Below are 143,295 nucleotides of genomic sequence, written 5' to 3'. Positions count from 1 at the left end.
TCTACACACAGGCTTTAAACCGGCTTTTACCCTGTTACTGCATGCCACTTAAACAGGGAGACTCAACACAGCAAGGTGTAGTCACTGACCGGCCCCTCCCACAGACAGCCAGCAGCTTGAGATAGATGAGGGGTGCAGCACTGATATAACCTAAAACATGACCAAAGTATAATACACTACTCGTAAAAAAAATGTCTTATAGAGAAAATACAATGGTATTAAATAATAATAAAAAATAAATCCCCAAGTTGTGTGAATCATAAAGGTTAAGGAAGCAAACAGACACACACACACAAACTCACATATATGTACATGTGCACACATACATACACACAGATGCACACACACAAACAAAACAAAAAAAACCCCACCAAATCTCTCACCCTGTATGAGCAAAATGTTTACTGGATGGAAACTGAATAGAATCAACATTGGGAAGCATGCAAGACTAAAAACCTTTGGTTGATTCCTGCTTGCTCCAGATTGCTTGCAGGGAATGCTTATCCAAAGCTGGCAAAGATTTGTTCCAAAGTATCCCAATGTGAGCATTTCCACTTGCTTCGGCTGCTTCGGCTGTATCAAGCACTTTCATGACTGTTGCTCTTCCAATCAATACATGGATGATGACCAAAGTATTTTTTCACTTCAGATGACAATTAATTTTACTTTATTCATTTACTTTTAAAACCATGCAATTCCTTTTGTATTCCTATCACTGCCACTGTTGAATGAATGTAACCAAGTAGCATGCTTTGTGGAGTAAAAAGTACAATAGATTCTTTGCATTCAAATTAAAACTAAAAGCAGAGCCATATAACGTTACTAAAAAACCTTACTTCTTTGTTATAAAATAAAATATAAATGTATAAAAGCATTTACTAAATTAAAGAAATGTAGGAATTAAATACGATTTATTCTGCTATATAAATAACAGATTGACTTACATAGTCAAGTATTATTTTGTACTATTTGGTTTTAAATGCATGAATCAACAGTAGATAACATTGATAACTGTAATAAATACGATTCATTATTCAAGATTCATTTTCTCTTTGTACACACTATAGGTCAAAATGTAATATTCGACAAAAAACTTGTGGTTGGGTTATAAACTGCAGAGCACCTCCTATCCAAACATACACCTACCTACCCACACACCAACACATACGCATATACACACACAAACACACAAATATACACACCACAGTCTATGGTGCCCAGTTTATGAGCAGTTCTAACTCAAAGGACAAAATTTCCAAATTATGTCAAATTCTTTCCTTTGTTTGGAGCTGTTGATTCAATAACAGTCAGGGGAACAGAGTGCCAGTTCTGGGAGGATTTCCCAGACAGTGGAAAAAGAAGTCTGAAGACAGGAGGACAGTGGGTGGCCGCTTCTCAAAAACTGACCAAGGCAAATTCCCTGCCTGCCCCTTGACCCTGTAGGAATTTTAAACCTTCCACGGAATAGGAGTACATCTGGAAACAGACGCCATTCTGATGACACTAGGCCATGTTAACTTGCTCACAAAACACAGATAAGACTATTGAATTTTTACATTATTTTAATAAGTGAGTTTATATTGAGTTTTCTGTATGTATGTATGTATGTATGTATGTATGTATGTGTGTGTGTGTGTGTGTGTGTGTGTGTGTGTGTGTGTGTGTGTGTGTGTGTGTGTGTGGTTGTCCATGTGCAGGTCTGGTTGGGCTCTCTGCCACCATAAATATCTTTTGCCTAGCTGTTGACTTAACGATAGGATATGCTGGTTGGATACTGATCAAATCTCCTGAAATGAGAATTCTGAAAATGCAAAACAAAAAAATAAAATAAATTATCTGGAATCTCTGGAAAAGCAAATAAGTACTGATCATAGACTTTATGTCTGGAAACCCATAGGTCAGGTAAATGTTGACTCTTTACCACTGAGGTATCTTCAGTTGGCAACGCCCACAGCATGTCTTCATGAATGTGTGAAACACTTGATCATAAAAATGCTGAATTAAGATATCATATCACCCTGGCTGTTAAGAGGCTACAGCAGAAAACCAATCCAACAATTTTTGGGGGATTCCTCTTCAGTTACAATGACCGTTAGTGGCTAAGATTACTCCATATGATAAAATGCGACAGTATGGCAGAGGAAGCCATATTTGCAGCTGGGAGTGCAGTCACACACAGTGCATTAGCGTTTGTCACATTTTCCATAGCCTTCACCATTTTATTTTTGTCAATAGCGATAATGTCAAGATAATGCATTTGTAAATAGGTTTGTAAATAAGAAATGTATTCTAAAAGATATCAATGATCAATGACAAACTGCTAATGCAAAGGTTTCAAATGGTCATGCCAACAGAAGCCATGTATTAAAACTCAGCAGAATTCAGGTGAACTTCTGGGATGCAGACCTATTTAGGTGAGGCTTTTCACTGTACCAGGAGGGTGAATGCCACATGCAAATAGAATGCCAAGAGAACAAGAGGACCTATAGCAGGGGCACCACCTTATAACTGATATGTATGTATGACAAAACAGTTTTTGAGGAACACAGTGCTGAACAGAAGATGATCAAGGTACATGGTGATCTCAGAATATTTCTCACAACAGCTTCTCTAAAGGCAGGCTTAGGATAATTCATATTGTGTAGGCCTGTAATTATTTTTAACTACCTTGACTCAGCCAAGCTGTTCCTCCAATCTGAATATCAGCTCATACACAAGAGTCTATATAATAGGCCAACATTAACCATTTAATTTAAGTATATTTGGGATACTGAGTGGCTCAGTGATCTGGACCTATCATCAGGTGATGCCAGAACCATCCCTGGCTAGATGCCCAAGAAAGCATAACTGGCCTCTCTCCGCCCCCCCATCCTCCAACACGGTACCAACCAATCCAGGCACCTGCTCGCCAGTGTAGGCGGAGCAGCATATGTCAATTCAGTTCTCAGTGTTATCTAACAGGACTAATAATAATTGCTAGCTATAATAAATAACATTATAAATAAACAATAATAACTATTATTATTAATTAATTAATAGCTAATTATCAAGTGCAGTGATATTATTATTAGTTTTAATATTAATTATTATTGTTTTATTTTTAATTTTTTTAAACACCTGTAGATTACAAAGATTATTATTAGATTATTAGATGGTCAGATGTAGTCAGAGATCATTCTCTTCTCATTACAAGAAAGTACCTCCTGAACAAAACCTATGCATCCTTTCAGTTAATCACCAGGAGTATTTATTTACACACACGTTTAGACTTTGTGGATTCAGGCACAGTGTAAAGCTAAGGCAATATAAAATCCAGGGTCTTTTAAAGGGATGTGGAGAACCCCTTAAAAGGCAATAGAGAGGTGACTCACAGGTTTACATTTCCATTAAGGCATAGAAGAGTGGGGTGAATGCTTTTGTTCAGAGTGCTCTCCTCCTGCTCCTGCAGTGGGACACTGTTTATGTTGAGGTATTGGAATTTGCTACATATACTGTTGCTATGGGTTCAGGTACAGTAGTTCTTGCAGCCATTTCTCAAACCCATATAAGCATAAAAATAAACAAATAAGTGAAATGTGTTTCAAAAACTTCACAAGAACAAAAAATAAAGATCTGGTACAATTGGTCAGGAGAACTAGTGAACCATGCTCAGCCACACTGCACTTTAAGTTTAAGTTTGGATTCAATTTGGAAAAAGCCAGAAAGATATGAAAGTAAATGAGTCATTAGAATAGAACTAATAATCATAATGACATTATTTAATCTCATGCCAAGCTCACACAGACCGTGTCCTGTTCTGATTCCGAGATGCTTCTGCATATATATTTTTTTTCCTTTCCTTCTTTTCAGTGAGGCTCAGTGAGCCACTGCATGTCTGCTTCTGATTAATTTGATATGATTGCTTTAATACTTTCATTCTGTTTGAATGACCTCAGCAATTATGCTGCTCCAGAATGGCAGAAGAACATAAAAAATCTTCACTTTGCTTTGAGATATTTTTTGAAACGTTGCACAAATTATAAATATAATAGAAATATTTATTGTCTATAATCATGAAAAAAATTCTAAACAAACTAAGATACAGTTTGCTTGTTCCCCTTGGACACTTCTGTTCTTAAAGTCCTCCTACATCGGTTCTTATTAGTGGGTTTTCACTGCACCCAAAGCACTTGACTACAATCATCCTTTAGTCAACTGAGTAAAATCCTCTAACAAACACTTAAAAATAAACATAAAACATAAAAAAGACAAAAATGTGAGGTGCAAGGGTTAGACTAAGAGACTGCTTAAGGTCAACAGACACCAACTATTCTCCTGAACGTCTGTCATCCTGCAGCTATGTTCTATGTAGCAAATCAAGTAGCAGCTGCAGAGGCTGCACGAAGCATTCTGAATGAATGTTAGAATGGACACATTTGCCTCAAACACTAGTTGCCTTGCCCGTGGTAGGAAAATGACTTTGCCCTAAGAATCTGGCCAAACTCACATTTTGATCTTACAGTTTGCGAAGAGTTCTTATCAGCCAGCCTTACCAGCAGTCTGTGCTCCTTTTAGATTAAGAAATTATTATTTCATAAAGAGGTCCTCAAGTCACTTCACCAGAAACAGTCCTTCTGTAACACAGTAGAAGAGTCTTCATAGACAGAACAGCACAGAAGCAAGAGCACACAGACTGCTCATTTGTCTTTGTTCACTTTCCTTGAGATTTCAATTTTAATAATTTTAGATTTCTAAAATGAGCAGTCATCTCAATTCATCTAAGACCCCCACGAAGTATTTCAGATTGCTTTTTTTTTAAATATGTATTTCAGACTACAAAATATATATGATTTCCTAATGTAAATGTCAACCAAAACAAGCCAACAAACTGCTATCTTTTGGATTACCACTCAGTTTAGAAAATTTTGATGAGGTCCAAAGTGCCTACAAACCTTAAAGACAAGCAATAATTCAGAAAGTTCCACTGAACCATAAAAAGATGGAATGCATGTTCACTGACACCTATTCTTTTCCTGTTATCATATGGCAGACCAGATGGACACACCCTTAGTCCAGGGCCACTGAACCTGCTTACCATGAAACACCAGTGGCAGGCTTCCATCATCCCACTAAGAGCAGCACAGACAGGAACCCTGTATGGCACATGTTCCAACTCTCCTGCTAGTGCAATCAGCATAGCTAAGCCAATGGACAACATGACATGGAAGGAAAATGTTCTATATTTAGGGCTTTTGGAGATCTATGCCAACAATAGAGCACACCCCAGTGGTGACTCATGAACAGGAGGAGGTGAAATGGACAGAGGCATAGACCACATTTAGCAAGACGTTAGCTCAGAGCTAAAGTGGTGAATCTAGAAATGTCATAACACTCTTTGGTTAGTCTACTTTTATACTTTAACTTGAATATGTACAGAAGGAAATAATGATTAGATTTTACCAGCTTCAGCATTTAGGAAATAAAAACCCCATGTAAAACCACTTTGGTGTTAGTATGTCACATCTAATACAGTTAGAATACACATATAACACATTAACAAGATTATTTTGCCTGTAATTAATCATACTCATTACACATATATGATTTCACTGTCAGCAAGAATAATCTGATATTTAAATAAAGGCCAAAGATGAACTATTAAATGGAAACTCAATACTGCTTCAAATGGAAAATCGAAAGCAAGGCATTTTAAGGAATGGCTTGTAATTATAGATGGTATACCATAGAATAAATCAAGAGTCAATCTTAATTTTGAATGGTATATAGATGAACACAAAAGTGGTTTGGGAATATCTTGCATAATATATTATATTGTGGTATGTCTACTCACATAGAGGATTGGTATATCATACAAAAACCAAAGGTCTAAAGAAAAAGACAAATAAACCAACCAACCAGCAAGCAACTACATATTCTTAACTAAATATTCACTATTCACTACTAATATTCATACACCGTGGTTGATTGTGTCCACATCATCTGCTGAGCCCAAAAGGCTACATGCACCACACAGCTGAAAACAGCACATCTCACATTAGGTTTTCCATAGCTCCTGTCTTTCATATATACCAAAGTCTGGACACTGTCACACACCCCTGCTACATCCTCCAGTTCTCTCCACCGATCAGACTCACTGGTCTGCTAACCACACTCACACACAACTCCTGTGGTATATTACCTCGACTCTTAAAACCCAGTGCACAAACAAAGTCTCTTGTGCCCTTGCTAAGGTAACAAGCTTTGCATATTTCCATACTTTTTGACTTTTTTCATTTGCTGTGTTTTTATCTTTTGCCTTTTTGCCTTCTCCTTTTGGCTGTTTTTCTCTGTTTTGACATGGGACTGTTCTCCTGTCTGTCATCTTTGTGTGCATGTTCCGTAATTATGTGCACTTTCACATTTCCTCTCGTCTGCCTGTAACATTACCCACATCACAGGTTTTACATGCAAAATATAACATTGTGCATTTTAAAAGAATACATGCGATGCAATTAAATAGAACCAGTATGATGGGGACATAAGAGATTGGACAAAGTTCATCAGTGTGGAATCCAGTCAAGAGAATGGATCAAGCCTTGCATGCTCTCATTGAAGATGAGCCCACTGCAACAAACAAAACAAAGCAACCAATCAAACAAACAAAAAACCCCAAGAGGTTGAGAGAGGTTGAGCTTCAATTGTCAATAATGTGGTACCAAGGGGGTTTTGCTCTTTGCTCTTATCCATTCCAAGGTGTAAGTTATGGCTCACCACCCCAGCACTGGACTCCAAATCATGGATTCTATTAATGCCCTTGCAAGAGTCCTATACAGCCAAGTCCCCTCCTTGTTCTCAGATGCACTGATGCCTCCACCCTTACAGCCAGCTTGATAAGTTAAAGCTAAAGACTAAGGTCATTTTACATGCTCTTCTCATTGTGGTCTCTTTGCAATGTAGGGTAGAAATTGTTACTGCAGGATCGTCTCCATTACCATATTTTAAAAGAATAACAATGACAAGGACTCCATGCCATGTCAATGTTGGGGTGAAAGTGAGGAATAGAACAGGCCTAATTCCAACCCTCTCTCAACAGATTAACTTATCAGACATTCCCCTTTCCCTTTCTCTCTCCCCCTCTTTCACTTTCTTTGTCCTTCTCTCCATTTGCTAACCCTGCTATTCTTTGAAGTCATGTCTGTTTTCTAACATGTCAGAGCACACCACCCTGCTTTGGCCCTCATCCGTGGTTGCCACGCCAAAATCTGGGCGGCCTCGTTATAGTGAAGAAGCTATTAATCACAGCAGTGTGTGTGCAGGGAGGTGACATCAGCTAATCATTTCCTGATCCTGTGCTATATTCTGACACACCCAGGTTCTCCCTCAGTACCCACCTCAATGCTCAGGAATGACAGGTTAAAGTAAGACATTTCCCCATGGTGTTCACCAAGGATGTTTTCTTATGCTTAGTCTCTATCGTCAACTTTATTTTCATTTTAGATTAATGTTTATTGCAACATGTCTGTTGTGGAAAGATGTTTTTAGATGGAAAAACAATAAAATAAAAGAGATAAAAAAATAAAAATAATAAAAGAGAAAGTTATTGGTCTGCTTTATATCTCTTAAAAACCAGCTGCCTTTATTGCATAGCTGGAGCACTAGCTGAGTACCAGCAGGGGTGTTTCTGAAGGTGAACACTTCCATTCATGAGAGTTAATGCTCTGAGCTGCAGTGACTGATATGATTTAGAAGGGAGAAATCTTGGCCAGGGAAACAGGATATGTGCAACAGTACTGTCTGTGTAATGGGATAATTTCTTTCCCACTGAAGAAATCCTGAAACACTGGGACATGACAAGCCAAGAGGTCAAAAAATGGGGTGAAGACGGCATTTTTCAAGTATTTTCCATTCATTTGCTGTTTCTCTTTTAAGTTACACATTTTATATATTAAAATGAAATTGCCCATAAAAGAGGTTTTATGAGTTTGAGAGTGCAATGAAAGCCCTGTGTGGGATCATGTTCTCCTCTAAGTGGAGAGATGATCTTCGCCAGGCTTAATTGCCAGTCAAATAGCAGCACAGGAAACAAAAGTAAATGACTGATGTGATTGCAAACACCGGCACATGCTGGAATGGCATCAAAAGTAAGAACAGCCATTGTAAACAAAGTGATTCTGCTTCTGCAGTCATGGGTGGACAGATTCAGGGCTCTGGAAGGGGTCAAGGCATCTGCTATCACTACGCTCAATGAAGGACTTGTGTAGAAAGAAGATGAGGACAGGGGTAAAACAGGTGGACCCCTATCATGTGTAATTACTGATAGTCAGGTCTGATTTGCCAAGAATATGAAGTGAATACAGGTAACGGAGCCATTCTGCAGTTGCCTTTTGACACAGAATGGGCTTACATGGGGGAAGTGCTTCAATGACCATTAAAAAAAAAACAGGAAGCCAGGGAGAACAGGACAAGCCCAACATATTCTCTTACAAAGGTGAGGGCAGTGGTAAGGTACTTGACTAGTACTCAGAAGGTTGCCAAGTTGCCATTGTTGGGCCCCTGCAAAAGGCTTGTAATCCTCAATTGCTCAAATTGTACTAGGTCACAATTCTAAGTCACTTTAGATAAATGTGTCAGCTAAATGCTATAAATGTAGGACCAAATCTACCTTTTACTGCAATTTCTAAAAGTATATATTATTAATTATAAATATGTATTAATAATAATGATTGTTAATTATTATTAATACATATTTAAGAAATATAATTGAATATCTTGGAATTTCAGTAATGTATACTACATGATCAGAGCAAGTCTTGGTTTGTCTATGTCCTGCAGACAGAACAAATAAATAAGTCATTTTTAAAATATAACAATTTTGGCTTGTTATCTGACAATAGCATCAGGTCATTTTTGTCAGGTAAAATACAATGTGTAAAAACAATTAACCTTAAGGTAGATGAAAGCTTGTATCAAATAGCATAGCGGATCATTTCTCCTGTCTCTGGGCTCATTCTTTACTACAGCTGGTCTTAGGTTCTCCCTGACTTGGAGTAATGACATAGTGGTACCTAATTTAACAGATGGGGGACAGAAGATGGGTTAACATTTTCTGAAAAGTGATCAGTCCCTGGGGACACAGCAAGATGTTTTGATAAGATAAACATGCTTTCTAAATAACTACTAGTAGATGATTATGTAATAGTTTATGCTATGCTCCCAGAACCATTTAGAATTGACATGGGAATGCAAACATTGGCAATATTATATGATTTTGCTGTTTGTGTTGACATGTTAATATGTTGGTGTGGACAGTGACATATACTGAACAGGTTTTCTCTGTTGTGCCCTAACTCTTTGACCAGATAACAACTGATGCCTTCTTCTGCAGTGGGGGGATATGCTAAAGTTATATATTCCAGTTTGTCCATTTTTCAGACAAATATAGGATGGTTTATCAGATATGGCTGATTTCGTGACTAGCTATATTAGACAGCTCTTCTTTCTTGTCGACAGCATAATGTCCTAGTGCTGAAAGTAGGTCAGACTGACGCTGTAAATGAGCTATAGTCTGGCATGCAACATTACACAATATCCCATTCTCTACATTTATTCATCTTTCACCAAAATGCTTTTCAGTTTTGAAATCTGTTTCTGTTTTCTTGAGACTGGACAAAAAGGGCACCAAAAATGGTAATAATCTACTCAACAAGGCATTACACAAGATGATGTCTGACACCCCAAACAAAGTCATTTATATTCAGTGTTAAATATTTCCCAAGGTTTGCCCTTGTGGTTTAGTAAATCCTCCACTAGGTGAGTATGTCTGTTCAGCTCATGTACCAGTCACCAGCATTCACATTCTGTTGCTGCTTTTGGAGAGTGCTGCATTTTGAAAAGGAAAAGGATCATTCAAACATCTCAGTCAAGCACACCCACAGACTAGGATACTTCCTGTAGCAAAAAAGAAAACCAAAATGACTATAGACCACCTGGATGTTTCAGCACAGCCAGAGGAAAAAATGAAGACCTACAGTTTTTCATCAATAAGGTTTTCTGTCTTTTGAGTACTAGTCATCAGAAAAGTGCATATTAGAGCCATTATCAATGCTTGGTGCAGCTCCAGATTTTTTGGTGGTGTTGAAGAAAGGTTGCACTAAACTCATGTCTCATTTAATTTCTTCTCAATACACTCTGACCTGAGCAGATGTGATTACATGATAGCTGTGAACCATAAAATGTACTGCAAAAGCACGCACCGTAATTACCTAACTTGATTCATATATTGATGGTAAGGGGAGCTCTGAGCTTACTCTGTTACATATCCTTGGACTATTTCTAACTGGACTTCGTCTTGACTGCAATAATTTATATGGAGTTGACATGGGATATTAAGTAATCCTGAAGTTTTAACATACAACAATCTGAAGAGGGAGGACACTATAAAAACTCTGTAAAAACACTGTAAAAATGTAAACGTTTACATTTCCTAAAGAAAGACAGTAACAAACCTACCTTTAAATAGCTATGCTAGTGATCGATTAAGATGTAATGATCTAATATGCAGGCCAACGTTGCTCTGGCCAACCCCCTTTGCTGCGACTCCATCTTGTGGTAGAGGTAGAAAATAAAGTTTGTGTCTCCTGGATAAGAGCCCAGTCAGGCCCTCAGAAGGGGTTGTGCTGTACATTGCACACACAGCCAGGAAGCAGGAGCCAAGGCACATTTTTAACCTTAGAGTAATTTCTCGCCTCAGAAAGGCTCACTGTCTGTCCCCACTTCACCTGCAACTATAGGGATCAGATACAGACACAGCAAAAGAAGACATAGATAATAGTGATATCAGCAATATCACTATTGACTCCTGTGAGATCCAAGAGAGACCTAGTAAACAGATGTCTTTTATCATTTCCAGTGCTCAACGACTTAGGTGTTTTTTTTACATTTCACAAATTAATTATCTAGAGTTATTAAATACATTGTATTTTGCAGTAAATATGTCAAAATGTCTCTGCCAAGTATATGTCCTGTGACTCAGACCATAAAAGCCACAAAGATCAGTTATCAAAATGGCACCAAAAGTCTGTTCAGTGAAGGTGAAGTTACAGCATAGTTACATTGTGTAAGCCCCCTTATGTTAGGGCATGAGTGAAGGCAGAGGTGATTCACAACATTACTTACTGCTCTGGTGTACTGACCCTAGCCACTCTGTTGGGAAATCTATTAAACATGTGAGAAGAAAACAGACAAGATTCATGGTGCTGAGCCATCAGGTCATTTAACACTGAATGCAGGGGCTGCATGGGGTGGGATACATTACACAAACAGAGCAAAGGCAAATACAGCAAGAGCTCACAAATTAATACAAACAACAAGACACCACCCAATTAAGTCCAGAGTAGGAGACCACTGAGAAAGAGTGTCAGAGAATGAGAGACGGGGAAGGGAGAGATAAGAGGATAATGTGACTTGTGGTCTTTGTGTGTGTACATCCCTTATAAAATCAGGGATGTAGTAAAGTAATAGTAAAGCAGTAAAGTATTAAAATATGGGATAATTGTCATGAGAAAACAATCCAAGTTTCAGTTCCAAAAGCACCAGAGTAGGCAGCACTATACACAGTGTGTTTTTTTCTTCACGCTGTGTGTTTTGTTTTGCTCCCTCAGATCTCTGAGCAAACGTCCAGAGCTTGTCTCACTCAGGTTTCCCTCTGCATAAAGAAGCTTTACCATGACAGATTGTTATGACAACAAAGACCAGACCCACCTCACACTCCAAAGGGAAACAGAATTGCTGGAGAAAGAAAGAAGTGGTGTGTTCCTTCGCCTCCATCTGCAGGCCAAAAAGAAACACTCAGAGAGGCTGGATTTCTCTGGAGTCCAGTTCTGTTCGAAGGATGCTGCTGATCTCCAGGGTAACAGAACACCATTTATTTACTGATGTGTGATCCCTCTGCTGTGCTCAGACACTGGAAGAAACCAAGGCAAATGCAATTTGAAATGCAGTGAAAGTGCAAAAAATCATAAAATAGAGAACCTTTTACCCTGAATGAACTATATCTGCTTATGTCCCATGAAACAGACAAGACAAGCAAACAGAAAATACTAACACATTATATAATAACATCACATAAACACACCTGCACACACTGGCTATGTGATTTTTAGCACTGTGCTTCAATTTGTGCAGAAATTGCTGACACAGTAACCCACATCCCTGGCTGTAATGCTGTATGCCAAGTGCCCCCCCCCAGCTTGAGGATGGTCTATAACACACCATGGTGACATTGGCACTTTCCCAAGGCTAAGTGTAATATTCATCTTAATGTCTCTGAGAAATTAATATATATTTGAACTGCTACTACAATACTACATGCACACCAGAAGAACCTCAAATTCAGCATATAATGTTCACTAGCATACAAATATTATATTCTACTGCCATTCTCCGTGAGAACTTATGGATTCATCTCCCATACAGCACATCAGTGGACGTTTCGCAGCTTACCCAGCCAGATCTGAGTGGAAATAAAGCCCACAGAGACACAGAGGCCCTGAGGCCTTGGGCTCTCCTCTGGCCCACGCTGAGGGCTGCCTCATGCCTTTGAGAGTCTGCTATTCTCTGATCTGTCTCTTTGAATTCTGCTCCATGACCACAGTCTTTTCAAGGATCCTTTAAAAGAGCTGCCCGATGATTGGAGGGAGCACAATCTGAAGTGAAGTGCATTTCCCACAAGCACGCCTGACTCCTGGCTGCCGTGTATGTGTGGTGACCCTCTGACGGTGGCCTGAAGGCTGCAAGCTTACTGCAGAAAAAAAAACAGGATCCTCCACTTCCTGGGCTAAGAAATATATTGCTTTGCAACTCTGGATCCAAATAGCGCTTTGAACCTCTGGCTGGGTTTTAGCCCTATTTATTAATATGGAGTCTATCTTGATTGAAATATGCCGAGTGAATCCTTTCTAATTTCACATAAGTATGTGTAATTTTTGTCTTCTTTCCTCAAGAGTTACAGAAAAGAATATTTTGTGCCAATGTAATGACTTTAACTGTAGTGGGGGAGAACTGAATCTACTGGCCATGCCGCATCAGTGCTCTCAGGTATGGGAAGGATTTAGTGAGCCAGGCTCACACTGTCTGCAAACACTGAGCACCAAACAGATCTTTACCAACTGATATGGTTAAAGCCTGTTGACCACAAACACTTGCCAGGGTTAGGTAATTACAAATTAGCTGGAACCTCATCTTCCTCTTGATCTGCACACTAATGGTCAGTCATTTTGAACCCTACCCATTTAATCCAAAAGTTTTTTTTTTTAATCATCCACTTTTAAAAGCTTGATGTATGCATACAAATTACCTTCATCCAATCATTACTTTGCTAAAAAATATTTTATAGTAATATATAATTTTGGATAAATTGCTACAATCACACATCTAAAATTTGCATTTTTGGTAATATATTAAGCCAGACAGTCATGGTTTATAAATTAACTATGGATGAAGCTGTTTAGCCATTTAGTAACTTTGTTCAAGTGCTCTTCGAATTTGATCCTTAGTTTCCTTTTCCATTAGGGGTCAACCTCAAACATTTCCAAAAGGATATTTGAATTTGCTTACTGGACATTATTCTAGCCTACATTCATGCATAAGATTAAGCTATCAGGGTTTTATTTCATTTACTCTATGCTTGTTGGTCCACCAAGCTACTGTTACAGTGACTAGCGATTACTGTCTTGCTAACAATGGCTGCTATACTAAAGCAGACTGCAGTCATAGGTCACCCTAAAAAGATTTTCCATTTGACCTCTGTGGCCCACCTGTTTGTAAATGAACTACAGTTAGACTATGGGGTGGTTAACATACAGGCATCATAACCATAAGTTTAAAACACAATTTCCCATGATTTGAATGAATATCATTTCTCCTTTTAAACAAATATGGTTTATACTGTAGATGTACCTGTGTTGTGCACAGTGCAAACTCATTTCAACACTGTGCAAGAATAAGAATAAGCCAACAATGTAGGGAAATAAACATTTCAGCACTGTTGTTTGCCTTGCAGATTTCCCCCATTGTTCAGTGCTTCCTTGCATGGCTTATCAAGAATTTACAGAGCATATCAGGGCAATGGGCTGCTTCTCCAGCAGCTTGAGATCCTTTTTACAGCCACCTAAACACTCTGTAAAGCAGGTGACTAAAGAGATACTCAAATGTAATCTTTAAGGGCAAGAACCTGACCAGGGGTGCTTTGGTTCATTCTGTTTAAACACCTCTGACATGGTTGTTGGACCTCACACAACTTGATATATGAAAGAAATGTGTATTTACAATGAATTCTTTACTTCTCCCTGATCAGTGCACTCAGTGACATCCATGTCCTTGGGTTTTAAGACACTCCTTAATATGGAAAAATTATGATAATTACATCTCCCCCCAAAAATAGAAAGAAAAAAAATCTTTCTATAGACAAGCAAGAACATGGGGAAATTCAATTAACTCAACTATTCAAGACATTTTACATGTAACTATTGCTGTTTACACCAATAGTTACAAGTAACTATGTAACTATTCAAGACATGTTACATGTAACTACTGGTGCAAGCAGCAATGCTGTCTAGAATCAGGTCACATTTCTACATATAAATAGTAGACCGGCAGATCAGATCAGATGCATATCATCTTACAGACAGAACAAGTAAAAGTCTTGAGTTGTAAGTCAGTTTATAAAGAAGTTACTTGGATGAAACTTATGTAATTTGGTTTGACTCGAGGAGTCTGGTTTGATACTTTTACAACATTATAGCAATTTAGCTACTCTGGACTTGTTCTACCTCTTCAGCCCATAAACTGTAAGACAAAAAAGATCATGCCAATCCAGTATTTTTTAAACTTATCTGGCACTAAACCTCCAAACAAACTGGAGAACATGACAAGTAAGATTGTAGCTAATGCAGCCAGGGAACACAGTCAGACACAAATGAGGAAGAAAACCTGTAGCAGAGAGAGTGATTCATGGAACCTCACTTAGGCATGTCAAACTAACAGAATCAGAAATTTACCTGGTTGCATAAAACAATGCAAATGACACACAGTTAAGCAATTTTTATTCTAATAAAATGTTATTAACTGTAGGGAGTGGTTAGTCATTTCGCAATATATATACACAAATTTGGTCACTCTAAATATATAAATTTGGTCAATGTAAATTTTATTGATGTTAAGAACGGAGGTCTAATTAGAGAATTAATAATATATTCCAGGTAATATATAAATCTGTTTCTCAATATAGTACGTCATAAGGTAATACACACTCAAGTTCCTCATGTTCTCACAATAAACTCATCTAAATATTTGACCTGATAAAATTTCTCGTCTTAACTCTGGGGGAATAAGACTGATTTATAACTGCAGCCTCAGTTATTGATTTTTCAAGGGGGCAAAGGTTGAGGACACTTTTTCAACTAGCCTCTGACACAATCTGGGCAGCATAGTGATTTTCCAGCTGAAGGAAGGAGAGACTAGAGCAGAGAGCCAGAGAGTGCTGCAGGGCACACTCCCTCTCCTTCCATCGAGAGCACCATGAGTACAAGCGGTGTGCTTTTATTAGCGCCTTCAGCCATGAACCAGAGAGACACACAGTATGAGACAGCCTGCCTTGATTTTCCCATGTTTTTGTCTGTGCCACAGACAGCACCTGCAACTATGAAGAACTGGTTTAAGCCTTGCTATCTTTATCACTGCCAGCTCTGTAAATTATTGATAAACCATCAGTCATCAATGAGAACATTAAGTGAGTGTCAATCCATATTCTTTTATCAGTCTTACTGGGTTAAAGGCAGTGTTTTCAGCCTGCATAGAAAAGCTGCAAAGAAAAACAAATTTTCCAGTGTTGAAGACCTAGTTCAGTGTACCTGGGTATCTTTAACTTGGATATTTATTTGACTTGTATCTCCTGATTGCTTTTTCTTAAGAGGTTTGCTTGTCTTGAACATCATCTGTTTTACATAAGTACATATAAATTACTGTGCATAAATTACTGTGTAACTATTCCTGAATAAACCTTATGATCTTTCTCAACCTATCATTACAACACTTAAATACAACTATAACCATGTTTCTGTAGTCATAATTAAACAACCTTTATGCATGTTTCAAAACATCACTAGTGCACATTGTATCAGTTATCATGAATGACCTCCTGATTTCTTACAATACATTACATAAGTGAAACAGATTGTTACCTAGGTTAAATATTGCCAAATATGCTTGTGAAAGCATAATGCATTGTATTTAATATACTTTTTAAAGGTGATGTACTGATCAATGGACAGTTGTCTAATCCTAGACAGACAAGTACATTGTTCAGTGTAATTAATGTGAATACTTGGATTTACCTGTTAGCATTACATCTATCTGTATCATTCAATTAAAACACAAACTGATAATGAGAGGTAAAGTACACACAAGCACAGGAAAATTAAAACAACTGTAGGAAGCACACATGACATTGAAAAAGCTGCTGATCTCGTGTTAGGTCTATCAGTAAGGTTGATATTAAAAGCTCTTAAAGGTTAGCTGGAGAGGGCTGCAGTAAGGCCCCCTGCTGTTGAATGCTTACAGGATGAAGGCAGGGCCCCTGTGTGTGTGACGGCAGCTGATAGAAGGCGACAGAGGGAAAGCCTGACTCTATTCACATCCAAGACTGGCATTAGCATTTCTCAAACAGCGTGGCCAAACGTCCTGACCACCTGTAGCTGCACTGAATCTCAATGCTTCAAAAAAAGCACTTTTCACTTCCCATGGTTTACTTCCTACTAAATGGAAACCTGAAAAGCAGGGGAGGAATGTGTGTGTGTGTGTGTGTGTGTGTGTGTGTGTGTGTGTGTGTGTGTGTGTGTGTGTGTGTGTGAGAGAGAAAGAGCAATAGGCTGCTGAGCATACTCCATACACAGGCCTGGCCGTGTGACTGCCTGTAGAAGTGTCTGCTAGAGAGATGGGCTGTGGGGGATTGCCAGTCGAGGCAGTGGTGCCGCCCACTGTGCAGTAGTTGGCTGTAGTTAGGGGAGGCGGAGCTTACTGACGGCAGGAGAAGCCTGTGGGAGGTGGAGTGGACTTGCAGCTTTCTAGGGGGCTGTCGGCTTGTATGGCCAGCAATCCACTCCTTCATATGCTCTAGGTGCACCTCAGTCAGCCTAGAAAAGAGCACAGCAGTGAGAGCTTCTACTCACCCCTCCTTAAAATCACCTGAAGAACTGGAGTCAGGACTAGACTGGAAGAGTAACAGGAAAATACTGAACAAGAAGGAAGGGGGAGGATACTACAATAAATAGCATTTCACTCTTTTTCTGTCATCTATTCTGACTTCAAGGTGAGAAGAAAAGGATTACCCTTGGTTGTTTTTTCAGCACTTCTCTCTTCTGCTTTGACTTACAGCAGAACTTTAAGAGCATGGCTGAGCAGAAGAGGCAGGTGTGGGTGGTCAAGGCGCTGTGGTTGGCATTGGGACTGTTCTTGATCGGCTACACCGCCGCTGCCGAGGAGTATGACTATTACAGCTGGCAGTCCGACAACTTCCACAACGGCCGCTTCTATGCCAAGCAGCCGCAGTGTGTGGACATCCCGGCTGAGCTGCGCCTCTGCTACACTGTGGGCTACAAGAAGATGCGATTACCCAACCTGCTGGACCATGAGACTATGCCTGAGGTAATGCAGCAGGCTGGTAGCTGGGTGCCCCTGCTGGCCAAGCACTGCCATGCTGACACGCAGGTGTTCCTCTGCTCTCTGTTTGCACCCGTGTGCCTGGATCGGCCCATTTACCCATGCCGCTCACTGTGCGAAGCCGTCAGGGACAGCTGCGCTCCAGTCATGGAGATCTACGGCTTTCCCTGGCCAGAAATGCTGCAGTGTGACAAGTTCCCTATTGATAATGACCTCTGCATCCCCATGCAGTTCTCTGGGAACATTGCCACACAGACTCCAGGTAGGGTTCTAATGAAGCTTGCAGCCATAGTAGCTCTCAGTCATATGTTGTATAATGTTGTTTACTACATGAAAAACAAAACTCATTCTGAGTTGCAGAAATGTTATTGATGTTTAAAATGATTGTAAATGTAAAGCAATTTTTTCAAAGGAAGCACTTAATGGAGTTGCACCAAGAAATGAGTACTCAGGGTTTTAAGAATGCCTGAACTCAGTCTAGAACAAAAAACAGTTACAATAATTTTATACCATAAAGCAGTCAAAAAAGATTTTAAAAACTGCTATATGACAAAAATACATAAAAGAAACAGAGCAACTAGTACTAATATGACTGATAAGAAACTATGAGTTAGTAATAAGAGTGAGAAAACGTAACCCAACAAACCACATTTATTTGTAATTACCATTAAGTTCAACCCTTTAAGTATAAGGTTCAAACAATTGTATCAACAATAAGAAAATGTCATCACAATTTCTTTTTAAAATAAGCCCAGTTGAGAATGATTAATATTGTTCTGAATAGTGTTAAGGCAGTGAGTAAAAGTTAAACAACAGATCATAAAGAAATAACATATTTGCTTGTGCAAACTGAAAACCCAGCCAGTTCTATTGACTCATTCTTATATCTTCCTTTGGTGAACTGTGAGTGTCTTGTGAAAGTGAAGTGAGGGAGTTCACTGTACACTCAGAAAGACAAAAAAGTACTTTGAGCTTTCACTATCCAAAAGCAAAATTCATTTGGAATGTGGAAGGGCAATCCGTGTTGTGTCTGGCCTTTGTCTTCCTTTGTTTAATTTGGCAGTTAGGTTGCCAATTAGCCAGGGAGGCCAATTACTGGGAATCACTAATTAGTGTGGATGGTCATACATTAGTTAGCTTCATTGGAAAAAGAAAGACCATCCATAAAAGAAAGGAGATGGGAACAGAAAGAAAAGAGTGAAAGAGTAAGAGAGAGTGCAGAAATGGAATGAGAGGACACAGTCATGGGAAGTTCTGAGAAGGGACAGAAGAGTGTCTTTCTTGGGTCAATAATTCAGACATAATAAACAAAGAAAATAAGGAACCCAACACAACCCAAGAGTTGCATTATGATAAGTGCATACAGAATACCAAACAAGAAGGCACTCAAATCAGACAAAAGGTAGGCCAGTTATGTGTCAAACATACCATGCCAAAATGACAAAGGAAATCATTTAAATGTATGCTCTTCTAAATTAACAAAATTGGCTGCCTTTTTATAGTTCCATTGATCTAAATATATTTTCATTCAGATTTAATGCAGTTATTGAATCAGTCTAGTGTGAGCTTAAACAATGGCTTTCTTTCCTCACTAAAGATGTTTGCTGTGCATTGGTGATTTTTATTGTGCCTTAAAATTAAGTGTATATGATTCCCAAATTCACAGTGTGACGTGAGTGAAAAACATGCAACAAGTCAGACAGACATCAAACATCAGTTATACTGACTCTGTCCTGAAGATGCAGAATGGTCTCTAAAAAATACCATTACAATGGTCTCTAAAAAAGAACATTACAAAAAAAATGTGATTCAGGTTTACACCGTCTGACAGTCCACTCTCCTAAGCTTAGCAGCTCAACTTCTGTTGTGGTAGAATACTTGTTTGTGCTGTGCAGAATTAGTCCTCAGAATTAATCATTCATTCATTAGTCATTTTGTTTAGTCCTTGTTCAGCCACATCTATGCTGAGGCTCAGTCCGTGACATTGCCCTTCTGCAATTACATGATGTAGCATGGTGTGGAAACTAACGGAACAGGGGTGAAATTCGCTTTCCATCTCGCAGCAGGGGAGCAATACTGGCTGCAGCCAACCGCTCGCACCCGCATCTGTTTTGTTAAGGGCACACAGTGATTTGAAACAGAACTCTGCAGATAGCATGGTAACACAAACACGCACACACACGACATGGCCATGGCTGGCCTGTTCCCAGCAACCTAGAGAGGAGCGCACTGGGGAGAGCATAGGGGCCTTTGTCCTCTGCTCCTCCTGGGACGTGAGTTCACAGCCAGAAAACATGGCCCCGTCCATATCTGGAGACCGCCATGGCTGAAATGAAGGGTCCATTCTGGTAAATAGCATTTTTCTGAAGTGAAGGAGAAATGTGTGGTTTCTTCCGACATTAATTACTATAACAGAGGAGCATTTTTCAGCATGAGATTGTTCTCTTAAATCTCAAGCCAAACTGCCTGAGTATCAAAAGTGGTCTACTGAGTCATCAATTTACTATATGTATATTTATATATAGAACCTATACATAACCTTGAGTACTACAGTGCAACTTTTACTATAAAGGAGTATATGTGTGTGTGTGTGTGTGTGTGTGTATACAGATAATATCAGTAAATCTAAATTGCAATTAGTCTCATGTCCAAAACATGCATATTTGGATGTGCCTCTTGTAACTGTCAATAACTGTCTTATACAGTGGTGTACTCATCTTTTTCTTTTGGTTGATGTAAGCCACAAGCACTCTGGGACAACATCAAATTGGGCTATGGAAAATACTTGCTAGCTTTTTTAGAAAATACATTATTTATAGGATTCTAGTAGATGCTGAAGCATGTTTTTAGGACACCCCAAGGGGTAGCTCAAGGGAAAATATTTAAACCAGTCTCTGTCCATACACCCTGCTCATTTAAACAGATGTGTTGGGATTTGTAACATTAATTACATTCTGCATTTCATCCTGAGCATAATATTTTATGTCATAAATGTTACTGCTCATAATTTGAGCAGTCCAAATGAGTCATAAAATAATGACCTGAGTAGTCCAGAAAGAGTGGTTTCCCCATTAAGAAGAAGCAGAGGAACATTGGCGATTTTGATTGTTTCTTTTATATAGAAACATGCAAAGCAACATTCACTGGGAGAAAAAAACATGGGTCTAAATATATGAAAAGTCTTAAGTGAAGACCTTTGGCTTCAGCATGACAACAGAGAGCAGGTCACCAAACCACATTCTGCCCTGATGATAGACTCACTGTCCGTGCTTCTATTAGATCCCCTTCCTCAAAACCTTCCAAGGCCTCCTGTGTCTCACCACTCACTGTGCAACAGCCTTCAGGAAATGTCCCAGTAAATTGTGGGTAGGCTACTGTTTGGGCAAAGTACCACTCAGTATGTGATGCAGAACTAGAGCTCATTACATCAGGTTTCGTATTTCAGCATGGCTGTGTTACAAACACAGCCAGAAGTGCGGAATGCATGACTATTCAAATATTATTCTCTGTTATCAAATTTGAAACATTTCAAAAAGCCTAATTTAAAGATAAGACTTTCAGTAATCAAGCAGACTTTTACTTAGTGAATTCACTTAGTTAAACTGTGGACTTTGAATCTGAATCTGACTAACAATCTGACAGATATAGTCAATTTTATTAATTTTCCATTATGCATATAAGGAGATTTATGCAAAAACAGTGTATAAATGAGATATACTTTTTAAAGAATTACAGATCATGAAGGCTAGCTCAAATCTTTTGGACTGAATCACAAACAAATAATGTGTGTGTGTGTGTGTCTTAATGTGAGCCAGTCACTAAATATGCAGCGCACACAGAAACTCACTTTGCAGAATTCCCATTGCTTGCTCTTCAGACACATGCTTTGGCTCTGCTTCAAGAGGGCAGCCTGCCAGTAAACCACCCTGCAAAAGCGAATAAACTGCTCTGCAGTTCAAATACAACGTTACCACTCCACTCAAATTGAACTAGAGCCTGGTTCCATGAGATGCCAGAGCTCTCATCACTCAGAAGGTGACAGTGTGATTGTCGCCAGCAGATAATCACACCTATGACCTACTGGCTAGTAGAGCTCTGATGGGGATGTATGGGAATGTTTGGGAATGTATGGGAATTTCCGCTCTGGCACCGACAGTTGGATAGAATGCACAGAGGGGGTTTACCTCCTTACAGCCCAAGTACTGAAGCCAACTGAACTTTGACCCTCCTTATTGTCTCTCACTATGGCTATGCTTGTGACTGGGGTGATAAACTCTGACCCTTGCTTTTTAAACTGAAAGGAGAATTTAGGGAGGGAGCCATGTAACTGTTTGCCACCAGGCGCTTCTGTTGTCTTAGCTTGAGTGAAGGGTTACAGACGTTGCGGTGAGCAAATGACCAAATCACTTTCATTCACAAGTGGCCCAGGGAGAACAGAAAGAGGTGGACTTCTGCAGTACTTACAGGAGGAACGTGCCTCTGGCCAATGAAATGTTACAATTGATCATGCTTTGTTCAATCACAGCAGCCTCATACAGGCGAAGGGTTCTGTATTTTTAGTTGATTGGAGGGGTAACTTTACCAAATCCCCCTACCCACATCCTGCATAGCTCCAAAGTGCCTCTGTTTAGTAGATCCATGAAGAGCTCCACAGGCAAAGCAAGTAACACAACGCTAGCATACGCAACACAAGCATAAGAAGAAAAATAAATAAGAATGAAGAGAAAGCAAAAAGCAACATCTCTCTGCAAAGACAGAGAAAAGTATTCTTGAAAACAGCAGTTAATGTTCATGCATTGATCAAGAACACACAGATCATATAGAGGGCCCAATGAAAAATATTAGTTTTTTCCTTCATATTTAATGGCTTTTACCACCTGCGTTAACTGTATAATATATTTGACTCACATTCCAAATGACACCATTATAATGCATTATAGGACAATATGTCTGTTTTGACTCTCTGAGTCTGCTTACTGTTTAGCTACACAGGTTTATACAGCACATTTCCATACTCAGTGCAATTCAAAATGCTTAACAAATAAAAAAAAAACTAAAAGACAAATTAAATATAAAATTTAAACTTAATTAAACATTAATTAAGCATTAATTAAAATACCTAAAAAAGAAATATATACAGATAAAATGTATAAAGAAATATGAGATAAGACACAAATGTTTTATTATTATTATTATTATATTATTATTATTACCTGAACTTGAAGAAGGCAAACATATTTGTGTTCAAAATTTGTAAAAGTCCAATAAAGCACCGGACCATGCTGCCAGCACCCTTTTCATTAGCTTGGCTTGAGCTCTTTGACTCTGACAGGCCCATATTGTTCAAACACTATAGATTTGGCACAGCACCAATGGTCTGGAACAAAGTAGCCTAAATTTTACAGAAAGTCCTCGACCTTTGTCAGGGTCTGCTTGTCTTTGTGGAACAAGTGGAAGCTTGAGCATCCCAGGTTTGTGCCTTCTCCTTCACAGTGAGGAACTCAAACATCCAGCTTACCAGAAGCAGTCTCTCTGATTATTCAGAAGGCTATTGATTATGAACCATTAGCACTGCCCCTTAGCCTCTGGATGAGTACAGCGCATGCAAGGAAAACTGTGAAAGATGCTCAAAATCAGTAAAGTGCAGTAGCTCTCTGCAGTAGCTCAAGTACATTATGCATTTAATGTATTATTTAAATTATTATTCAATATTATTTATTATTTAACCTATTACTGGTGAAACATAGGAAATAAACAGGTATCTAATATTTAATCTCTTGTATTTGTCAGATTTCTTTTCTGGCTATTGAGACCACCAGCAGTGAAAGCATATGCCTTCGATTGCTCACTATTTGCTGGAATTTTCGAAAAGTGCACTTTTCTGTTTGAGATTTTTGCCATACCTCTTCACTAAAAATATACAGATATCTATATTCAAACATTTTCATCACCTTAATTGCATTGCAAACATTGCACCAGACTTCTGCTCTACATATCCTCCCAGCAGAAAATAGCAACTGACAAGGCAGAATTCACAAAGTGCTTACAAAGTGCTTAGAGCTTCAGCAAGGAAAACTATAGACCTACTGTCTATCTCCAGCTGCGTGATTCTATACAAAATATGCTACTACTCAAACTATGCATCCCGCATGAGAATAGCATCAAGACAATAAGCCAGTGAAATCACAAAGAAATAAAACTCCACGGGAATCAACTGTACTCTTTAAATGAAAATCAAATCATATATTGCTTCTGTCTCTTTGCAGTTTCAAAAGCATGCCCACCTTGTGACAATGAACTGAAATCTGACACAATAATGGAACACTTCTGTGCCAGTGACTTTGGTAAGTAAGACTCCAAACATAACTACATGCACACAGGCATGCACACACATACAAATGTGAAAAAATCAAACTAGTCCTGTCCTAGGACAGTGATTAGATGCTACTGGGAAAAGCACAGAGTGGAATGTTGTGTTGATAGTACTGCACAGGAAAATGACAGTTGCTTCCCTGCTTAACTCATTTGTCCATGGTGTTGAAATAAGTCATGTGATTTGAACTTTGTTATGTGGGAAAGCAACCACATTAGAGTTGTTATAGTTTTAATGAAAAAAAAGTATATTGGTGTGAGCAAATCAGTCCACACAATAATAAGATAGAAATGGTCTTTAAACAGTTGTACAGATTTAAAAATTCTTTTTTTTTGCCAACAGTTTTTAGTCCTATTTCAGTATTTGAATTATATCACAAACATGCTATTTGTAGGCTGACAGTAGGGCTTTCATATTCTCTGGCATGTTTTATACTGATCTACAGTATCAGAGGTGGGTCTCAAAGAGTCTGTATTTGGATCTCTTACATTGACAAAAAGACTTTACAAACCAAAAGCCACTTTACAAACCAAAAGGCCTACGCTACAGAGGCCAGAGTAGTCTGAAATAAAGTGCCTTCATTCATCCCTTAGTTGTCTTTGGCTGTGAAGTGTGTTTCACTTGGATGTAGTAACCGCCTTTGTATATAGCCACTTTTAAATATGACAAATTACTTTCACCAGTGTGTCGAGCAGGAGGACTGACTGTTCTAGACTTGCAGAAATGCAAAGAGAACAATCTTAAAATATTTATCACTGCATACAATCAAATACTTCAGTGGTTTTGCCCACACATTATTTCTTTAGTCATTAAAAAATAAACCCAGTTAATAACACTTTACTAACTTTTTACTTGCACATAGCACTATTCTAATACAATCTTTGGTTGCCTGTTCCAAAAACTATGTTACAGTGTTATGTTTTATGATAAACAGTATGATCTATTTAGCTGTCTTAATTAATTATAGTAAGATTAATAATTAATGAATATTGTTGCTTCCAGCTACCATGAGGCAATATACATTTGAATATGTGTAATGTATTCATTGTGAAGGCTATGAAGGAAAGAAAATTGTTATTTTGAGGGAAATTATTGGCCATGTAACAACAACAACAACAATACTACTGTGGTTTACTGAGCCTTTTATGCATCTTGATCATGGGGCTGAAAAAGCGCATGCATTTTCTACCTGTCTCTTGTGAGTAAAAGATCAGTGATCCAGACTACTAACGAAGATGACTATCCTGAAAGTCCTAGAGAGGCAATTTACAATGTTCATCAAACTTAAGTACTCAAAGTTCTGATCATCAGAACCGAGTGCAAGGCAGTAGAAACACTAAAAATGGTATAGAATGTTATTCACCATGCATAAATGAAATCTAAAAACTGTTGCATGTGTGGTCAAAAACCTCTCAATGCTGTCATGGACAGTAATCATCTACTATATTGATATTGTAGTATAAACTGTGTTCATGTTTTAGGAAGCTGTTACATATTTACTGTGTAGGTCAATTTTTATGCTTTTACCAAATCAACTCAAAATGTTTTAATCCTTGCATAATTGGAATTGCAGTACACCATAAGTAAGTCATGTCTGCACCACAGATAGTGAGATAAGTGGTGCAGGATTTTTAAGCAGAGCTGGAATCTTTGGAAATGCATAGATGATAAAAGCAGTGTATAGGTTACAGAGACAGAACTTCCAAGAATGACTTCAGTATAAATATATGTGGGTTCAGGCATTGCATTGCTTTTCATTTTCCCATCCTCAGTGTTCTCTCATTTGTTTTCTTAATACTTTAATGTGCACTTCAAAATAAATTTCTTTTTAATACTTTTTATGTCTGACGACCACCAGAAAAGTAGGAGCCCAGTCAAGACTCTTTAAATAGAGACTTAGACTTACAAGTCATTTGGTTTTGACAGGCAGAAATGGCTTTCAGGAATTGCTTGAAATGCTACTCAGAAATGGCAAAGTTTCAGCTTCCTCTAGTTATACTTCTGGGACAATGGACTCATGGCCACAGTATTTTTAAATACAGCTGACTATGGGAAAACTGAGCTTATACCTATCACTACTGATAAAAGTTAACTATGCTCTTGGGTGTTAGCACAGTTGCTACAGTCCTAAATGTTTAAAGAGTGAACTCTTAAAGAGTGAGCTCTGTTTCTGCTCAGAGTGATTACTCTCCCTACCTGCAACCCCCGTTCCCTGCAACCTACCGCCCACAGTTTAGACCAGCTTTTGTTTAAAAAGTGGGTTCAGCTTGTCATCACGATGTTTCACAGGCATGCTTACACCCACCAAGCATTATGGGTTATGGGCAAGTAGCAAAATCATATCTCTATATAATTAAGACCCATTCAGGTTTAGGAGCTTGTTGCCATATCTTTTTCAGTAACTGTGTGAGTCTGCACAATTCCTCTCTAAGTGTTTATTGTGATCACTGGTCACTGTGCCACCCAGATGGACCTGCTTGTTCTCCTTAGCTCCTGCAATCTTCTCAGCCACAACCTACCTGTGCAGGAGCTCCATCATGAGCAGTTTAATTAACTTATCTTGTTTTTTCTTTTACGCATTCTCACTATTTTCTTTTGCATTATTTGCATGCTCTCTGGCGGATGATTCTGGCACAACCTTTACTGCTGAAATAATATTTATGCTGTTAACTCTTCTCTGAGAGATTTGGCATTATATTATGTATTAGTAGCCTGCATTGAGAGGGAACATACTTAGATTACGCACATGCATTTCAGCATCTGAAGTGTTGTAGTCTCAACTGTAAGGAGAGAGATGCAGACTACTGGAAATAGCAACCAACAAAGTGGAGGATTTTTTGTTGTTGTATTATTTGTCTATAAAACAATCAAATGCATGTACCAAAAAAGAGAAGCTAGCTCTACATCACTTTTTGCATGTCAAATGTAATTTTTATTTAAAGCTTTCAGGATTATTTTTGGCTAAGTGCCATAAAGCTTGCGTTAGGTTCGAGGTTTTGTGAAACAGCAGGCAATGAGGTGGGGATGTGCAAAGGCCACTGATGTGGTTTTGAACATCTGTCTTTGAAACTTTCCATTCGTCTCTCCATCATTTCCCGGGTGACTGCAATTAGTGCCGTCCATGGTTAAATGATGCTGCTCTGGGGAGGTGTAAACTATTCCACTCAATGGGATAGCCCAGACTCTTCCTGTGCGCTTGTTGTGAAATGTCTTGCTGCTTGAGATAGTACAAATGAATGGTAGAACCAGTGTGACATTGGGGGGCCTAGAAAGGGCAGAGGGATTTCCCAGTTTTTCCGATGTGTAAAAATGAGTGACAGCACACACACACACACACACACACACACACACACACACACACACACAAATGAGAGCTTTATCCTTTGACATTTGGCGCTTCTTGTTGAAAATAATTTGTTTTTAAAAGACCTAATCCTTTCATCTCTCCTCCAGCACTTAAAATGAAGATCAAAGAGGTTAAGAAGGAGAAAGGTGACCGCAAGCTTATCGCAGCACAAAAGAAGAAAAAGGTTCTTAAGATGGGCATTCTGCGCAAAAAAGACCTAAAAAAGCTAACACTGTACATTAAGAATGGAGCAAACTGTCCTTGTCCCCAACTGGACAGCCTCGGGAGCAACTTCCTCATCATGGGCCGGAAGGTTGACCAGCAGTTATTGCTCATGTCTATCCACAAGTGGGACAAGAAGAGTAAGGAACTCAAGTTTGCCATCAAATACATGAAGTCCCACCAGTGCCCAACTTACCACACTGTCTTTCAGTGACCAATGACAACACAGCCCAGCTGTCATCCCTCAGACCCCTCCAATCCCATGCTACAGTCAGCACATACATATTTTTTTATTCAAAAGCTGCCTTTGGGAGACATTCATTTGCTAATTGTTTTATACTTCAGCGAGTGTTTCTTTTCTTCTTAATGTTTCTTCTTTATACTGTATGTACAGTATACATTAAATGAATGCTTTAAAAAAAAATCAGTACAGTCATACGTTCTAGAAATCAGTTTTGATCATTAGAGCAAAAAAAATCTTTTCCACAGAAACTGTTCAAAGTGGAATGTCATCTTTAGTTCAACAAGTGGCTTCCAGGTCAAAAAGGGGTCACAAAATTACTAGGAGTGACCAAAAAATTTTCATAGCCATGCTGAGCTGAGTATGCTGATTTCAAACTATAAAAATAATCAGTAAGCAAGTAAAAAAAAATAAATAAATAAATGATAATATCCATTTTATAAACAAACAGCCAATTTACTTTGTGGTTACCTTCTACTTTGTAGATATGAAAAAAAAATGTTATACCATGAACTATGTAGATAATTTTATGGTAATTAAAATCCTTCTAGAATGTGAGGCCATGGGAGATGTGGTTCACATCAAGGAGGAAGGATAACTGAAGGATACAGTTGTCCATGACTGTTGGTCAGTTGGACTTTGAGCAGCACCTGGACCACTTCCCTGTTCTGACAGAGCATCTTCCACCAGCCAGCTGGATAGCAGACTCTGGACTGAACCTAGCAGTTTGGTTGGTGAAATTGCTGATAATGTTTATTCAGTTTTAAATATCAAACAAACATCTTTGCACCATAATTATTCAGTTCCTGAAAACAATCTGGCAGGCATTGCATTTGCATTCACTGTTGCTGAAATAAATGATAAAATCACTACAATATGATTGCCATTAATTACTGCTAAATGCTGGGAAAAGAACATCTGTTTGTTTGTTTTTTTTGTCCTTTTGTTTTTGCTTAATTTTTCAAGCAAATTTACTCACTTGTCAGTTGTCAATAATATTGTTGTGTGAACCAAGTATCTACAAGAAATGTGGTAAGAAAATAAAGAACCCTCAGTTTGTGTCCTCAGCACTGTCATTGATGCGACACCCAGGCTTAAGAGCCACCCAATCAGAGGATAAGTGCCACCACGTGCAATTCCACATCAGTGGCAGCATACTACATGACTGCTCCACATGGTGCATCAGCACTTCTGATGGCCTTTAATTTCATTCATACAGTCAACTCCTATTTTCATATGTATTATCTTTAAAATGCAAGGGTGGCATTTTGGGAAAATCTGAATTCTTTTTTCATGTAAATCTGCTGAGACACTGCTTGTGGTTTTGGCAATATCAACAGAAAAGAGATCATATTCCAAAGAAAATGCCAATTCTTTTTAAAATAGAGAAAGAGAGTAATACTGAAGACAGAATTACGACATGGACATTGCCCTTCAAAACAGTGAATGAACATTATCGAGGCTTTACTTTTGGCTCTGGCATTTGCAATAAATGTAAGTAATATAATCCTTGAAGACACTGTAAGTTCACCACCTTCATGGACAGGACCAAGGTCGCTTATTCAAGACAAGCTACATACAGAACAGAATAGAAAGCCAATGGATGAAAGAAAAAAGCCCTCAAAGGTAGAGGGAGGAGGGGAGAGATGGTGAGCAAGAGATAGCAATGGAGCCGTGAGAGAAAAGAGAAAGATAGAGAGCATCCAGAGAAAAAGCCCCTAGTCATTGGAGCTCATCAAACAAGCAGTGTGTCTGTGGGGCAGGCACCCAAGCCTCTTGCCTCTGTCATCACATCCTCAAAGGTCACTTACCATAATTAATAAGAGACTGACGACTGCAGAAAGGTTGAACAGGAGCTTGCATTGTGCCACATGAACAATAGTATAAACAGACCGCCACACCACCAATCAAAAGGTAATTTAGGTCCTCTGTCATTTTCTGTAGTTTGATTTCCCTGGATGGTCAATATCACTGGGAATGTAGAATTACACCTAGAGCTCTCCCTGCCTTTCATTCTCTCTCTGTCTCTCTCAGTCTCCAACTTTTCTTGCTCTGTCTCCCTCTTTCTTCCACTCATTCCAATAATTGTACTGGCCAGAGGGCTTGGGTGGAGAATGGGCCCTTTGTCTACTTCTATTGCTCGAGCGGTGATAGCAGGCACCTTTTCACAGTGCCATTGCTAGCTGTCATGTAGCTTTTGAGGACTTCAGCATATTTATACATCATCACGCTTCTGTTGCTCTCTAACAGTTCTACCCATGATACCCCTGCAGCAAAACTGTCCGCTGTATTTTATTTGAAACTTGAATGTTTTGTTTTTACCTATTACAGAATTTTAGCTGATTACAAATGAAATGGGGCAGTCTGTTCATAGCGATTGACCTAACATACATAACAATGACCAAACATCTGTCCCCTGACTTACTGATGACAGTGTTTTGGGCCATGCTGTTTATTACCTCCAGGGGAAGCTCCTCTTTACACAGTGTGAGTGCTTCCAGATAGCAAGGTTGTTGAGTGGCCAGTGGACCAGCTGAGAGTCATGAGCTTGACCATGCAAAAGCTTTTGGAAAAACAGCTCAAATTTGCATCACTGGGGCAGTGAGACACTGGGACAGTGGGGGCTCTAGTTAAGCTATGCCTATTCCCTCAGTACATGGTGCTAAGAGAGGTCAAGTTGAGGTAGCGTCTGAGAGGCACATGTAGCCCTGCATAGCCTCTCCCTGCACTCAGCAGTTACCTGGAACATTCCTAGGCCAACACCACTGATTTATAACAGACAAGGAGGGAGAACACATATATTCAAACGCATATAAGGCACATATATGCACACCTATTCCAACCCTACACACTAATACATTGTTATGAATATAAGCTTCAAGCAGCATCAGCAGCCACTTTTTTTCATGATACACAACAAATCTGAATGAAGTATGGTTTGCTTTGAACAGCAGAGTTGACAGTCCATGAGGCTCATTCACGCTGCCCTACCAATGATTTGAGTGACAGACTGAATGCAAAGAATGATTTGTGCTTTGATCAAACAAAACATTGTAAATGACACATTTCCTGCTCATATTCACTTAGGGTAGCCAAATAGGTTTGCAAATAATGTCAGATTTTCAAGGTGTAATGACATATCTCTTCATAGTTACAATTTATTCTTTTTTTTTAACATTTATTTTAAACTACTTTTTGAAGTATAAATTATTTAATCACTGAGTATGTTCATTTTATCTGTCACCTCTGAGTATATAAACGTGCTTTCTTAAGCACCTTGTGAAGAATATTATGGTAAGGTTCATTAATGGCTACAGAGGAGGCAGGCTCCAAAGGCATTTTTACTTAGGCAGTTCAAAACACAGACTCCGATGAGTAAGTCTTTCACCAATGCTGGTACATACTGTGATCTGGACGAGGCAATGTGTACATTGTTCAGAAGCATTCTCTAAATGGAAAAGTCTCCCTTGCAGATGTGTATGGTTGGAAAAGGGCTCTTGCAGCTCAGCAGCCCTCCCATGTAAAGAGAAACCAATTGTGCGCAGTGTTTGTGCGAGAATTCTACGGGATGTTTCTCATCTCCTACTATGGACAGCACAAAGGCACGTCCATTATATACAATGGCCCTTAGGACAGTCTCAGGCTGTGAGTTTGATAGGTATGTTGTTTAACACAGCTCGTCAAGCCTGAGGCCCCACTGCACATCACTTAAAACTAAGCTCCCTGGATGCTAAAATTAAAATATGAAGAGGGTGTCCCAAATAAATAAATAGAGTAAAAAAATATAGAGGAAGATATGGAAAAAGTGAGTGTTTGTGTTCAGGCCTTGGATCAAAAATGCTCGAACAAGTGAGTGAATACAAGATGGACAGATCTGGAGGGCAAGTTTGGAGAAGTAATTTTAACAAAAGCTGTAGTATTAACAGAAGATGCAGTAATAATCTTAGTAAATGGATCACTCAGCAGTGGGCAAGCTGAGGACGGCTGGCTTGAAATCTAATAATTTAAAGAAGAAGCATTGCTTGACACATCTGCTGTTGAAAATTACTGTAATGGCATTAGCCTTGCAGAGTTTAGAAAAGTGCATATGTGAAGTCCATCACAGTGCTGTAGCCCTGCTGTCTGCTTCACAAAATAAACATGTCCATCAAGAAGATTTACAGTGCAATAAAAACGAAAAACATGCAATAAATAAATCAATTTCGCAAGCAACTGAATGACAGTCGTGCACCTCTCTTACCTCTTTGTAAGATTAATCTATGTAGGGCCCCTAGGGGTCAAGGTTGTCAGAAAGGTCACTGAGGGTGACACTATTGGATAAGCCTATGTGTTTTGGCAGCAGGATTGCACACTTTGACCTATGAATCCTGAGTCCAGGCCTGGGAAGGATGAACAGCCAGCAGTTAACATACAAAACCTTGCAGCTGTCCTGTCTTTCTATGACTACTAATTGACATAAACTTTAAACTCCATCTTGTTAGCCTCCTTTCAGACTTCCAGACTTGCAGAACTAGGTTAATCAATGGGGTTCGCAAGCTGAGAGAGGGGGAAGAGTGTGTGTCGATGGGGAGGACTGCAGCCGCCAGAGCCCATTCAACCCATCCAAAGCTTCTCTATGTACTGCCTGTGGAAGCCTTAACAAATAAAGCTATTCTGTGGCATTGTTCATTAGGAATGGCCGACTGCCATAGCTGCTCTTGCAACCCACCTCTTCCAGCCCCCCTCCACACTCCAACACAGTTCCCATGTGGGAAGGGGGTGAACACAATGCCTCTTTGGGGGAGAAATACAGCTTTCTATAAGAGGGAAAGAATTGGGGTCATCAGGGTTGTGCCACCCCCTTTCTAACCCTTACCTCCCTTACTGCCCTAGCCACAAACCCTCTCTCCCCCACTACTCTTCTCTTTTATATGAATATGGTTTCTTTGAAAAGGTGCTGGACTGACAGGGGCTCAGAGACTGATAGGCTGCCAATCAATGTGTCAGGCCGACCTGCCAAACAAACAGGTATATGATGGACCATAGCCCTATTTTACAATTAGTTGGCACAATAATCTGTGCCCGCTGTCTGAAGACTGAATGCAATGTCTAAGGCAATCACAAAGACATCAGACAAGCCCTGGTTAGAGTGGAGAGCGGCGCCAATTCAAGCACAGGTTTTAGCTAGCTGCCAAACACAATGCTACACTGTTATGACTGATCTGTGGGAAATGGTCTGATAAAGTCGACTGGCTGTGAAACTTATGTAGAGGTTATATCTGATTTGGATGTTGGACCACAATAAAAAGTGAACAAGGAAAATTCTTTCTATAACTTGTGAAAATAAAAGTGTTATGGAATGATGTAGCATCTGGTTATAATTCAACAACAGGAGTGATAGTTTCTAATTACTGGGACAAATGTTTTACCACTTTATACAAAATCCAGGTTTGTGTAGATTTTGATTATTTTACTCTTTTATTATTTTTTTTAAAATTAGATGTATAACTAAGCCTGAGGGATTGTCTCTGTATGTATTGATCCTGGCAACACAGTCCTTTATTGCCATCATGTATTGCAAAGGTCTAGTAACACTTCCTTTATGGCTAACCTTGTGCATTTTACTTCTAATTTGCACCAACACTGCTAGACATGTCCTACTGCTGCATGACAATAACAGGTTCCATAACACTGGACAAAATAGGTTTGAATACCCTTTGTCCCACCAATCCAGCTGAGGTTTGGGTATCTCTCCATGTCATGATAATACAATCATTATTTGTCTATAGACCCATATAGAGAAAGTCAACAAGTACAGCATTTGCTGCCCCTCAGCAACTTATGTTCTTATCTTTGATATGCAATTCTCAGATAAAAAGCAACCGTCTACAGCATACAGTGATAGCATTTCACTGCACTGTGTCACTGTTTAGAGCAGGACAATGTGTCAAATTTTTTGTTTGTACTTATTACAGGACTTGTGGGTTTAAAATCAGTTATTTCTTTGCTCCAAAAAATATTCAATGCAAGTCTGCTCAACTGCATCACAAAATACGTCACAGCAACTATTTAAACAAAATGATTAAAGCTTCCCAATGCTGTTTCCTTACTCCATGTAGCTGAACTAATAGATTTGTCGTAATGGAGAAGTTATAGAGAATAGAGAAGTTTCCCATGCACAATGTGACATGACACAAAGCAGCTATCATGCATGTATCTTTTCTGTGTGGAGGGATAATTTTCAGTGACCAGTCAAGTCCTGAGAGGACAAACGTCCAAGGCGAGAATACATTGTTGATTTGGACAGGTATCTCCTCTGATAGGTACAGCCTCTTGCTTAGAGCAACACACTCTGATGTTAGTTATAAAGCAAATGCAGGCCACATTCATTTTCATTTGACTGTAAGATACTTCTTGTTTTGGTGAGATGCCATATATAGTGAATAGAAACAATGCCACCTTTGTTACCTACATAACATTGGCAGGGAGTTACTATCTTGATTTGATGTCACTCCTTGGCCATACATCACTGTTATGAAGTAATGTACACTTCCTCTTGCTAAGGACAAAGCACATGTAGAGCCGTTACTGAGAGGAAGTTTTCCATTGTGTGGTCTCTTCCTTTTTGTGAATTCTGCTGGACCTGGCTGTGTTGTATAAAGTTCCTTGGTTGGATTAATCTTTCATGATGCGTAAATGTGGTGCTGACTGCTGTCTCACTAGGCCTGATTCAGAATTTCATGATGCAATGCTGTGCACATTTACTGAACTTCACCTATTATCATTACTTTGGAAAATGCAGATTTCATACAAAAGGTACTTGTCAAACAAGATTTTATTTGTAGGTCTAGCAAGTTACCATGGTAGCTGAATTGTACCAATAAGAGAGTGCACTAACAGAACAGCATATTGCACTCACACATTGTGTGCACCTGGTTGCGTGGGTCTAGAGCAACACTGTCTGTTTTGCCCCAACCAGCAGCGAGAGCACATCCACCTGGCAGCTCATAGAGAACTGCTTCTGAAAGCCTTCATTCAGGAGACCATGTGCCAACAGAGCTGCACCCAACATGACTAATAGAGCTGCCAGGTAATGGTATCAACCAGCACCTCCTGTACTGTAAATGCTCTGGGACTTTCCTGGATCCTATCTGCACCACCAAGCACAATTTATCCCAGGTGCAAGATTCAGATTAACACTGCTATGTTCTGCAGAAAGGAGACTAGTTCTAGAAACAAAAGATATAACAAAAAGCATGGTAGCACACCATATTCTTGTCTATTTAGAGATTACGGAGAGGGACATATGGGGCTAAGGTGTTTGAGATGTGGGGGTACTTGGCACTCAACTTGGGGCACTGCCTGGAAGAAGTGCTGGCCCACACCATGTCTCTGCTGCCAAACAAGCCTGTGACATGGGAACTGTAGACTTGGGTGATTCATGGCTTTTCATTAAGTGCCAGCTCACTGCCATTATATCTCCCTCTCACTTTTTAATTTACATCAATGACCTACCCAAACACATCCACCTATTGAAGAGTGTCACCTGAAGGTTATCACCTGTCAAAGCATTGTGTGGAATGACTGCTGTGCTTCCTGAGGACTCTAAGGACCCCTATGGTGAAGTAGACACAGCAGGGACTCCTCCATCAGGGCCTGGGGAGCTGAACTTGGAAAATGTGGTCTTGGGCAATCAAACTCACACATCACTCTCCTTGCCTTTAGGAACCCAGAAATGAAAGGACTGCGTGTTGCAGGAATCTGAATGGAGTCCATCCATGGTCTCAGCCTGGCTTGGGCAGCTATGGACACTGTCTAATCCAATCGCATAGCATTACAGCAGTGTAAAGGGACTTGTTATTGAAGAAAAAAAAGGAGAAATATCGAACACTTGTGGCTATGGTGTAGAAGTGAGTCAGTTTCAAACACAGACTGAAATGATTTATGATCAACTGCCCTGCTCTTTTTTCCTACTCAGCTTACTAGAGATTGGAAAGACTCTGTCTCACACTCTTTTGATTGTCTCTATATATGTTCATACAGGGTATGAATTTGAGATCTCTGTTTATGTGTCCTTGATCTCTCTCCAAGGCAAGTGATCAAGCACTTCAAAGTAGTCTAGAGCGTGAAAGCCCTTATCACAGAATCCGAGGTCACTGAGCCCCCTCTGTTTATACCATAAGCTATAAATCATGTGACACAGTTTAAGTGCCATGGGAACTGAGGGAAACTGTAGGAGCCAAAGCTGGATAAACTGGAATCATGATGCCCTCAGTGACAGAGCTGCCCTGCTAACACACACGTGCGTGTGCAAAAACGCACACACAAACCTCTCACAGTACAAAGACAGTCAAGCTTTGGACTGTTCAAACTGAGTGTGCAAGCAATGGATGGTAGGGAAAAGGCATGTGATATGATGGAAAGTGGGTGGGAGGAGGAATGGAGTGGGGAGTGTCAGTCACGTGCACCCACAAAGCCACATTTTTTTTTCTTCCTGATCAGACCCAATATTCCCAGGCAATATAGTATAAACAGCAAACACAGGAAACCGACTCCAGCCTCTGCTCCCCACCACACTTCACTCAGATATCCTGATCTACCATACTAAAAATGTACATCTAGGACAATGATTCTTATCCAAGAACTGATCGACAGTCCTGCACTGAATACACACAAATTCATGCCTTACAGTATGTGTGCACTTCCACTGCACGCGGCATGACATTCTCCCTTCGTTTACTTCGCTAGCGACTCGCCGCTTGGGGGGTGTGTCTGTCTACAATGCAGGACGGGAATGAACATATCAATCATGAAATCGTCTATTTTAAATGAATTATCTTCTCAAGAAGACCATTCTCGTAAACCTACACATTAGCTCAGTATAATTCAGTTTATGTTTGCTAGCCTCATCGGAATTGAACTAATAAAAAAGATAGTCTGCTATATTTCTTGATTCAGTACAGTATTTTAACTCACCAGGAACACCGACAATATCAGAGACTTTCTATCATGCTGTGTTTCTTTTGCGTTTGTCTCTGTATTGTTGGAATTTCGGATCATAATGAATGCGAAATCACACACTACCCTTACCAGCTTTTCGTCCAAGTCGTGCAGACGAAACTATGCAGGCACAATGCTCGTGCATGGACAACGGAATGTTGCTTCTGCCTGATTGGTCAGCTCAGCGTAGCGCAGTTTGCATAAAGTTGAAGCTTCTTCAACTTTTCTCGCCACACCGAGAGTCAGGTTCTTGATGTCTGCTATCCCACAATCCCATGCGCATTTTTTTCGTTACTTGCCGTTTGAAATAAATGTGGGCGACATTTCAGATGGTGAATTGGCGTGTAATGGTCATGTGCCTTTACTGAATATTTATGAATACAAATTGTGTAAAGATCTATAGAGTTATATAAAGGTTATGAAAAGATCATCTGAAGAAAATGCACCAAAAAGTATTGAAATGATTAGGCTGGCCAGGGGCACACAAGTGTTATTGTCACATCTACTGACTGTCAGTCAACTACCCTTGTGAACTATTGACTGATTCTCACATATATACACTGTCCTGTAAATCATCATCAGATAAAGTACCATGATTTTAGAAAGTCAACCGTGTAGGCTCGCTGTGCACCACACCCAGCCTAGCAGTTGGTTTAGGACTTCTGATTGGACCTTTGGCACCACCACTTTGACTGGCTTATGGGGAATAGTGTGTCAAATTAAATCAGCCAGTTCTCATTGAGTAAGCTATGACTACTCAAAGTGTGCAGTCCTGAAATTCAATTTGTGTTCATGCTTGATGCTATTGTTTATCCTGTAATATTTCTCTAACAGAAACAATGCCTTCTTTTAACATGTAGTTGTGAATGCTGGATCTAGTATGACAAGTTGTATTCCAAACTGTATGTTTGATTCCTTCACATGTGAAGTAAACCAAACAAATCAATTATCAGAGAAATATATGTTTGTTATAGGTAAATAATTTTTACTAAGCTTCCGAGTCAAAGCTTTGCTTTGAAAAAAAAGAAAAGAAAGAAATCTTCAGGAAACGGTAGGACGCTTCCCTTACAGTAAAATTGCAGGACACTTCTCTTACAGTGAAACCAAAGAGCTCTTCCCTTGCAGTGAAATTGTAGGACACTTCCCTTACAGTAAAACAATAGGGAACTTCCCTTACAGTGAAACCATAGGCCATAACAGGAAAAATGTAGGACATTCTCCTTATGGTGAAACACTGAGATGGCCTACACCTGCCTCACAGACTTTAATTAGTCCTATTGTTCATTGCTCATGCCCCACACTGTTTTTTTTGTTTTGTTTTTTTTGGTATTCCAGTCATTTCCAGTACATCAGACACCAGATTACATGTGCACATGTGCACAGTCCAGATGTGCTTTGATTAGCCAGCAGCACTGGGAGCAGCAGTAGGCCTGGGGACTGTTCTAGTGAGGCACGATGCTGCTCCTGGGGATGAGGTATTTGTTTAGACACCAAGTGACTTCGGGCCACAGGGAGAGAGGCTCTTAGCTACATGGTGGTCATTGAGTCTACCTGAGGGGAGATGTTTTGTTACCCATAATGACACAAATGCTACCAGTATCATTTTCACTACTGTCCTTTTGTGAGCTGAGTTGTCCAAAATAATCAATATAATGCTTTTGACAATCCAGAAGTCTTGCTGCATTTTTATATTTGCTAATTTAAAGAACCTCAAATGTAGTGTATTCAAAAGACAACAATGTCCACTGGACTGCAGTATAATGTACATCCATAGATTGTGTAATGTTGTGTTTCTAGAACACATCATCAAGTCACACTAAAAATGTTTAGCATGAGAGAAAACAAATATGCAGAGTGTGACTCAATACCTTGACCTATGATCAGCCTGGCTCCTGTATAGTACAAATACCCATTATTAAGGCTGACCTGAACTCAGTGAAGCTCCACTACTGCTGCTCCTTACATGCAGGTGTTTACATAAAAATGTATACATATATAACCATGTACTATTGAGTATTGAGAAATGAGCCCATACTGACAGTTATGGATGTTCCAGGAAGCTTTGAGGGTATTGTTTTATAAAAGTACTGCATATTATTCTCACAGCCTGAAGTTACATTCAGCTTGATTCAGCAAACAGGATGCAGAGGCACAAATGAAGATACATGTCAAAATGGCAGTGCATGTCAAATTCAACACCATAAGGATTTACAGTGATACTTGATGGTGATTCATTTTAATGAACAATACCATGCAGCATACCAACATATCAGTTTTTGGATTGTGATAAAAAGCCACATTTATAGCTCTGGTACAGAGATACTGCAGAGTTTGCCTGTCAGGTATTTAACTACTGCCTGTGCACTTTGTCTCAGGCACTCAACACCTCCACATAAAGCAGGAACAGTCTCTTGCTGGCAGTCAGAAGCTGGTGTGCTGATGGCCTCTTTATTTTCTCAAAGCGCTGTGTCATTGGCCAGCCAAGACTGCTGTCAGCACTTAGACTTCACACAAAGGTAGAGTCAGCTGTTACTTCTTTGAGCCCATAATGAGAGGATCACAGATGTCAAACTTAAATATACATTTCCTATATATGACTTTACCAGCTGACGATATATAAAACAAGTTTTACAGGACTGAATATTTTTATAATGAGTTATTACAGGACACCATAATACTGTCCAAATATACAGTATACAGTACAGCCATCTCTACATGGCCAGGGCCTGGTACACACCTTGTGGCTGCCGGGTTAGGAATGGTGCTGTCACCTCCATGAACTGTGCAGTGGGAAAAGGCTGGAATGAATTCCAGCACAATGACCACATCACCACATACTTGGAGCACCATGAGTCAGAGCTCAGGGTTGTGTTAGCCTGGCTCCTCCGGACCTGGAGACAGTGTGTCCGGACTGGGCGGGGTGGCAGGGTCAGAAGCTCCACATGGCAGTGTTATCTGTGGTGAGGAATGAGCCCACATCCGGCAGTGCTCGGGAATGCATTTGCCCCAAGGGAATTAAAGAGGCTTCCCAGCTAAGATCAGGCTAGAGAAGAACTTTGAGGAGTGGAGGGTTGAATAAAGATGATTAGATCAAGGTAAATGTTACATAACCCACATGGACACAGAGTACGCAATATGCTGCTTGGTTAATGAGATATGTTGTGATCACCAGTGATGATTTGTACCAGTGACAAAGCCCTTAACAAACCACCTTCATTATAATAACAAGTGTTGTATTATCTATTCACTGACTATCTGTCAAAAAATTGTAATCAGGCCATTCAAAAATACATCATGCCTTTCTCCCCAATGTAGACATTAAAGTCATTAAATATATTTCAATTTAGATCCCACAATATGGAAAGGTCCCTGTGATACCTGCAACACTTCCCATGCTAGTAGGCACAATTATTCCAGACCTGTTTGAGGTCTGGTGCACACCAGTCAGCACCTGACCCTTCACCTACCATAAATCAGATGTCTAATCTGATTGGAACCACTGGCATGACAGTGCCGGATAAAAGCTTGCTCTTGTTTAACCTGGTCAGCTCCTGCTGCCATAAATTTTCTGGTTTGTGTCTCTATCACCTTGCCCACAATCCCCTTGATAAAACTGACAAGGTCCACAAAGTTGAAGACACTGCCTGCAGCAGAGACAAAGCAAGACAGATGAAAGAAGAAAAAAAAAAAGAAATGCCGGCCAATACCTATCAGAGAGAGAAGATGGATGAGATGTAACTCAGATAAGTGAAGGTAGGAAGGACATGCAGGATATGAAGAACCAGCTAGTATCTGAAACTGAAAACCTCAAAGGACAAGAACATTCATTTTCATGCTTATTTATATTCAGATTTATGTTGTCCACCACTGTTTGATGTAAAGCCAATAAGCATAAAAATCACTGTATAGAAGATATAGCCTTAAGTGTTTAACACATCTGACAAAGCAGCAGTTACAAGATTAACCTGGATTTACTCACATTTTCAGTATGTAAAGCAAAGTCTGTAAGAGAATTGGTGTGCGATATAGAGGCAGTGATGGGTACTAGTTAAAAAAAAAAACTTAGTTATTGTAAGTGAGAGGTGGAAACACTAACATGTTTGTATAGAATTAGACCCAAAAAAAAGGTAAGGGGCCATTATAAAAACATAGAAATTTTAATTGAATTTGGCAAGGTCCAGAAAGAGTAAGGTTGTGAACTTTGAGAAACAAGTAAAATTAATTTCATATAAATATATTTGTGAATTAGCCAGTCTCAGTTCTCAGTGTGTGTGTGTGTGTGTGTGTGTGTATGATTGCATGTACCACTACCAGCAGCAAAATATGGCTTTTTTTGTGCCTGCTCTTTCCTGATTTGAAATAGATATGCAAAGGACATTGATTTAGTACCGTGGCCAAGCTCATCTTTCATAGAGACCTCAAGCAGACCTGTTTTTGCAGGAGGGCATGTAAACAAACTTGCAGCTTCCTGTGAAAACAGGCTATGCCACCCAAATTCTGTGTGCTCGCATATATATTCATCTATCATTCACACACACAGACAGACGCACAAAAACACACACACAAAGCAGTTTCAGTCTACCTCTAGCTGTGTGTGCCATCTTGCACTGTTCATTTTGAGAAGCTAAAAATGTATTTTATATACAGCTTTAAGCCAAGGCAAATATAAAAACCTAAACATGAAAACAAGTGCTCTGAAAGACACATAGTGAATGGTGCCTGGTCACTGGTAGAGTCCTAGTGCAGCATGCTCTAAGAGCTTGCTCTAAGACCCACAGGATGAGAATAAGCTTTGTAGAGTTGGCTTCGAGTGACCTTGATGTGTAAAAATGTATGTGGAGTTATTTATGTAATTATTTTAGGTAGCAGAAACAGCATGAACAAGCTACAATTATGGATACAAACATCTTGTAAACTGTGAGCAAGGCAGAATGATCTTTTGCATGTTTGAAAATGAGTTTTACAGTAAAACCTTTTTGCGGTATCTGTCTATTAAAGTGGAACATATTCCACATCATGCACCATTTATAAATGTGCCCTTTCTTCTATGCCTGATACACTACCCAGTTACCATACAGGAGAAAAGTGGAATGAAAATGTTTCTAGAATTATTTGGGCTCAGTTCTGAGGACACTTCCATCAAGTTAATCGTTCCATTGACAATTTCCCACTATGTCAGTTGTGTCCTCTAGCTGTTCTTCTGGTTGGTTTTAAACTGGCAGGATGGTTTAATACACTTGGCCTCCATCCTCTCACAACTGTCCATCATTATTAATTAGCCTATATCTAATACATGATTTAGGAGCTTTAAGCAGATCTGGCATGTAACATTTGATGTATGTTTTGTTCAAATGACTCACATGTATTAAATTATGCCCTAATACCTAAGCCAATTGTTTGGAATGTACTATTTAAAACATTTTAGCCCTGCTACACATGTGTATGAGTTCAACATCAAATTACATAAGCACATTTTAAAAACATATTAGACATTTCAACTAGATGATTGATGGCTATTCATAGAGTATGCACCATGAAATATTAACTAATAGGTAAATATGTCTAAAGACTAAATGCATATTGAGCAAATTTACTTTGCCAAACTACCTTTTCAGACTAAAATCATTACTGAGGTGACTATTATGAAACCTCTGTTAGGTTTGTTGGCCAGAAGTCGCTGGCAAGCATATATTTTGCATTCATCGAGAAACACAGCGAAGCAAGCATAGGTTCAAGAGCAAAAACAGAAACCAGACAGAGATGAGCATGCATACCTTCACAGAGAGAACATCTCACTGCCTCTCTTCCACTGCTGCAGTGACCCTGGGGGGTGAGCCTGTGGTAAGGCTTCTCTGCTACACATTGTGCTCATCAGAGCTGGGGGTTCAAGGATTAGCTGGAGGCCTTGGCTGTTTACTCAGGGAGAGGACGGCGAGCCCTCGAGGGCAGTACACATGGGGGCTTATCGAAAGCAAACACTTCCGATAATGTACTAATTGCTTTACTGCTGGAGCCAAAGCAGTTAGCTGGCTCTATTGAGATGCAATTGAATAAGGGGCGTGTCCTCATGCACCACACCACCTCTGAAGAGGCCTGTTGATTCACCGGGTTAAGGGGCCTCAGAGGGTCGAGCAAGCAGCAATAATCGTCTTATTCACTAAAAAAGAGAGAGAGATGATTTTATTGGTTTCCTGTTGGCAGCCACATGCTTTAAGCAGGATTTATCTCTTCAAGAAGTTAGCGGGAGATAAGGAGTATCTCTCCGCAGCTGAATGCATTTGCAGTATGTACTCATGTCAGAGTGTCTTTTTTTTTTTTTTTTTTTTTTTTTTGCTTCTGAGTGACATTCCATGTCTGCAATTGTGGTCTGGGTCTTGGGGATTTACTGTACTGAGGTTAATCAGTCTCTGGCATCGATCTGAAGGTGAGCTGAATAAATGCACCAGCGTTTTCTCACCTTGACTCAATCACCTCTAACTGTCAGAGAGAAGGTCTTGTGGGCCTCAGATCCAATGAAGATATAATTGAGCTCTATATGAACCTTCAAAAGCATAAGCCTACATAGTTTGAATTCTAAACCTGAAAGTAAAACTTGTAAGGTAAACCTTGTTATCAGTAATTAATTTATTTAAATTATTTTTAAGTGATAAAGCAATAGTTATTAAATTTAATCTGTGAGAAATGTTGTCCTTTATTCAGTATTATCCATATGTGCATGACAACTAGAAATAAATGATACCCATATAGACAGTTTTGCCCATTCCAGAGTGAATACAAAATACAAACAAAATGTGCCAAATGCCTATACATATGCAAAGATATTTTATTTATATAAGTATATTTAAAACAACAAATGTTTGGCCAAAGTGCATAAATGTCAGCTAAATGCCATAAACGACCAAAAAAAAGAAAAAGAAAAAAGAATGGAGCAGAAACTTTGATGATATGGCCTGCTTTGCTGTTTGTGCCTGTTAGACTTTTCTATAGTATCTCTTACCCATGTAATGCATCACCTCCAGGCTAATCCCTTGATAGAGTGGAAGTGTCAGGGTTTTATCTCTCAATAATGTAGCCCAGTAGCTCCTGTACTTTACCATGTGCTTAAGTATGATCAATCACACTAGGTAGAAGTAGTGGTGGTGTAGCAGCAACATCAATGTAGCATTGTGTAGCATAGCATGGTGTAGTATACCATGGTGTAGCATAGCATAACAGTGTAGCTATTAGCATCTCCAGGGCATCTGTACAATACACTTATAGAATGTCTATTCTCAGTGTACCCTGCTTCAGTGGATAGTGGTGTTCCAAGCAATTTATATGTAACACCCGCAAGAGGTATCACCTAACCACCAGTGGAAGAGAGTTGGTTCATGTCGAGGTTAGCTTTGCTAGCTATCATCTCTTCATGTCAAAGACCAAAGACTAACCTAAGATAAGGAGTAGGGGTTTTAAACATCCATTGAGTAGAGTTGTTGTTGTTTTTTTCCCCTCTTAAGGGGGGCCTACCTCTGCTCTCCCAAAAGAAATTGAATAGAGTAATAAAAGCAAGATATTTTAGCCTCTTGATTACATTTTTATAAGACAAGATGAGAGGAGAAAGGTCACATATCTGCCAGGTCTACAGAGTAAGAAGCTTAAGCCCCTGGAGAGAGGAGCCCCACCAGCTGCCAGGAAGGTGGTAGAGTGTGCAGAGCAAGCAGTGTGTTGGGCTGTTTCACTTATAGCATGCTGAAGTCAAACAAGGACTCAAAGTCACATGCAGCTAGTGAACATTTACAGGTCACAGGGAACTATGTAGTAGTGAAGCAGGGTCTTTGTGGATAGTGGACTATGGTGTAGCTAATGGACATTTACTTCATGTGACTGTGTAGTGGTGAGACAATGCTAATTAATGTTAAGAGGTTATGTCTTTTCTAAACATGGTCTTTCCTGGAATGCAGACACTCATGGTTTTTTGGAATTCCCAAGATTGCAATTGCCATCTCCCACTGCTTATGATGTGAGAGATTAAGCTCAGGCAACTACATAAACGAACACACACACACATCGGGTGAAATAAGTATTGAACGTCCCCAATTTTCTAAGTAAATATATTTCTAAAGGTGCTATTGACATGAAATTCTCACCAGATGTCGGTAACAACCCATCCAATCCACACGCAAAGAAATCAAACAGTGTGTGTGTGTGTGTGTGTGTATGTATATATATATATATATATATATATATATATATATATATATATATATATATATATATATATATATATATATATATATGTGTATATATATGTATATATATATATATATATATATATATATATATATATATATATATATATATAATTACACACGTATACTATGTGCGTTTTGCTTTGCTTTGCTTTCCAGTCTTAAGAGACTATAGAGATATATAGTGATATAGAGACTCTTGAGACTGGAAAAGCATTTTCTGCATGGTCTGAAGGTGATGAATGGATTGAAATGAGTGAATGGGGCTTTTATCTGTTTAAATCTAAAATCTTTCCCTTTGCTCTGTCAGCAGATAAACAAGTCTGAATGCATTGTGATGAGTAATCTGATTCATAATTTCCCCCACGGGCCAGTCAAGTTGCGACGTGAATTAAGATCAAAAACAGTTGAGCACTGGGTGACACTTTCACACACTCTGCTTCAGTCTAAATCTGAATTCCTCCTCACTGGCTCCACATGGGGCCATCTGCATGCTCTTCAGTTGATTCCACCCCAGCAAAAGGGCAATGATCACTGCCATTCTGACACAGCGCAGAGGTTCTTTCCACCAGGCTGTGGCAGGGCCCTGCTTTGAAGTGAGGTTAGCCGCAGCTGCACCCAGCTCTCATGTCCAAGATCACTAAAGCCAAGCATGAAGGGAGAATGGAGTGACCCATCAGTGGGCCTGGAGATACAAGAGGCATTCGAACAGCTTGCTGACTGACCTGATCCAGCTGTGAAGGTGTCTGTCCTCCTAGCATGCATGTGGCAGATAAGAGAGAGGCACAGGCATAGATGTTCATGAGAGAAAGTGAGAAGAGAGGAAACGGTGAGGGCCATCAATGCTGAGCTGATGCCTAAGTTTGTATTTTACACTGTACAGCACTGCCCTCTACTGGCCACAGCCACAATAGGCAGGCATTATAAGCAAAGCCAAGGTAGAGTATCAAACTTTTACTGTATACGATATAGAGAAATAATATGTTAGACTTAATCTTATCAAAATATTTGTTTTCATTAGATTTGTCTGTGCCAGATGTTATGGAAAGCATATAAGCATTCTCTCAGAAGAGATTAGGATTTACTATTTGTAACAGAGGCATTGACTATAATGCAATTCTGTCTAGTGAGACTTGATTTATTTGAGAGTTAAGAAAAGAGAGCAGGATCTGATAATACCCCAGTGAATTGAACTGTGGAGAAACACAAGAGGTGTCTCTCTTTTACTCTCTCTCTCTCTCTCTCTCTCTCTCTCTCTCTCTCTCTCTCGTTCTCTCTCTCTCCCCCTTCTCTCCCGTGCCCCTTTATTTTACAAAAAGCAAGAAGCCCCACAGGCCCATACTGTAAACCTTTGCAGGAGATTGGCTGTCGTTCAGAAACAGCCTGAGTTAGGCAGAGCCAGGATGGCAGAGACACGAAGGAAGGATCAGAGAAGAGAAACTAAAGAGGAAGACAAAGAAGCAGGCAGCCAAGGACAGCAGAGGAGAAGTCTTACATGGGAGAAAGAGATGGAGAATAGAAGAGCAACAGATGAACAAGGGGACACGAGAGCCTGAAACAACATCATAAAACCTGTGGACTAGACCCTTATAACACTCTTGAATTAACTTTTTTTTTACTGTGGCGAATAAGTTGGAATTGATAATGCTGTAACAAGCTGTCTCCATGGCCCAGATACTAAGGAGAAACTCTAGAATCAGACTGAGTTCATCTTGGCCACATTTACAGCTCACTTGTCCAAAAGTCACTTCACTGCACAGGCATGAGAGCACTTAGCCTGGAGTATTTATATGGCACAGAGGGAGTGAGTAAGCAGCCCTTGAACTGCAGACAAGTTACAGAAGGAGAGACCTGCCAGAGAGGCTCTATTGTTTCAGAATTCAGACGGAAGTACAATGTTTGTGAAAAGAGAACAATCACACCAGACTTGAGTAATGAGAATGAATGCATGTGAGGAGTTTCACAGCAACATTTCTGGAATTGAATTAATGGCTACAAAGGTTTATGCTCTCCTTTGACTCTGACAGAACTAACTACAGAGAAAAATGTAAAAACTTACATTTTGTAATATAGCTCCACTTTGGAGTGATCACCTCAGCAGACTCAAGGCTGGACATTCATAGCTTAATGCCTGTTGCCATGGCAACAAATCATAGTTGAGTCAACATCAGAGGTGATAACTCACAGTGCAGCAGGGTTGGGGGCTCAAGCTACTGTTTCCCCAGGGAGGTTGGGAAAACCATTACCTGATCACCACACAATCTCAGCACATGGACCTCTCACCTTCAGTAGTCATGGATTACATAGAACAGGAGCCATGTGGCAGTGAGCACAGACAGAGTGGTGTGTCAGCCCTCTGGCAGGGAGACAGTCACACAGAGGAGGTTGCAGTACTGAAGAGCTCATAAAGTGGCCTTTAAAGGGAGGGGACCTGATCAGGACATGCCAAATGTTGCATAAATGAGCCTTATGCCTTAAGATAAGAGAATAATGCAGTGTTCTTGATAGGTTGTGTGGCCCTGAGACGAGAATGTCACAAATCACTTTATTCTGTCTGATCTAAAGCTTTTCCAAAATGGCATAAGTATTTTTAGTCTTAAATCTTACAAATCAGGTTCAAGCCTGATTTTTTTTTTTTTAAGTGAAGTTTGTCATTTTGTTCACCTTCAACAAAACGTAACTTGTGTAATATACTTCAAAGAAAATGCCATAATATTCCAAACTGGGTATCTTACATTCACACATTTGCAGGCATATCATTTTGTCTGCACAATATACAAAAAATCTACTTATTTGTTTACACAATACTCCCTCTTGCTATATGAATGTGGAAAGTGAACATATCACTTAGTGCAATCTTCCAGTAACACGCACATGCACACACACACACACACACACACACACACACACACACACACACACACACACACACACACACACACACACACACACACACACACACACACACACACACACATATATATATCTTCTGCTATAATTAATTATCAAAGGGTGGATGTGTTGCAGGAATTCTAGTAGACCTCCATGATTTCACTGAGGAGTGTGACCTGATGAAACATAGATTATCAGAGATACCCCATGCAGAAATTAACAGATCATAGAGAAGAGAAAGTCTTAACTAATTGTCTGTACTGCATTTTTTCAAGAGTGAGCTAACCAGGCTGTCTGAAGCATGTCTTTGTATAGTAATAGAGTAAAGGCCCTTGTTTAACCCCGAGCTCCAGCAAGAAGCTATTTGCAAATGTGTATGCATGTTTGCACTTGTGTGGGTCTAATAAGGGTGAAAAGCCATTTTCACTGTTTGCTTTGGCATGGTGTCCAGGCTAGATGGAAGGCTTCACTGGATGTGCTTCTCAGTTGGACATGAAATTCATGAGTCAGTTGAGCCAGTCTATCATTATTCTACCAGCCTAGGTTATTCCTCCACACCCTCCTGAGCCATCCACACATCCGCACACCCTCTCTGGTACACAAGTGCAGAAAGCACACACACAAAAACACCATGCACCATGTACCCTCCTTAGCATATGTGAAAAAACAGTTAAAGCAGTTTTGCTTATTCAGAAACAATGACTAGAGTCAAAAAGTGCATAGCATTATGCCTTATAAAGGTTTTGATAATGATGAGCTTCCACTGTGACCCAGGACACCCGCCACTGCTCACTGTAACCCCGAGGCTGCAAACACTGAGAGACTGTCATACTGCATGCTATAAAGCAACTTTCTGCCAAGGAGCATCATATGTCAGCAAGGTGCAGAGTGTGAGCAATAGCAAGCAACAGAAGTGCACTTAAGTGATAGTGCCCCGTCTCACTATAGCTTATTTTTAGCACAGCCAGGTCAACATCTGACAAGGCTTTGGTGTGCTTTGCACTGTCAGGTTTTGGCAGGGCTACATTAGATTATGCATTTACAGCATTTAGCTGACACTTTTATCCAAAGCAACTTAAAATCATGACTGAATACAAGTTAAGCAATTGAGTGTTAAGGGCCTTGCTCAGGGGCCCAACAGTGGCAACATAATAGTGGTAAGGCTTGAACTTGCAGCCTCCAGAGTACCGTTATACCATTGTATTAGTGCCATTAGTACTAATACAAGTGACTGCACCAACCTTCATTGTTTCCTGAGGCATCTGCTTCTGTGCTTTTTACAGGCAATGGTGGCTCAGTGGTTAGGGTACTTGACTTCTAATTGGAAAGTTGCTGGTTCAAGCCCCACTACTGCTAAGACATGGCATTTGGGCCCTTGAGCAATGCTGTTATAATTGTCAGTTGCTTTGGATAAAAGCATCATGTAAATGCAAAAATCACATTTACTTGCTTATGTTTTTTGCCTTTGCCAATCCTAGCCCTCTCATTAGCTAAAATAGGGCCCCCATATTCTCTAAGCACAATCAAGACCAGGTTAGAAATAAACTCATTAAAACCATAAGCATTCTTTCATTTGTGAGGCCTCCATTCCTATCTATTGGTTTGCTGGTCTGGAGTTAAGTGCCCACACTTAAAAGATGTTTTCTTCAGAATGAACAACTAAGCCATGAAAATGGGGAAAGCTTTCAGAGCACCAGTAAAAGTTTATGCAACAAGTAGAGAGAGCTGGGAGAGCTAGGAAATGCAGACATTTTTTCTTTCATTCACTTTATTGGATGCCATTAATCACAGGGTTACATATGAGCCTACAAAGCCAAGTTAAACATGGAAACCAGAGTAAGATTTACTGCAGCACTATTATATAGACATGGAACATGGGGAAAATATCTGATTGAAACATGATTTTAAAAAGCCTCCTTGGAGGACCTCTGTGTATCAAGGGAGAAAAGAGAATGTTGACAGCATGCTTGTGAACTATTGTATTCTATCACTGCATATCTACTTTGCTGCTTGTGCTTCCCAAAAAGCAAGACTGGTGATGACTTAAACAGAGTAACATGAGCTTCTGGATGGTGTCTGTATGGATCTGGTGCAGAAGGCTGAACACATAAACTGTTCCAATAGCACAACTTCCCTCTCAGTATAACAGAACACCAGTGTTGCTTCAGCAAGAGAGCAACTCGTGTACACTGCTCTAATGAGACTGCTGACAGTAGAGACTAGTATTCCAGTAGGGCCTAAAGCTCATTTAGCAGACAGAGCACAAAAGGCCTACAGCCCTTAAAACTGAATGGCTAGATTAGGAGCATCAAGCACTGTAATTTCTCTAAATCATGTCATCACCAGGAAGAAAAAAAACTGTGAGCTTCAGGACACATCTGCTTGCAAAGTCATTAGGCTACATGTTAAAGGAAGGAAATGCTGCTAATGTCCAAGCCTGATGAGCAAGGATACCATTGCAAATCACCCCCAAACCCCCCACCACACCACTGCCTTTGACTTTTTCAAGTTAAAGATTTTTAATAACACTAATGATAATTCTGAGTCTTTTAGAGTATGATAATAAAACATATTTAAAAAATAAACTTCAATAATTTCTTTCAGTGAATTCCCTTGGGACATAACTGCTTAACCATGCCATAGACACGTAATGTCCGTACCATAGTCTGTTCAGCTGGGACACACAACCCACACTTTACTGTATGTGCAGCTTACTGTACAAGGAGCAGACATAGAGAGGAGAAGAAAAATAATTTCTATGTTGTCAGTTATCCCTGTGCAATTAAATCCTTACAAAATGAAATTGTCAAAAGAAATCATGGATGTGGAATTAAGAGGGTAACATTCTTAGTTCTCACAGGTCATCAAGCTTGATTGCGTTACCAAACAAACTGTACAGCATCCTGCCGTAGTATTCAGAGCCAGTTACTCATACCCCCACGGGCTTCACAAGCAATTCCTGAATGTCCCAGCAGACACAGATCTCTCCCAAACCCACTAATGCAATTATACTCTGGCTAGAGGAAGAGGGTGTTGGGATTGGGTCAGAAGTGTCCATGGCAACATGAAGAGTACAGATAGCTAGAGACATGGCCCTCAAAGACTCCTCTTAAATATTTCTGCTTTTCTCCAACTGCACAATCATTGTATTATGTTTTTTATTTAAAAGTGTGTACTTTACACACTTGGGAAAACTAATTTGAGATGAAGAACTCCATGCATTTCCTTCTATTATAACTTTCGTATTGCTGCATAGTCTGGTTTTGCAGTCAGTCTACTCCTGGATGATTGGGAATGTCTAACATGCCTCCAAATATATTTTTTTTCTCTGGCAGAATTGCCATATTGTAAGTTTGTGTATTACATGTGTATGTGTGGGTGCCAAATCTGTCTGCTCATCATTTAGGTATTGCTGCAGAAAGCTTTGACTGTGACACTGGGCAGCTCAGAGCTGTGTTCCCCAAGCAATGAGTTTGATCTTTACTCAGGAACAGCAATCCTCTACATCGCCTCTTACAACTTTATGGGGTCACGGCAACCATTTAATAAAAACGCTTCATTAGTTCTTCAGTAGCCATAAGGTGAATCATTTAGATTTTGTTTTAGACTCATTTAAAAATGGTTAATCAGAAAATCAATAGATTAACAAACATTAACAAAAAAAAACAAAAAATTTTTTTTGCATAATGACTTGGACTCATTAACACGATAAATCATGCAAGTTAAACAAACCACTGCAATTTTATGTGGAAATCTGTAGATCTGCAAATGAATATAGAACTGTAATGACTTGTTTAACTTTTTATATATAAAATTGTAATGACAAATGCTAGATTGCAGTTGTGTGTGTGTGTGTCTATATATATATATATATATATATTTTCTTAAGGCCACACGACTTAGTATAAGAAAAGTCTAAAACTGAGAATAGTTTTTTGGAAAGCGCTCCAGTTCCATCTAGTGGCCATTAGCGTTACGGATTTACCGACCACGAAGTCCCTGAAAGTATGTATGAAATTACAGACCTTAGTATTATCTTAACTACATTTGCGTACCACACTAATATATTTGCTCACTACTTTCAAGTCCGGGATAAGACTCCTTGATATTTCGTCTTTTACGATGGTCACTATGTCAGATTACGTGAACATAGTGGCAGAAATTCTTGCCGTGTCTTGGTCAGTAGAGTGGCAACACTACATGTCTGACGCCGACAAATTATCGTTCACGTCCTTGTACGAGCTCAGGTTGTAGGGGAGGATGGTTAAGAAATTGTCAGTCTTGGCTAGGAACACTTCGAAGAATTTGACAAACTGTTCAAGAAAATAAAAATAATTCAGACATGTTAGACCTTTCGTCAGGGGGTCGTGGGGCGTCCCAGTTGACTGTGGCACACATGACCAGCTCCTCGTTCCCGCCGCTGGAGTTTATCGGCTACGACACATTTGTGTCAAAATCGGACTGAATTCGTATAGTCTGATCCCAGCATTTAACTGACTACATTATTTTAAGTGTACTTCCATTACATAACACTTTCATTCTGGTTCACTTCCACTGTATTACAGGCATAAGGGTCAAGTATAATACCTGTATATTTGTACGTTCTGCCCCTTATCTTAAATGATAGATTATTCCTGTCTTTTAAAACTAATATTTCAAAGAAAGTGTTAAAATAGAAAATGTCAACCATTGCAACACCGTATTTACTGAAACATAAAGAGGCCACTAGATGGCAGGACATGCCTATGTAGAATAGATTAAAATAAATACAACCTTAAATCATAACGAATGCATGCACTTTCCTGACTTACAGATGCATAGCTATTACGTTAAATACGTAATAGTCTTAAGTCTAAAGTCTTTCCATATAACAATGTCAACAAGTACGCAGTTCTCATTTTATAAATCTAATTACAAAATTCCCACAATAGCATTGCATATTTAATATACACAGAAAGACATTTGCAGACAATAGATTTACAACAACGTCACATTCAGTAACTAACATTGATAAGGCAATTGCAATTTACAGTGGCTCTGAGAATATTGACTTCATTTGGAACTGGATTATGTGTGTGCATAATAATTCAGCAAAGTCAGAATATTAAAATAAAAAAAAAGAGTTCATCAGTCAAGTTCATTGTTCCTCCATACAGCTTTGTTTAATTAAACAACCTGATAAAATGTACTTTATATTGATGGGTGTCCCAAATTACTACAGCAAAACCTAGTCTTCAAACATATCAACACATGGACAGGTGATTTACAAGCTTCATTGCATTAAAGGGTATCATGCTGAATGCTTGCCACCAATTATGTTATTGAGAGCTGTAAATTCGAACAGCCATCACAGCTAAATGCAACAGCCTTAGATCTGCAGTGAATTTTCAGCACAAATCAAGCACATTGTGAAATGTATCCATACTGTTTCAGCAACTTTTGATAAGTTTTTCTATTGCTTTTCCTGATTAATATGCCACTGGCAGAAGTCTATTTGAGTTTTCAGTCATTAAACAAAGATTTACATGAAAATAAGAATCTAGAAAACCTCAGCATAGGAATACCAAAACCTGAACCCTAGGAATAGATATGCATTTATTAAAGGCACTTAGCCATGACTTAAATTTCTGAACACATCAAGGACTTCTGAATTTTAGATCATTTTTGCAAGCATTTTACAATTGACATAGCCAAATCAAAATAAGAATGTAGAAACCTAAATGAGAAAAACCCAAGCATAGAGAGCAGTGTGTATCATCCATTCACCTCTAACTGACAGGCAGTGACAAGAAAATCTAAGTGCAAGAGCAAACGAGGGAGGAGCAGTTCCTTTACTTTTGAGAAAAAGAAAAACACAGAATACCTCTTTCCGAGGCCACTCCAGCTAAACCATATTAGACAGTTATGCCTCAGCATTTTAATATCTGTTCCACTGGCAAAATTGCTGCAACTGAAAATCGATCTGGCATTTGACAGCTAGTGCTGTGACTCAGCCCTGGGGCTAGAAAAGAGATGCCATTAAGCCCAGTTCCTCCTGGATAGTCTTTTGGAGGGCTGAATAGCAGCTTTTTCTCTGTCTATTTTCCTCTCTCTCTCTCTCTCTCTCTCTCTCTCTCTCTCTCTCTCTCTCTCTCTCTCTCTCTCTCTCTCTCCTCTTTCAGCATAATGAGTTGGGCATTCTCCTGGTGCATTTGGCTTTAGGAAGCTAGGAGGTCAGATCTGGGCAGATCTCAGAGAAGTACTGTTTGACCTCAGCGCAGCAGCAGGTCATTACTTGGCAGCACCTGTGCAGAGCAGCTGTCGTCAGATTTCTGCCACTGAACCAGGCATGGTGCCCTCCACCTGCAGTCCTCTCCCATGGCACAGTCACATGAGCGGGCCTCTGCCTCACTGCTGCACCGTCAATTTAGATGCACCTGCAAATGTATGCCAAGGACATCGGTACAAAGGAAAATATCCATATCCAACTGAGGACTGAGGGAGGAGTTTTGTAATACTCAGAAAAGGGATGTGCATATAGCCCTTATAAGAGTATACACCTACTTCTGTAGCTCTTTTATCAGCTTTTACACTTTGATGACCTTCAATCAGCCTACAGGGGTCTGCCAGTGGAAACTAGAACTACTAGGAGGAACAGCCTCCTAATCAAACACATACAGGAAACATCCTCTCTTCTGAATTTACACAGGATCACATGCCATGGTTAATGCAAATGTCATCACATGCAAATGATTGCTTGTGCTCATAACACCTCTTTCCAGCTGTACATTTGTTACACTGTTTATTGAGCAGATTCAACTACTCTGTAGATTTCATATAACCTGTACAACCCGGCAGGGATGGACCCGTCTTCCCATTTTAATATTGGTGTGATACATCAAGCCTATTATGTATTGTATGATAAATACTGTAGGCCTATGCCTTTTGAGTGTAAATATGCACTATTCAGGGAAATATATGGCACAACTGAAAAATGAGTACCTCAGCCAAGATGCACACTACATGCAAGTATAGTGTCAAATGCAAACTGGCAGCCCAGATTCACAGGCCTGCTCCTCTGACATTCTGATGAATTGGCTTCCTCTGGTTTCTTTGAGATCCTCTGGCATTCACACTGTGTTGAACTGGAAGTATTTGGATCCTCGACAATAGTGGCTGTCACATTTGCAGAAAGCATGTAATAGGCCATTTTTATTGTTGTTCAATGGGACGCTTTCTACATGAGAGAAAATGTGACAGTTTTATGAGCAATTGTAATTCATAACACAAGTTAATAGGTTCTGAATGCAGGAAAATAGATTTAGAGAAATGTCATTCATTCTGAGGTGATTATAATTCAGATTTTGTTCAAGACAAGAAATTGGGTTAATGTCATGTGCTACATCACATAAGCCATTTTATAATTAATAATCATTTGTGAGCAAATGTGCAATCTTATCTTGTTCTCATAAATATTGTTTCATTTCTAATTTATTTCTTACAAAGAATCAACAATAGTCTAGTAGTGTACAAAACATGAACAATAGTTGAACCATTTTGTATATAGTATGATTTTTATTTTAAGAAATTTAGGGTAAAAATGGTAATTTGCTTTCTAAATGCATGTGGTTGGTCTTGTAGTGAATTAATAACAAACATTATTAATGGAAGAAAGATATAATGAATGGTCTCTAAGACCACAGTAAAATCAATACGGTTAAATAAACTACTTCATGATGATTTTGATGATTTTCTGTACACTACAGATTTTAAATAGGACAATAGATGGCGGCAATTATATCTCTATAAGCTCATTATACCTGTAAACCACACGGTTTTGCTATCAAATGCGCATGGAGTATCATTAACATTCGTTTTTCTTATATATATATAAGATGACACCTGCGTGTGCGTGCCATGTAGGCAGCAGCGCTCGTTGAATCCCACTACACCCGTGGTGTCCCCTGACGTGAGTGTAACGCCCTCCTTATTTGACTTGCCCGCTCACTTTCGCTCAGCCGATGACATTGCTGCGAACGACTCAGGCTGTTACTCTGTTAAAGTGGATCAAATGGAATTTATGCTGTTGAGGTGAAAATTTCTGTGGCCCATTCACCATTTTCTTCCGCGTGCTCTCTAACAGCTACGCTATACTTGTAGCATCTTGAGCGCAAAGCAGGAGAATGAACGGTACCTTAGAATAGAGTTGCATCAGCAACGAACCGAAAGTTTGCCGGGTACACGTGCAATTTCACAAACTCCAGCGGATGACTACCTTTGGGGATTTGAGCCATCGCATTATAGCAGAGACAACATCGTAGCGGAAGGTGAGTAAAGACGTGCGCACGTTTCTCTCGAGAGTAGGACTTCTCTCACACTGCAGCAACTGGCTTTTGAAATAAATGCCTGGCTCATTCTCAATGGATTAACCGCTGATTATATCTCAACGATAAATACCACAGAACATGTTTCACAAAAATGTTCAGCAAGTATTAACAGCAACTACACTATCAACTGTTTTCGTCTGTGGTTAGTGCAGGAAATGACTAAACCAGAAGCGAGTTCATCAAGTTTACTTAAATGTAGCGTAAATGTAACGTAAATGTCAAATCTGAGCTTTATTTATAAAAAGGCAGCGCTTCGCGGCCATTGAGATGACTACTGTTGACAAAACAATGCTACCAGTGTAACATTGGTAATTCTATTGCGAAGTAAATGTTTTGAAGTGTTAATGTAAAGTGGTCTGGCAGTCACCATTAACAGTTAATAAAGAAAGGACTTTAGAAGACAACACAGAAAAGCTTGAGCATTGCACTATTAAAAGTGCTAAACCTCGTAATGTTTTTAAGAACTCCTAAAAATAAACGTTTAAAGAATTTTACATTCCACCTAATCAAAACATCAGTACAATTTCTCACCCAGCATCATAATGTATGTTCACATCACCAAATCTAACACATTATATGAGTAGTGGGAGCAGGAATTGTTGGGTGGGTGTGGGGGTGGGGGGGCAGTCGTCCCACACTATGCTGCATTTTAATAAATTATGAAAATCACAGTCTTAGTCATACATTTTTCTATCAGCAAGAAACTATGAATCAACTGCAGAAGTTTTTTTGCCAATCTTTACAGTGGATTAGAATAATTTATTCCACCAGCCAACTGTTGAAATATCTAACTGAGAAAAATAATGACTGCTACAGAGTTAATGATGTGATTGTAATTGTCATCATTGTTCTCATAAGTGGGGGACACACAGCCTAAGAACAACATACACAGATCATATAGCCAAGTATTTTTCCTCCATTATGTAATATCCATTTGCTTTGTACAAGAGAAAAGGTGTGTGATTTGGCCTTATGTCTTTGGTTGCATGGTTACCTTTGTCTGTCAGGTTGACCTTTGTTAGTTCACATTAAAAGTATTTATGCTTTCACCAAAGAATACAAGTTGATGTTTTCATCTACAGTCATGACTCACTGTGCTTCTCTTTTGGATTTGTTGTGTGTCTCATCTATAGTTCAGTTAAGGCTTGGCTATGTGTCTTATGCAGTACATCTGACTGGCAAGACTATTAGGTTTGGACAGGGGATTATATATTCATCTACATCCCTGGCTCCACTGAACACGGCTCTCTGTGCATGGCATCCTTCAGCCGTGAGGGATGCTCTTGGCTGGAAAGTTTATGGTACTTCGCGCTATGCATTACTGATTATGGATGCTGTGAGGGATGCTATATGCTGTCTCTTCTCCTGCACACAAGCACATGGTATCAAAAGATAATGCAGATTTTGTTACAGCCCATTTGCCAGATATAATCATTAGATTCTTTGGTTTTCCTTCATATGCAGACTTATAAAATGTTCCATACCTCTGATACTTGGTCTTTGTTTTTGGAGAAGTGTAAAGGGATTAGAATTGTGGTTCATTTGGAATTGCATCTGCCTCTCTGACCATAGTGTAGTTTCATCACTCCTTCAAGATTCCATGGCAACAGGCAGCAATAACCTAACTGAACATCCTTCGTAAATAGCATACTGTAACCTTTTGTGGAACTCATTAATTCCTTTTCTAACCTTGATAAGATCCTAGATACTGATGCAGATGGTGATTTATATCAGTGTAATGATATTTTGTCCCAAAAATGTTCAAATACACCAATTACACTGTTAACAGAACATATGTGATGATGCTTGAAGTTGTTAGAGTGCCTAACTGTATCAAGCACATTTGTAAATATTTCATATGGCATATATTTTCCCTATAACGTTTCAGTCATATAACTTTTGTTAATTTGTGTTTGAGAGTGTGTAGAATGATTAACTTTCCGATGCAGAAAATCATGTTTTATTGCATGATTATCACGTTTTATTGCATAATAACATATTGTGACAACAGTAATTTGAAAAGAGTGTGCTAACCTTTAGTTTAAAATAGCTATAGTTATGTTATAAAAAAGACATTATTCCTTCATAATAAAATACATAATATCCAACTAAGATCTATATTAAATGATGTTAATAATAAGGATAATATATATTAATAATACTGTTCAGTATAATGTTTCACTTTATTACAATATTCATACATTCAAACCAAAATCCTGCATAAATATTAGTATGCCAAATTCTATAAAGCTTTGAGTCAATTAAGGACAAGCAGACACGATTGAGTTTGACTGGTTTATTTTTTAGATGACTGTCTATTGATTACTCCAAGCTTTCAAAGAAGCCAAATTCTGTTTGTTTTGGGTGAAGGTGCAGGTGTGTGTGTGTGTGTGTGTGTGTGTGTGTGTGTGTGTGTGTGTGTGTGCATGCATGTATACAATTGTGTGCACTGTACATCAGAAGCTTATGACAGGAATAAGCTTAACTATGATCTTATGAGCTGTATCTGATAGATGGTTACCCTGTGGCAAAGTAACATTTTGTTTTTAATTCTGTTCCCTATTCTTCATTGGCATGTCAGAAGATGCCACATTCTGCTGTCCTCATCCTATATTTAGTTGTGGTCTAGCTATCACACATTCCAATACATATATGTCTAACACCATTTATGTCACATGTTTGACCTTATTAGACAGCTATTGAATTTCCCTTTCTGCCATGATTACTTGCTTTGTGTCAGTATCTGAACTGTATCAAAAAAACTGGAAACAACTGCTGCCTTCACTTCTACTATATGCAAAAATGTTTCATTGTCCACCTTATTCGCTGCCTTACTTATTCTCTACTGATTAAGTATAGACAACTGATTTTTTTTTACAGAACAGTAAAAAGACTGTAAGACTTGAGTTGCTTTTTGTTTATAGTTATAAACATCTCTCTCTTTCTCTCTCTGTCTTTCTCTTGCACTATATATCTCTTCTGTTCTTCAGCTTCAGTTAGTGCTTGGCTGTGTATCTTGTGCTATACATCTGACTGGCAAGACCATTGCACTTGGACAGGGGATTTTATATTCATCCCCAGCCCTGGCTCCACTGAGCATGGCTTCCTGTGCTAACCATGGCATCCTTCTACCATGAAGGATGCTCTTGGCTGGAAACGTTATGGTGCTTCACACTATGAATTACTTAATGATATGCTCTGCTGTGAAGAATGCCATATGTTCACTCTTTGCATGCACAGAAGCACAGGTTATCTCCATGGAAACTTCCCTCAAAGTCATATTCATCACTACCTGGAAACAATTCATTTGCTTGCAGAGCAGAAAATGTGCTCCTTTTTTTGTCCAGAAAGTTCTTATTGAAAGTTAATTTGATTCTTAGGGTGTTGCTCCTTCTGGTAAAGTGGAAGCTTTTGGAGGTGGGGGTGATGAGATTGTCAGATATATTATCTTTCCTTTATATTGTTAAAACTGGCACCTCATGGGCCAGTGCTGGTTCTGCCCTATGGGACTCCTCAGAATTATTTCTGAAAACAGGAAGAAAAAATGTTCTGGTGTCCTATAGTCACTGACACCCACCTATGCAACTGTGGTTTTGAAAGGAAGAAAAGCAAGAAATTAAATCACGAGAACCCAGTAATTGAAAGGTTAGGCAAACAATGTCATTTCATGGTATCCATGTTAAAATCAGAAATGTTAAGAAATTGCTCAGTGAAATTCTTCACTGAATCTCAGGCTACTTGTAGCCATGTTTGGCTGCATTTATGACATTTATGTGACATTTAAAGTTAAATAGTGTCTTGAAATAATAAATTGTATTTGATGAACATATTCACTAGAGGGGTCAATTTAAAGTATTATGCAGTCTTAATGAGCAGTATATTATAACAGATTAAAATATAAAAATGTTGAGGTCAAGTGGAGGGCATTTGGTTTGTGTGAAAACCAAAGTCTTTAACTGTCAAAATGCAAAAAATGTTTTCATTTTGTTCAAGGGTGTGTGTGTGTGTGTGTGTGTGTGTGTGTGTGTGTGTGTGTGTGTGTGTGTGTGTGTGTGTGCGTGTGTGTGTGTGTGTGCGTGCGTGCATGTGTGTGCGTCTGTGTGTGTGTGTGTGAGAGAGAGAGAGAGAGAGCGAGAGAGAGAGGGCGAGAGAGAGAGCGAGAGAGAGAGAGAGAGAGAGAGAGAACAAAGATAGAAAGAAAAAGCAAGAGAGAAATAAGAGAGCAGTGATTTATAGCTATAACAGACTATAACACTATGTCTTTACTAGTTATTGAGAAGTAGTAAAATCAATATTTGTATATTCTGCAAATTTATGTATTCTGCACCTACTGACTGGATACTTTCTGCATACTGGTTTTGTGTGAGAAAACCTTTGGTATTAATTAATTGAAACTTGCTATGTATAATACTTTGGCTGAAGTACAAATATTGTGCTAAAATTTAAAAACTAGCCTTAGGGAATAAACAGGAAAAGAAGAATGCACGAATCTAATATAGAAAAGATGCAGCTGTTCCAGGGTTAGCATGCAGAGATAGTCGTGTTGAAAGTGTGGTAAATTATCTGTCTTTCTAAGTCCTCGGAATTGTTGATATAAGTTGTATGCCACATTTAGCAAAAGCAAAAAAAAAAAAAAAAAAAAAAAAAAAAAGATGGTAGGAACTGTCTTTCCACTATGCCCAAAACTGAACACAAGTACAAGCAGTGAGTTAAGCCATAGTACATTACACTTCTGAGCTCCATGTCTCTGAGAAGACAAATGGCTGGAGAGGCACCTGGACCTCTACTGGTGAATGGGGTTGACACGTTGTTTTCTGTAAGCGTGAGTCATGTGATCAGCTCAGGTGCCTTTAGTTCCCTGTCATCCTCATCTTTCATCTTGGCTCAGAATTCATCAGGCTCAGCTGAGAGCCTTGCAAGGAATGCTGGCAGCACATGATGAAATCATAAGGTAAAGACACAAGAGCAGTGAGCAAAGTAAAACGCCCTGCATTACAATAACAGAGCTACTTTATAGGCACAAGCTTTACAGCAGCTCATGTTTTAGACTCATTTTTATCCAGACACTATAGTATGCTCTTTGAAGGGGCTGAATTTATGCTGTGTATAGGTCATGGGCATGAATAAGAATTTAATGTAAAATGGTCACTTAAAATAAATCAAAACAGATACACAGGGCCACAGAAATTGAAAACAAAAGTGAATGAGCATAGGTGTCTACATGATCACTTTTTTCTTAATTTCTTAATAGTTAGCAAACAGCAGACATATTGAGGTGAATCGTATTTTTCGGTACAGCTAAGTGAACAGCCCTCTTTAGTGTTCTGAGAAAGCCAGGCCCTTAGTGATTCAGTGCAACCAGTTTTATTAATCAGCCTTTACCAATTTACTTCATGCATGACTCAAATGCAGTTTTGGCCCATATTCTTAAGAGACAGGATATCCTTATAGGCCCTTCCACATGTCATGAAGGTGCAAATTATGACCCATTAGTCTGAAATGATAGCCATGGCTGCAGCACTCTCAAGGTCTTAATTAATGCAGCACTTTATCAGACAAGTAGTGAGAATATACAGATTGCATTAGCATAGTGACTGGATGGCATCACTGACAGGTTCAAATAAATAGACTGTGCAGGGAATCGTAAAGAAATGGCTGTGGCATTCCAGTGGAAACGGAAGTGATTTTTGTAGTGTTGGCTGATTCCAAGAAAAGGTAAAGCAACATAAATAAGACCCAGTGAAAATCAGCATGCCTCTTTAAAAACAGCCCCAGAGAGCTTTCAGTGTAAGTGCAACCCTTGGTATTACATTCTGATCATTGTTAAAATGTGTCCCATCTATCCTGAGTAACTCATTGCAGATGCTATGAACCAGAAATGAGCTTTGGATATGATTTGTGATCACTGTCCCACACCCCCTCACACCATGCATGACCAAAATGGGTATTTTTAACAATTCAGTACAAATAATTATCATAGCACAATGACATTTTAGAGCCTTGTACTATTGACTTTTCAAATTTGCATTACAAGGGGGAAATGTAAATGCTGTACATTTTTTGAGGGATATTTTTAATGCAATTATTAAACAAATGAACAGTTGATGAATCTGCTTTTTAGAGCCATTGTGTTTTTGTTAAGTACATGGATTTGTCATGCATTCCAGAGAGCAGTGGTATAGTTGAAATGTCTTCTATTCCTCAGAAACCATACACATTTACATCTCATAATGGCATACCTTTGTGGTAATGTTACTCTAGAGCAAAATTAAAGGCGTTTTTGTATTTTGCCTTCTCTTACTTTTTAGTAACTCACAGCCCTCTGAGTATACCTTAGACTTCATCGTAAAACAAGCGGTAGTTTTCATCTCTTAACAGTGTTCTGTTGGCAAAATAGTTAGTGTTTTATTCAATTTAAAAATGCAGCTGCTTCCTGTGGTTATCAAAGTATGGAATTTGTAACATTCTTAATTGTAGGTGCATTGTGTGGTAGTCAGGTAGCAGAATGATGCTAGCAAAATAGATCACATAAAAGGCTGGGCTACAGCTATTCTGTTGTTGTCTTGGAGCAGATTATGACTGAACCATGTGCCAGGAGGGCATTTGAGGGCATATAGGGTCTCAGGCAGAATGACCTGCCCCTCATTCATGAAAAAGCTGACCCTGAGGCACCTGCTCTCTCTGGAAAGTTTCTCCTGAACTTAAGGCATTACATTGCCTCGAAGAACCATCAAAGCACTCAACACCTTCCCATGGCACTGTGCAGTATCCAGGTGTACTGAGAGCACTCACCCCATCCAGAGTTGCTGCCCCAGTCACAGAACAACCCGTGGGCCGAATCCCAGAGGCAGCATTTACAGAGGCAGCCAGGTGAAAGACTGCGGAAGACATTCATAAAGCTGCTCTTTTCCACGGCATGGCAAGAGAAGAAAGGAGGGGTGAAAGGAGCATAGACGCGCAGATCTCATTCGCCTTCTAGCAGATGTATTTTTAATGCCTCCCTCACCCAGGCAGCCCGGCCAAATAAGTGCTCATCAACTTTTTAGGGCTGTGACGTTTTGATGGAATACAGTACTTGAAGGCTGTGCAAGCGGAGGGATCCTCAGAAGCTCTGGATTGCCAAGGCCAATGCTGCTTGCACACATGCTTTTTGTACTCAACTATCGCAATCAGTTTCACTGCAGAAGTGGATACACATGGCAGATATGCTGACATATTTTTTTCTCAGAAGCCCACTCCAATAGTGTTATTATAATTTGGGTCCTTAATAAAGGAGCATGGAACCTTGTAATTGCTGATGATCAGATTACATGGTACTGTTAAATGGGATAGATATTATAATAGCTCTCAGTAGTGATCTTAACCAACTGGCTTTAACCTAAGCTCCAACTCATATTTCATGCACTCATTATACTGTACAATAATACCTTGCTCAGTTCAGCATTTTATATTTAGGCCTGCTTCTGCTGTTTGGGCCAAATTGACAGATGATGGTCTTATCATATCCAGTGAAAGTTTGTAGCAGCAGGTGTTTCATGGACTCTGCAAGAGAAGGTTTCAGCTTTCAGTCAAGGGTCACTGCTGAGCTCAAGTGAAAAAGTAAAATAGAACTCTACTATGAACAGACCTCGGACTTGGGTACAATGAGAAGGGGCAGAAATGCTGCCATAATCCCAGAGGATTGAACCTTTTTACATTTAAGCACTGTATTGTCGGGTGAGGGGTTGGAGGTAGTGTAAAGAGCCCATCTGCAGAGCAAGCAGATGAATCAGAGCCATCTTACTCTCGTGTGTTTCTCTGTGAATGCTGACCCCTCTGAAGAGAGAATTCTCTGGGAAAACCTCATCTGTAATTAAAACTGCCAGCACCATGATGGTCAGGCTGCTCTCTTTATCCTTCACCTGCATCTACCTCAGACTTCCCTGCTCCTCTCTATCCCACACAGAGCCCTGATACTGTACAATACTGTTCTTTATTACACAGAAATTCTTTATTTTACAGCCTGACAGAGAGTGGAGAGCACTCCATGAGCAGGTCTAAGAAATAGTCATGTGGAGGGAGGGGAGACAGCAAAGGAACACGAGGGAAGGAATATACTCATGTTTTCGACATTCATTGCACATAGTGTGGGGACAGCCTGACTAGATTTGTGTCAGCCAGAAGAGCATTACAGTGAGCTGTCTTAGACGTGGTCTCTGTACAGTCACACTGAGTAGACAGGAGCACATGCAGACAGATGGCAGAGGGAGGGATGATGTCACATCACAGATGAAGATAAGGCCCACACATGAGCAACCTGTACTAGCATTGCAGTGCTACAATATGATCACACACTGAACAACTGCTTAATCTAAAACACACACATTTGTAGCTATAATAATCTTAATCTAAAATGTTGCCATAGTGAGACCAGTAAACATATTCCTTCATTGATTACTAGAGTGATATCAGTAGACCTGGAAAGAAGAAGAGGGAGAAAGAGAGAAAGAGAATGTACAAGAATATCCTACTGTTCAACTTAGTCCTTTTTTTCTGCTCTGTACTACATACACTCCACTCTACCCTACTCTATTATGCCAGCCTCTTTATTACTTGGAAATATATCCATTGGGGTTCAGATCTCACTCTTCATAGTGATGTCCATTTGATATCCAGAAGTATCTGTCCCTTTGACCCTTCGAAAGCCTACATTAAATTAACTGCTGACAGTACACCAACAGCTGTAGCAAAAGAGCATACCTTTGTCCATCTTGTCCTTATTAAACCCTTCAGGTTCAGAAGAGAGTGGAATGTAGCACATTTAAGGTACAAGTATATACTCTAAAGTACCACCCAGAAAGGAAGAAAACACTGGTCAGGTTTCAGTATTGGCTGAACATGTAATAGCAAGTTTATGCATAATCATTTAGCACTTCAAAAGCTTTCATCTTTGAACCATGATGGAAGTGCACTGCCCATTTAGATGCATGCAAATCAGCTAAGCATATATTAATCATACAAATCTTACTACAACATGGACATTTGGAGTTGCCAAACTTTCAAATAACTTAAAGTCTTAAGGTTCAGGATGGCTCTGGCAAAAACTTTGAAAGTACATGCAAAAGTTTAATAATAATAAATTGATGTTTTTTCAAAAGCAGACTTTACCACATGTGCATTTTTCCACACATGTGCCCAAGGCTGGATACTCTTTCATCACATCTATGGGGAAAAGACATGCTGTGAAAATTCATCTTAAAAAATAGATTTGAGCCTACTGAATACTGATGCAAGCAGTCAGTGTCACTCTATATAAAGCACATCAGCCAAGTGAACTAAAGTTGACCTTTTTCTGTTCTCTCAGTTCTGAGCCCCATGTGGTGATTCCTTGAGCAAAAATATAAGCAGTTTTCTTTCCATCTGATTGCATGAATCAGTCTTCTTGTCATCAGAATTATTGAAAGAGGTTATGCAATAAGGATGATAAATTAAATTACATTTAAAAAATGGGCGATGTTAAAAAGAAACCAGCCTATTATTAAAGTAGGGGATAAAAACAAAACCTTTTAATACTTTTAATGATGATGATGCAATACTGACTGTCCCAACTACATGATGATCTAATATTCTTCTCATCTCATTTCCATCAACCTCTAATGACTGCCTCTTCAACAGTAAACTCAAATATTGGTTTGGATATGGTGGTGCAGGTGGCAGAGTGCCACTGCCTAATTAATCTTACGTGGAAGTGTTTGCCTTGCCAGAGCTACCACATCAGCAAGCTGACAACAATGTTCCCCATTAGTTCCACATAAGGTCAATTAAATAATGGCTGTTCATCCCACAACCTACTGTTCTTGTGTGTCATGTTGAGGACATTCAGAAACAGACAGTAACTTCATGTTCTTGCTGAACATGAACAGGGTTTGATTCCTCTAACCTAACCATTGCTAATCATCTCTGGACCTGTCTGCCTGGTCCCCATGTAGCAAGCATTACTCATGCTTGTTTCTCCCATGGCCAGCAGATTATAGGACCATTACAGGTGAAATAGGCTAGTAGCTGGTAGTGTCAGACTTTTATCAGACTTTCCACCCTGTGGTTCAACACATAGTTTCCTCCAAGTTCAACATTGGTGAATTAGTGAGACATCAGCATAATTCTCAATCCTCAAGTGTACATAAGACCTTTAAGTCTCTGAACACTTTCCATTTTTATTAATTAAAGTGAATGTGTTTGATGAATGGAAATGAAGTAAGATTTTTTTTACCCTTACGCATATCCCTGAAAATAATTTATTTTGACTCCACACAGCACATACAGTAATTTAGACATTCCTGTATTTTTTCTGTATGTTTATGTCCAGAAGCCTTAATCTAGGCAGGAAAACAAAACTGCAGTTGGTACACTGAAATTTGAAGAGCATATTCAATTAGTGAATGGACAGAACTAAAGGAAGTGTAACTCTTCTCTTAAAATATATCACTATTATATAAATGAGTTAGAGCTGAAGAACTCCCTTTAAAACTGATGGTTGTTTTACCTTTGTCCTCATGAGGGACAAATCAGATAACATGCTGAACAATATTGACAAATATTTTATCAAAAGCCAATCTTAGCCTAGAATTACCAACTAGCCATACTATCTATCATACTATCATACTCACTTATATGACTATTAGGTAAAACTGAAAGTTTAAAACTGAAAGTGTTGCCTACATTCTACATTATGAGCTTTGACGATGCATGCTGGTGTGTTTGCTTTCAGATGAAGTCTGCAGGGGTTGGAGATGGTGGACCCTTCACTGAAAGCTACTGTAACATCTGCAATGCCCAGCTCATCTCTGAGTCACAGCGTGTTGCACACTATGAGGTGAGCTTTCACATACTGCACACACACATCAAACACACTCCATACTCTTACTCAATTTGTCCCCTTCTTCCAAACACACACACTTGTCACTATTCCAACTTGTACCGTTTTACTTTCATTTTTTTCATTGAGCCTTTAGCTCAGAAAGAGAAGTAAGGAAAATAGAATTTAATGAGGTCAAAGTTGTGATTTGTTTATGCTGTTGCATTTACTTATAGCTATACAAACATTTATATTTAGCATTTTAAAATGAGTGTTGCCAAGTTCTCGGTTTTACTCTGAAATTGTTTTTATTTTCTCTGAACATTAAAGCATCTCAATATATTCTGGGAAAGTATTGAGTCAATAAATGGCACATGACAGCATGGATTTAAGCATTAGTTTGAGGATGAGTGGCAACCCTGCTGAGTTTGCTTTTAATGAGATCAAAGAATTTAGAGAAAGTAAAATCACAGCATCTCTCTTATGTATTCATTAATGTCAGTTTACAACCTGATAGTACATAGTGATATCCACAACACATGCAAAAAACACATTTAGTCAGTGATGCACATTAACTTAAAAGCTGTGCTCATCAATTGATCATCAGTGGTCTCATAGTAATCAGTAGCTTGGACGACCTCTGATAATACATGGCAGAATTGCTAAATGCTCACCTCATGCATTTTTCACAGCCTGCTTTTAAAGCTGTAATGTAGTCCACCTCTCTCAAGACTCTCAACCTCAAAGTAATTTAATGAGTGACCATTAAAGAATCATACCCTGCATTATTTAACTCCCCCACTTAGCCCTCCCTGGACTACAAAGTATTCAATCAGTAGATTAACAGCAAAGCTAATGAGGACAAACCATTGTAAGAATCAGTGTAGCACACTGAGCATCTCAGGGTAGCAGTTTGGCTCTGCACAATTTATTTACAACGCAGTTCCTGTACCCAGTACTCTATATTTAGTGATGCCGTTTCTGGCTCTTCTGTCAGTTGCCTGTAATTCTTCATCTAGAGTAAACAATCTCAGATAGCATATTGTTCAAATGAGCATGGGTTACTGCAGACTGCACAGAGGCCAGTCTCATGCACACTGACCAGTGCATTGACCAGCAGCACTACCCAGAGTCAGCATTCACCAGGCTGCCTGTGCTGAACTTCCCCAGACTTCATGTCCTTGAAAAGCACAGAAGTGACAAAACATGTCCTGGCATCTGCTGCATAAGCTTGAGTCTACATTATTCAGCCAGTGTGTCTTTTGCCATACTGCAGCTCCCTGAGAAGATGGGCAAAGAGAAGCTGTGGAGAAAACTGAGACAGGAACAGTGACATACAAAAATGGGTAACACACTAAGGGGTGCGTTACTGTGGAAAAGATGGGGAGATCATGATATTTTGGTTTTGTACACATCGATTTATTTATGGACATGTTATAACATTTTGTAGAATGTCAGAAATAGTGAACCTCACACAGTCATGGATAAAAACAGCATTAAAACTCTGAACTAGAGGGAGAGAAAGGGTGTACAGAGCAGTAGTTAGAAGGGAGTTGGGAGTGTATTGTAGGGAGTTGGGCATGTATAGTAGCCATGTCCTGCTCTGGAGCACACATTAGATCTGTTCACCTGAGATTCTGAAGCTATCTTTGGTCTCTCCAATAACTCTTTACATTAGTCAGAGGAACTTTGAAGGACCTTTGGTTATTTGCTTCCTCAGTCGGTGGGGAAGAGGGGTGGTGATGCTACCTGACATACATGCTAGTACCTGGCTGTTTTATTCACTCTCCATGTTCTCTTTATTGTAACGGAGGTATTCTTCTGATGGTACATGTAGTGCATCCTTTATTTTATTAAACCATTCATTGTATACTTTTAATTTTTTTATTTCCTTCTCATTTTCTGCTTAGTACAGTGCACTCTATTCTGTCATGACATCAAAAGCCTTCCACAAATATTAATTAGCTTAATAATTAACATTATAGCACACACATGAAACCACAGATGCACACACGCACACACACACACACACACACACACACACACACACACACACACACACACACACACACACACACACACACACACACACACACAAACACACACACACACACACACATGCACACCATGCTAAAAAATTATTGCAGCCTAAACATTGGCTCATGAAGCAGTCTTTTCCCTCTCATTTAAATATGTCGTCCAGAACCACAGACTAGGCCTTTCCCTCTATCTTTCTATGTCTTACAGATTTATTAAATAATAAATAGTAAAGACATGTGAAGAAATAGATTAGAAAGAGCATACATTCTCTCCTTCTATCCTTCCTGGCTGACATGCTGTTGGGCATGAGTTGCCTCTTTCATCCTTTCCCAGTGCGGTGGCTCCTCACTGGGCCAGTGTGATCCAGCTAGGCTGCCACCCCCTCGCTTCTCCTCAGAGCCAACCTGCACACAACATCTTTGGATTCTCATCCATCACCACCACACAGCACCCCAGACCCAGCTGGGCCCTCTCTCTACGCATACTTTGCCTGAGAGAGCAGAAATTTGTCAACTTGCAGAAATATTCAGACCGCATGTTCAAAATCTCTATGTACACATTTACTAAATCTCTTTGTTTAGAACAAGTAGATTTTACCCATAGACCATCTGTTTTGCCCTCCTGAGGCCAAGACTGTGTTGTTGTGTGCATTTATTATTTCTCCTTGCTATTTGTAACTAGTAGCATTTGATAACTGTAAATGAAGCAAGGTCTTTGATCAAGACATAGTTTGTGAAGAAAGTGATAACCCCTTAAGAACAGTTTAACATTTTACCATGTCAGACACAGAGTCTCAAGGGTTTAAAGTTTGCTGAATAAAATTGCTAATGTAGATACACTCACACATGCATCTAGTGTGTTTAATTCCAGATATGTCTTTCCCCTTATATATCACACACTTATTTTTTGAGTTTTACAATCTCTAGGTATTGTGTGTTCAAAACATACAAACAAACACACACACACACACACACACACACACACAAACAGCTGTTTATTTTTTGACCATTCCAACCGACATCCACAGAATGCTTTACGTTCCAGCAGAATTCAGGCAGTTTTAAGCCCACTCATCTATGAATGGACCAAAAAAAAAAAAAAAAAAAGATGAAACTTTTACCAATGCTTCAAGCTATACAATTTTCGCCCAGCAAAGGTTGTTTAAATTTTGAGTGTTCAAAGGAGTGTTACTGAGTTGTAATCCTGGGCCGTCCTTTCCAGCACAGATTTGAGTAATTAGCTTTAGCAAGGACATTACTACATTGTGCAAGGCAGGGTACACCAGTGTTAGAAACCACTACGTTTCTAAGAGCATTCAGAACAAGTTTTATAAAATATAAGGGAGAACACTTCAAACCACTCTGCCATTTTCAACCAGCTGCTGGACGTGTATTGATTTATTTATTTATTTCGTGTATGTTTTACAGGGGTATGCCATCAATAGCACCAGAAGGGAGTCTATGACTACATGTCTATGACTACCAAGAAAACATACAATTTTTACTCCTGAAGCACCGCTGTCACAATTCATCCATTCTTACAATTCAAGTGATGCAGTTAGCAGGAAAACTGAAGTGATGATTTGAGAAGTGATCTTGTGCAGTGCATGTGACAGGGTGAAAAAGACTTTTTCAAATTACACAGTGAGAAAGCACATCATTCCTGAGCACACACTTCATTCTTCATCATTCCTGATCACACTCACTTCATACTTCATCATTTCTGAGCACATTTATTTCATTGTTCACTTGCCTACAGTGCCACTAAAATAGTCTGTAAGTTTTGTACTGCTGGCTGTGCTGATCACACCACAGGTCTCAGCCAAAAAAATAAAAAAAATCCCAACAGCAATCTGTTCTCTCTTCAGCCTTTGAAGCTGACACTGATCATCCTTATTATCCCAGATACACACCTTCCAGTTTTAATATCAAGCATATTGCATATTAGCTACATTACAAATTCAAGTCAAATTCATTTTAATGCTGCAGCAGTACAGCACTGAAAACCCTGCCTGCGACTGAATCACTGTCTCTAGTGCTGATAGAGGATATCTCTGCTTACAGTGTCCTTTCCCGTTACTACCTGTATTTTTGATGGTGTATCGTGCTTCATATCACCTTTGTGCTTTGCTTTTTGGCATTAAAAGGGCAGATTTAAGCTGGGGGTTATATGGCAATTCTTTGATAACCACATTTTTCAGTTCTAATAGCAACAGCAGGAAAATGCATTTTGTCTGGAAATTGCACCTCTCTGCTGAAAGGGCCATGACAAACAAACATATTACAGCTCATCTTGTGGATGGAGGCCTATTCTGAGGCTCTCAAATTAAAATGTAAATAAATATGAAATGAAATGAAGCTGTCGCACACCAATCTACAATATGGTTTAATATATTTCACTCACATACATGCATGCACATGAACACACACACACACACACACACACACACACACACACACACACACACACACACACACACACACACACACCAGTTTTCATTAAGTCCCACAGCATGTGTCTCCATTTCTCAGCTCTGCCATGCTGACTACTGAAGGTTGCTAGCCTAAAGGTTGCCTCTCTCAGAAGCTAAGGACAGTAATTTTACATAAGTGTAGGAGTAGTTTAACCTGAGATGTTTATGATAGAATAATGCCCCAAAGCAGATTATTTCCGTAATAAGGTGGTCTTGGAAGGTTCTTGGGCTTGGCACCCCTAGCCCACTTTGACTGTTTGAAACTGGAGGAGATTGTAAACATTCTGAAAGTGAAGTAATCACATGCATATTTCAAACTGCAAACACAACTTGCATCCTCAGATTCCTATGAAATAATCAAAGTGTTTGGGTGGGTAACATAAACCCTCGAGCAATGGTTAATAATCAATGTGGACAAGGTGAAGGGACAACTAAAAGGCATCCATGACAAAATTTGACTGAAAGCAGACCTGCTGCTAACATTTGATATGGACATGAATAGGCATGGACACGCTCTTCCATCAACCAAATTGAGATGTATGAAATATATAAGGTTTGAACAATATTGGTTGTTATTTATGCTGAGCACTCTAGTAAAATAAAAAATAAAAAGACAAAAAAATTAATTGCTTTGAGGATCCAGCTAAGTGTTCAGTTTTCATAAACTAAGCCATAGACATAATATAGTGGCTAGATTTTAATCAGTATAATGTAGACCAATGTTTAACCAACTGATATTAAGTGTACAGCAATATATATGTATATTAAATCAAAGTCTGACATTTATCTACAGTTCATGAAGCTAACAGCTAACTGCTAACTGCTAACTGCACCATTCAGTAGTAAGGAGATTCTAAGGCTTCTAGAACCATAAGGCAGTTAACAATGGTTTGGAATCATAAATAGTTGATTAAACATTAAGTACCTTCAGAGATTCCATTCCTTTAAACAGCATGATTCAAGTAAACATTATTCAGTTTTAATCAAAACTGGTAATTTTTGTGTTGTCAATGACTTCATGAAACACCACTCTGATAGTATGTACTATGCTTATAGAGCCTAAATTTGATTACTTGTCATGTACTACTATGTATACTGTACACTACTGAATTTTCAGTAAATATAGCTGCCTTTTTTTAACTGGTCATGTTATTTTTAGCTTGTATGACAAAGTAGTTGAATGATAGTCTATCTATATGCCAAAGAACATGAAGAAGGCTTCATTCTGGGTTACTTTTATCTGTTTATCCTCTAACAGAGCAAGAAACATGCCAACAAAGTACGTCTGTTCTACATGCTTCACCCAGAGGATGGCGGCCCACCCTCTAAAAGACTGAGGCCAGACAACCCGGTATGTAAAGCTTTACAGTAGGCTGCATATAACTCTGTTTTGTTCATGCACCTTCTACCAATGAGTGGTAACCTATCAGTGGAGAGCCACAGGAATTAGTGAATGTCTTTCCTGACATAGTTGTGATTGGCCTGATCTAATCTGATCTGATGTGGATTGGCTGAGCTGCTGGCTCCCCCTCCTCCCTAGAAATGTTTGCTTGAGTTGTAAGTGCTGATGAGTAAGTGATTCTTGCTTAGAGTGTGTAGATGTTTTCCATGAGTAACCAATCATTTCACTATCATTCTGTGGATCCACAGGAATGACACAACAAAAACCAGCAACATTTGGATTCCATTAAATTAAAGTAACATGGTGGAATATGGCTGTGCATTTGTGTAACTTCAAATGCAGTGATGCTGTCTGCCTTGCTCCTGAAGTGGACTTGTGATAATGGGACTTCTGTTTCCTGGCCTGCAGAGAAGCAGTCAAAATTGTTGGGTGTAGTGAGGGCCCTCATGCATACCAGCTGACAGCTTAATGCTGAGATGATATCTTTTGAATGTATTGGTTCATTTCTCTGGTCTGTGTGAACAGGCCTCAGATAGCTTGGACTGCTCTGATCCCTAGGTCCTCACCTCCAGTGAGGTTTGTGTGTGTGTGTGTGTGTGTGTGTGTGTATGTGGATGGAACATGTGGATGTACAATTGCCAAATAAAGCTATTATCTTACTGCTATAGGCCAGTGCTCTGGACCTTTGGGCTATAGATTGTGGTTGACAAGCATTTAAGTAGTGCCACAAACCCTTTCATTTCACAGAAGACTTAACCCCTATACCATGCTGCTCTGTTTCCTGTAGTTCAAGAGAGAAACATTAAATAAACCCATGTTATTATTTGTCAAAGTATATAGGGTGGTTGGTTTGTGGAGTCAGGCACTCTTGCTTTGAGACTGAAATATACTGCATAATAAGAGCAGTTCTGATGACACATTCTGAGGTCTGGCTAATTTGTCTTTCATTCTCGCTTCTCAATGCAAAAATGCATCTTCATCATCCCCTTTAAAAAAAGAGGATGCCTGAATTTTTGTGGACTCTGAATTAAATGGTGATTAATACCTGCTATTCAGAAAGTTTGGAAACAAATTTGAAACGCTAAAAGTGCCAGCATGAAGGAGTGCCTCTGTCTCACGGAAGGTATATCAACAGAATGTCCCAGGCAGTGCTTTCTAGAACTCTCAGCTCACTTCCAGGCTACAGCACAAATAACAAGATTGTTCTTTCTGTTCTACAATGACAATTTATGTGCATTATCCTCATTCTGAACTCTGTAGATTGTGAAAAATATTAAAACAATCACAATACTTCTAATATTAATACACAGATCTCCAAACACACAATGCAGTGCTATTACGTATACACCAGTGCAGTAATTGAACAGAGACATAATTTTGGTTTTTGAGCTTTGTACATCAGCTTTGAAATTAAGTTATGGCTATATTAATTTTATGAATATGTTTGTCAAATTACTTATGGTAACCATGAATGACTTCCACCATGTGATCTGTTGTTCATCTAAGTAAAGGGTTCTCAGTCGTAGTTCTTAGACCTACTGCCCTGCATAGTTCGAGTTTATCCTGCTGCAACACACCTGATACAACTCATCAGCTAATTATCAAACCCTGGATGAGTAGGGAAAACCTGAAACTGCAGGGCAGCGAGTCTCCAGGTCTGGATCTGAAAAAATCTTATTTTAACAAATAACATAATAGCATAATAGCATTTTACAAAGCCATTTGTTTTTAGCAAATGTCTCAAACAATCAGTTAAGCCATAATTATCTGAATATATTTTGGAAACTAAGCAGAAATCCAAATAAGCTTTCACAAAATCTGCAATATTTATAATAAGCAATATCTGCAATATCTATAAAAAGGGCTGTTCAGCGAATATACTGTAAACACTCTCACATTAAAGCTGACATTCTGATCTTTATCATCACAGTCATATCAAATCCAATGCGCAGGAGAAAAATCCACAACAGTAAAAATCTGTGTCACTGTCCAATTACCTATGGACTACACTGTAAGTCCCAAAGTTTGTATAATTACTCTCAGTCTATAAAGGCTGAGGTTGCAAGAGGGGCAGGGCACATGAAATGGACTGTGAAACAATTCAGCTAATAATAGGTAGTCCATGGAGGAATGTCCTCAGCTCCAGTCAGATTTACTGTGAGCCTATGTGCTCCTAAATAGCTCATTAGAGCACTGTTTATGAATAATTCTGCCAGGGACCAGACAGCGCTCAGTCAGACCTGTGTGCACTCCCATTACCAAACTCTCCATGCCACAGGATGCACCAGCACTGCTGAGATTCAGAGATACTAATCAGACTCCAGACCAGAGAGAGAAGAGCGCTTTCACTCTGAACACCTGCCAGCACCTCAAGAAGTGGAGAGAGACCAGCATCCTCCATTAAACAGAAATTTAAAGGTCATAATGTACAGCTCATTTGGGATTTATCACATGTCCCATGCCCAAAAATCAATCTGTGATGGCCTCCTGATTCTGGGCAAATTTACCTCCACAGCCGGCTGTGTGGAACAGGGAGAGAGGATGCGACACGTCATCAGCACCACCTCCGAACCTCGCGATGAATCCATCAGCAGCTTGTATTTCACAGCAATTCCACCCAAACAGACCCGGGATCAGAACAATATCGAAAGGGCTTTCCGCCCTTTTTGTCGTAGGGCATATGTTGGTTACCCTTTAATCACGATCAAATTGCTGTGACTGGCGTTGTAAATGACGATATTTCAGTAATCCGCACTAAATTAAGCTTTTTTAAGAAAGAAAAAAGAATCGCATAAATAAAAAAGAATAAATCACAGACAGGAAACAATCCATGGACAGACCGGTTACTGTCAATATCGCTCGGCGACTGTGAATGTTTAACCAAAGAATCTTCGTCATGGAAAACAGAATGTAGCGTTTATTTGCACAGAATATTCCGGACATGTACTGTACCACGACACCAAAAATGAGCGACGTGTGATATTGGGAAATGTAATATTGCTTAAATATCCATTTTGTGACGTTACAGGATAAAAGCAGTACATAACAATACAACAACATAATCGAGTCTCCGCCTACCTCCACCTATCAGTAGTTTGCTTGTTGAATGTAAACTTAGGATCAAATAAATTTAAGCTCAAATGAGTATTTTGCCTATGAAATAATTTAAATTAGAATAGATTTCATGTGCATTTTAACATTTACATGTTAGCAGCCTATTGTTATCCCCTTCCAAGCGGAGTGGGTCATCTCAGCCTTAGGCTGTCCAAGCCCGTCCACAGCATCCAAATAACCATTTTATGACACGGTTTGTTCCCAAAATCAGAGCTGCCTCGTGCTGTTGACAACGTTCAGATACTAGAATGGGGAGAGCTAACGTTCACAACCAGCAGTGAAAGCAGAGGCCCTCTTTGAAAAAGTCACACCAAGTCAGGATGGAACGGAAGGAAAGTAGGTCGTACAGGTTCTCGGAGATAAAAAATAATAAAAATAATAATAATAATGTTTGCGTGTGTGCGTGTGCGCGCGCGGCATCCTTTTCGCTTTTGCAGCTTTCCGTCATGCAGTGTGTTTGAGTGATCGCTTTTCTGCCGCCTATATGCTGAAATCAGCAGGCTGAAAAGCTAGAGGGATAGTTTTTGCTCTAGTCTTAATTTCCTTCTCTTTTTTTGTTTATTTTGCCTTAAATGGGGAGAATTAGCGCGAGCCTCTGTCTGCTTCCCTCTTCCGTGTGACGTTTATTTTTAGCCATGTTTTCACACCCCCTCCAACCAGTGGAGCTGCAGAGTGTGAGTGCTAGAGGGAGATAAACAGGCTTTTAATTAAATGCTCTTTGTTAAGAGCAGGGCAGGGCTATATGCCGTCACAGCCTTCATACCCTTTATACGGATACACCCTTTTTATTATTCACAAAATAGGTCACATGTAAATGAGAACGGCACAGGTGTATTTGGCGGGAAGAGAGACAGAGAGAGACATCAGCATACGAAAGAAGGAAGACTGAAATGAGAATGCAGTCAAAATTGTGAATAACGTCTTAGCAAGCTGCATAAGTAATAAGTTGTAACTTATTCAAATGTCACTCTTACTGCTGTTAGAAATATTTCTCATTAAGCTGAAGTTCAGTTTCATGGCAAAGCTCACACATACAAAATCTTTTTTCTTGCATTTCACACTCTACAAAAAGTATTATGTTTGTATTTTTAGGTGTTGATTGCCTCGGTACTTTAATAACTTTTTAAAGAAAAGCTGATGCATTCAGCTCCCCATTATATTAGAGATGTGTAGAAGAATGTTTCTGACCTCATTTCATGATTACAGTGATTACCCTATTCCACAAGCTGGGGTTCTGCAGGGCTGACTAAACACCACGGGAGGCCAGAACTGAAGTTTGCTAAAAAAGACAAGCAGCAGAGAGCCCAGAGGGAACAAGGCGAGCAGTGATGGAGAACTCAAGCCCAATCGGTGCTGTCTCATGGGGGATCACTGTTCCCGTAATATCCTTTCAACTAGAGTGCTTTAATAAATTCAACCTCTTATCTTTATATTCTTGCAGTCTGGAATGTATATGTACATGCAAACATATACACTCACATACTTAACTATTAGATATGCCTCATAGATGTGCAATTATAAACTCCTATAGACCCCTTTTGCCAAGCTTTAGCTGTTCATCACTGGTAAGTTTCTGACCAAATTTTGTGACCAAAAGATGTTTGGTAGTTAGACCACTCTTAACTCACTAAGCAGTGACACTGATACATATAAATACCCCAGCAGCACTGATGTGCCCGATGCGCTCATGCCAGTGTAATTTCTGCCACTGTGCCGCTACTATGTCAGGGTCACTGTTGTGTTGAGAGTGGTTGCTATCCAAATTATATCTAGTCAACAGTGGTCCTGTTGTCAGAAACTGATCTTTGACAAATAAAGTAGAGGTTGGCTGTCTATGGCAATGTTCAGGCTACAGTCTGTAATTATACAATTGGAAAATACATCTATAATAGAGGAGTACGTAGGAAAGTGGCCAGTGGGTGCAGATGAAAGGTAAGTATATCTAATAAAGTGGGTTATAAGTGGAGACTGTACATGGTACACAAAAGTATGCCAAGCATTTGGCTGGGCACAATTGTTCAGATGAAAGGCATTTCTTTCAACCTTTAAACAGAAACATAGCATCAGATATCTGAAACACTCTCTTCTCCATTCTGTCCATCCCCCCTACTATATACAAGCACACACGTACACAGCATCAAGCACAGTGTGACTTATAACAGAGGGAAATGCAGACGAATCGTCTCTCTTGAGTGAGCCAGGGCATCTGAGCAGACCAGCCACTTGCTCTGTCCTCAGGGAGATGGCCAGTGTTGTATGCTTTTCTCTGAAACTCTGCCTCTGGTCTATTCCCCTCCACTATAAACAAGCAATCAAAACATGCCCACCCCACTGCCCAGCTCACCACATTTAGGTCACAAACTCAGAGAATTAGGCCAGGACCTTTGGGCTTCAGTATCCTGATACTTGAGATGGTTGTGACATCTATCACTGTAGTTCCTTGTCTCAGGCATCAGTGCATCTATGGGGTGACAGCATAGGGCCACCTCCCAGCAAGGCCCCAGTGTTGCATTCATAAATTAAACTTGGTGTGTCACTCCAGCTCCTGTTAACATCAACCAGACCTGATATGTACTACAGTATCTTGAACATGCTTTGCATTTGTAGACTTAAGTGACTCTCTTTGCCAGTGCTCTTCATTTCAATGTGCTATATATGTCATAAAGTAAAATAAATAAATGAAAGGGTGCTCATGTCAAAAGAAAGTGATCAAGGAGCTCATGCTGAAGCAGACTTCAAGGGCAGAGCTGTTGTAGGATGTACTGTCTCATACAGTAAAAGCAGCTCCGTAGCAGTGGAGTGGCGCTGGATGCTAGCACCATGCGGGCAACAAGGCAAAGAAGAACTGTGGCATGTCAAAGACCTGCCAATACCAATAAATATTTCATAATAGGCAAGGGGGGATTATGAATGATACTGTTTCACATAAGGGGACAACAGAAGAAGAAAATGCAACTACACCATCTCTTCAACTGTTAGATGGGGAATTGAGGCACACAATGCAAGGAAGGGCCTTAGAGAAACAGAAAAGGTTTGTAAAAAAAACTTTCTGCAAACACCTTAATACCCTGCAATGCAAGTAAAGGCTCTGGGAAAGTGCTAGCTGACACCTTTCAATTTTGAGCTATATGTGTTGGTTGGATCTCTCCTAAGACCTGTTCTGACATCTCCATTTTAGGGATGAAGTGTAGAAACAGCAAAAAAAAGGTGGGTGTGAATATTCTGGCATATAAGAGCATGAAAACTCTTTGAGTACCAGATAAACTTAGAAGTTGGAAATATCTCTCACAACAAAGAAAGCTGCTTCCCTGTGGATTTCTGGACAGACTTTTTGCATAGAGGTCTTCATTTGGTTGGATTATGTGAGTGAAGCAAGGGAATTTCTTCTACCTTACAGCTTAGGTTTATGCATTTTAACTTTGAGCAAAGTCTCTTGCATCTGTCCCTGAAGTGGTATTGCCATAACTTCTTTGAGAAATATCCCACTACCAGCGTATGAGATAGTGCTCTATGTACCACTTCTGCTTATCACATTACAATGCCAGGTATTTACGGACATTAATGTATATCAGGACTTTGAAGTATATAATTTTCTGCATCAGACATTTCTCATATATTATTTAATCTCGGTGTCCTCAATGTGAACTCTCTCTTCTTCTCAACCTATTCAATCTGTCTCTTTTCACAGACTGTGGTTAGAATGCTATATATGCTTCACAGACTGTGGTTAGACTGTGACTGTAATTAGACTGGTTAGAATGGTATAGTACTCTATGTACCACCTCTGCTTGTCACATTGCCAGGTATTTCATATATCATGACTTTAACGTATATCATTTTCTGCATCAGGCTTTCTCATATATTATTTAATCCTGTGTCCTCAATGTGAACTCTCTCATCCTTTCAATCTATTCAGTCTCAGTCACACTTTAGAGACAATGGTTACAGTGTGGCAGTCTAAGACTTAACCAGGAAAAGAAAGCCAGGGCATATTACCCCCATCTTATTCAATTTACATTGAGTTCCTGTTATGTTTTGTACTGACTACAAAGTCTTACTTTGTAACTTATGACTACAATGTCAAAGCTTATGACTTTTTCATGTACTGCTATGAAACCTTTTTTATATAGCTTTTTAAATTTGCTATATGGGTAATTTTAATCCAGATCAAAAACTTACTTCTTTAGGCTGGTATATAAATAGCTTACTCTGTCATGTATTATGTTCTCATAATTTGTAGAGATGTCTTATTTCATCATTGTACTTTATTATCACTTTATGTACTTTGCTTTTCTTTACTATGTGAGGCACTTGTGATTTTGGCACCAAAATATCATAAATTACATAAATAAACATGATGATGATGATGATGATGATTATTACTACTGCCACTACTACTATTACTACTGTGACCTCATACAGCAGTGTGCTCTTAGTTCATGAACAGCACCTCTAAACTCACAAGGTTTAGAGCCTTTTTTTGTTAGCTCTAAAAATGTGAGATGCATATTTTTTCCTTCATATGTTATTTCAGAAAGATACAGATCTAAACATCTAAAGTATGCTACTGAGGACACAACCCTATTGTCCTATACTTTCAAGGAACTGGCTCTGCTGCCTTGGTAATGGATAATAAGCAGCTCTTCTGTCTTGAGAAATAGGCCAGTGATAGGAGCCAATTCTTGGCACTGCTTTGCTTCTGATTTACTTAAGGCTGATCTTCGTTTTCTCAGTGTGAGCAGTATGGGCCAGTTCTGAGCAAAGCAGAGGTTTGGGCAAGGTTCCAGCACCCAGACTGTTTTAGAACTGATAATGACCCAGTAATCCACTGTCCCTTCTCTGGAGGATGTGTTTTGAAAGACCTTAGCAAAAGCCCTACAAAGACAGGATTTACAATGTTTGCACCTGTTTGCGACCTTGAGTGATGAGCTTATGATCTTATTCTCATGGCTGGTCAGGATCCACATGAGCTTGATTGTGGTCATGGCACAAGGACTCTTAGTCTGGGCCTTGAACTTAGTCTGTCATCTGTGAATGCATGACAATCCTAGTGAGAATATTCTGTGGAATCTTAAAAAATAATAACTTCTTAGCATTAAAACTTCAGAGAGAGGTTTATTACAGGTTTATGACAGAGGGTTATGACCTGCCCTTATAAGTGATCCTCAAGGGCAAGTCTTGGTGGACATGGTGGTTTTCAGTCTACATCTACAAATGTGTCCTTACTACAGCTGATTTACATCTGGATGTGTTTGTTTACTGTGATGTGTATATGTTTGAGCCAATTGTCTGTTGAAGCAATGGTCTGGAGATGTATTCAGATTTTGTCAAAAATGCTTTATGGATGCAGTGCTGGAGACACTGAGGGCAACATGGGCTGACTGATTATTACATATGATCCTGTGTTTCTGGTGCCTATCTTAGGCTTTGTTCTTTTTATAGCGGCAGGAGAAGTCTGGAATCTCTGTTAAAGACTTTATTATTTGACTACATTAATATTACTAAACTTTTCTAGATCTTTCTAACTGGTTTAGTATTATTGTGTCCTTTATCAAGACACAAAATGTACTTTAAAGTATCTTTAAAAAAGTTTGTATTTTTCTGGAAAATTAAATAAATTAAGCACCTTAATCAATCTTTGAATCTCTGCCCACCCTTTGCCCTTAATTTAATGTAAGTTTGAGGCATTTCTCTTAGTGGCTTCATATTGTCTCCTCTAAAAGAAAGTTTTACAGCAAATAGTCAATCCAATAATTTTACAATAAAAAAAAAAGACTAAGCAAACTTTAATTCAAGCAGATTCATCTAAGCATATCTGCTTCTCACACTTCCTTATCAAGCTGACTTGATCTCGTTCTGTCTCTCCTCTTGCAGGACAGTGCTGAAAATGAGGTGGACAGGAACAAATGCTGCACACTCTGCAATATGTTCTTCACATCTGCCATTGTAGCGCAGTCGCACTACCAGGGCAAAACACATGCTAAGAGAGTGCGGCTGGTGCTGGGTGAGAAGCCAAGCGGCCCTGCCCCCACAGGTCAGACTTTCATCAGCAAGATTTATTTGCATTATTAATATATGAAAATTACTTTGCTTATCAGTTTGTTTACAGTAAATATAGTTATATTACAGTTATATAATGAGCTGTTCTTGTAGAGATTGAACCCAAATATTTTTTGTCTTATTGTATGCTTAGTGTATACTGTAAAGCTGGCCCCTTATATCTGAGCCTTGATGGCTTTGCTCAGCACAGTAATGTAATGGCCCTGAAGCTGTGAAGACAGCATACAGAAACATTGGACCAGTATGCTGTGAAATACTGTGCAAGATAGGATTAGTTGCCCCATGCTATCTCTTTCACCATGTAATGAATCAAGAGTTAGGGGCTGTAATAGAGAAATAAATGACTGGCCTATATTTAATGCCCCCATCTTGGTGCTGCACACAACATTAACACAGTTTAGCTGAGGCCAGTTCTGGGCTCCAGCCTCAGACTGCAGGTTGTCAATGGGGCAGACCACCAGGACATGAGAGCTACTCAACCAACTTCACCATTCCACTGAGGAGTATGTACAGCAGTACCTTTATAGCTGAAATTGCTACAAGCAAGCCGTGTTATTTTATTATACTTTTATTATTATATTTTATTTATTATATTATGCTGCCAATCGATGCTTGCATTAAGAGAGTAAAAACTTGACTAGAATGGACATTTGCATGGAATGCTAATGAGCCGAAAAATGAAATAAAGGCATGGCTTGCATGTATACTTAGATTATCATGGTATATGTGCTATGTGCAGTGCTCTACCAGCCAGGAGCTGGGCAGAGGTCTCTTGAGGGTGATGTGAGGGATGGCATGGGCCAGGTCATGGCCAGAGAAGCGAGTCCACATGGGGGTCAAAGCTTTCTGGCAGTCTCATTGATTTGAAGGGTGGGAAGGCTGTCAGTGTTAATTTCTTACTTCATTCAAGCTTCAATTTTCACGTGAGGGCTGCGGCCTATAGAAGCCAGCAGCACCTGGCCAGCCTGCCTTCCAAGACATGCAGGTGTGCAGCAGAAACCTTATTCTGTTCTTCCTTCATACCTGTGTGTAGACGTACCCTTGACAAACAGTATTTAATGACCAGAAGTGTGAAGAAAAAAAACAATTTGAGCTCTTTCAGCTATAGTTCTGTTTATTTTTATGGTATATTTCTGTATGGATTGAACACATCCTAAAATATATGCATATATACACATGCCTACACAATGGAATTAGCCTACACTAAAGGCATCTACAAAACTCACCAGTTACATATTGCTTGTCCAAGTCACTTATTCCTTAAACTTGAAGCTGCCAGGCCATGCTCAGTGTATTTGTGTTCTGTCTGTCCCATCCCAGACCCCAGCTGCCTCTAGGGCACTTCAACCGCAGCATGTATGCAGTCCCATATCAGAGAAGACATGCACTCACATTTACATTTACATTTACTGCATTTAGCTGATGCTTTTTATCCAAAGCAATTTACAATTATGACTGAGTACAACTTGAGCAATTGAGGGTTAAGGACCTTGCTCAGGGGCCCAACCCTCAGATTACATGTCAAGTACCTTAACCACTGAGCTACCATACATATGCATGCACTTTAGCACATATACTCATGCCAAACTTTATTAGGTACACCTATCTTATTTCATAGATGCACAGTTACAGACTGTAGCTCAACTGATACCAGCACAGCCAGTTAGCCTTTCTCTACCGTAGTCATCACTCATTATTTGCAAGGCAGACCATTCTAATCAGAATCAACACTTATATGGTGGAGGCATGGAATTGGGTGTTTCACTGGTATGAGTATATCTGGCATAGCAACAGTGGTGCTCTAATTTTTCCACATTTCAGTGTCACTGCTGCCCAATACATATCCAGCCAGCAATGATCAATGGTCAGAAACTGACTATCGAGAGAGAGAGTTGGATAACCAACACAAATGGTCCATTGCAACTGATGGGCTATGGTTGTTGGTGTTTCTAATAAAAAACTGATTCTGGTAAAGTCGAGGATGAGAATAAATGCTGGAGTTTTCTGTCTCTGTCCACAATGGCATCCTAGCAACAACTGCGGAATGCCTAGTAACCTGTGCTAATCTACACAGTATTCTTGATCCTTTGTCTGGTAATGAAGGTTGTCCACCCTTCTAGAGAATGTGTCCCACATGCCAGTGAATGATTTATCAACACTCATACTGTGTCAACATCTCCATGACAACAGCTCCATTGTCAACTGCTGTTTCTAATGGCCTACTCTATGTAAGAGTATGTGTTATACTCAAGGCAATTCAGCCATACATTAAGAACTAAATGCCTGAGGCAAGACATTGTAGGTTTATTCACCCTGTATAAGTGTTATCTGCAATTTGCTAAGCACTTATCTCAATTATCTTTGGCATTATTGGATAGCTAAAGACTATTAAAATCTGAAGCTGGCAAAGTGAGACAGAATTGATTCCAGATACTTTCAGTTACCTCATACATAGTGATTGGAATCAAGTCCATTTTTAGACAAAGCAATGAGCAATGATTGGGGCTATTATATTTGAATCTGGCATTGATTAGGAAATATTTGCTTCCATTTTCTTCCAGAGATGCACATTTGTTTTGACAGTTTTGTCCAGTGTCCTGGCTGTGCTCTATTTCAAAGAATGTCCTGCCATGTGATAGATGTTTAGCAGATGCTTTGGTAGACTAGCAGTAGGGGTGGGCTTCTATATTTAGGCTGTTGGTGCTATTAAGTTTCATTTCCTATCATCAGAGTGTGATTTGATGAAAACAAGATGCAAGCATTTCTCAGGACTAGACAGGCAGATCATAGTTCATCAGCATGTACATCTGTTACTCATTTTCTGTCCAATTTGCTATTTCAAGAGGTACTTTAGGGTGTGAAATTGTATTTCAAATGTAATTTGGATACAATTTATACATTGAACTTAGTGTTTTGTAACAAATGTGTCATTTATTATGATTTTTTAAAGAATGCAACAAAGAAAAGCTCTGATTTTCATGAGAAGTCTGGTACTATTGATGCAACTGTCTAATGAATGCATAAGTGAACACTTGCTAAGTTAAAACTTGTAATGAAAGTGGAGATATTTTAGGAGAGATTAAAGTCACAGTAACCTTCATGACAACTCAAGACCTTTGTGCTAAAGAGAGCTCCATTAGACAATTGCTGATGGGGACAGCAGGGGTGCTTTGTGTTGGAGATGTCCTTGAGAGCTGGTTACCTGGCCAGGTCAGCCACATGGGCTGTCTCTGCCTCACGCTGCTCTTCTGGGATCAGCCACATTGGCTGTCTCTGCCTTACACTTCTCCTCTAAGTTCAGCCACATGGGCTGTCTGCCTCACAGTGCTCTTCTGAGATCAGCCACATGGGCTGTCTCTGCCTCATACTCACTCCTGAGATCAGCCACATGCATCCCTCCTCTTTTATCAACCCCCTCCCTCATCCCCCCATTATAGATCATAAAACATATTGTAGTTTTTATTGTAGATTGTATTGTAGTTTTTAGACCATATTATTGTTTTTGTAGTTGTTTTCACAAGAGTCTACATGAGTGCCATGCTCATATCATTGTGAAAGAAATCTTGTGAAAGGCTGGTTTAAAGTGATGTCCACACAGTGGTTTGAATCATCTCACTCATAAGCGTGCAATGTGGGTGGTGAGAGGTGGAGAGAGAACCATAGTTACATAGTAACTATGTGTTCTTGGCTTTGTGTTGCTTTAATATGACTGACTAATCAACTAAATTCACTAAACACTTGCTAGGCAACCAGAAAGGTCAAGACTTGGGATCTCAAAGAAACTCTTTGAAAGCTCGCCTACTATATGGATCTTAAGAAATGAATCCCAATGTATTAGATATGCAATAATGCTATGTTTCAGTAACACAGAGCTTGAAGGTTATTTGAAGAATAGTTTTTGTGTTTTTCTATTTATGTGGTTCCTCACTCACCAATCTCAGTCCATCCTGAAAGATAACCACATATATGCATACCCACAGAAGTGTACTTAGCCTGTTCAAAAAGCCTCTGCAGAAGCCACCAGTTAAATATACAATGTTGTTTTAAGCATGAAGCTGCTAGGAATTACATGTGTTCTATGCATCCCATCTCCAGGCATTGCACCTGAGCAATTTACCTGTATCACATATGCAGTGTAATATGAGAGACAGTATGAACACTTGAGCTTTCCCTCACTGTCCACAGTAGTCCTAGCAACAGCTACTGCGTGCCTAGCAACCTGTGCTACTCTGAACTTCCTGCATTCTCGATCCTATTTATTTATTCATTTATTTTTGTAATGGAACATTAGACATCTCCCTATAGCCTTTAGAAGTAAGGTAAAATTAGAAATAGACTTAATTTATAATGAAACAGATGTGGATTCTATTCTACTTTGAAAGGCAGATAGACCGGCAATAGGCCTGTGGGCTATTTGGGGCTGGTAACTATGGTAACCTGTCTATAGTGATATGGAGAGTGGGCCGCCTGGATGATTTCCATTCCTGCTTTTTTTATCACTCTTCAGAGGAGGATTCCCCAACTTGCAGACATAGGGAGATGCATCCCTAGAGGGGTACTGGCCCTCTGCTGACCTGCCTCACACTTATTGCAGCTACTCTCTAGTGTAGATTAATCTGGCAGTGATACAGATTTACCTATTTAACAAACAGCATTAGTCTTTCAATGTATGCAGAATTTCAAACAGGGTGATGAAGCCTGTTAATATTGATTAATCATTATAAGCAGCAGAATGTGTATTGTGTTTACATGAGTAGGAGGTATTTTTACTGTGCTTTTTGTCTCAACACTTGCTGTGCAGACTCGACCCTGAGCACACCTCAGCCCACAGAGCCGGTGCCACCCCCTCTGCCCTCATGGCCCCCCGCGGGCAGCAACGGGGAAGCGGGCAAGTACTGCTGCCTGTGTGGCGCCTGGTTCAACAACCCTCTGATGGCACAGCAACACTACGAGGGCAAGAAGCACAAGCGCAATGCATCACGGGCACGCCTTCTGGAGCAGCTGGCGGGTAGCCTGGACGCTGCCGAGGGCACAGGTGAGACTGGAGCCGCAGGGAAGGGTGAGCAGACACGTACTGCTGAGCAGCCAGTAAAATCAAATGGTAAAATCTCACCTGAACCATTCACTCAGTATTTAAATAGACCAAAAAAACTATTTAACTGACCTCACTTAAAGTACTGACATCAGCTGAGGTACTGCAGTCTTTAATAACATGGTGTTTGTGTTGTTAGTCTATAATCAGGCTCAAAGAGCCTCTGTTCATGCTGACAGTGAGTGATGATGTGAATGATGAAGTAACTGGATTTGAACATTAAAATTTAGACTATTGGGCCTCCACTTGAAAATAGAAAGTAGTCCACTTGTCCAACAGAAAACAGTATACAATGACAAAAGACAGTAACATTGCACTTGCATTGCATGCTGAATTTCCATATTGTTGCCAGCATAATCAGATGTCATTTTATGATTTCCATGGTGATTGTATGTGAAACCCAAAATTCAGGGTTGTTTCACAGACTTATTGCTACTTAGAATTTCTCAGAAAATTCTGCTATATACACCCTCATAAAATCCAGTCCATTATGTTCTGTCTATCTCTGCAAGGACTACATACAGGGACCAAGGATAGATCAGGTTCAGAAAGTGAAAACCTTTGCACAATTTTATTACACCTCCTTTATACTGCAAATTAGCTTAAGCCAGCAGGTAGCTTTAGTTAGTGAACTTTACACCTCTGTAATGCATACTGTAAATAATATGTGCCTTGGAGTGGGGTTATTGTTAAACACAGTCATGCACTTGCATGTCCTACGTGTCATAACATATGTTGCCACTTTAACAACACTGTGACTGACCCTGCATTGTAGCTTAGGACTTCAATCACTACCATATCAAATAGCTTTCCTGCAGAAAAGTCAGCTCCATCAAATCCTACTTTCAAGATACATAACTCAAAGGGCTGGGTTTCAAATGCTTTTTCATGTATTTCAAAATAAAGAGGTGCAGCCATTGTGAGCCTTCTTTGTTTCATCAGATGCTCCAGGGATTCTTTGTCAACTTCTGCTCTCTAAGCTGGCAGCTGGTGTCAGAGGCAATTAAACACAATGCGAGGTACCATGACCAACCAAATGCTGTTTTTCATTCATTTTAAGACAGAGAAGACTTGTTTATGTGGGGTTAAGAGCTTAGATATTAAAATGAGACAGACATAAATATCAAATACATTACAAGGTGACACTTAGATATTCCCTCACGTGCAAGGGTTTTCTTAAATACACCTTGACAGATTGGAGGGACTCCAAGTTCACACATGTAATCAGTGCTTCCCCTTCATCCAGCATCAACAGACTGGGTGCTTGGCACCCATCAGGAGACAGAGGCATGCAGGACAGCTGTCAGCAAGGCAGTGTCCCAAGACAGCTTATCGAGGATCACCAGGTACTCATTTGCCAAGGACGGAAACCTGGCAAGCCACAGCATAAAAAGTGTGAGCCAATAAGTCATACTTCATTTGTCTATAGCTGTTTAGTACCTTTCTATGATCAAGCTTTTAAAATCCAAAATAGACAGGTGTATTTAAATGTTCTCATGGGATAAACTGATTGAGTTTTTAATTTGCAGAAGTAGCACAAAGCGTTTTATCCCAGGAGAAAGTACAGCAGCTGTTCTCCATGTCTTGCTGTTGTTGGACATGCTTATTAAATAGTTTGTCCTTTGTAAAATTAGAGGCAACATATCACTTATGCTAGAGGAACACAAGTGGTAAATATGGCGATGTCTCTATAATCCTGATGGACTAGCCAGCCTTCAGTCAGCCAACAAGCCAAAGCATGTCCTTGTTTAGATCATTTCACTGTGAATGTCAGCTTCTATTTAAATCACACCAGAAATATTTGTTGTTGATTATAACACCCTGGAAATGGATACACACAAGGCTCCAACTCTACACTGGTGCTGTTACTGCTTCTAAATTCAGTATTGGAAACACCACAGCTCTGCCATATTAATCAGAGTGAGAGCAATCTAGTGATAACACTCTCATGTTATCCTGGTGAACCCATGCTCTCCCAAACATGACTGTCCCAAACCCTTCTCACCTTCTTCTTATGCTTTGTATAAAGCTGGCTCTTTGGGATAGCTTGGGTGTGGCTGTCCTTTGAGCCCAATGGGGCAGTATTAGGCCTTGCTAGCATGCCATGCCTCATTCATCATCCTTATCAGAATCCCACAAGGTGAAGGTGAAGTCCTGGATACACACACAGACACACACATGCATGCACACTTACACACACAGAAAACAAACACACACACACATGCATACACACCTGTGCACAAATGCACACACATCCTACACTTAATTTTCTCCAGTGACTTGACTGGAAGACCTCCCACTTGTTCAGCCCATCAGCAAAGTGACTACTGGAAGATTACAGCCCACAGTCTTGCCTGTTTATGAGGAAACCACTTCAGTGTAATGGGCTCCCAGCGGAGGCTTTATTTTGATGTTGAGGACATGGGGACAAAGGATGGCCCTCATCTGCTTTTAGCCAGGTATATTCATTTTCTCTGGAAAAAAAAGGAGAAAGAGAACAGGCAAATGCTCTACTACTATGAATACTGCTGCTACTGCTTGGAATCTGTAAAAAAGGACAAGGACTCAGGGATGCACCTAGATTATTTAATACCGTCTGTTAAATACAGACAAAGAGAGGACTCTCTAGGGATATAGTGAACAAGGACAAACAAATAAAAAGTGATATTTTTCCTACTGCAGCATGTCTACTAAACCTAAAGGCCATTATTTAGTTACAGTCTTTGTATTTTAACATGTGGACATACTTTGGCATAAGCTCGATTTACTCCTGGGTGGACCACTGGTCATGGAGACTTCTATGAAAGAGCCCTGTCCTGCTTGTGTGAGTTGGCCTGCTTGCATCCCTCTATGTGATGGAACAATCCTTCCAGCTGCCCCTGAGAGACTTGGAAAACTCATTACTGCAAGGAAGAGGAAATGGAATGAGCAAGCATTGCCTCTTCCTGCTATACATTACCATGATGATGTGCTGTGTTCCAAATGAGAGTCACCTTGGACAGTTGTGCATAAGTGTGCACCAAAAGACACATGAAATTTTATTGTATTCTGCTGTATATTTTATCATCATTCTTCAGTGGCAACATTTTTGATCAAGGACACATTTTTAAAGAATGAAGGAATACATCGTTTTTTCATTAATGGTATCCTTATCTCTGTGTGTAATGGCGAAGCTAATTTTACAGTGTATGCAAGTTTTTTCTCTCTCTTTCAAAACTTGTGAAAAACAACTAGGCAAGCCTAGTTTGGTGGACTGCCATCCACTTTGCAGCATTTGTTTTTTTTTACATGGCAACAGTACGACATCTATGGTGCTTGGAAATCTATGATAGAAGCATAGCTGTTGAGTGGTCTTCTGTGTCATACAGCTGAGTGTAATGTGTCAGAAGCTGGCCAGATGCTCACAGATTATTTTTGTAAGGAAAAACAGTTCCGTCGTGACTATTAAATGCGAATCAGATGGTTGACCTGTCAGTACACACAGAAAAGTTATATAATTTACATAATTCATCATATCAGAATTATGTAAATATTTATTTTATTCTCATGACAGTGAACAAGAATAGTACTGCTTTGAGTGCCATATATTTTGGTGTGGCAATTCTGTAATTCCCTGACAAGTATGTCTGCTTCCTCATCCATGAATTTTTGTTTGTTCTGCCACTGCTGCACATTCACTGCCATGACAAAATGTCACTGCACTGTTTTGCCAGCACATCACACAGCTCACCTTTTAAAGAGAATAAGAGGAGTTCATCTGATTGGATATTGCAGAGGCACACCTAACCACACCTCCCAATCATGTATTCAGTGAATTCCAAGATCCTTTTGTAATTACATTGCTCTGTGCAGGATTAATGCCTCTGCCGTCATTCATGAAAATAGCCAACAACATTTCTGCCACACCCACACGTGCTTGCACCATGGTCTTAAGCCTTATTTCTGCACTTGCGCTGTGTCTATGAAAATATGGCCTCAGGAATACAGAAAAATCTGAAAACATAATTAAACAGGGCTTCAGGAGTTTGGAAAGCAGTAGGAAGACCGGGAAAAAGAATTAAGATGACTCCCCTGGAGAACCTATAATTGTGAGAGTAGTGTTGAAACAACTGAGAAGGGGGAAGATCAGTCAGGGAATGTACCACTAAATGAAAGCAAAGGTGAGATTGTATGGGAAGAGGCATGAGCCTCCCTGCAGGTACAGCTCTGGAGAGTTTGTATTGAGAGCAGGTAGTACAGGATGCAACAAACCTATGGATATCAGCTAACATATTTTCCCACCAATACATACTAGGCAAAAAGCAGCTGGATACAGGTTTCATCAAGACGGCGAGAAGAAAGGGACAAATTTGGTGGTTAGGTGGTTTCTGAATGTGACAGGGACATATCTTTTACCTAGAGGCTACTGGCCAGTATGTGGCAGAGAGTTCCTTCATGCTTTTGAATATGTCAATGGCTACTGTTGTTCACTTTGTTTCATTTATTCACAAGGGAAACAGGAGAAAACCAGCTTGGTATGTATACAGTATATATGGCAATACTTTGCATCAGGAAACTGAACAGAAATCAAAAGTGAATACAGGTACACAAAGTCAGCAGTCTGGTGATTGAATTTACATTGAATTTGGCTTTTCTATAAGTTCCTTATTGACTACTAACTCAATAACCTTTAAAGGTCTTAGTTCATTAACAGTGTAGAATTGTTCCTTGTCTAGACAGGTCTACACTGTTTTCTGGGTCTTTTATGTTATATTGTATAATTTGTAAGATAGTTATGATGTATTAATTTATTGTCATCATAAACTATAATGTTGAATCCATCTAATGTAAGGCTTTACATTAGATGGATTCAACATTATAGTTTATGATGACAATAAATTTATACATCATAACTATCTTACAAATTATACAATATAACATAAAAGACCCAGAAAACAGTGTAGACCTGTCTAGAAACTTTTAGATTTTGGAACCAGATTCCTGGAATGCTCCTTTTTCCTGATAGCAGTTACTAGAAAAAAATAATTAGATTTTTGGACTGCTGTCTGAAAAAATAAGAGCTACATCTTTGCCTACTGGCAATACTCAGTAGTAAACTTTCAACCCCTCCCTGATGAAACATTCATCAGCCTGGGCTTGCTTTCTTTCTCTCTTTTTCTCTCTCTCTCTCTCTCTCTCTCTCTCACTGTTTATATATATATATATATATATATATATATATATATATATATATATATATATATATATATATATATATATATATATATATATACATGGTTCTTTGTGGTATTCATGAATTGTTTAATTACCAGGGATTATAAACAGCTGTGGTTCCTTGATAGACAGGTTTATTATCATCCATATTAGGTCATCAGGGCTCCACCATGTAGGAAATATTGATCAAGAGTACTTATTAACAGAAATAAATGCTTGGAATTGTACATAAGTGCTTCTGGTAATACATCAGTATGTTTCACAGCCAGTTCCTATAGCCAATGACTCTTTTCACTGCACCTTATTTGCTATGCTTGTCAGTTCAGTGATATGTTCCCTCTGAATAAGAACAGCTATGCAGATGTGTTTGAGGCTTCAACACACAGTAGATAGCATCACCATCTGTTTGGTCTGTTGGTGGAATGAATGAAGGAATCATCCCAATGTCCAAGTTTCTTGCTACAACAGTGCCTCAGGAAACATAGGTAGCATATGATTCCTGAAAACAAACCTAAGTAAACTAAATATAAGAAGCAATCATAGTATAAAATATGTACACATATTTGCCTTATATGTGATATTGTTTTGTATATTTATAGAATTTAGGATTATTATAATACATTGTGAAACAGCATGGTTTACTGGTCATACACCAAGATTATGAAATTCACCATAGTCTAAAGAATGATAGCTTTCAAATGATACTCTCCCATGCCAATATAATCGTGATGCAATGATTTTGGGAAACTAAAGGGAAGTGAGTGAAAGTGAGTAAAGAATCATTCCAGAGTCAGCAATTCGCATCAAGCACAGTACCCCAAGAAACCAAGGTACCTTAAATATGGATTTATACTGAAACATTTTAAACTATTGCACCTCAATACGTGGGTGAATTATGTACTAATAATGACCTCCCTGATGCAGGGTGTCATCCCTGTTCATGACTCATGCCAAAACCTGTTAGTTTTATTAAACATTTGGTTTAAAAGCCAACAGAGTGTCCTTAATATCACTTAGAAGAAGATAGAAGCAGCTCTCTTGGTAGAAGTTAAGTGTTGTGCAGAATTTTCAACAGAAATAAATGTTGTCAGAAATAACTCTGCAGATGTCTAACTGAAATGAAGCCACTACATGGAGTCATGTGGTTCCTCTGTATGTGACAAAAAGTGTTGCACCTCTCCAGCCCCCCTCTATATCTATCTATCTATCTATCTATCTATCTATCTATCTATCTATCTATCTATCTATCTATCTATCTATCTATCTATCTATCTATCTATCTATCTATCTATCTGTCTGTCTGTCTGTCTGTCTGTCTGTCTGTCTGTCTGTCTGTTTGTCTCTTGCTCTCTTTTTTATCTCATTCTTCTCATCCATCCATTTATTTTTTGGGCCACTGCTGTTCTGTACCACCTGCAAACCCCTTCATTAGCACACATCTGTTTTGCTCCCAGTGCAGGGCTGTGCACGTGGCTTCTCTCTATTCTGCTAAACCATCCAATCCATTTTCCCTCAAATCAAAAGGTCACTAGGACAAAAAAAAAAATCTTCAAATGCTAATACACACTTGAAATTTCAAGAGATTGAAAAGAGGTATTTTAATAGGAATTGATTACCAAGAGAACTGGCTTGATAATGTTTTCATTGATGTTATCAATTGGTATACTGACAATACATTAATTTTTCAAGCGAGTAATTGTTACACGGAATGGAGTACAAGAACAGTCTGCAGCCTAAATATAGATTTTCTCATCATAGATTGAAGCAGTGATATAAACCAATCACAAATGAACAAAAGCACACAAAATGTTGTTGCTATTGATGTAAAAGAATGAAGCAAATATAACTCATATTTTGCTCCCATTACCACAGCATTCATCTTTAACAATGATGGTGACATATTTCTATGGCTATGTGTTGCAGGCTTGCGCAGTAGTTACTCTTGCAGTGTGTGTAAGGTGGTTCTGAACTCCATTGAGCAGTACCATGCACACCTCCAGGGCTCCAAGCACCAAAACAAGTGAGTGAACTTTACTTCACTTATCCCTCCATTTAAACAAAAATCTTTTCTCTCAGAAATTTCAGAGGGTTTTTATTTGTTTGCTTGTTTTAAATATGTGCTTTTAACATTAAATACTGGACAAAAATTGCATCTGGTTGACTTCCACTATACACAGAACTACCTCACAACCCTTACAGGCCACTGTGGCATAAACTGGAGAACTGCCATTGACAAAAAAGTTTTGTCTGAACTACAACCAGTTAAACATGCTATTTTGTTTTCTATACTGTATTATGTGAATGGGACTGTGATGGATAAGGATTGCCACCTGTGAGTATGATTAACGCAGCTGCTTATTTTGCTTTGCCAGAGCCTCAAATGTGACATGCTGCGGTGTTCTGCTGAGCTAGAGTTTGCCTTCAAATTCCCTCTCGCTGCTAAAGTGGAAGGTATCATAGGCACTGTGATTTAGCAATGGGAAGAACAGACGTGTCTAGAAGAATATACTGAAAGACAAAGAAGGAGAGAATAATGACAAAAGTGTGAGAAAAGGAAGAGCAAGTAAGAGAGAGAGAGTGAGAGAAAGAGAGAGAGAGAGAGAGAGAGAGAGAGAGAGAGAGAGAGAGAGAGAAACAGAAAGAGAGGAAGAGAGGAACATCCCTGCTGTGCAGATCATGATGGCATGCTCAGCTGACAGAGATAGACTATGCTTCATAATTCAGGCACACAGTGAGCTTTTTTACTCTCCCTTCACAGCAATAGTATTTTTATGGTACACAGCTAGTCTAATTCTACACCCTACGTGAGGAGACTGTAACTACTAAATCAGTAACAGTGGCCCCCTAATTGCTCTTCACAATCAACCAGTTGATTAGCGTGCCAACACAGCCAGAGGTGTGGAGAAGGGAGAGGAGAACACAAGCTGAAAGCCAAATCACCACTGTCTTTTAGTTTGTCCCATCATTCATGGTAATTACAGCTACATCCTCTCTAATAAGAAATCTCTAAAGGCATAGAAGTATATTGGAGAAAGGGTACCGTTAACCACTAGTCCAGTGGGTCCATTGCTGTGCTTTCTGAACCATCTTGTTTACCTCGGGCATTTAGCTGTTTTGCTTTAGCATGTTTGTTGAACGAGGCTTTTTCCTTGAACACCTCCGCAGTAAATCAGAGCACAGCAGGAATGTGTTTCGTAGGAGGAAGAGTCCTCAGATCTTTGCCTAGATACAAGCAGCCATCTGCTACAGACTATATTAACCTGCTCTGATTATAGTTATGATCAACTATTTTTTTTCCTTAACTAGAATAGTTGAAATAGTTTATCATTAATTTTATGAAGCTATGTTGCCCTAAACTGTTACTGTCCAGAAATATGGTAAATATATATAAAATATGTATTACATGTTAATTGAAATATATATAATACAATTTAACCTATAAAATTATATATTTTGAGCTCCTAAGTGCTGTCTATTGGTACTGCAAGCATTTTCTGAAACCCTTTATACTTAATGTAATTTCTTATTTATGTCATTCTTTAGTAGGCCAGGCAAGCCAGTTGTTAATCAGAGATTACTTTCTAAATATGCTATGGTCATTTATGCCTCTGATGACAGACCAAAGCTGTTCAGACATTTGTCATTACTGTGCTCCCTCGAAGTGCTTGAAATTAGTTTCTCATCATTCTCAAATAAATTTGTGTTCTGACATTTTATATATACTATCGGCCTAGTCAGTAGGTAACTTAACATCAAATGAAAGGTTCCAATAATCCATTCTGGCATTCTTAATACAACTGCAAGAGGCCACTGGCTGTATTTCCTTTTATATAAAAAGATGTTGTTTTGGAACCTAGTTTTGGATTTGAAAGCCAATTATGTAACATATTAGAAAGATATGATGTTACTATTTCAATCCTAAATATTTTTTCTATTGAAAGTTTAATTACTTTAAATTAAATTATTCCTCATTACTGTGAAGAAATGTGATGGATTAAAATGTTTCTATAGTTAAGTTACAGTAGAAAGTTATTTTTCCAGCCATGGAACTGGGATGGAGCATTTCAAGTATAATCCTAAAGTCAGCAATTGTTTAGAAAACCTTCACAAAACTAGCAGGTATTTTTGCAGCCTCATCATAAAATAGACTGGCATTCCTCAAGATTCATGACAACAAGGAAACCAAGTGCTGCCTTGCGGGTGGTGGCAAGGAGATTAATTTTCACCAGGACATTTTAACAGACAAGTAACAGCCATATTAACATTTTAATAGACAAATGAAAATGAACAGCCCTTAACAACCATCTCTTCACCCTGCGCGTTTGGACACATATAGGGCCTAGTGCACACACAGACAATGATTACAAAACTAAGAAATTCCGATAAATCACCTTTTCTTGAGAACCTTACTGAGGCCTTATTTTACTGAGGCTTTATTTTCTATAAATGTTATTTCTAGGTTTGTCTTTAAGTTTTAATTGCCTTAAGTTTAAATTGATATACTTTACAAGTACCTTTACTATCAGGATTATAAAATAATAATTAATTTATTCGGTTTTACTCACTAACCATCTGTCCCTCATCTTTCCAAAAATCCTAAATAGATGTAAAGGCAATGGCAAAATAAATCTAATTAATAAATCTAAAATAAATTAAGTATTACATAAATTAATCTAGAAATTAATAAATTATGTACCATGTTTCAAAAATAAGCATTGTGTAGCAAGCACACTACTTGCCAAGAAACATGACTTCCTGTTACAGGTCTCTCTCAGGAAGACAGGTGTCATCACCAGTTGTGACAGTTGTGATCTAGGGCCACTGTGTGATTTAAGGCCTCTGTAGCTTTAAAATGCCCTCTGTAAGATCATGTACAGGTCATTATGGCAGTTACTGATATCATATGAACAATTAGCAATAATTTTTTCAGTGCAAAAATAAAGGTTGTTTCTGATGTTCCAGGACGATATTTCTGATATTGCTATTCTACATCATAAAGCTCAGTATATCAGTGATTAATATACTGTGCATCATAAAAGCTTTGTTTTGTTCCTTCTTCATGGCATTAAATAAAACAAGGGTAATATTCAGCCTAAAGGAACTGGTGCTAATGTGAATGAAATTGATTTTAGCATACACTTTCTGCAATCTAAATCACTCAAGAATATCTCCTTCAATATGAAGCAGCCATTTATGACACAAATTGGCACATATTGTTGATCTCCATTTTTGTCAGTTTAAACATTAAGATAAATACTTTCATAATAAATATGTTGAATTTACAGAGTCACAGACCGATTTTCTATCTTCTTCGTGCTCCATGCTAGTGTTACCTAATTGAAGTGTTCTGTGTTGAGCAACAGTGATGGTCCAATATGCATCAGCCATAATTCTCCAGCTGCAAAATGGGCAGAACATTTAAGAAAGTCTTCTTGTGGGTTAGCAGAAAGAGAGCAATTGCATACAGCTTGACACTCTCTGCTGCAGCTCATGGTCCACATCAGTCCCAAAATTACTACCCATCAGTAATACAGACCCTGGGATGCTTTAGTGCCATGTTAAAATAGAGACATAAAGGTCATGTTTTAAACTTAGAAGTCACTGCTAGTCAGTGTCACTACCACTCCACTCAACTCTGGGAACTGGTTTCTCAAAGTGGACAGCATCCCTTGGTTTCTCTGGTGATGAAGGGCAGGCAACCTGCAGGAACCAGGGTGAGGTTATTTATAACTGCAGGACCTCCCGTCCAGCCAGCCTCTCTGCTAACCATGCTCACTGACCTTTGCCTGGGCTCGTTGGGGCTGGTCTCTCTGTTCAAAGCAGAAGAGCTGGTGCAATGAGGTCAGCCATGACTGGGCTGCCACATCTAGTTATCTGTGCTTGACTGCCTCTGGGCAGCACTGCCCTCCACTGGGGGGCTCATGGGCTAACACCGAAGGAGAGTTACATGGTTCTGCTGTCCAGGCTCCCTCCCAGGGGAATGGCAGGGGGTCCTTCAATAGCTACAAGCCATTAGTACCACCAGGGTACTGGCCATCATTTACTTTAGTGTGATACTGTAGAAAGGTCCTTGATTCTTATTTTGTCACCCTGCTAATGCCCTGGATCTCGTGATACTAAAGCTCAACCAAACACACTCAGCACCCAGCCTCTATCATTACCAAATACACTGACCTCTTTAACCAACAGCCTCAGACATTGTATAAGGACTGAATTGTTTCTGTAAGCAAAGGACTCTTTTTTGTATGCCCTTAGCTTAGTCATTCATTCCTGTCCCAGCTCATTCTCATCCCTAAACACACACTCTGAGTTGGCCTTAAAAAATCCCTCTACCAACATTTATTATCTGAAACTTACCAGCAGCCCTAATCTCCCAAAAATGGCACTGTTTCCTCTTAATTTTGCATTCTTTTATCTGGACGTTTGGTGCTGCCCTAGTAGTACATTTCTTGTACTGTAGATGAAAACAAGCTAGAATTAAAGCTATGCATGTGGGTGCTGAAAGCACTTGCCATTCACTGATACGTCCCTCTGCCCACACTATACATGCACATACACACTCCTCTCTTTTTGCTGAGTATGGTCTCTTATCTCCTTTGCAGCTGAGAAGCACACAGGTCTGCTCTTCTATGATTACACACCTGTTATCTTAAAGGCAGCCCGGCTCGGCATCTGCTACATCACCCTGAGGCCAGGCGACTGCATCTGTCCCCTCTTTTATGGGAATTTTACTGCATGCCCTGAGGCTGTAGACTGGATAAGGCAGTGATTTAGTGTTGGCAGCAGTGCAGCCAAAAGCAGGAATACAGACAACAAAGCATTTTACTGCAAATAGCAGGGGGACAGCAGGGCACCAGGATGGGGATGAGGCAGTATCCATCTTCTGGCATGATGATAGCAACAGGGTGCAGGGATGTTGGGAGGCAGCTACCGTGAGGAGAAGGAATAGAGGCATCCCGATCCTCCTGCACCTCCTAGTTAAAGAGAACATGGACAAAGCAGTGGAAAGAAAACCGCTTAAAAGGAGAAATAAATAATATACACAATAGAGAAATGGGTTCTGTGCTCCTGGAGAGTGCAAGAGAATGTGTGATACAGAGAGTGCAAGGGAGGCTGCTTAAATAGACTTGTTGTTTGATTAGTTGGGAGCATTGTAATCTGAGCTTTCAGGACAAGTGTTTAGCTCTGCAGATTCTTCCATCGATCCCCCAGGCTGCCTGGAACACGCTAGGGGGTTCCAGCTCATTGGTCTCTCCCTACCTCTGTAATCACTCTCCCTGAGCAGCACACTCCCATTACACAGATGAAACCCCTAGAAGTACACCAGAGGAGGCAGCTCACAGAGTGGAACGATGCAGTTCCTGCTGCCGGAGTCCCGATCTGTGTTACCCATGGGTGAAAAAAAAGGCTTGGTGACCCATTTCCTGCTGTGAGAACAATTCTAATTTCCAGATAGAGGATGCATAGGGGTGGTAACACAAGTCAGCTTGTGAGCTTTCCTCCCCCCGCAGAAGTGACAGGTTATAGAGCTTGAAAAGAAATCCACATAAATCATAGCATGTCAGTGCTGTAAATGGATGCATTGGCTTTAAAAGCTAGGTCATTCCTGGACATTCCCATGGGACATTTAAAATGTCCTGACTTGCTTACAGGGATTAATTCTAATAGAAGATAGTTGTTTGAACTCAGGCATAAAGGCATTTTACTTTTGCCTTGTTTTATGTGTCTATGTGCTGTCCCTCATGCAGCCAAGCATAGGCTGGAAGCCTGGCTTTGGAGTTAATACCCTCATGTCCCCAGGGGCCTGTGGGCCATAGGCCTGAGGCTGAGGCTCCACCCTCTGCAGAGCACTGAGCAGACTGGAAGAGCCTCACTTTGTGTAAGGAGCTTTGGCGAGGGGACGTGAGCTCGGCTGCCAGTCGCTGGGGATTAGTTCTTTGCACTGCTGCACAGGCATAAAGAGACTGGCTGTAAAATCCCATTTCTCACCCTGTCCTTCAGAAGTGGCCTGTTAATCTCTCTTGCCCCTCTTTTGCAACATCCAAAAGTGTGGCAAAGAAAAACTTGCAGCCTACAGTGAAGAAGAAGCTACTCTCAGTCACTGCCTGTGAATTGTTTCATTACCGCAGGCCAATGAGCAAGTAAGACAATGATCCTTGAGTTGGTGGTAGCAAAAAACAATTCTATTTAAACTTTGAAGAGTGTGAGACTTCAAAAACCATTGGATTGTTAATTTTTAATTGTACCTGCCAATGTGTTTTAGTAATATATTAATTATTTCTCAATCATAGCTTATAGTGCAGTCAAGGTCACTTTTCTTGGTAAAACAAAACAAAACTATATGCACTGAAAAACAAATAACTTATTAACAAATAAAAACCATAATAAAATAAGCAGATATATTAAAGTAACATTACAATTACACCAAAAGCTTTTTTCTATTGCCAGTGATGACTTCTACATCAGAAACTTAACCTCAAGGATCTATGCCCCAAAGCTTACTTACTGAGATTCCGTTATTACTCAGCTCTGAATGATGTCTCGTTCATACCTCTACAGTACAAACAAAGGAACAATAAATGAAATAACTTTTAGACCTAATGAACAATCCCCTTTTGATGATTACTTACCCAGCAGGATCCTGCAGCAACTATTCCATATCACCAGTTTTCTACTGGAAAGACTTCCAGATAGTTTGCTGGCATATTCCAGAGAAGTGGAATCTTATCCTAGTTTTTGAGTTACCAATAAAAACATTGTTTGTGAATCTCCAACTGAGACCCTTGGAGATTTTTTATTACCTTCCTAAACATCATCCTCACTTCATAAGGGAAACAAATAAATGTACACTCTTCTTGAAACAAGCCTTACATCTTAATTTGTTTTACATTTCTTAATTACTTTGCTAAAAGCAGGCTTTCTGGTATAAGTTTCTAATAGTCAATTGATTAATTATTATGATCAAGTAGTTTTTGGTGCTAGTATGATGCCAATAATTCCAGAGGACATAGTATTCATAATAACTTGTATTAAAAACAGTGAATGTAACAGCACAGACTGCCGCAGGGGCACCCAAGGGCCACAGCTCCCAATGTGTCCATCCCTGGGACAGCGAGCCCCAGGCCACCATGTAAACATTGACACAAGCATACACAAGGCACGGCAAAGCTTGATGCCCACCCAAAACAAGGCAGGCTAGGAGCCGCCAAAAAAGGAGATCTCTCAGCACATGAGTGGGAAAGGCAAAGTCCGTGCCTCTCCCAGGGCACTGTGGGTGCACACAACGACAGGTAGATGCACCTACAGACAATCAAAAAAGGCACACAGAAGCAGCACCTGCTGGCTGCGTGCAGGGCACGCAGAGGGGCACGTTCTCACTGGGTCTTGATGTGCTGCTACGGCCTACGCCCCCACCTATTGCCAGCAGCCCAGGGAGAGCCCATTGTAGAGGTGACACCCTTGAGGCAGTCCTCCTCCTGGGCTTTGGGCAGACCTGTCCAGTGCTCATGGCCTGTACATGGAACACAGGGAACACAGACAATAGCAGCGCTACCCAGGGACCTAGCCGACTCCACTAGACCACCTATGTAATGGTCCAAGTGGAGCCACTGAGCTCCCCATTGTCCTGGCTCGGTAGTACTAGCTCCCCCCCCAAGAAATTCCTGAGGTGGTTCCCCTCCTTGGCTGCAACAGACTCTTGCCTCCTCCTCTGGAGTGGCCACAAGCTCTGGTCGTGGTCCTCTCCCCAACATCCAGGGATCCAGGCAGCAGGTTGGGATGTTGGCAGTAGGAGCCCTTGGGAAATGCCGTGGCTAAGGGAATATCTACGATAATTAGAGCAGCGCACTTCTTCCCTTGGAAGCGCCTGCTCAGAGTTCTCCCTATAGCTCACCCTTGAGCACATCCCTATAAGCAGTCCGTTTAAGGCCACGTTTAAGACCGTTTAAGAGTAGGTGTCCTGTGGCGGTCGATCTTTCTGTAACAGCCTGAGTGCCACAAGACAAGGAGCAGGATGCACAGACTCCCTCGACGTGGACAGACATTAATTGACGTTACACAAGTGGTGAACATAACAGCACTCGCATAGAACATGCAGGGTGAACATGAATAACATCTAACATTGACACAACAACCAGGATCACGACGTGCATGACAAACAGAACCATAACCATAACAAAGACTGACAAAGAGGCACACACCAACAGGGGTTTAAATACATACAAACATAACTATAATCCATGTGCAGGTGTGTGCTAACAGCAAGGGCATGGTTACAAATTATCTCCCACTGCACATGGCGGGCTGTACCACGTGAACAGAGGGAAGGGGAGTGTTCCGTGACAGTGAAATCTTCACATCACAGGAGATGTACATTACAGGAGTTCAATATTAAACTGTAAAGCTTCAATTTCCAGTCAGTTATGCACACTTAAGAACGGAATTATTTCAAATAAAAATGTAACTTCAGAACAGATAACTACATGACTTAATATATATGACAGTGAAACTGCATTGTCATAAAGGGTTATATGATTGGAAACAAAACTAAGGCTAAATGTCTGCTTAAGACTTCAGACAATTCTCTCACTGAGACTCTTTGGCACTTCACAAAGTTACTCTCAATGCTGCACTTCCTTCTGTCTAGACTAGTGGATAAACTAACTCTATGATACTCATTTCCTAAAGCAGGGAGATAATTAAAAACATATAGGCAAATAAACAAAACAGCACCCAGAAGCCCAGGAGAAGAAAGGAAGGTCATGGTGCCTTCTAAAACTAGGTCTATTAAAATTGACATTTCTGTCAGCTTGATGGAAGATGGGGCCTCATTTATTACTCATCAAATCAAAACAGGGCGCATAGGGGACTGTCTGTCCTGACATTACATTCACTCCTCTCTGCTCCATGAAATGAGCCAAGCAAACCTCTACCACCCCACCAGCCATTAAAACACTCTTTTTTAACATCCCTTTTTAAAAATGTGGTTGTCAGCCAGCGGAGCGTGGGCTACTCAGATATGGACATGGTGCTTTGAATGGCACAGGGTGTCATACTGATGCAGGGAAATATTATTGAGGCAAACTAGCAGGAGGCCTGATTTATTGTTTAGCCAGCCTCGGTCTGTTGTTTACATTGGTAAGGTGTGAGCAGCCTCCCTAGAGGCTGAGAACAGCTCTAAGCACTCTACTCTTTTAATGTCGGAGGCCAGGGAGCAGTACGCACTGAAGATGAGTAAGCAGTCCTTCAGGCCCTTCCGCAGCCTGCCTTCATCCACTACCTCACGCTTCAGTTAAAGACACTTTAACAAGTAAAACTATTCAGTGCACAACTGTTTCTTTTTAACATTGAAGTCTAGTCTGATATTTAAAAGTAAAGGTAAAATGATAATGTATAGTGAGTTTGACAACATTAATTCGATTAATTTGAGTAGGTGAACTGCCATTTTACTCTGTTTCATAGCTTGCTACTGGAGATTTATATCATTGTTAAAATAAGTATAATAAGTCCAGCGAGACAGATTTTCATGGTGCATTATATGGATGTTAAACTTCCTCTTCAGCAGAGATGACCTCATATAACCAAGCACCTCCTTCACCCTTACATGAAAGTCAGTACACATTACAGGGGAGTGGTAGCTTAGTGGTTAAGGTAATTGAATAGTAATCAGAAGGGTCCCACCAGAGTCAGATTGCTGCTGTTGGGCCCCTGAGCAAGGCCCTTAATCCTCAAGTTGTGTTCACTCAGAATTGTAAGTTGCTTTGGATAAAAGTGTCAGGTAAATGTAAAAAAAAAATTTGTCACAATGGATTGCATCCAATTGTACAAAAGTAAAATTTAAATCCAATTTGACACTGCCTTTAGTGTATATTTTCAGTATGTTGCCTTAACATTCTTCCAGCAAATTTTAACTTCAAACAGATTTTAATTTTTAATGTAGATTTTTTTCTGATTCTGATTTTTCAGTTTGAAACAACATCAGCAATGAGAATTCTTGTTGGAGGCAATGGTGGCATACCTGCTGGAGCCCTGAAGAAAACAGGAAGATTACAAAGCTGAACAGGCACTGAAAGGGACCAGGGGTGGGAAGATGATTTCTTGTCACTGAGCTTATTATTATCTTGCAGGTTCCCTTTTTTGTGCTATTTCTATTGAAGATCAACATTTAGAACAAGTCATAAGCTTGAAATTCACACTGATCTCCTCTATGGCTAAAGTATGAATTTTAGGTAAATTGATGTCAGTTGGTGTTAAAATTGTTAGAACAATTACAATGACAGTGGCATAGCATACTATAACAACACCAGCCTGAAAAGACAGGGTCATGTTACCTGAGTAATTCTTTACATCTTCAAAGTCTTGTGTGCAGTTATATGTGATATCTCTACACCACTCTGCTCCGAAAGCCCTGATGGATCACTCAGAAATGAAAAGCTGGAAAAGGCACAAAGAAGAGATTTTGAGCCATTTTAGTGATTTTTTTGTCAGGTACATGCCATGTGGACTACATTGATGTGAAACTGATCTTGGCCCCAGTGGCCAAAGCCAGGATTTTCCACTGTTCCCACACTGGCCACAGTACTTTCTCCCTAAACAATACGTCTTCAATCACACCCTAATTCACTATGAAGAAAACTAGAAAGCTTTACTGCTGAAGGGAGTTACTTGGCTAATTGCTGACTGCAGATTACTATGGGACTCAGTACAGATTCATCAGTAGCTCTCTCCCAGTCTTTTCCTTTCCACTGGTGTTGAAAGGGAGCACTGTAACACAAAATGAACAGGTCATTCACATTTACTCAGTTTCTGATTTAATGATGATGGCATTAGACTTTACATGCTTATATCTATGCCGAAAGGACAGTCTGTACAAAAGAAAAAAAACAATTCAATGCCTTCGTTTTATGTTGCATATCAATTATTTTTAATGTGTTTTCAGTAGCTAGCATTTTATTTGAAATAATTCTAAAAATCTGATTTATAATTGGATGACTTAATTCAGTTATGCAATCAAAATTATTATCAATCATGCTGAGTCTGTTTTTAAATGATAAGGGTGAAAAACTGATCATTTAAAATACATTTTTGAATCTCTCAGTGTTATAGGATTACAGTAATCCTTTGCCGTCTAAATTGTGTCGCTATTTAAAACATAACTCTTTTAACCTTTGAACTATTGAGTCTGTTTAAACAGCCATCAAAGCAGAGAGCACACTTTCATGGACATGTTCAAGTCAGAGCCCTGCAGTGTGTCAGAAATAAGCAGCATGTGTAAAACCACATAGCATTCCCTTAGTACTTCTCACTGGGAGACACTAGATTTGATATCTTGCCATACAAACTAAATGTCAAGCCTGGACAATTGCTGGCTAAATCAGGATACAGGATTGTGAGAAATCCCATTTAAGGGGTATGAATTAGCCATGTGACTTTCTCCTGCCCAACAGTACTTTGGAACATTGCCTTGAAACAGAGGGCAAGACACTGACAACATAAGGATGCAAGACAAAACTGCACATTAACCTACTAAACTGGTTTTGACTCAATTTCAGATAATCTCTGTGCTCGGAGCATTTTGCTGTTCTTATTGTTGTAATGCTTATCATGTGAAATGCCTTTTTGAAAGAACACACACCAAACAAAATGTGTAATTGGTAATAGTTACAATGTGGTGTGAGTCAAAAAAAGGGTTTATTTACAGATAACAGAATATATGCTGTATGTATATAAAATGCATATCAAACAGGCACAATATGGTTGCACTGGGGGGCTTCTTAAGTAGAATATATGAAAATCAACGCTGTATCTGTTCTATTTTTTTCTGAAACTGAAAACAGTGACAATGTTAGGATTTGTGCACATTTGTAAATACACTTGATATCTATTTTCTCTTTGAAACAAGAAATGTGTCTCTGGGCTGTTGTTTCTTAATTGGTTCTGTAGTGACAAAGTTTCTCTTTTTTACTCTCTCAATCTGTTTCTTCATCTCTTGCAGTCATCAATATCAGCCATTGGATTCATGCAGAAAATCACCAGCACATCACTTATGCCCTCCTTGAGGGAACTTTGTGTCTGCGTGCTCATGTCCATATTGGTGTTTTTGTGTGTGTGTGTGTGTGTGTGTGTGTGTGTGTGTGTGTGTGTTTCAGACATTAAACGTAATGGTGAGCATTAAAGGGGCAGACCCGTGTGCGGAGAAGAGCGAGATTTAATAGGGGCAAATCCAGAATCAGTCGTTATAACAGTCCAGGGTCATTGAGCCAACACAGAGAGCACGGGGATACATGACAAACGAGACAAGGGCTAAGGTACACGAGTAACTAAACACAAACAGCAACGAGAACACACGGAAGCACACAGGATAAGCAGGCCATAACAGACCAGGAAACACAGAGGCTAGGATAACACGAAGGCACAGAGTACAAAGAAACAACCATCAAACTCATTCAATGAACACCAAACACACAGGGCTCAAGACAGGGTTTAAATACATGAACTTAACAAGCCTAGAAATGAGGGACAGGTGTGGAAAATTAAACGAGGTCCGAAAAAACAAAACTACGAAATGTAACTAAAACAGGGAAAAGACGGAAAACGGAAGATGGGAGGGACTGATTGTGACATTAAGGGACAAATATGCCCTGGCTTTATAGGACAATAAAAGAAAAAGACACTATACTGAAGGAGGACAAAGGACAAAGTGATTTTTACAAACGTTAGTATCCTTTCTTATAACTGGAAGTAAAAAAAACATCTAATTTTATTATTGACATTTATTTTATGTACTAATGTTAATATGGTCAGCCTTAGAGTTGAGCTACAAATATTCTTATTACATATAGGTAGTTACATATATCTAATATATTTTTAACATATGTATGACCATTCATCCTGACTTAAAATAAACACAAACATGCATGCATGTGTCATGAGATAACCCTATTAACATGTGTATATCTTCATCCTATGCACCATGCGTGGTATGAAAATCTTGTTTGTACCAAGTGTCAGATCCAATATAAAACACAGAGGTTGTCAAATCTGAAGCTAGTTGTTTCTGTCTGCTGTAGTTTCTCAGCAAGTTGTTTCCTTCTTAACGCATTAAAGAGGCATGAGCAGTTCTCATGAAAAATAGGAACTGAAAAACATTATCAAGTAATTTAATTAAGGGGAAAAAAATGTTTTGGCACCTGTTTTGGCACCAACCTTTTAAAAAAGAAACATCCACTCCCCTTTACATCCCTCACTTTATACAAACACTTTACACACACAAATATTCTGATATTGAGTGCTTGATGTAATTGTTTTTTGGTAGTTTTTAGTTATTTGCAGTCTATTGAATGTCGATATAGTTTGGGGATGTTTTTATCTTATTTCCAAAAGTTTCTATATTTAAATGAAAGTAAACGATACACAGATATTAGACTATCAGAGTTCCACAGGTTCTAATACTTCTGCTTTTAATTAATGCCTCCAATATGTGATGCAATGTCCTAAGTCAGGACTAAAAACAAACACTTTTTCATGTTTCCTTTAATCATAAAAAATACACCAACAGAAACCTTTTCTAAAGGCAAATTTCTTTAAAAGCAGAACACATTTTAAAGGCTTTCACAAGGGCAATGAGGTCAAATCAATTGTCATTCTTTCTGTTATGGAGAAAGGCCATGTTACTGTGCCAAAGACAAAGACAATCTTTGCACACATGTGACTTTGAAACCATTACTTCCTTGAGCTATTACAGTACCTGACATTTGAAAAATGTTTTGTAAAGGATGCTGGTATTGGTAAAAAGTGCTGGTAAAACATAATAATCCACAGATCCACAGATCTCCCACATAGGCTCAAACACATTACAACACTGCAGGCTCTCATACAGGCATCACACTCAGCTTTCCACCACAGATTCAACTTTTCTTGCATAAGCTGAACATACCAGAATTCATGTTGTGGCAAAAGAAGGACAGTGAAAAGAAAGCTACTCTTGGTTTTAGAGTAAGCTGGACCCCTGACCCCCAAAACAAAGACTGCCCCAATGCCCCTGTCATGTGTGCCCATTATTAGGTAAATATCAACCAGAAAAAGAGATGAAAGGCAGAATCATAAGCCTGCATGCATACACTACTGCATTATCTGGCAGCTCTGCCATATGAAAGAAAGGTCTTTGCTATCAGGATTGCATTTCTTGCTTTTCTGCACTATAGAACTCAGTGCATTTCTGCTATGAATGAGCATTATTGTGTGTGGATTAAGCATTGCAGTCCTGTTGAAGTGAAAGGATATGCAATAACACTTAGCTCTTAGCAAAGTGATGGCAAGCAGCAGAAGGTGCCAAGATGACCCAGTTGCTAGCTAGGGCTGTATGTCTGCTTAAGACTGGAGAAGGCTGAAGACAGATACTGGTGCAATGATCAGGCACATCAATTATACCACAAACTATTCTCCAACTAGGACACAATATTCCACATCTGTCAGAGAAAGTTAGATTGCATATTAGTTATTTTGTTCCCAGTGCAGTGGGGACTTATCACTTCAGAACAAAATGTAATAATGCCTAAGTTCAAGAGCCAGCTATCAAACGTGGTGCAATGGCCTCACCATCTTCATTTGGAGAGGTCATATATATGGAGCTTATACAGAATCAGTAAATAATTTCTCATTTTCCTGTGCACTGTAGAAATCCAGTGCAAAACACAAATTCCCTTTTCTCACTGTGCGGAAAGTTTATATAATTTCTTAATATCATTTATATAAATTTATTCTTATGTTTCTTAAATTTCTTATATAATTTAAATAATTTCTTAACTATATATATATATATATATATATTACATTCAGTCAAATATATTCAGTCAAAAATTGTTGGAACAGTGTCTAAACTTCTGATTTTTTTCTGTCTCTTCTGTTTACTTTTAATTCTGCTAATCGTTTAACAGCCTTGTTTAATTTGTGTAGTGATTAGCTTGGTAGTTCTGCAATCCTTTTAGAGTTGTGGCATCTCTCAAGATTTGATACCCTCAAAACATGCACACTATGTGCACACCTACATTTACATCAGTAGCAGACCCCTTCCAGTCCAAGGTTTCATGCATTTGTCCCCATAGTGGACAAGTTTTTGCATCATGTTCTGTGGCTTCCATATATATGTGTGGTAATCACTGCCACACCACTGACAGCAGAACACTGAGGCAGCTCTGAAATTTTGGGTATAGGACTTCCTGCAGGCTATTGTCATTTCTTTCCAGATACCAGTTCCCCAAAAAGGAGGTCCATGACCCATCATCTGCGTCTTCTTCAAGCTGATGGTGAAACCAAACCCCTTGCAGTCTTCCGAGTTTCATAGAGTGGGCCTCAAACCAACGGGCAATGTTGCAGTGTTATATATAGTATCCTGCAGATGTTGCAATCTTTTGCTGATGTCAGTATCTTGTGGGCCAGGCAGGGCTTCCTTCAAGGCTTGCATGAAGTTGGATATCTTTGTGGGGTCTCAAGTCTTGCTGACACTTCGGCATGGTTTCCCTTCCTTGCTAGATTGGTGCAGTCATCTTGGCTGGCACTTCACCCAGCTGCATATAAGGGAGTGGTTGGTGTCACCATCTTCACTCTGGTAGTTGCATATTGTCTTGACATTATATAAGCTAATGCACCTTGTGATGAGTTTGAGTTGGCACCAGTGCTTGGATCTTGGATGTCTCCATGACACTTTGTGCTGGGCCTTGGAAGAAGGTTTTATTGGTGCAGAGGTTGTGCTGACAGCAGAACTCAAGGACACAGTCAGTTTTCATTCATTTTCCTGATTCTGAACTGCCCCATGCAGGAGGACCAGCATTGCTGGTCGCTGCCAATCCTAGCCTCACGGATGGCTGTGCTGAGTTCTTCATAGAACTTGTCCTTGGCTTCTTGGGTAGAGGTTAAAGTAGGTACATTTGCACTGAAGATGTTAACCAGAACCACTGGATTTGAGTCTTTTGGTTCCCTCAGTTGGTGGTATAATGGAGCTACCCGTACTCCCTGGTCATATCTGGTGACTTTCTGTGCCAGAGGAAAGAGAAGTCCCTCTCTAAAAGGCACGTTTCCTGAAGGGTGATGATATCCATCTAGTTCATTGTTAATGGCTGAAGCCTTGCATCACAGATGTTCTGCAGGTCTTCTGTAAGGCTAGGTTTCATGGTCCTTATGTTGCAGGGCCAGTTTTAATGACTTGATTCTTACAATGTTTGTTTTTGCCCTGTTATAAGGATTTTTGAACCATCTGTTGGGGAATTCCCTAAGATGCACACACACAATACAGCAAATGGATAGTGGCAAGACAGCACCTAACTGGCTGGGGACTTGCCACCTTGAGGCAGGTATTAGCTGCCCATTTAAATCTGAGAATATCTCCCACAATTGGAAGCAGACCCTGGCACCTCACTCTATGCCAAATGAGTTTAAAGGCTCATTGCTGGTGTGTCTCCTCCAGGGCATAAGCCTGGGCAAGAGGGTATGGAGAACCAGCGATTGCCCATGTAGCAGGTTCATCTCTCCCTATCATTGGTGTTGTCCAAGGGACATGCAAAGGCAAGTACAGCTTTGCATCAGTGACATCGCAGGAGTTGCTAGAATTAAGTTGTAAACAACAACAAACTGCCTTGGGAACCCTAGTTCCTGATCCTTTGGTGAGATTTGCTCCCCTAGCCTTGGATATAGCCTAAATGGACTACCAGACAAGGCTAATGAACTAAATATACCCAAGACTTTTGTAGGGCAGGGTCATCTACCACCTTTACAAGTGCAACTGCTTGCACAATTGCACCTGTGCGCTGCCTCCTTATGTCAGTAGGTATCCTTATTATCTAGACTTGGTTAGTGTAACAAGGAGCAATTACGAAGTAATCCCCCTCCACACACACACACACACACACACACACACACGAGTCACATGGTACGGCCTGCCGCATGCAGGGGGGTTCACATGTGTATGTAGCCACGCCCTCCGTGATGGCACACACCTGCACGGGGTTCAGTGTTCTGTCTATTTAAACCCCCATCTGTGTGTGCCTCTTCGTTGGTCATTGTTGATGTCGTTTGCTTATGTCGCTGTTAGTGTAGGTGTTAGTGTTGATGTAAACTGTTTATGCATGTTCGTGTTGATGTTCTGTTTAAGTGTGTTCGTGCTTAATGTTGTTACTATGTGTGAGTGCCACCATTGTCTTTTATGTTATTCGTTAATACATTTTTATCATGTCAAGGGAGTCTGTGCGTCCTGCCCCACGCGCCCATTTGTACAGTGATACAAATGAGGGGCAGAGAAAATTAAACTAAGAAAGAACCAAAACACAGAAGCAAAGTAAATACATTAGACATGGAACCATGGAGACAGAGACTCTAGGAGGGGCTAATCATGACAGTTAGGGGCATGCACCTGTATGTGCCCTGTATGATAGAATTGTGCAGTATAGTAGTTTTTTTATCCTTTTGTTATGGGCTAGTTAGAATGTGCATCGCTGATACTTAAGCATAGGTCAATACACTTTGTTTTTATGCCATACATAATCTGGTGGATCAGGTGGGTGTTGGTAACTGTTAGGTTATTGCTGTAGTTCAATATTTTATTTTATTTTTTCTGATAGCCTGCAACGGAAGCTTTCTTTAAACACTTTATTATTGTTAATTCTCTAAGAAATAAAAAAAAAAAACTGAGAAGAAGAAAATAAAGAAAAAGGTTTTCAATATCGTGGGTTTCTAATAAATGTGACAGACTGCGATACTGTTATAAAGCATTAGACACTTGGTACTGTATCATTTAGTTCCAGTACAGATAACTGCGAGCAGTGTTTAACCATCCCCACCAAGAGAGGCTCTGCAGACAAGCGCTGTTACGCTTGAAGCAGGGATTGAGATCTGCAGCAGAATACACCATGGAGTTTTGGACTCTGGCCACGGGGACGCGGTGGAACGAACCCACGCAGATTGGCGCGTTTGTAAATGGCTTAAGGGCAGAACTGCAGGTGGAACTAGCCTGCAAGCAGGAGGCTAGCACGTTGAACGAGGTGGTTCACCTTGCCATAACGTTCAACCGCCTCCTACAGGAGAAACGTCGGTGTGTACACCAGAATTCACCACAACAAGACATAACCGGACCTGCCAGGCAGACCGACAGCCCTGAGGAGTTGGATGCAGCAGGAGTACAGCCCAAGAGGGGAGACCAACGGAGAGGCAACAATGCGATGAGTTGTTCCCAGTCTCGCTCTATGTTTAAAGTGCCGGTGGAGGTGTCATACAAGTGTTGGTTGCTTTCTGCCTCTGCCCTAGTTGACTCGCGGGCTGCAGGGAATGTCATGGACTGGGGTTTCGCAAAGAGGCTAGGGATCAAAGCCATCGCCCTACCCTCTTCGCTAAGCATGCAAGCCCTGGACAGGGGCCCGGTAGGCCCTGGATACATCACTCTTGTCACTCCCTGTGTCCTCCTCATCACCCAAGGTGGATACTCAGAGTGCATCGCCTTCTTTCTCCTTTCCTCCCTCTCTCACTCTATTACACTAGGACTGCCATGGATGAGGACTCACAGCCCACAGATGATGTGGGCTAAGAACCGAATCCTGGAGTGAATGCCCTCATGCAGCCGGCGGTGCCACTAACAGTGACCTCAATAGAGAGCCCCAGAGCTGATAAGCAGATCCCTATTCCCCAGGAGTATGAGAACTTGGCACAGGTCATTAGCCTCATGAAGGCCACGCAGGTCCCACCCCATCAGGGCTGGGACTGCACTATAACCCTCAAAGAGGGGATGGTACACCCCAGGTGTAGAACCTATCCCCTCTCCCAAGAGAAAGAATGGGCAATGGACCAATACATCAAGGAGGCACTGGAACAAGGGTACAGCCACCCCTCTACCTCTCCAGCCCCAGCCAGAGTCTTCTTTGTAAAGAAGAAGGATGGGGGCCTAAGACCTTGCGTGGACTACCAGGGGTTCAACAAACTGCTGTTGCAGTACCCGTATCCCCTCCCCCTGGTTCCAGCAGCACTGGAACAGCTGAGAGGAGCCAAGTTTTTCACAAAACTAGACCTGCATAGTGCCTATAATTTAATCCAGGTCAAGGAGGGGGACAAGTGGAAGATGGCCTTCAGCACGTCCACTGGCCATTATGAATATCTGGTCTTACCATATGGTCTGGCCATGGCTCCATCTATATTCCAGGCCTACATTAATGAGGTTCTCAGGGAGTTATTGGGAAGATCCATCGTCGCTTACATTGACGACTTTGATCTACTCCTCCTGGAACCAACATGTGCAAGACGTGCGGGCCGTACTCTGAACTCTGTTACAGAACCAGTTATACTGCAAAATAGAGAAATGTGAGTTCCACTGCAAGAAGGTGGACTTTCTGGGGTATGCCATCCAAGAAGGGAGTGTGCAACCAGGCAAGGTGGAGGCAGTGATGGCTTGGCCTAGACCACTCACACGTAAGGCACTACAGCATTTTCTTGGCTTCGCCAACTTCTACTGGAGGTTCATCTGATCCTTCAGCTAACTAGCGAGGCCCCTTAGAGTCCAGCTCTGGGGACCAGCCTGAAGGATCAAATGGACCCCCAAGGTAGAGAAAGCTTTCGAAGAGCTCAAGACCACTTTCTCAACCTTGCCAGTGTTACAACAGCCTGACCCAGAGAGACCTTTTGTGGTGGAGGTGGATGCCTCTGATATAGGAGTGGGCACTGTGCTATCTCAGCATACAAGAGAGAGAGGTGGTCTATGGCATATCGCATACTTCTCCCAAAAACAGAGTCCAGCAGAGCGGAACTATGGCATTGGGGATCGGGAGCTGCTGTCCATGAAGCTCGCCTTCGTGGAGTGGAGGCATTGGCTAGAGGGAGCACAGCACCCCTTTACCATGTATATGGACCACAAGAACCTGGAATACCTCCAGACCACCAAGAGACTGAATGCGAGACAGGCTAGGTGGTCAATCTTTTTCTCCAGGTTCCAGTTCCAGGTCACCCATAGGCCTGGGGAGCAGTGCGGAGACCCTGTTGACGAGCTCGGAGCCTGTTCGCGCTCCCTCCTGCTTTTTGGCATCTCTGGACTGGGAGGTGGACCGACGAATAAAGGCAGCCAACCCACATCCACAGTGCCCACTCTACTGGCCGCATTCCAGGACCCTGGCGGGGTCGTGGGGGGGGGGGAGGTTCTGTCATGGCAGGCTCCTACAGTCTCCTACAGGGAGGGACACACCCACTCCAGACAAGGACCGTACCACTAATTTGCGCCATTCACAATCACCTGCCTTTTGACAGGAGACACCTGCTCCTCATTACCACCTGTCACTATATATTCCTGCAGGTTTGGAGAAACAGCGTTGCACTTTAGTGATCGAGACCTCAAGTGCCCATCAGTGCAACACTGCTACCATGAAGAAGCTTCGACTTAGAGTTGTTTTGTGTTATTCAAATCCTAATAGATAATAAAGAACAAGTCTGTTCTACCTCGCCTCTCGCTCCCTATGTGTTGCCTACATCACAGTAACTAGGCTGCTGTAAAGCAATATAACATTGATATGACTTAATTTCCACTATTGCAACTCCACTAATCATTGTGCTGTTTTTACATAATACAGTGCAGCCACAATAAACTCCACACTTTTTCCCCCACAGTGTATGATGCCTTCATGGATGTAGGTCAACAGAAAGTAAATTAAATTTGACAAATCTCCTCCATTTCCTCACAGAACGCAGGCCTGTAGTGTATGCTACAATGCTCCATGTAACAAAATCTATTGCTTTGGTTCCATACTTCAGAACATTGGACTATAATGAATCCAATGTGAATCCCATCCCAAAATACAGCTGGCTGGAATAGTATCATGATTAGGAGTCTCAACATTATGAGGCAAAAATTTAGAAAGTGAATTTCAAAGTCAAGCTTATTGTTTTATTTGTTATCTTGATTTATAGTAGGTTGTAACTATAGGAGCGAACAAAGTTCCTAATTTCAGTGTAGACATTTGAATGTAGACATTCAAATTAACATAAATTTTAATTATTACTTAATTAATTGTTACTTATGGTCCTATGAAAAGTTTGTGATCTCTGTAAACTCGGTATAGATGCAGGGCCTATATTAATCGAAGCTGATATTCATCTTTTAAACCATGTGGTCACAGCCTCTTGCAAGAACATTTTCTTATTCTTTTCACTTTATATTTTACATCATATGGCAGACGACTTTGGAAAGCGATTTATATGGTCCTCTGAAAAGTTTGATATCTCTGTTAACACGGTATAGATGCAGGGCTCATATTCATCGAAGCTGGCATTCATCATTTTAACTGTGTAGTCACTGCGCCTCATGCAACATTTTATAATTTTTTTCACTTTATATTTTACATCATATGGCAGACGGTTATTCAAAGCAACTTATATGTGTGACCATATGATAGTGTACTTGCTGAGGATCAAAATTAGGATACAAAGAGAGATACAGGACCAGATTCTTATCTTAAATATCTGATACTTAGCATAAATTCTTCCTAATTTCATCAGTCATTTTGATTAAATGTGCCATAACAGTTTCAGCAAAAACTCATAACTTCACCTAACTGTTGTAAATGACCTTCGTAAACAGAGCTGTTTGTACAAAAAAACTCCTGTTCATAAGAATGGTGCATTATCATATTTGATGCCCCAAAAAAGTCATTTGAGCTTGGATGGTGTTATTCATAAAATTGCCATTATAATGTGCGGTGGCCCGAGTGCCGCAGGGCGAGGGGCAGGACGCACAGACTCCACTGACTGGGACGTACATTTATTAACATTTAACATGAAACACTAACGGCACTCGCAACATTCATACACAAGGAACATGAAACGGTTAACGTTAGACAGATACAAGAAACAAGAGAGCGTTTTACATTAACATGAAACATCCACACATTACGCCTACAATAACCAACACCCTGCACACATTGACACAGGTCTATATACATTTAGACGAACAAGGTGCAGGTGTGTGCAGGTGTGGTTACAAACAAAACCACCCTCCCACTACACGTGGCGAGCCAAGCCACGTGACTCGGAGAAGGCGAGCGTTCCGTGACAGCCATCTACAGGTAAAAAAGACAACGTTCCTGTTTTGATCAATAGCACTCTGAAATGAATTGTTAAAAGATGTTAATGGATTTTAATCAAAGGTTAATTTGGCACTGTATATAATGTCAAGGGGCAACATCATAGAGTGTCAGGCTTTAGCTGATCAGATGAATAGCTTAAAAGAAAAATAATGTGTAGGATATTGTTTCATAGATTTAATTATTCAGTTGTGTGAAATTTGATAATTGCTTAATTGAAAGTGAACTTAAAGGACACCATTAAATTCCTTTAAGATGTCATGTTATTTGTGAGATAAATGTGAGATACATGTGAGAAAATATGTAGTCCACTGTATTCACAATATATATAAAACAAGGAAAATTACTCTCATTGGGAATGGATAAGTGCTCACCTTTTGCACTTATAAATTAAATAGGTCTTTGATGTTCTTTGAGCCAGGCATCTTGTCACTCCATATAATCTCTGTCTGAAGACAGTAGAGAGCCAGTTATGATTTGTTGGTGTTCCCCCTGAGTAAACAACAACAAAAGACGTTGCTGTACCGTTATTTCATAGCTACAAAAATGTCTATCTCTGCTTCGCTGGTACAATATTTAACCGATAAGTCATAAAAGCACTTTTTATATGAAAAAGTATTGCATAAGCCTGCCTTCTTTTTGATCATGCACATCTTTGATCTCCACAGGTTGCAAAGAAATACTTTAAAATTATGTCTCTTATTACATAAGCTCATCAACTCAATTTTGGTTTCTACAGGTCTTGAAATACTGAGATATCAATGTCAAACAGCTTTATGGTGTTTGTTCAAAACTGTGGGTAAAAATATCTGACCTCTTAAGTTCCATTCAGTAAAGAAGTTATCCTGAGTTTTCCTCAAAGGCACATTTAAAATACAGCAGCCACTTTTTGATGTTTGCTATTTCAAAGAGAGAGAAAGAAAATCAATTACATCCCAATCTTTTGAACATGACTAGTTTATCTATCCATGTATCTTCAGAGCTATCACTAAAACATGGTAAATAGTAAATTTCAGTTTTAAAACATGTTAAAACAATCCTGATTAGAATATTTGCTTTCATAGGACAACAATTAAATTGGGCTTGATATCAATGCCCATGACTTCAAATGAAATACATTTTCTAAACCGTAGTAATAATAGCATGTTCTGTGACGTGAAAACACTGCAGGGATCACTATTCCTTTTAATAATGGAACATAGAAATAAAATCAATATAGGACCTGATAGCTATAGGCTTGGGTGCAAAATAGTTTTAGGCTACCTTGAGTAAGGTTAAGCTCACTGAGACTCTAGCATCAGAGCACTGTTACACATAGTTGTTGTAGGAAGTACTGGCACATCAGATGTTGGATTATTGGCATGCTTCACAAACAGAAGTGCTTCAAAACATTGGATCAAGGAAATGCATGAGATGTGTGCAGTGGGGTTACTCACATTCAGTACATAAAACTGGATAATATTCTTTAGAGGAACAGATCGTATTGGCTAATGGGTCATTTGCCTACAGTACATCTAAAATATATATCTAAATAATAGTAAAGACTGATTTTGAACCTTGCATAAACATGTACATTCTATGTGCATAATGTGAATAATGAAGTGCATTTAAGTATTTGCATTTCATTAAAGCATAGGTGCTGTTGTTTTTGAAATATCACATTTCCCTTTTGAATCATGCTTAGTCTTGCTTGTCAAATTATATTTTCATCACATCAATGTCCCTCAAAATAAGAACAATTTCCCCAAAAATAAGAACATAAGAACATTTTCTTGTGTCTACCATTATTTGGGCACTGACTCCAAACTCACTTTGCATGTTTAAATACAGTTTAAAGTGCATCAGCTAGCACTAAGCAAACATTCTGCAAATGCAATCACGATTACGTGTAATCTTTTTTCCACCCTGACATTGCACAAAGTATTTGAAAGTTATAACCATAGTAAAAAACACAAGAATACATTGTCATACAAAGCAAACACCCTTAACTCAGTATCCACACAATTATTTGCCATGTTATATCATACATTAGGCTCTTTAACGCACAGGTGAGGTTCATTGGCATTCACTTGTAATGTGGTGAAAAACAAATTTTTTTTCTTTAAAAGGAAGAAGCATAGCAAAGATATACACTATGAGGAGAATGAGTGGAGAAAACTGTGAAGCGACAGGAAATGTCAAATGTATGAGAAATTCTGGCGCTCGCTTGGATGCTAGCAACGCAGGCACTGATGGTGGTCCAATGCCGAGAGCAGCTCATTCAATTTCTCCACTAATGATATTGGTCAGCGCCAACACTATGTTCTATGGCAACCCTGACTGAGTAAATATTAATGTCAGACTAATGGTGTTCAAATGTGATCTTTCTTCCACATGTGGTCCGAGAAAAGGAGCTTGTGGAGTATAAAGTATCAGTAGATGCAGGTTTTTGTTTGTCTTTGGGGGTTTTAGTAATGCTTGGGTGGGGGCAGGGTGCATTTTCTGGAAGTGCCATTGAACATGTTGGTTTCCAAACATGGAAAAAGCCAAACATTTTCTTTCAATGATTTACTACATTTCCAGCTGACTAAATGAATATCATAGTGTTCTTGTTGCTGTAGTCCACTGCGTATCAAGTTAGATTATAAGTAACAATTTTGTAAATACTATTAATATACTAATACTGATAATACAATGTTATAAATACTATTGTCCCGTCAAGCCATCTCTCCAGATTATTAAGACAGGAGCTGGCAGTGGGGGACATTACTATTAGAACTATGCAAGTCTGGTCTAAATGAAAACTATTCAGCTACCGCTCCTGCCTTCTGCACCAACCGCCTACTCTGCACCCCCAGCCACCCCAGGAAAGAATTTTCTAAACTCCTAAATACTTAATATTGCTCTATTACACACATGACATGCTTGACTTTCTGCAGAGCACAGATAGTTTTGTCATAGTCCATGGTTTACCTGGAGCAGTATTATGTACTCTTACCCTCCCTATCCCTACCCAAGCCTCCCCTCAGAGTGAGAGGGAGCACTGACTACAGGGAAAACTGGGGCAGGTACTTTCATTAAGCCAAACTCAGTCTGGTTCCAACTCCCTTTTGGGAAAACTAGAGAATATGAGCTATATTTACCACACAGCCTCTGCATATATCAGCTTATGACATTCTGGGCTTTGCCACATGCTATTTAATGCTAGAATCTCTGTTCTGCCTTTTTATTCTTTCCATTACTATACCCTCAGAACACTTGTAGGAACTGCGTTAAGTTGATGTTTGTTGCTTTTTCAATCTGAATTCACAACCAAAGATAGTAGTACAAAATCCCAATGAGTAATTGTCAAAACAGGCCACAAGATCAGCTTTAAATAAATGAACATGATATAACTGTTATTTCTGTACCAGCCTCAGCAATTGCTGACTGGGGATTTAAATTCTAGTAAAAGCAGAATACTAAAATTACACAGCAGCAAATTACAGCATCCTGCTGTTTTCAATTTGTGTGTAAGTAAGTCAACACATATATTGCAATTAATTGACTACTGTAACATTGGGAGGTGAGGCAGGATGCAGAGACAAGCCGTGTTCACACAAACACAGACATTTATTTTTACACATAAACAAATGTAAAACACAAACAGCAACACCACTTTAAAACAAGACAAAAAGGTATTATGCAAGTAAAGGGGCTTTGACAATACGATGAGGCAGATAACAGCAAACACAGACAAAGACTGACTAATACACAAGGACTTAAATATACATGTTTTCGATGACTAACAGAGGACAGGTGTAACAGGTAACCGACTAATCAGGAAGGGGCATGGCCATGTAGACGCACACACACACACACACACACACAAAATGTCAGATGAAGATGGGGAGGGGTCTAGAAGGTGTGGGCTGTGCTGCGACAGAAGCCCCCACTGCATCCGCCTTTCCCAGTTTCAGCTGAAGTGCAGGCACAGAGCTTTAGGGTCTTGTACTCCAGTTAAGGGAGCATCCCTTAATGACTTCAGTGCCAGTGATGAAGCCTCTTCAAAGGAAACACAGGGACGCTTGCGGGCTCTAGAGTGACATGCTCTTGGTGAAGTCTTAGGTGCCAGTGGCTCATCCTTATCAGAGTCCCCTGACCCCATTTCCTTCTCTGCAGTGGGATCCTCATGGAGGGCCTCCTCCACCATTGAAAGGTCCACAGAGTGGTCAGACCCCGCATCTGACCTGAGACTACGGTCATCATAGTCCACATTGTGCTATAATGCTCATAACCATCCTGAAAGTCCATGGAGGGCAGGTAAGACCCTGCAGATTCATCCTCCCAGTAGTCCAGGGAAGGTAGATAGGATAGTCCAACCCTCGCCCACAAGGCCCCCCAAATATTCCCAGGAGAGCTCTCCCTCACTGCACTGGCAAGGAGATTGCTCACCAGGATGAAGGGTTCCTCCACTTGGGTTGAGTTAGGGTGGTTAAGCCACTTCTTTTCCTTCTACCTTTTTGCCTTGGATTGCAGCATCTCTCAGCCGTTGGTGTTTCTGTAATGCTGGGAGGTGAGGCAGGATGCAGTGTTGAGCTGTGTTCACACAAACAAACACTTAAGTTTTACACATAATAAACAAACATAAAACATGAACAGCAAGACCACTCTAAAACAAGATAAAAGGTATTATGCGAGTAAAAGGGCTTCGACAATATGATAAGGCAGTTAACAGTGGCATACACTAGGTCAAACATCAACAAAGAATGATTACACAAGGACTTAAATATACATGTTAATGATGACTTACAAAGTACAGGTGTAACAGGTACCGACAAACAAGGAAGGGGTGTGGCAATATAGACACACATACACACACACAAACCTACGATGTCAGACGAATATGGGGAGGAGTCTAGGAGGAGGGGGCCGTGCCATGACAACTACAACTTTCATTTGCTTGAGGTTGGAACAATACATCTTTAGGCTGTTGTTCACATAGTCATTTGTATGAACACATACTGTCACTAAATTGTTAACACATCCATAATAATCTCTTCTTTATAATGTCACTGCTGTCAGTCAGTATACTCAAATCTCAGATATTGCCCTGGGGCAATTATAAGCCATGCTAATAAGAGACACAATGGCATTTCAGAACAAATGCGCCTAACCATATATTTACAGTCTGGACCTCATCAGAACACTATAGATGAGTTCTTAAATATCCTGCTACTCACTGACACTGTGTTGAGATCACATGTTTCTAGTAGCTTCATTAAGTTGTGAAATGCATCTAAATATTTATTTTTGGTTATTAATTAGTTCAAATGATACCGAAAATCTGTCAGTCTGAAGTGTGAAATGCAGGTATTAATCTTTCAGTGAGTAAACTATTACTTAGCATTTAATAGTGGAACATCCCTCTTATATAATTCAATAAAGTTATATGAAATCTGGCAAAGTGAATGTCATGTCTAGGACTATATTTTATGGCACTACAGATTATTTTGAATATTGTATTGTCTTATTTATAGTCCTCTCTGTGTGTCAGAGCTGGGAGAAAGCCAGAAGTGTTGTGGCATGGCTAAAGCTGAGAGAAGAAGCCAGCTGCTTAGCAGCAGAGCACAAACAAGAAACAGCTCTGCAGAAATTCATGGATACTCTTCTGTCCATTTTCTGCTAAATAATGCTTGAGTAATCTGCTTCTCTCCCCCACCAACACTGCCCTTCGTCAAACAACCTTGCAAGATTTATGTGTACAAGCAGAAATCTATCTGCATTTTCACTTCATTTTTTACATTTTCCTCTTTTTTATCACACCCATAAACTCCATCCTGAAGCTGTTCGATTGCATATTTAATTTTTTCCCAGTGCTGACAAAGGCCCTCTTAGCCAGTGAAAGAGACAAGCAGATTTTATTGACTGAAGCAACCTAAGAGTCTTACTACAGCTATTATAGAGCCCAAGGAAGACAGCGTCCCAGTCGATAGGCCTATCTAGTGGTGGCTTATTTTAACAGCTCTGGCCCACTATCTGAGGGGAGTCAGCATGGGGAAGTGCAGTGTGTGTGAAGGTCAAGGAGTCAGAGAATTGCCATGAAAGTCCAAAGGGCCACATGATGCGCAGAAATCAATAGCAGCAATAAATAGGCATTGACACTGCTACAGAGTAACAAGAGTCACAAGGGACCAGCAACAGCTGTAGGCATAAAAGGACATGCTTTCCCTGCCCAGAAAGACATATAATGAAAAATGCAGAAAAAGTTGGCTATGTTTGCACTGCCAAGAGTGGAGTTTTTAATACCTAATGTAAAGTATAAGGAGAGAAATTAATAGCTGTATGAGGTGCTTAATTAGTATATGAAATATGAACATATTAATCTAAACACACTATTAGATTATGTGTGGTTACCAGTGCATGTTCTATGGGGTGAGTGATACATTAGACACAAGCACAAAATAAAGTTGAAAATATGAGTCCATTCTCACAAACGCCCACACCAACACTACAGCCAGTCCCTCTGAAGGGGGAAGCATGTCCATGTGCTCACAATAATAAGAAGAGAAGTGTTAAAAGCCTTGGATGTCCTGCAACAGTGTCTTAACAAACTGTATAACTGAGCTTAGCAACTGTTTAGTGAGGGCATGCACAGATAATAGCCTCACTTCTGAGAAAGCTAGAAACTCTCCCCCAAGTGTTCTTCTGATGAGCAATATAAAGCTTATTCATTATGATTATAGTAAGAAAGATATGTAGCCCTTATGCCTACTGACCTCTTCAGCACTGAAAAGTGAGTAACATACTGTGGGTCTGTTTAAATTGAGATGCTGGTGTATGCTCATTTTCATATCCTCCAGCAGAAGGAATAATACTAATGCCAAAGATCCATCCTGCTTTTAATATGATCTTATAAAGAACAAACAAAACATTGAAAAAATACTGTTATTGCACTGAGGAAACTGGCAGGCTTCTACATTATTTTTGGTGGTGGTAATAGTAACTTGAACTTTTTATAATACAGAATTTAGCATATGAGACAAAGACATATCACTCTAAACAGTCTAAAACTAATGCATAGTAGAAAACATAAACAAACCAATGATATTTATTATCAGCATCATTCCACTTTTCCTTGCCAGGGTCGCAGTGGTAGCAGGCTGAGAGGATCAGCCCAGATTTTTCTATTCCCTGCAACAGATTCCAGCTCCTCTTGTGGGACACCCAGATTTTCCCAGGACAGCTGCAAGATATAATCCAGTGGGTCCTTGGTCTGCCTCTAGACCTCCTTCCAGTGGAATGTTCCTAGAACAGCTGACCGGGTGGCCATCTCAATTGGCTCCTCTGTCATTTATGAAACAGTGGCTGTACTTTGAGGCCAATCTGAGGCTTGGAGCGCTACACCAAGTCACATAGTAAGAGACAAAGAACCCCGCAGAGAAACCTAATTTCTGCTGCTTTTGTGCATGATCATAGTTTTTGTTCATAGTTCACCTGGTAGAACAGGTAGAGCATAATGCAATTAATATCCAGGTCATGGGTCCAGTTTGCAGGGACTGCATGTGTTATCAAATTGATAAATATGTAAGTTGCTCTGGATACGAGAATCTGACAAATGCAGTAAATGTATTTAAATCTTATTCTTTCATTCATTAAACATATCAGCACAGAGTGCTTCATCCTAGAACTAAGTTCCTGCTTCACCATCACAGACTGCAACTGTGCTGCAGCTGACCTGATCCATTTGTCAATCCCACACTCCCCTTTTCCATCAGTAGTGAACAAAGTCCTGAGACACTTAAACTCCTCCACAAAGAGCACATTTTCTCCTCTCATGTCAAGTTCTTATATGTCACAAGGGCAAGCGTTTGCTCCATGTGACTAAAATATTCAGAATACTCTGACTGGGCCCTTCTCCAAATATCAGCAACAGCCTTTTAAGAGTCTTTTATATATATATATATATATTTCCAAACCAGTTATACTTGAACAGCGCCTACTTCTGTGGTCAACATATTAATATAATGGAAAATGAATGCATCAAAGGGGAATTTATATAAAAGAGTCTAAAGGTTTGGAAAGGAAACAACTATTACAAACCAAAGTAGCATCAAACATCATCTCAGCATAAAAGCATAACTAAAAACAACTTATACAATATCAGTGAGAGCTCCATAGCAAATATCACTATCAAATTATCCCTATTAATATCAAATTATCATTTATTTGTACAACAAAACAACAACAACAAAAAATTGTATGGCTTACACTAAATGCACCTATTCTGATCTCATTCTTATGTTACAGATCTACAGTTTATGTGGAGGTAATGCAAAAGAAAGTTGTGAAAAATAAGAAATGGTACCTGACTTGACTTCGTTCATGACTGTGGCATGCTAGCCTCGCAAGATTTATTGCAAATGTCATAGTGGCTGCAAACCCACCAAACCATGGCCTAACAATTAAGCAGCTAAAACTCCATCTCTGTACAACATTCTAATGTGGAGCATAAAGAGTGTTGCTTAGTATTAAAAAAAGAACATTTTGCATCCTAAAGCATTTCCAGTGCCTAACGGACCTCATACAAGAGGCTAAAACAATTGTAGAGTAATCTGCTGCTTTCAATGTGGTTTAGAATATGTAGGTTGCTCCAGCAGATAACACTGGCCAAAGGCAAAGAGAGAGAGAGGGGGGGAGAGAGAGCAAGACTATTTTGAATTTATTGCAAAGAGCATAAATTCCATAGAGAATATTGTTCTGTACTACCCACATCCAGCCCTCCGTGTGCATTTAATGTATTATCATAGAGTGCAATTCAATCAGAAATCCACATAGCAGATGGCATGCCTGTTAAGGCCAAAGGTGAAACCACCTCTTTCATTTCATGCTGGAAGATGTGTCTCCATGCCAGACCTCCTTGCATGAACTTCACATACAGAAGTCCATGACTTTTCACTTACATTCACCTACTGTAGATTTAATTTCTCTATTATCAGTTCAGTGAAGTATGGTTCTGGTACAATGGTAGAAAAAAGTCTGAGGAGCAATCATTTCTCAGTGAGTGTTTCAAGCTTATATCTATTGTTTGGTGAAACTCAAGTTTTTCATTTAGATTTTCATCACTCCATGTTCTGCATAACTTTAGGAAGGTAATTACCTTTAGGAAATTACTTTATGGGATATATATTGTATTTTAAATCTATATTTAATATAGATTAGATTTAATTAGTTAGTATATATTATGCTCTGTACACATTTATTATTGAATTGTGTATATTTGTTACTTGAATTGTGCTATACAAATAAACTTGCTTTGCCTTGCTGTGAGTCATAAATGCTGACCACAACTTACCACAATAGCAAATTATCTTGTGACAGAGAGAAAGAGAAAAAGAGAGAGAGACAGAGCATGTGAACATGTGATTTTCAACTTTAGCAAACATTCTAGAATTTTTAAAGCAATCTAGCTAAATCAAACAGTCAAAATAACTATTCCTTTCCTTATTTTGCAGCAATAAGACATCATTCTCAATACTAGCACATTTCTTCTTTGTATTTGTCAACATTCAGCCTCGTGTCTGGGTTTATTTTGGGCTGAAACTGAACGAGAGAAGTGGAGTCGCATGCGTTTACTTGGGTCTGGCTGTCTATGGAGCCAGCAAGCCCCCAGGGAGGCAAGAGAATTGCAAGTGAGAGGCAACAGGGAAGGTGTGGGTGCATAAGAGGATGGGCATGTGAAAACTCAGGTGGTGTATGATGAGAAGCAGCTGAGGCTGAGGAGAAAACAGAGCTTTAAAGGCCCTCAGAGAGCTTGTGATCGATAGCTTCCACAGACAATAATTTACAGAAACTACACTGCACAACAGGGAGATCACAGAATAGATAGTGACCATTATGTGGGTGTTTGTGTTGCTATCACTACTTGTGGTGGAACTTAACACCCACTACAGTGCTTTGCCCGATCTGGGAGGTTGTGCACCTGGTCCTTCACACTGACCCAGCACGCGCTCTCCAAATAAACATGACCCCAGAGATTACAACAACTGCAACGTACAAGAAGAAGTACAAAATGTACAAAAGCTCCTCTTCTTCTCCTATACACACACACACACACACACACACACACACACACACACACAAACACACACACCACAAGCGTAGGAAGGCCTGTAGGAAGCACTGAATGTTTACGGTATGCCATTAAGAGAGACAGCTGTGATGTAAATCAGAATAGAACAGGCAGTGACAATTTTAAATACTTTGATATTAGAACAAAAAGGATAACTAATGCATACATGGAACAGTTTCTGACAGTTTCCAAATTAAATTCTGTAAATCTTGTTCTGTCTCTTCTTAGCTAATATGTCAGCTACAAATTACACCACATGCACTAAATAAACAAATATTTTATATTTCATTATTTTTGAGGGTAGTAAATTTCCCCAAATAAAAGTCATTACACAGATTTCAAAACAACAGACTATACAAGAGAGCACCAGTTTGTTGAATGGTCACTCTATTGATTGTAAACTGATGCAAGCAATAAGTAACAAGGCATTCAGGAGGAAGGGTTCTTCAGCACTTGTTGCTTGAATGTCCCACTAAGTAGCCAAACCAAAAGTGAGGAGAATTGAGGAGCACAGGTAACTCTCTACAGACACCAATGTTAGTCTACTAGGCCTCAAAGTTTCATCTGTCTTGCTTTAAAATATGAAAGTAAATAGCTAATTCTGTGTTTTTTTTAAATAAAACAATGAAAAAAATCTAACAAATTAACAAAAATAAATGAACAAAAAAGGAGTTAAAAACTGTATTAAGAAAAAAAAGTATTTCATTCCAATTAATTACACAGAAGATTACAAGATTAACCTGACACAGTATTACAAATTAAATTGACAAACATGCTACCAGGCATATACACACAAGCTAGACCAGATTCCATAAATTGACATAAACCAAACAGTTTTGTACATATGAGCCATGTTTCTCCCTAACCCCTGTGCAGGACTAGTCAGCAGCTACACATAACATTTGATTGAGGTTTCTAGAAGGTTCAACTAGGGTAATTCCACACCAATTCAACTAAGAGGTGGATGGAGGTGGAGATCAAACCGAAATTAACTCGACATAAAACATTTTTGGGAAAAAAATGGCTGAATTATGCAGATCAGATAACAATATCCAGCTCCATAGCCCTTAAACCCAATCAGTCCAATTCTAAACACCCAAAATCTAAAATGTGGATAAGCATGCACAATCCTCACAGTTAATAACACACTCATTCGTGTCTATTCCACTTAATGTCTATTCCCATGCTATATTCCCGTGGACCTATCAAAACAGAATCACACACACACACACACACACACACGCACACACACACACACAAAGCATTTCAGATTCATGAGTCAACGTTAAGATGAGCTTTAATAAAATCATCCTGATTCTTACTATATTTTGTTGCAGCTAAATGCTTTGCTTTGCACATATAGTCGTTTAGGAATATAGTAGGCATAACCTGATTTTTCATTTTGGCATCCATTTAGTTACACAGTGTCCAAACTGGTGGATATTTGCTGTGCTGTTTATTGGAGGCTCAAATAAATAGCAGCATTCAATCAAATGCAGCATTCAAACTTCACTTGACATGAGTCACACACTGATCACTAGTCACATATACATGGTAAGCCTATATATAACCTTTTACTACTGTAGCAGTATGCATAACACAAGCATAGAGGAGAGTCACATAGTTCATACTGTGTTACTGAGCATTGCCTGTGATACAACCAAAACCCACTTCCACAGAAGATGTTCAAGTCAGAAGGGGCGAGGCAGTTTGTTGCAAAAGTGTCCAAAAAAGTGGCATCTGGTATGGCATACTATGGCCTCTTAGTGTAGCAGTGCTCCATAATGACAGAGTATCTCCAACACTTCTAACTTCTAAGTCCATCCTATTCCTTGCTTGTGATGGCATTCCCCATAAACATGAAATAATTACTAAGAAGATAAAGAGTAAACAAGTCCTCTGTGATAATTAGGAATAGAGCTTTGTTTCTTTGCTCTGTGGATGCTGCCTAGCATGGAATTCCTTCTGTTGCAGCTCATTACAAGATCACACACAATGGGAGTGTTTTTGCACCCTCTACTCACCAACACAATATTTTTGGAGAGCACTAAAAAGTGGCACCTCAGAAACATAATCAGCTACTGTGTTTCAGTAGATAGAAACATAATATCTACTGAATAACCCATAGAGAAAATAAAATCCTGAGTGCCTTGGAATGCTTCGTCAAGTATTATCAGGACTCTTTTTAGTAATGACAGAGAGAATGAACATTTTGTTGTATTTTAAATTGGTGTCAAAGATGAGAAATTGTAATATCTGTTGAAGCCATATTCAAATAAAGAGCAATAATGTTTGGAGAACATTTGGTAGAAATTTTAAACAGAAGGTTAACATCCTTTGGTGCATTTCATTAATTGGATGTGTGTGTCCATATCTAATCTCACAGAGAGCCCTGAGAAATGCTAAGCAGCAGATCTGGCACATTAGCAACAATTCTTTACAAGTAGTTGGAAAGAAAGCTCTGCACTGTAACAAACTTCGCTTTGATATTCATGACAGAAGTAGTCTTTGCCTCTTGAGATGTGTCTTTGCTTCCACATCCGGTGTAGGAGTGTTCTTTCAAATTAGTACTCCCATTTGCAAAACTTCTCTGTAGGGCAGATTGCTTTGCTTGATGCAAGACAGTGGGTGTCTGGGATTGCTATTTCTTCCCCTCTAACAAGCCATCATTTGTTCTGCCTGATCTTATGAAGGAGCTCAAGCTTTTGTTGTAAAGCCAGAGACAGATTAGTGAAAGTCAAGAGCACAAAAACAATGTCTTGCAACTGTGACAGTTGATGACATTGTATTATTATGGACATTGCATTAACATGGACTTTGAATTTTTTTAGCAACAAACTACTTTTATCTGCTGACTTTGCAGCGCCTCTTGGCCTTGTCTCAAAATGTTCAGAATTTGGTAGTGCAGTCTTTCTTGATTTATGAATAAGGTTAGCCTGATGATATATGATTATGACCTTTTGGGGCCAGATTATACAGAACAAATAAGATGATACAGCATAATTGGCATAAAGTGCTTCAAGATTTTTTAAAAAACTGCTAGGAAAGGAACTACTACAAAATATGCTGAATGAGGTATACGTCACCTAGACATTTAGAGCTGTAATTCTTTTAAGTCTTTCTTTTTTAAGAGTGAAGTAAAAGTGAAAGTTTCATAACATCATTGTTAAGAAATTAAAGAGACCAGATGTGTAATTCAGTGGCTCAAAATAAATGCCCCATCTCTTTCTTTTGAAACCATTTTTAAACTACAAAATTATTGATTTTTGATTGGAACAGTACTGAAGGTCAAATATTAGACCATACAGGGTAACTAAGCAGATGTCAGACAAAATCAAGGAAAACTTGAATTTGTATTTGAGCAACAACTTTGAGAATCGATCATGACAGTCACTGTGGTGAAAAACTATCACACTCACTTGGACTCAGTTATATTTTTTTCAGGACTGGCAAAAAGTCAAGATACTTTGCGACTGATTAATAAAATTAAAGTTGAAAGAGTAACACTAGAATCAAAGAGCTTGTTTTTTAACTTTATTTCCAATTTAACCTTTTATACAAGATCCCTGCCATATTTTCAGTACTGGAAGTTGATTGGTTTATATTTAATACCTAATGGTAAAAAACACGAAGCAGAGTCAAGTAAAGAGGGAAAAGTGAACCATTGAAATAAATACCTTCTCAGAATGAATCATGTCTTGAGTGGTGAAACCTATACTGTTTCCTTTAATGAAGTGCTTTGGCCTTGTTAAATAACAAACCTGATCGGACTCATGTGGGCCTTGGCACAATAGACTATTATACAGCAATTCTTCACTTTCTTGAATTTTTGGATGAATTCTGATACAAAGTAAGAAGTAAGAAAACTTGCCAACAGTACATGTATTAGAGGCGATATTATCCTGTTACTGTGAATTATGAAATTTTACTGAAAGGCTAACAAATTGAGAAATAAGACTGATGCATTAATCCAATAATTCTAATTATAAATAAGAGAAAGAGAAAAAGTACTTTACCATTTTGGAACACTATTTACACCTGCCTCATCATATTTGGAATATGCTAAAATAATTCAGGTTTTGGAATGACCAGATGTCTCCACACCTAAGCCTTACCAGTCTGAGGTAATTTCACAACATTCAAAATTTCTGTAGAGCTAAACAAGTTGGAAGATCATGATGACTCCTTAAATGACAAGTTCACGTTTTGGATTCCATAAATTTATCAGTGATGTCAGCTACATAACTGTCACAAATGGCCACCCTCCTGGCGTCCATGCTTTCATGGTTTCCCTGTCATTTGTTTTCCTGCACTCCCTGTTTCCGCTCCCCTAGAACAGTGGAAGGTTTCTTCCGGCTGTTAACTGTTCAGTTTACTACAACCTCGCCAGACCTGCCTTCTGTAGCTACTTTCCTCTCAGCCACCCAGCCAGTCCCTGCTTCCTGTGGGGAGAACATAGCCCAACCAGTCACTATCTCCGGCGTGGTGGTCACCACCCAGCCAGAGCCAGCCCCCGATGCGAGAGAAGCCGCCTGGCCAAAAACCCATCCTCAGCGTGAGAGATGATGCCACCCCAGCCAGATCCGGTCCCCGGCGCAAGAGATGACGCCGCCCGGCCAGCTCCGGTCCCCGGCATGGGAGATGACGGCATCAGTTCTGTACCTGTTCCAGTCCCTGGTGCAGGAGATGCTGCCAGTCCCACTCCAGTCCCCGGCGCGAGAGATGCCACCGCCCGTCCGGCTCTGGTCCCCGGCGCGAGAAAAGATGCCACCGCCCGGCCAGCTCAGGTCCCCGGCGCGAGAGATGACTCTGTCAGTTCTGTTTCTGTTGCTGTGCCCAGCTTAGCGGATGCCGTCATCATGAATGTGCCGGTTCAGTTCCCAGCGGGAGAGACGCCATTCTTTCTGAGCCTTTTCCAGTTCCCAGCACGAAAGACGCCACTCGTCCTGATCCAGGTCCTGTTCCTGGCGCGAGAGACGCCATTCATACTGATCCTGTTCCAGTTCCCGGTGTGAGAGACGCCATTCCTGCTGAGCCTGTTCCAGTTCCCAGCTTGAGAGACGCCATTTGTACCTAGCCTGTTCCAGTTCCCGGTGCAAGAGATCTTGCCCATAATGAGCCAGTTCCCGGCACAAGAGACGGCACCCATCATGAGCCTGTTTCGGGCACAAAAGAAGCCACCCGGCCCAATCCAGTTCCTGTTCCCAGTGCGGAGGATGCCACCCAGCCCAACCAAGTCCTGGTCCCTGGTGCCGTTCATCCTTAGCCTGTTCCCAGCCTAGTGGTGGCCTCCTGGCCTATCCTTTCCACTCAAGAGGTCTCTCAATCTGTTCTTGTTCCCTGTGTCAGGTCTGTGCCTGTAAGTGCACCCCTGGATCTCCCTGCAGCACTGCTGACTGCCATAGCCATGCCGCCAGACCCTGCAGCGCCACTGAGCAGCGCAGCTGTGCCTCCGGTACCTCCTGGACCCGCTGCTGCTGAACGCCTTAGCTGCACCTCCGGACCTCCCTGCAACGCAGCTGACAGCCACAGCCATGTCTCCAGACCTCTTAGACTCGCCGCTGAACACTGCAGTCACGTACCAGGTCTGTCTTCGTGGTCGCTCCTCGAGACTCCCCTGTGGCCCCTGAAGCTGCTACAGGTGTGCCTCCAAAGACATTTGGGACTCCCTCAGCCATGCCTCATGGTGAGCCAGTGACCCTTGAGGGCCCTTGAGGGCCCTCCATCAACCTCCCGGACCCATACAAACTCTTTGTTTATACCAGTCCCCTGAGGCTGCTGCGCCAGCCCCCAATACTGCTCCCTTGTCTACCTCTGTATCATCTGTTCCTGTTTTGCCTGATTCTGTTGCTGGTTTTGTCTGTGTTCCTGTCTGTAGATCCATGCCTGTTTATGTCAACCTAGTGAGATCCGTTACCTTGCTGTGTGGCATTAGTGTTTCCTTGCCCGTCCCAGTACCTGTATCCGTGCCAATTGTGTACTTGTTCCTGTTCTTGTGTCGGTCATCTGTCTTACCTCTGTCTTTGCTTTTGCTTCTGTCCCTGTTTCCACATCTGTGTCCACTACCAGCATGTCCCCTCTCCTCTCCTCTCCTCTCCTGACTCTACACCCACCTCTTGTTCCAGCTGCATTACTAGTCAGCCGGCTTCTCCCCTTCCTACTTCTGTCCCTAGGTCTGCCCTGACTCCTGTGCTGGCCCAGGGTTTAGCATGGAATCCCGTATGTGCCCCAGGCCCTGCCACTAAGCCTGGCTATAGTCCTGCCCCTGGTCCTATCCCTTCTTTGGTTACTCCATGCATTTCCCCATATGCTTCCAGTACAGTCTTGTCATCCCTAGCTCCACCATTTGGTCCAGTCTCTGCCTCATGTGGCACGTTCACTCCTGCTCTCTGCCTTCCCTGAACTCCTGCCACTGTTCCAATGCCCGTTTTTGGTTCTGGTCCTGTTCCCTCGGTTTCCATCCATTCCATTTCCCCAGTTTCTGTATCCATCCCCGTGTCTGCTCCTGTAGGTCATCTGTTCGAGTGCCTGCTCTTCGTCATGTCCCATGTTTTATCCCTGATTCTGGCCTGTCTGTTCCTGTGTCTAGTCTGGTTCCTGTCCCGGCTCCTTGTCTTGTCCATTCTGTTTCTGTCGGTGGCTCATCCTAATCCTGTTTCATTTTGCGCGCTCCAGTGTTGCACACATTGGGGAGGGTTCTGTCATGAATGGCCACCCTCCTGGCATCCCTGTTGTCATGGTTTCCCTTCGTTTGTTTTCCTGCACTCCCTGGTTCCACTCCTTCGTTTTCACCGCTCCTGGTCTGTTTCTTCATTCCAGTCTGTGTTTTGGTTATCCTTGTTCCCATGTTCACCTGAATCTGTTCTGTGCCTGGTTGTCTTGATTATTTAAGCCCTGTGTTTTGTCCTCTAGGTTGTTGGTTATTTTGTTAAGTCACGTGCCTGCTGTCATGTCTATGTTATGCTCCCTATACTGTCATCACCATTGCTTAGTTTGTGTATCATTTTGCCTCAGTGTTTTCTCCTGGCCTCGGTTTGTTCTAACCTCAGTGTTTGTATTACCCATGTTAATAAACCACCCCCTGCACATGCATTTGGCCTCGCACTTGCTCCGATAGGAAACGTTACAATAACACACTCAAAAAATGTATCTTGCCCTTCTGGCAACAGTCAGAGCTAAGTTCAACACACTACCATTCCCCATTTTAACCTGTGCCAATAAGGTTAACAACCCTTGACTGCCTGGTAAGATAACAAAAAAAAAAAAGAAAAAAGAAAAATGGGAGAACAAGAGAAAAGAATAAAAAGAGAGAGTATATAAAGTCATGACCCTAGACAGCAACTCTCCCATCGGTGATCCAAAATAACATATCTTTCTGAATAACTTCTCTAAGATACCATGGAAGCCACTGGCTGCCTGCATGGAGCATATACTTCAATGTGAACATTCCTTTTTATTTTAGTTCATTTCTCACTGCCTGGTCTGCTTTTGGTACTGTGGTATCGTATGCAGCTGGATTATTAAACAGAACTAGAAGATTTATTAAACATTTCTGCTATAAATTTGCTACTGCTAGCCAGTGGTAAAAAACATCAAGAAAAGTGTGAGAAAGGTCACATCTATAAGTAGAACCATACCGTAGTGTAGGCCTCAGAGATACATCATTTTTATAGACTCTTTATTTAAATATGACTACCTGAAACTAAACAAAGACCTTGCACCTCTATAATCTTATTTCTTTGCCACTTATCTGTAATGATATATGTGCAGAAAATGATATATGTGCATGTGTATGTATTTTACATACAAACAATTAACACAATGTTACACCAGCTGCCAGTCACAAAGATATTATATACTGCACATGGACAATAAAATACTGAAATTGGACGTCATTTTAAAAATATACTAGTTTTGTTAGGTGAATACGTGAAGAAGGCTTTTTCCAAACATGAAATATCTGCTTAAAACTGAACTCAGAACTATGATGAAATATTATGCAATATCCTTCTCATCCCATGAGTCCACAGCATTGTCCATTAGGAAGCCTGACCATGAGAGGCCTGATGGGCTGTCCCTGTAATAGTCACATGAGGCAATGTGATGAATTTTAATGTAATATTCTAAGATGAAAAAACAAACACATCCTGAAAGTGCTGGTCAGAATGCACTAGTTAAGATTGAATGAAGGCTTGAGTGACATTACACCTCTCAGGCATCACAAGTTTTACTCTCCTTCATCCCCCACCCCCCTTCACATTTAGCAGGTTGTCAGTTTCACAAAATACATTGAAACATATGATCAGTAGGTTGCACCAAGAAGAGCACTTGTATGTTTTTAAAACGAAAACGGAGCAAGAGACAATATAAATAATGAATAAAACAATGTTAAACTTTAATTTAAAAATATACTATAGATTAATGTTTACTGTTGCCAGAATACACTATGAATAATCATTTAATCATTTAATCATACAGATTGCATCAATGAGACACTTTTCCCACTTAAAGAAATCTGAAATTTATTTACATTTTGATTTAATTCCAGTTCAATTGAATACCCCAATGCCAAGTAAATACCTAAATGAGCTTTACCTGCATGCAAAGCAAGAACACCTTATCCCTATTACAAAGATTTATTATCCATGCATAATGATCCACTGCATGAGAGAAAAGGCCTGTCAAAGCATCCCTCATCCTCATGTCTGACCATGCATGCAGAGATGCATCATTGTAGTTTTAAATGCATTGCGAGAAGGGGTGACTGATCACATGTGCCCTGACAGTTCTATGAATATTCAAGGATGCTCAGTCTCACACACCCACAGCTCTGCTCAGCACAAGCGATACATACAGCACGCTCACACTCCTAACACATCACAGGTATCACACTGATTTAGGTTTGTCATGTGAGAATTTGAGACTGCTAAGCACTACAGAAACGTAAGCAATACTAGCAGGCCTATTTTTGTCAAGCAATTTCAGCAACCTAATGCAGTTGCTGCAGTCACGAACATAGGCACATTCAAGCTAGTTAGCTACATAATATTGGGTGAAGAGGAATATATACTCAACATCCACGTTTTTAGAAACACCCTTGTTCCCACCCTTACTTTTGTTAGGTACACCTATAGTATCTTATATGTGTATATTTGTAGGTGTACAATATCCCTTCTGTTGGAATGCACAAGTTATCATCTACCCTCTTCCCATTCATCACATTTACATTTATGGCATAATTAGATGCTCTTATCAAGAGCAACCTACAAAAAAAGTGCTTTTGTTGTCTACTCAAAGCATCATTAGCTAGCTTTTCTAACCTTACAAATAGGATAGAGCCCCAAAACTCTCTTCAGTTGGCATTTGAAGACAGGGAGAACAGCCAGTGGAAGTTCATTCCTCAACTGTTCAAAGATGCATGGATTCAAATATTCAACAGAGTAGTGGAGTGATGTGAACATTTAGGAGTGTTGAAGACCAGCCATTGTTAGTTGCAAGAGCCTGATGGCACACATAGGATGATCCACCAAGAATGAGTTGCAGTAGTCAAGCCTGGAGATGACAAGACACTGAATAAACACCTAGGTGGCCTCCCTAATGTAAAAAGGCTGAATGTTCCATATGTTGAAGATAAGAAACCTGCATGACTGAGTCAAGCTTGTGACATGATCTGAGAATGACAGCTGGTCATCCACAATTACATCAAGGTTTCATGCATTTTTCAGATGGAGTGATCAATGAGTTCTCAAAAGAGATGGCAAGATTCCTGTGCGGCCCAGTTTCTCCAGGTATCAGTAGCATGTTGCTCTTGCTGGGATTCAGCTTTAGGTGAATGGGCTGCCAAACATAATGAGATGCTGGTCAAACATGCTGAGATGCAGATAGAAAGTTTCATGTCAGAATGTGGAAAGGACATGAATAGTTGGGTATTATTGGTATAGCAATGGTAAGAGAATACATGGGAGGAGATTGCATCAAAGTGTAAAGGTAGGATATGCTTTCCATGCTGAGGTAGTGCTTCCTAGGACTGACAGGGGAATTTTGAACACAGAAGAGAGGTCTATAAAAATCAGGACCAGTGACAGTCTCGCCACATCAAGCTTCTCCTTCACTGCAAGTAATGCAATTTTGGTAGTGTGTGCTGGTTTGAAGCCAGACTGAATAGGGTTCTGGAGCTGGTTATGAATGAGGAAGAGAGACAGAGACAAAGGAGAGGAGAGATACTGATCATAGGTTGATGTTGGTGCTGGCTAGTGGATTTCTTTAGTATAGATACCACCCTAGCAGTCTTGAAATGGCAATGGCCTGTTACCTGATGAGAGATGTTTATGATGAGAGCGATGGAGGAGCAGGTCCTGGGAGACTCGACAGAAGCAATGATTTGGTCCAGCAGGAAGGTATCTGAACTGCTGAATGTCAGGAGCTGTAGGATTTAATCTGTAGAGAGAGAAGAGAAACATGTTGGAAGTCTAAGGAGGATAAGGACTGGTAGAAGGAATGGAGATATGAGAAAAAGACTGATGGATCCTGTTATCTTTCTACTGAAAGGTGTCAAAATCCTCCGAGGTTAGAGAGGTGGATGGAAGGGGAGGGTGTGGGTTTCAGAAGGTAAAAAATGGCAAAAGGTTTGTATTGATTAGATGCAGGTTCTTCCAGTTTCTCTTTGCAGAATAAAGCCTTTGCAGCTGTAACTTCTGATGACTACTAGGAAATAAAGAAACTGGAAAGAGTGAAGATCAGAATCTAGTTGTGATTTTCTCCACCTTCTCTCTGTCTTAGTTCCCTCTGGTTACAGTGCAGATCAGCCATAAAGCAGGTGGGGAAGATCTGGATGGCCTGCAGTAGAGAGGAGACTGAAGGTTAGGTGAAGAAGAGATTAAAGAGAGGAAGTTATCTATACCAGTTTCCAAGGAGAGAGAGGAAAAGGAGTCCTGGTGTAGAAAGGAAGTTATGACAACTGAAGGAAGGGAGAAAGGAGAAATGGAGTGAATGTTCCAATGCGTTATGAGGAATGTGTTGGTATGATCTGGACAGGGAGAGAAGACAGCAGGAGAGTGATAGATAAAAAAAATATGAAAGGTGAAGGGGGGTCACCATGATATCCAGTGCTGAGGCAGGCCTGCTGAAGATCGAGACCCATTGTTGCCTGCTCTGTGCATCAGAGTAGATAGGTTGAGGTCAAAAGAAGAGATGAGTGGAAGAAGGCAAGATGACTACAGCTTGTCTGATGGGAGTTTGAAATCACCAAGGAGAACAATGGGTGATCCATCAAAAGGGAAGACAATCAGAAGAATGTCATGCTCATCTATGAAGATTCCTAGAGGAGACCAATATATGACAACGGTATGAAATTTACTGGGAAAGGATGCAGGAGCATTCCGTGACAAAGGACAAATCTATAATCAGTAATACTAATACAGTTCAAGGTCAAAGAGTCAGAGAAGTAAACAGAGGTGAGGTGAATGTGGGAGGAAAAGAACTTTGTGCCAGAGCTTTGTTCAGCCTCTATAGAGAGGATAACCTGGAACAGAAAGCTACAGGTTATATCTGTGACATCTGCTGGTGGGCTTTACTGTGGTATTGTTTATAACAGTGATAGGCATGGGTTACAGAAAACTAAGATGGCATGGTCTGGGATTCCTTGTCTGGACGTGGAGGATGCCATGTAGTATTGTGCAAAAATGGTTCTTGTTCTCACAGTGGTGGGTGATGGGATGAGCCTTTATGGTCCTGGTGGTAATGGAAATACTCTTGATAGTGAGGTTCCCAAGTCCTCTCTTTGTTATTGTAATGGTGAGCAAGTGGAGAGAGGATGCAAATGCTGAGTAGAGTGACTTAGGGGCAAATTCATAATCAGTAATACTACATTGCTTCAAGATCATATAGCCAGAGAAGTTAGACAGAGAAAGTTAGCATACATATTGAATACATATTAAACACAAGGAACATCATTTGAAAGCTATAACACAGAGTTAATTATCTAAACTGGGAATATACACCACACAAAGGCAAGGAAAACAAGTAATCAGAACAATGACAAACTAGAAAACACAAGGTTTAAATACACAAGGTAATTACAAGACAATGAAGAACACCTGTAGTCAATACAGGGCTCAAACAAGACCAAAACTGAAACCAAAACAAAGCACACATGCAAGGTGTTGCCATGGGGATGAAGACGCTAGAGCGGGAAAAGTGACAATTATGGTCTCTTGCAGGAGCAAAAGCACAATGGTATGTCCCTTTCAAACAAACTCTTTTACATAAAAAAGCAATCATTTCCCACCTGCAGCCTTGCTGCAAAACAAAGGCAAGGTTCAAAGTTTCATGAAACCAGACAGGAGGAAGTTCTTCTTAGGTGCATTCATCACTAATTAGAGCAGCACTACTGGCCTGATGATTTATGGCACCTACAGAGCAAACTCTCATTATAATGTTGCTGCCAGTCAGAGGCCTGCACACAGGATGGCAGTGCTGACTCTTGTCTCCACTGGTGTATTGTGGCCAGAGGCTGCCCTGCTCTATCCCACATTTATCAATATTTAGGGTTTCTAAATACAGCTTCAATCTTATTCAAGTCACAGCAGAAAATTTTATTACTGACTAAGAGCAGTTCCCTTTTCTACAGTTTTGCCTGGTTCTAACTGCATTCACTATAACAGATTTTAATTGCCTCTTTCTGTTTTAATTCTGTTTAAGTGAATAGCAGCATTAAGACTGTAATAGCACTCAAAAAGATTCAATAATTATTAAATATTATCAGAGCTATTAGTCTACAGATGCCCAATTTAATGATAATAATTTCCTTTATGATAATGCGTTGAAGATAAGGTATACGTTTGTCTTCCATGGTGATAGAGGAATATGCAAATAAGATTATAAAACTATTAAGACTACTTAAATGACACAATCACATCAAACAGTAAAATTGTGTGTAATTAAAATGACAAATCTCAAACTCCATGCATTTTGGGGGAGAGGGGCAAGAATCTATATAAATCAACAGAGTGGGTTGGGCAAGGACAATAAATGTTCTCTCCTTGCAAACATGCAGCTGAGAGCAGAGATATGGGAATAAATCAGCAGCAGTATATGTTTGGTCCTGCCTGCATGGTTCACATACTTACAGCTGTGGTCTTTTGTATTGTTTCACTGTATTGTATATCAAACAACATACTGAAGTCACTTTAAACATTCAGGCAATCTGAGCTCAGATGTGCAGTATATGGAAACATGGAATGTGAATTATAATGACAAAAGTCTCGTAGTGGTGGTATGGATGTCAGATCGCAGTAGGGTGAAGAGACTGAGAGGAGGATCATCCACAATGCTGGTGGCCATGCAAATGAAGCACTTGTGGCAGGAGGTATTGATGGTGGGTAGAGAGATTGATGATCTCAACTGTTTTTACAATCTGCCATAGGAGTTCGCTGTCTGAGACCATGTAGTTTCCATACCAGGCTGTGATATAACTGGTCAGGATGATCTTTATAGTTCCCTTACAAAACATTGTGTAGATAGGAGGAGGAAGTGAAAGGACAGCTAGGTTTTCTTTGCTAAGGTGGAGTTCAGTATCCAGGGAGCCTTTGCCAGCTTATTGTTCTTCACTTTAAATCATGAGTACAAAGTGTTTAGTGTGTCTGGGAGTGAGACATCTACACTACAGATATGACTTTACCTGAATATCCTTCCATTTACACCATGCATCTCTGGTGTCAAGTGAATGTGCATAGATTTTTGTATAGTCTTTGCATAGTTGCAGTTTTCCTCTATAAGGATGAGTTAGCTCTTGCTGTGGAAATGGCTGCCTCATTACGTGAAAGCTGTATCCTAGTTATATGATGTAAGCTCTCCTCTATATCATGAGTTACATTTAAAAAAATCAAGCTTGGAAAGCTGTGTCCATTTTATGGAGAAAAATGTTTTTGTTATAATGTGCACATAATTTATAAGGCGTAGTTTGCTTGTTGGTAAAGTGATATTCAAGGCATGATGTGCTATAGACTTGAATACAACCAGAACATATAATCTGAATTGCCAGATTGGTTAACCAATCATACTGATAAGTTTAATAATAAGGACTGATATATAATTAATAAGGGTGAGAGTAAATAAATAACAACTTCCTGCCTAAGCCCCACCCATAAAAATTGGTTTAGCTACTTCTCATCTTGACAAAGCTTATGACAGGATTTCTTGCAGAATCTGCTCTGCCATCTAAACAGAGCTTTAGTTTTTAGTTCTGGTGGTGCCTCTGACTAAGGCATTAATCATTGGTATTATCTTCTATTATTAATATTAGCTTGGTTCTGCTTTGTTCCTGGTCTCAGTTATTGACAGAGTTCCTCTCTATAGTAACTAATAATGAGTTTGATGTTTAAAAAAGAAGAAAAACAGGTAGTCACCCTGTTCCAGTTTCTTATTGTCTGTGTCCACTGTCTCCCTTTGAGTCTCTGGTAACTGATGGTTCCTGCTGGTAACTCACTAGTATTAGTTGTTTTTTTTGTTTTTTTTTTCTGGAGGCCTAGTCCTTCTGTCTAGGCCTCATTTCATTTACCATGTTACAACAAGCCTGCAGTTAGCTATGCCCAGTTTGTGGCATAGCTGGTAGTACGTTTATCTTTACTGCTTTTCCAGTCAGGTTTAAATCTGACTCCAGACCAGTCTCATGTTCCAGGATATATGAACAGGAGGGAAAACATCACAAATCATTAAGCCATGTTGTGCTTAGCGACAAAACCAAGTAGTCAACCGTTGCATGTAAATTGTTTAAATTTTGCTTTTTAAATTTTGAAAAGAGCTAATATTTTTCTTTAAACAACTATTTAATAGGACATTTCAATGCTGATAATTTCACATTTATTAAGATTAGATTGCAATTTGTTGTCGCAAAATGTAAATTTTCAAGATCCTAACAAATAAATAATATTTTTATTGTTAATAGTTAATTTTATTGAGCACTGAATTCCAGTGAGACAAATTATTGCTGGTCAATGTTGAGTCTTCGACAAAATTAGCATTTTTCAACTATTTAATGTTACTTTTAAATGACCATTTTTGCTTGCATTGAATTGTAAGGAGAACTTCACAGGAAGTAGGACACCAGCAACTTACTTATTGCTTGGAGCTATATTACAATTAGGGAGGCTTAAAATGGGAACAGCTGGTAATGTGCTGCTGTGTACATATATTCACCTGCAAAATATTTTTTGTTATTGCTGTTCAATGGATAAAAAGCATCCCTGCATCCACATAGCCTAAAGAAAAATTACAGCTCACATAATGTTAAATTGCAGTTCTGTTAGTAAAGTATAAAATGCTATTAAATCAATGGTATGGGATAATATATCTTTAAACAAGAAACATCTCAAAACAATAGTTATATTCTTTTTTTTCTGATTCACAATGCATTCTTTACTGTGTAGTACAAAGAGACTGGGTTTTCTGGAGTTCTGGGGACCACAGTGAAAAGTGATAAACACAAGTCTGAATGTGATGCATATTGTGTTAATGGACTGATCTGATACAGATTTTAGCAGAAAGGTGCCAGGATATATCTACACACAAAGTGATGATGGTTTTCAGGTTAATAAAGCCCTAAGGATTTTGTTACAGAGGTTTTCATGGTGAAGGCAGGACTTAAGGGATTTAATGTGAATTTATAGTGACAAAATAAGGTAAGCCATTCTTATCCAAGGCTCATGTGTAGCTGGTCCCCTGCCGGACTGGAAGGCTCCAGGATTCTTTCATGAGGATCCTTTTAGCATTCGGAAATTCTTCATGCCATTTATTCTGACAGCTTTTTCTAGCAACAAAAAAGTGGTTGCATTAAAGGGGTTAATGGGGTCCTTTTCCACAATACACATGCTGATGGAACATTTTTCCTCAGAATACCTCCTCTGCAAAACTGCCAACTGTTTATAATCAGGGACAGCCCTCTGTTCGGGTTCTTTTAAGTGGCTTTCAACTTCATTCTTTCTTTGCATTCTTACTAAAGGTCTCCTTAGAAATAGCCATGAGACTGTAGCAAGCATGTGCTAGATAATTTTCATGTTTCGCTACTTCTGCATCTACTTATAGCTAGCAGCACAAAAGTGTGTCCAAAAGCACAAGGCCTACATTCCAGAGGCCTGTCTATAGCACCAGGTTTATTTTTCTGCTGGATCAAGATTCCTGTTATGATAACTCTGTGTCTGGCAGCACATGCTTAGAAAGATCACACAACAGCAATAAACATTAACTAAAGATGCATCTATATGAAAGGGTTGTTTTTGCTACTTAGTGCAGATAACGTCAGAACATAGATGCATGCTACACCTCTGACTACACAGTTGCCTGTTTACACTTACTGCAGAGCTGTACCTATGTTACCAATGCTTTTTGGTAAGTGTTGTGTATTGTCTTGTTCTAAGTATATATTTCCAACTGTCTCATTCAAGAACTATCTACTATCAAAATATACAAGACTACCATCATTGTATTATCTTACTTTGCACTTAATATCCTTTGTTTCCATTTCCATTTATTATTATGC

At 39.8% G+C, this 143,295-nt stretch overlaps 2 protein-coding genes and 1 long non-coding RNA gene across 10 annotated transcripts; 2 read left to right on the top strand and 1 right to left on the bottom strand.

Annotated features, from left to right (window-relative positions):
* The first annotated feature begins 17,129 nt into the window (after window positions 1–17,129).
* sfrp5 (secreted frizzled-related protein 5) lies at window positions 17,130–28,935 on the top strand. Its single transcript, XM_027014640.3, has 3 exons — window positions 17,130–17,956; window positions 23,961–24,038; window positions 27,521–28,935. Exons 1-3 carry the CDS (start codon window positions 17,425–17,427, stop codon window positions 27,847–27,849), a joined length of 939 nt encoding a protein of 312 aa, XP_026870441.2. The 5' UTR covers window positions 17,130–17,424; the 3' UTR covers window positions 27,850–28,935.
* Window positions 28,936–39,126: 10,191 nt separating this feature from the next.
* On the bottom strand, window positions 39,127–40,627 carry LOC145660113 (uncharacterized). The gene is made up of 3 exons (XR_014126272.1): window positions 40,323–40,627; window positions 39,593–39,909; window positions 39,127–39,359 (listed from the first exon to the last, which is right to left on the bottom strand). It is a non-coding gene; the product is annotated as an uncharacterized LOC145660113 (long non-coding RNA).
* Window positions 40,628–55,919: 15,292 nt separating this feature from the next.
* Window positions 55,920–137,057, top strand: zgc:171482 (zinc finger protein). Of its 8 annotated transcripts, none has more exons than XR_003411746.3 (9): window positions 55,920–56,281; window positions 67,089–67,193; window positions 72,947–73,039; window positions 82,079–82,238; window positions 87,066–87,299; window positions 88,299–88,375; window positions 88,603–88,702; window positions 94,494–94,590; window positions 104,535–106,473. XR_003411746.3 is itself a non-coding variant. In XM_081724118.1 (7 exons), exons 2-7 carry the CDS (start codon window positions 67,089–67,091, stop codon window positions 132,457–132,459), a joined length of 1,038 nt encoding a protein of 345 aa, XP_081580244.1. In that variant the 5' UTR covers window positions 55,920–56,281; the 3' UTR covers window positions 132,460–137,057. The 8 variants fall into 8 exon arrangements, 5 of the variants coding, with proteins under 5 accessions (XP_081580244.1, XP_081580245.1, XP_026881873.1 ...); XR_014126285.1 differs by having other exon boundaries at window positions 88,603–88,749; window positions 104,535–104,553; XR_003411743.3 differs by lacking the exon at window positions 104,535–106,473 and adding an exon at window positions 94,943–94,959 and having other exon boundaries at window positions 88,603–88,751.
* Window positions 137,058–143,295: the final 6,238 nt, after the last annotated feature.

Source organism: Electrophorus electricus, chromosome 12 (assembly GCF_041902795.1).
Source record: "Electrophorus electricus isolate QZ-2024a chromosome 12, ASM4190279v1, whole genome shotgun sequence".
NCBI lineage: Eukaryota > Metazoa > Chordata > Actinopteri > Gymnotiformes > Gymnotidae > Electrophorus > Electrophorus electricus.
Note: the sequence above shows the minus strand (reverse complement) of the source record. Positions and strands in the feature narration are given on the sequence as shown.

Coding starts and splice junctions, on each gene's coding strand:
- zgc:171482 (XM_081724118.1), top strand. CDS start 67,089: ATGAAGTCTGCAGGGGTTGGAGATGGTGGACCCTTCACTGAAAGCTAC. Junction 73,040..82,078: donor GACTGAGGCCAGACAACCCG/GTATGTAAAGCT, acceptor CTCCTCTTGCAG/GACAGTGCTGAAAATGAGGT. Junction 94,591..132,110: donor GGCTCCAAGCACCAAAACAA/GTGAGTGAACTT, acceptor TCCCTGTGTCAG/GTCTGTGCCTGTAAGTGCAC.
- sfrp5 (XM_027014640.3), top strand. CDS start 17,425: ATGGCTGAGCAGAAGAGGCAGGTGTGGGTGGTCAAGGCGCTGTGGTTG. Junction 17,957..23,960: donor CATTGCCACACAGACTCCAG/GTAGGGTTCTAA, acceptor GTCTCTTTGCAG/TTTCAAAAGCATGCCCACCT. Junction 24,039..27,520: donor CTTCTGTGCCAGTGACTTTG/GTAAGTAAGACT, acceptor TCTCTCCTCCAG/CACTTAAAATGAAGATCAAA.